This window comes from Pinus tabuliformis, chromosome 3_1 (assembly GCF_031772625.1).
Source record: "Pinus tabuliformis cultivar Carrire ecotype Pingquan chromosome 3_1, CPIR1, whole genome shotgun sequence".
NCBI classification, from domain to species: Eukaryota; Viridiplantae; Streptophyta; class Pinopsida; order Pinales; family Pinaceae; genus Pinus; species Pinus tabuliformis.
In genome coordinates this window covers 20,692,866-20,837,044 of record NC_142301.1, presented here as the reverse complement: position 1 = coordinate 20,837,044, position 144,179 = coordinate 20,692,866, and the positions used below count along the sequence as shown (strand labels likewise).

General features: G+C 39.4%; 1 protein-coding gene across 1 annotated transcript; it reads right to left on the bottom strand.

Moving 5' to 3' along the window:
* Window positions 1-40,312: 40,312 nt before the first annotated feature.
* On the bottom strand, window positions 40,313-108,225 carry LOC149185564 (casein kinase 1-like protein 2). Its single transcript, XM_089410728.1, has 14 exons — window positions 107,775-108,225; window positions 107,589-107,629; window positions 67,005-67,074; window positions 66,725-66,873; window positions 66,521-66,616; window positions 66,339-66,409; window positions 61,145-61,206; window positions 60,814-60,877; window positions 60,631-60,715; window positions 60,389-60,515; window positions 60,150-60,232; window positions 60,000-60,057; window positions 51,971-52,116; window positions 40,313-41,438 (listed from the first exon to the last, which is right to left on the bottom strand). The coding sequence occupies exons 1-14, from the start codon at window positions 107,848-107,850 to the stop codon at window positions 41,121-41,123; spliced, it is 1,446 nt and encodes a 481-aa protein (XP_089266854.1). The 5' UTR covers window positions 107,851-108,225; the 3' UTR covers window positions 40,313-41,120.
* Between the last annotated feature and the right edge of the window lie 35,954 nt (window positions 108,226-144,179).

The following is a 144,179-nucleotide window of genomic DNA, read 5'->3' as shown; positions in this document are numbered from 1 at the left end:
AATTGAATATCAGAAGACTAAAATTAAATTGCAAGGACAATTAGAAAATATATAGGAAAATATAATTATAAAATTTTCCAACTCTAAACTTTGGGTCAAATTAAAATCCCTTAGAGTTAATGACTACAATGATCATGGAGAAAAAACAAAAAATTGACAAGGAGGAATCCACTCCAACAAGCTCAAAAAACTTGTAATCTAGTTAAAAGAAGCATTGAACATTTTAGGAATAAGTTCAATAATATGGGAGAAATGGTTATACCAACTTATGGATTTTTCTCTTTTTATAAATTGTATCACGTGAAATTCATTCATTTAGAAAAGTTACATAGCTATTAGTTTCTTATTCACAAAGAACCTAGCATTCCATACATCAAAAAATATGGAGACAGAGCAATAAAGAAGCTCCTCAAGATGGAAAGTTACAAAAGGACAACTTAGATCCATCTAATATAAACTCAAGAAACCAACATGCTAAATTTGACTAGAACCAAAAACATTTCCAAAATGACATAAAAATCAGATTTCTCCACAAACTAGATGCCACAAAGAAATGAAAAAACAATACACAAGTACATTCGTTCCAACATGTTGAAGCCCCGAAAATCGGGTCTACAACAAGGGGGATACCCACCCGGTCCAGACCTTGAAAGCAGCTCCTTTTCCGTTTGGGATGGTGGGTCTGACTGGGGATAATGGGACCAGTTTCCCAATTTGTGTGTGTTGATAAGAATTGATATTTCTGTTTTCTAAAGATTTCTAAGTAAAATGCTTTTAATCTAAGTCTAATTTAAAACATGCAATTGTATTCTAATGAACAGAAATATTTAAGTCTAAAACTAACCCGGGATTCAACTTTTTACTTATGCGATCTAAAATAATTTCTAACAGCAATTGGTAATAAAGATCATTCAATCGCTACAAGAAAAGAATTTAATAAAAATGAATTGTTTCGTATAAGAAATTAGCCGAATCAATTGAGAGAAGTGTTGGAGAGGTAAATCCCCTCTACGGATAGAGGCGATCCCTACTAGCCCAGCAAGGGTCTAGCAACAATCAAACAATGCTGCTATGCATGTTCCTAATTACGATTAAACAAGAGGTAAAGAGCACCTACTTGGATTCCCACGCTGTCGTTTGACGAAGAGCTGTCGCCTTCGCTCCTTCGCTTTGGCTGGTCACAATCCTCCGCGATCTCCGCGAATAGATACCTGCACACACGAAGAGGAAACAAACACAAGTGTGAAATCTAGTAAAAGCAACCATACATCAGTCAGAAAAGATGTAATTCACATTTAACCATTGCAAGTACAAATGAGAATGGAACAATAATAGCAGTCATCTATCATTAATCAGAATAGAGAAGAGTACAACCAAATGTTCTGACGTCGGTAACCTTCTCAGGAGGGGCCAGTCAGCATGTATCTCAAGCATTCACCTTTGAGGATGATTCTCCCAAGACAAACAACTCTCTCTCACACACAAGCAACACAAAAACAACCTTCCCTAAGCAATCAATCACTTCCACACCTAGCACACCAAATACCTATAGTAGCAGCAATCTGAGCACTATAAGCTCTATACAATCCAAGCTATGTCTAACTAGCTGCTCATGGTAATGGTGGAAGTATATGTAGGAGAAGGAGCCTCCTAAAAGGGTGGTAGGATGGGCTTATCTTCAATGGAAGTGGTTGCAAGGGGTCGAACAGACATGCCATAGAAGGGAGTCGATATTCACAAAGCTAACAACCAAGCCTGGAGTTATCTGGAAGGCTGGTTGTTTGAACAAATTCGCCCAAACTGGATCAACGCGGATTATGAGGAAACTGACGCGATGTCACCGCGTCTACATAACTGGGATAGTCATGTCAGCGCGGAAGAACACGGGAAAGGCGCGCTGGCGACCAGCGCGGAAAAGTGATGTCCTTCCGCGCCGGTAGCGCACGAAATGCACTATGGAGCGCCTGTCATCGCAGGTATTTTGCAAACAGACGCGCTGATGAATAAAACTTTAGGAAAATGGGTTTTTGGGCCAGTTCAGAAGGCATGAAGCTTAGTGATTGGCACAGCAGGGTGACTGACAGGAAGGCAGTGACAAATTACTGTGTAATAGATGCCCCCTAAAGCATGAAGACCGAGAGAGTGGGAGGGGTGAAATGCTTTACAACACACGCCGAACTGGAACACCACCAGGAAGGACCGAAATATCTCTGATAATCAAGTACATGCAGTCTAGGCATGGGCGCAGCCATCCAAAAAGACATGCGAAAAGGTCTGTGGAATGGACGCAGCCACCCAGCTAAAGAGACCATAATAATGATAAGGTATGGTCTCAGCCATCCATGTAGACTCAGGTATGGGCGCAACCATCCATCAATGAGTCATGTAATGATCATTCACAAAATCGCAACCTGGACCATAACAGACAGGGATCCAGGGTCTTTCGCTCCGTCCCGATCCGAACAAAGTACAAGTTCAAGCATGTGAATATATGGGTTGAAGTCGAACATGCATGAACATCGTCTGATTACCAGTCAATGATGAAAACTGTTAACAGACGCGAGAGGCACCACCAATAATGACAATGGCCCTCAAGGTACTATACGTACAATCCGCGGCATGTGAATCAATGAGCTAGTGTCGAACACCCACGGAATCATTCGATCGGAGGCCAATGATGTAAACCTCGCGTCGAACACGAAGAACCTGCCATTGAGGCATGCAGGCTCTAAGGCACCTGAAGGGAGTCTCTAAGTCACCTTCCCGGATAATGAGCTGAAGTCGACAGGAAGTGACCTTGATCGAAGGTGGGCCATAATGTTTCCCACATCATCGACGCGAGACAGAGGAAAAATGATTTGTGTGAGATAGCAGATGAGGTTGTATTATTACAGAGGTCAACTTCTCTTGAACATATCGGCGGCACTGTGGCGGATTTGGCAGTATTTGACATCAAATGAGCAAAGGGTATAGTGATGATGGCAATGGGCAGATGAGAGGTCGAATAAGATAACCCAAACCCACGGAGGCCAGTGAAAAACAAGATGAGATGGTCCCACCCAGACACGAAGCAGAAGAGTGCCATGTTCAAGAGCGACATACTGCCGACACGACTATGATTACAGTTCCATTTTCCCCACCATTGCTGGCAGGTACCCCGGTTATTTTTGGATGACAAGCTTGACGGGGATAGCATATGCTTGAAGAGTGTCATTTCGACAATATCCGATGTCATCAAGTGTTTAACGAGCCTGACAAAGGAAAAACTCGGCGTCTTTTCTTGTTTAGAGAGCCTGAAAAGACAGCAGAAAAGAAGACTCCAGGGGGGTCCTTTTTCGTACAGTTGTGTCTCTCGAGCCCGAAAAAGTATAAAACAATGCTCGAAAGAACCGCCCGACCATTACGATCGAGGAGTACTTTTCGTAAATAGTGTTCTTGACCCGAAAAAGTAAAAAAGCGGTCGAAAACACGTCGTTTTAGGGCCAATAACGAGTGCGAAACGACAAACACCCGGCAATCTTTTTAAGTTACACGGTCGGAAAAAGAGCTTAAAATGACCGCCTCTCGTTCCCTTTAACGAGCTGAAAGGAGGCTCGGCCATCTTTTCTTGTTTTATGTCGGAAAAGAGCTCAAAGACGACATTGTTGGGACCAAGTGATTTCAGGACCATGATGATTTTCACCTTTTATTCGAACCTGCACAAGAGCACTACCCGCATAAATCCATTCGATATGTGTAAAAAAAACATATTAAAACATGCATTTGATAAATCTAGGGCTAAATTTATGGCAAAAGATGGTAGAAACCCAAAAATATGGATATTTATGAGTTTTTACTATAAATAGGGGGGGGTGAAAAATCATTTTACCATTTTACCATTTCTGGATGTGAAGGACGTGGAGAAGCCAGAAAGTTGACGGAGTGATTTCCAGCTCGTACGGACACCATTCTTCGAACCGTTTCTTCCAGGTAGGTTCTCCTCTCCTTGCCCTGCATTTTGATCATATTTTATAGGATTTTAACGGTCGAATTCGCCCAATTGGGCAAATTCTTGGCGCATGGATGCGCTCTCGGTCAGCGCGGGTTTCCCACGCGGGTCCGCGCTGGCCGAATTAGGACAAAACGCACCCAACTTCGGGTCAGCGCGGAAAACCCGTGTTCCTCCGCGCTGACCTTGAAAAATAACAAAGGGCTGCCAAAACAGCCGCGCTGGCGCGGAAAAAAAAAAAAAAAAAAAAAAAAAAAAAAAAAAAAAAAAAATTATTGTTTCAATTTGAACGTAAAAAATTTCATGCCAGCACTTCTAATTTCTTTTCATGGCTTGTGCAGGACGCAATGGCTTTCCAATGGCAGGAAAGAGTGCATGAGGTTGAGGACATAGCTGCATTTGCAAGTGTGGAGTGCTGCAATGCCATGCGGGCATGCGGGTTCATGAAGTTCTTCCTTACACCGCGCCTAAGGGCCCAGCATGATCTCCTCGAGCTACTGATCAGGGCATGGAACCCGGTGGATGGGAAATTCACCATCCGGGGCCAAGACATTGAATTCGACCATATGGACATTTTCTTTCTGACTGGGTTGTCACGTCGGGGTGCAAGGCCCATCATAGAGGGACAACGACCTGGCGGCGGTCCTCTAGACGATCTCATGGCTCGAGTATGTCCAAAAGCCGAGAAGACGCGGAGTGGGAAAGTGGCAATCCCCACGGTGAGAAACATAGTCCTTCGCACCATCCTGTTCATGGTGACCCGGGTAGCGGGAAGCATGGCCAACCACGAGGCCTCGAAGACTCACCTTATGCTAGCTCTCGATTGCCTTGAGCCTACTGTGTTAGATTGGGCCACAGCGGTGACCAACAACATGAAGAGGCAGCTCAGCAACTGTCATCGTGGAGAGACCAAGCAGTTCGGCTACGGGTCTATCCTAGTCCCGCTTATCCTAGAGCGAGTGCCAGCCATGCGGCTGCAGACGATGGCCGTGGATGCTCCTAGGGATCCTCGGGAGACGAGGGCCACACGATGGGCTCGCATCATGCCATGCGGAGGTGGTGGCCGGCCACATGCCTGGGGGGCATTCTTCCGGGACTGGCTAGATCAGCAGGTTGTCTTCGTGGAGGACTGGCCATACGCGGGTATGGATTTCCGCAATGACCCTGATATGGTACTGCCCCCAGGGGAACAGTGGGATGATGCAGGTATAACACTTGACTTTTTGAGTTTTGTAATGTTTTTGAATTTTTCATGTACATGCCCTAATAAATGTCATGGCATGCAGATGTGGGGCCCACTAGACCGATTAGCCTGGCTGCCGAGGCACGGAGAGAGGGACAGGGAGCTGGAGCCCTGGCCTTAGTCCCTCCAGGGGTTGACACGTCAGAGACTGTAGCTCGCAACCTTGAGGGGTTGCTGGAGGGAGTGCCTGACTACCAGGGGGTCGAGGAGGTCCCTTTAGAGCACCAGATCCATACAGTGGGGGTGGAACCCAGGGTGCACCGCCTTCTGAGGCGGGTAGCACGAGCGGCTGTGTACTACAGAGAGCACCACCCGGCTCAATAGTCGCCTAGGCTTTATTTCCACTGTTATTTTGAGACACATGACTCAGACATACTGATATTTTGGACATATACACTTATTTTTGAGCGCCTTAGTGCGCCACACGATATATATATATATATATATATATATATACATACCGGCTTTTTGGATGGATCATTGTTACATGTGATGATGTTTTGTTTATGTTATGCAATTGTTCAGTACAACTGTGATCTTATGTATGAATTTGCACGACACATGACCCATGTATTTTAATGTTTTTAATGCAAGCTTAAAAGCACACACAGCACGCATGCAAACTATGCTTGAGAAAATATTTACATATGCTTATTCTTAGATGGATCTTTTACATATGATGATGTGTTTTATATGCCATGCGACTGTTCGACACACATGTGATCTGATGTATCTATTTGCATGACAAGCGACCCATCGTGAAATATGCACATGCATTTTATTTTTATGAAAGCTTAAAGACACACATGATAATCACGTATGCAAACTATGCTTTGAACAATGGATTTTATTTTTGATGCAAGCTTAAAGGCACGTATATACATGCAAACTATGCTTGATGGGAAAAGAGCGGGCATGCCCCCAGCATCGTGTCTCAATTCGAGGTCCATGCCCCCCAAGCTTCAAGCCATTGAAAATGGGTTGAAGGTTGACAAAACAGTTATTGTGCTCGAATTGCATGAGCTCATGTTTCATTGTTTTAACGAGGTTGACACAGGTAAAAGAACTATCCTCGGAACGCCTTGTTTCATTGTTTAGCGAGCTTGACACAAGACAAGGAACTGTGCTCCATCCAGACTTCGTCATAATGAATGGGAAGTGGAGGCCCCCAAGGAAGTGGCTCCGGAGGGAAGGCCAACATCTTGGAAATCAGGACCTAATGCCCCCAGGACACTATGCATGATGGTGTCATCACTGGGTACGGGCACGGGGTGGATGGCCACGTAGTTGATTTGTGGCGAGGCAGATGCAACTTGTGGATGAAAGCCAGGAGGGAAAGACGAATGCGCGGGAGGGGCTTGTGGACGAACGAACGATAATTGATCGAACGTCACGATTCTTCCGTCGTGTGGGAAGCAGACCACACGGAAAAGTGAAGAAACAAGGGCTCCCATGGCATACACATAATCACGACCAAGGAGAAGACTGAAGTCTAGAGAACCTTGGGTAACTGAGATGTCTATATAGACAGTCTTGCCCCCCAAAGTAATAGGAAACTTTGGAAGGATCCCTAATGGCTGACTCGTTCCTCCGTCAAACGCGGTGAGATGCGGTGCGACAGGTACAAGCGATGGGGAACCCAAAGCTCGCCAAGTAGTAACGGGCATAAGACTAACCGATGCTCCTTCGTCTAACACAGTGCCAGGCAGCGCCTTATTGCAAGCATAGGCGGTGACCCAGAAAGGCACATGGGACGGAAGGGGAGGGGCAGTCAAACGACTCCAATCAAAGGAGATGACCGAGCTACTTGGTGGGGGAACCATATGGTTTCCCCCCTGCTCGGAAAGAACCGAATCTAAATTCTCTGGAGACGTTTCAGGAGAACCTTTATCAAGCTCAGGAGAATCCGAGGAGACGAGAAGAACATGAGAATTTTGTTCTTCCGAAACAGAGTGGTTGAGAGGAGGTGAACTCGAATCAACACCCTTTCCGACCAACGGCAGGTCTGGAACAGGCTGGGAACAGCCAGGTTCGGGAAGAGGGGCCTGGACAAAAGGGGAATCTGAAGCGATCTCTTTGTGGACAGGGGCGCAATCTACAACTGTAGAAAGACGTTGATAACCAGCGAGAAATGGATTCGGAGGAGCAGCAAGACTTTCCAACACCGCAGAGGCTTTATCCATGAGTGGACAAAGGCGAAGGGGATGTTTGCCTTCACAAAGTCGACAGGGGATTCGAAGCTTCCCTTTCTCCTTACCATTCCCAACTGATGAAGTAGCATCGCCATGATCATCAGTAGACGATGGAGGGCGGGCTGGATCGTGAGACCAAACTTCTAATACCCTGGGGATGCCAGGACAATCACGAAGCAGATGGTCCTCCCTGCATAATCGACAAGGAAACTTAACCTTCCGCGGAGGAGCAGAAGGTGACCCGACTTCAGGTGTACTGGAGTGGATAGCTGGACTTGAGGGGGGGACTGTGTGTGTAAGCTCTCCCTTAGGAGACTTCTTCTTCTTGGTCTTCCTCTTCTTCTTCTTAGCCACCTGGTTATGCGAATCGAGACTTTCACCAGGCGAAGTACAAGAGGACGACGTAGAAGTAGGCGTCGAGGGGGAGAGATTCACCTTAGGATCAACATGATGTTGTTCAGGTGGAGGGACTGATGAACTAACAGCCGATACGGTAGGGACCAAAGAGGTTGGAAACAACCACACATGCAACCCGACAGTTAACCCTGGGAGGGACAACGTCGCCATATACGGAGCACCAACATTCCCAAGAGGAGGGAATTGTCCTGGATTCCCATCAGAGGGGGACCCTGGGTTAGTGAATCCTGGAAAAGTTGCCATAGCAAACAAACACGAAACCTACTCAAGCTAGCGCACACAAGACCTAACCAGGAAATGTTATCACGGCCGAATAAATTTTTAAGACATTGGAATTAGACTTGACCTTTTCATGTTTCGAGAGTCGAGAAAAGGACGAAAAGATGACTCCAGTCTCCTTCGAATGTTTAATGAGCACGAAGTGACAAGACGCTCACTTACACCTTTTCATTTAGGGAGTCCGAAAAGGATCAAAAGTGACTGCTCTGGAGATTCTAGGTAAAAGGTGTGCCAGACTTTTCGCAAAACCACAGAATACTTTTTAGGGTACGGGTGGTCAATCTTCGTGAATGCTGTGTTCACCGCATTGCGAATCGTAAGGCGGCAGACTCGGCTTCCCATGGATCAAGGATAAAAGCCTAGTGGGGTCTCCCTATATACGCGACGGTACGTGGGAGCATAGTCCGTGTTAGACCACTATCGAGTCACAGAAGGAGGAATCACCCAACCGTAATGTGAAACAACAGTGACTATGTTTAAAGACGCCGGAACACGTCTCTAACCTAGACCTCTAGATGTTTGTGTTTAGTTCCAATGCGTTTTTAGATTCATTCGGTTCATTTTATAGTTGATCTTGAGATTAAGTTTCAATTTCAGGTCCTATCGTATGTTCTCTCACAATTACCTAGATGCGAACTATATGCCAAAAAGAATCATTGTGTTCGATGAATTCTAGCTATGGAAGGGTAAAGAGATTTCAATCAAACAAAACGAACACAATCAATCAAACAGCCTAATGCAACTGAAAGCGAGGAAAGGAAACTTTTTCTTTTGAAAATGCAAATCAATGAAACATTCGTTTCCTTTTCAATTTTTAAAAGCAAAGCCACTAGTTTGATTTTCTTTTAGTGACACAAAGCATCTAAAATAATTTGGAGGAACTAGAACACCAAGCAAAATGCAATTGCCTAATGAAAGCACACAAAGTTCCCAAAATACTCAACAAAAGATTTCCAAATCAATGAGAAAATCAAGTTCCGCACGAGCTATGTGATCTAAGCTCGGCAAGACAAGCAAGGATTGAAACAAGGGGGAAAGCGAGAAATGCACGGAAACACAACCAAAAACACTCCAACAATCGCTGAACAAGTGCACTCAACAAATCTGAAGTTGGCTGGTCAAACGAGAAAAACAAAATCCTTACGGAAGGCTTGACACACACGCACGGCCACTAGATACCCTAGGGCTAGAGTGCAAAATCAACAGAAAAGGGCAAACACCCGAAGGATGAGAGTTACAACCAGTCAATTAGAGACTCAAAACCATTCAGCAATCGAAAAAGTGACGGTGTAAACACAAACCAAGCAGCGAAAGCAAAAGGGAAGGTATCCGCAAAACCAAAAACTAAGCAAAAACGGAACCCTATGGATCCAGACTCCGCAATCAAGGAGTTCAGAGTTCAGACAGTGAAAAGTAAGTCACAAAGCAGGTGGAGAGAAGAAGGGATAGTCAAAGCAAGAGGTTCAGGAGGCTATTTTGGTCAAAAATGAACTTTACAGGACCAGCGCGGGTAGCCTTCAGCAACTCGGCGTTGACAGGAGGAGGCCTGCAGCAACTTTGCGACGTCAGTGCGGAAGGACAAGGATAAAGCGCGTTGTCTCAGAAAAACGAGGTCAGCGCGGAAAGAAACCACACAGACGCGATGACACAGATCACAAAGAAGCGGGGGCGCGATGCCAGCGCGGAAGGACACGAATAAAGCGCGTTGTCTCTAAAAACGAGGTCGGCGCGACTGTTAGACGTAAAGACGCGATGAAAAGGATACCAAAGGAACAGGGGCGCGATGCCAGCGCGACTGTCCTGAATTAAAACGCGCTGAGGATGAAAAACAAGCAAAGCCAAAGCAAAACTTCCCAAACCAAAGGCAAGAGCCTTCTAACAATCAAGACACTTCCCAGATGTACCCAGAAAGTTTATAAGCAGAGAGACAATCCCAGAATCTCGGAAAAAGAGACCAATCAAAGTCAAACACAAAAGTGGACTCAAGAGACAAAAAGGCTGATCCCCAGTGGAGTCGCCAAATTGTTGGAGAGGTAAATCCCCTCTACGGATAGAGGCGATCCCTACTAGCCCAGCAAGGGTCTAGCAACAATCAAACAATGCTGCTATGCATGTTCCTAATTACGATTAAACAAGAGGTAAAGAGCACCTACTTGGATTCCCACGCTGTCGTTTGACGAAGAGCTGTCGCCTTCGCTCCTTCGCTTTGGCTGGTCACAATCCTCCGCGATCTCCGCGAATAGATACCTGCACACACGAAGAGGAAACAAACACAAGCGTGAAATCTAGTAAAAGCAACCATACATCAGTCAGAAAAGATGTAATTCACATTTAACCATTGCAAGTACAAATGAGAATGGAACAATAATAGCAGTCATCTATCATTAATCAGAATAGAGAAGAGTACAACCAAATGTTCTGACGTCGGTAACCTTCTCAGGAGGGGCCAGTCAGCATGTATCTCAAGCATTCACCTTTGAGGATGATTCTCCCAAGACAAACAACTCTCTCTCACATACAAGCAACACAAAAACAACCTTCCCTAAGCAATCAATCACTTCCACACCTAGCACACCAAATACCTATAGTAGCAGCAATCTGAGCACTATAAGCTCAATACAATCCAAGCTATGTCTAACTAGCTGCTCATGGTAATGGTGGAAGTATATGTAGGAGAAGGAGCCTCCTAAAAGGGTGGAAGGATGGGCTTATCTTCAAGGGAAGTGGTTGCAAGGGGTCGAACAGACATGCCATAGAAGGGAGTCGATATTCACAAAGCTAACAACCAAGCCTGGAGTTATCTGGAAGGCTGGTTGTTTGAACAAATTCGCCCAAACTGGATCAGCGCGGATTATGAGGAAACTGACGCAATGTCACCGCGTCTACATAACTGGGACAGTCGTGTCAGCGCGGAAGAACACGGGAAAGGCGCGCTGGCGACCAGCGCGGAAAAGTGATGTCCTTCCGCGCCGGTAGCGCACGAAATGCACTATGCAGCGCCTGTCATCGTGTAGGAATTTACAAGGTAAGTTCCACAGAAAGAATACCAAAAGGACACCGCTCACAACCAGATCTCAAATCAATACACCAGTATTTTTGACGTCGTTAAAACCCTCAGAGTGCAAGGAGGGAAACAGTCCACGGCCTGTCCCAACGTGGGTACTACAGGCAATTTATTAATCAAAGAATGAAAATTTACATAAGCTTCTCTCATGCACGGATTACCCGAACAATGACCCTCCATGCACTTTAAATAGAACTCATGGACCAATCGGGTGTCAAGCCACGGATCAAGTATCGGTAATACCGAGGTGAGAGTGAACCGTCGGATCACTACATATCGTGACCGTCGGATTGTAAGTTACAAAATGTACAACGATAAAGAAACACACTTTACCTAACTCTAACCTAACTCTATACTAGACCAAGTTGAACTTAACTATATCCTATGTGTCGGAATATCCTAACATCCCCCCTTAAGAACAACTTGGGATAGGATTGAAGGATTTACAAATATGACACAATAGGAGAAGGAAGGAGGCACTAGAGCCTATCCCCCCTTAGTGACAACTTCCTGAACTCCAAGCATATATCGAAGTTTAGTGAACTTCGCCTCTGTGAGAGCCTTTGTGAAGATGTCTGCAACCTGATCATCTGTTGGACAATATTGCACTTCAAGAACATGGTCATGAATGAGCTTTCTGATGAAGTGCATGTGTAGTTCAATGTGTTTGCTGCGCTGATGCTGGACTGGATCTTTGCATAGCTGAATGGCACTTTGATTATCACACCAAAGTGTGGTGGGATGCTGCTGCTCAAAGCCAAACTCTGATAGGATCTGACGAAGCCACAAGGCTTCCTTACTAGCTTCCACGGCACCACGATACTCTGCTTCTGCTGACGAAAGAGAAATGGCAGCCTGTTTCTTACAAGCCCATGTAATAGGTCCTGAACCAAAAGTGAAGACATAACCGGCAGTAGACTTCCGACCATCATGGTCACCAGCCCAATCAGAATCAGTGAAACCAACTAGCAGAGGAGCTGCTTTGGCACTGTAATGAATCCCAAACTGTATTGTACCTCGAACATAACGAAGTATTCTTTTAGTTGCTTTCCAATGACTTTCACGGGGGTTTTGCATAAAACGAGCAACAAGGCCAACAGCAAAGGAAAGATCAGGACGAGTATGGGTTAAATACAAGAGTTTTCCGACAAGTTGACGGTATAAGGTAGCATCAACTTCAGGAGAAGTACAAGAGACTGAAAGTTTGACTCCAGACTGAAAGGGAGAAGGGGCTGGCTTACAGTCTTCCATGTGAAAATGACGAAGAATATCACAAGCATACTTGGACTGGGAAAGGAAAATACCCTCTTGGGATTGCAAGACTTGAAGACCGAGAAAATAGTGTAAGTGTCCTAAGTCTGTCATTTCAAATTTCTTTTTAAGGCTGGACTTCACATGGTTTATAAGGTTGGGATCACTACCAGTAAGAATAAGATCATCAACATAAAGAACAAGGATGATAAGAGAGTTGCCCACTTTCTTGGTGTAGACAGTATTGTCAGAATGACACCTAGAAAAGCCAGATTCTAAAAGAAAGCTATCCATTTTGGCATACCAAGCCCGAGGAGCTTGCTTGAGGCCATAAAGGGATTTCTTAAGTCGACAAACAAGGCTGGAGTCTGTTTGTATGAAGCCAATGGGTTGTTCCATATAGATTTCTTCCTGCAAGTCCCCATGCAAGAAGGCAGATTTAACATCCATCTGATGGACTTCCCATTTTAAAGAGGCAGCAAGGGAAAGAACAAGGCGGATAGAGTTCATTTTGGCAACATGGGAGAAGGTTTCAGTGTAGTCAATGCCTTCAACCTGTGAAAAGCCCTTAGCAACGAGACGAGCTTTATGTTTATCAACTTTCCCATCTGGTCCATACTTGGTTCTGTAAACCCATTTACATCTAACAAGTTTGCGTCCCTTTGGTAGAGGAACAAGATCCCATGTATCATTTGTCATCAATGAATGATATTCTTCATTCATAGCTGCTTCCCAATGTGGATGGCCTGAAGCTTCTGCAAAAGTGTCAGGATCATGATTTACTGGAGCTTGAGCCAGTAAAGAAGAGGCTCTTTCAAACTGAGAACGTGTACGTCGCTGATCTGTAGGATCACCGGCAAGATCACCTGCTGCATCCCGAGTAGCACGGACCCATCTTGGAAGTTGAGGATCCTGAGAAGGTGGGGGAGGATTATCATCCTCGCTTTCATCATCTGAAGAAGAAATGTTTTCAAAAGTAGAAGAGATAGGAAGAGGTGGCACATCCGCCGGACTAGGCTCGCAGGCCGATTTATTTTCATCAAATTTTACATCTCTTCTAATGATAACATTTTTGGACTTAAATGGAATAAGTCTATAACCTTTTACATCTTCAGAATATCCAACAAAAGTACATTTCTCACTCTTAGGTTCTAAAGCTTTATGCTTTTCATCTGGAATATGGGCCCATGCTTCACTTCCAAACACACGAAAGTGACTTACATCTGGTTTAATGGAACTCCAAGCTTCTTCTGGAGTGATATTCTCTAGAACCTTAGTAGGAGTGCGATTGATTATATAATTTGCACAATTAATTGCTTCGGCCCAAAAACTAAGACTGAGTCCTTTAGATTGCAGCATACAATTAGCCATTTCCTTTAAGGTGCGATTTTTCCTTTCAGCTACACCATTTTGTTGTGGAGTGTATGGAACAGTATGTTGCATTTGAATTCCATTTTCGGTGCAAAAGTTGATGAATGTGTTTTTAACATATTCTCCACCATTATCAGTTCTTAGCTTAAGAATTTGATGTCCAGATTGTTTTTCAACAAAGGCTTTGAAGGCCAAAAAAGTGTTAAATACTTCGCTCTTGAGTTTTAAGAAGTATACCCAAGTGCGTCTGGAGAAATCATCAATGAAAGTTAAGAAGTACTTGCAGCCAGAGAATGAAGCAACAGGAAGAGGACCACATAAATCACTGTGCACAAGCTGTAAAGGGGCTGAGGCGTGCCAAGAGGCACGTTTGTCAAAACTTTCCCGATGATGTTTTCCGAGTACACATCCGGAACAAACACCATCTCTGCAAGATACCATAGGAAGACCTGTCACCATATTTTCTTTACATAGATGCTGAAGGGAGCGATAGTTTAAGTGACCAAATCGCTCATGCCAAAGTTTGCTCACTTCATCATTATGAGCAACAAATACTGAGGGAAGATTGGATGACCCAAAGTTGTGAAACTTATACAACCTTTTGGAATCATCAGCAAGACCAGTAGCTAGAATCTGTTTAGGATCTTTTAGATCCTTGATTACAACATCATGAGGTGAAAATTCAACAATTTTACCTTCACCTGAATGAGTTATCTGATAGACAGATAGAAGGTTGCAGGATAAGGTTGGAACACATAATACATCATTAAACTGACCATTGTCTAGATGAACAGTTCCAGTCCCTACAACATTAAGAGATCTATCATCACCAATATATATATTTTTGGTGTTACAATCATTTAAAGAAGAAAACATGGCTTGATTTTTGGCCATGTGACAAGAGGCTCCAGAATCAATGAGCCACTCATGAGAATGAGAAGAAGAAGAAGATACATTTAATGCATAACCAGACTGAGATGATTGATAATGACATGCAGAAAGTGCCATTCCGGAAGTTGAAGTTGAAGTAGGCTCCACATGGATGTTATGTTTCTTCATTGCGGCTTCCAAGGCTTCCATCTTCTTAAAGCATTTAGATTCTAAGTGGCCATCTCGATTACAAAAGTTACAATGTCTATCAGTCTTCTTCCATTTGTTTTTATTGGTCTTATCATTTTGCTGAAATGATCTTTCATTTTGAGGCTGAGATGGTTTAGGACCATTCTTTTGAGGATATGACTTTTTGGGATTCTTTGAATTTGGTTGCTGCTGGGCGGCTAACGCTTTCATGGAAGAGTTTCCAAGATTAAGAAGACCAAGGTGTAAGAGTTTTTCTTGTTCTCTTATTAAGGAATCACAAAAGGAGTCAAAGGAAGGGGCCTTGTATTCTTGTCCTTGACAAATGAAAGCTTCCCTTGTAGAATGGAAAGTGGAAACAAATACAGAGTAGGCTGGTCCCAACTTAGTAAGGATGGAATAAATAAGGTTACCATCTTCTTTCTTAACTTTAACACCTTCCAAGAGATATCTAAGGGTCTTGAATTTGGACAAGAAATCTTCAATGCAAGAAAAATTATTAGGATCCAAAGTAAGCAGCTCATTTTCAAGTTGATGGGCTCTAATTTCATTTTTAATTCCAAAAACTTTAGCAAGTTTTTCTAATGCTTCATGAGGAGTCTCAAGTTCTGCAATGTGGAATCTAAGATCAGGAGAAACAGACATCCCTATCAAACCACGTGCTTGATCTTGTCTATTTTCCCATTTTGTCGCCTTGTCTTCATCTTTTGGTTTCTTCTCTTGGTCTGTGGCTATTCTGTAGAGACCTTTACTTCTAAGTAAATCTCCCATGTAGGCTACCCATTGGAAGTAGTTAGTGCTGTCAAGAATGACTTGGCATGGACTTTCCATTTTTTTTTTAAAAACTGAAGCTGAAGATGCTGAAAGTAAGTGTTTCAATGGATAGATCTCGAAAAAATAGGCGGTTTTAAAAAAAACGGCTCTGAAAAAGGCTTCCGGATGAAGAAGTTATGGCTTTTTGAAAAAAAATGTTGACGTTGCCGGCAAAGTGCGGGAATGAAAAAATCCGCCCCCACAAAATGGAGACTTGAACCCAAGACCTCTACTCTCTTAAAATAGCTTTGAACCAATTGATCTATACAAAAAATTTGAGAGAGAGAGAGAGAGAGAGGGGGGGGGGGGCCTTGGTTTGCGTGCTTGCCTTGAGAAAGCTCTTTTTTCCCTACAAAACACAAAACACAAAACCCAACACGAATATGCAAAGAAAAACGAACCTTACGGCTCGAAGTTAGCTTTAGCCAAAAAACTAAAAAAAAAATTTAAAAAAAAATCTCAAAGTTAGCTTTAGCCGAAAAACTAAATATTTTTCTCAATGTTTCTGATTTTCCGAGATCACACTAAGGTGCAGGGAAAAGAGCATACGCATGAGAAAAATCCTTCCTTTCTGTTTCTGATTTTCCCAGATCTCACAGAGTCACAGGGCAAAGAGCATACGCAGAAATGAAAGGTATAGATCCGGTTAAAAAAAAGGCTAAATAAACTGAGACCGAAATAAGCAGAGAGAAAATAACAGTAAACTGCAAAAAAAAACACTGTATACCTCCCGATCTGAAAAATGACGCAGCTAGGGCTACCGGAAACCTTTTCGCGTGAAACGAAAGGGGTTCCTCACTGGAACAGATGCTCCGAACGCAACAGAGCAGTCCTCTCGGCCCGAAAGTAGTCAGAAACAGCAGATCTAGGAAACGACAGCCGCATGCAGTTCTACCGGCTTCAGATTTGGATCACCAATGGACGCGGCCCTCAAATTGCTCTGATACCATGTAGGAATTTACAGGGTAAGTTCCACAGAAAGAATACCAAAAGGACACCGCTCACAACCAGATCTCAAATCAATACACCAGTATTTTTGACGTGGTTAAAACCCTCAGAGTGCAAGGAGGGAAACAGTCCACGGCCTGTCCCAACGTGGGTACTACAGGCAATTATTAATCAAAGAATGAAAATTTACATAAGCTTCTCTCATGCACGGATTACCCGAACAATGACCCTCCATGCGCTTTAAATAGAACTCATGGACCAATCGGGTGTCAAGCCACGGATCAAGTATCGGTAATACCGAGGTGAGAGTGAACCGTCGGATCACTACATATCGTGACCGTCGGATTGTAAGTTACAAAATGTACAAGGGTAAAGAAACACACTTTACCTAACTCTAACCTAACTCTATACTAGACCAAGTTGAACTTAACTATATCCTATGTGTCGGAATATCCTAACACATCGCGGGTATTTTGCAAACAGACGCGCTGATGAATAAAACTTTAGGAAAATGGGTTTTTGGGCCAGTTCAGAAGGCATGAAGCTTAGTGATTGGCACAGCAGGGTGACTGACAGGAAGGCAGTGAAAAATTACTGTGTAACAAGAAGCATATCGCATAATAAGTCATTCATACATTGAGCATAAACTGAATAGTCATCACCATACAAAAGTGCCAAATGATAACTCAAACATTCAAGCTTTCATATCTAAATAACTGAGCATAAAATATTACTTTGACACATAAGCAAAAATCATTAAGAGATAAAAGTACCATTGATAACAAGTCCTACTCATGAGCTTCAACAATATAGATTTATCTCTTCCTAGTTCAACATCAACTAACAGTACAAAAGTGCATTTTAGTAGCAGACATTAAACACAGATATCAATAAATATCATTCCATTCATTCATCAAAACCTCCTCTGAAGGTACAGAAGTGCATGTTCTGAGGAAATTTTTTTGACAAATTTCAGGACCCTTTTCTAAATGCATGAGAGGGGTTAAAATACTACTTCCTAAATACTAAAAATAGTTTATTACAAAAATATAGGAGGAGGTTTAAATGACCGTCCTCATCTAAGGCAAAAATAAATCAAAACTAAAACTAAAACTGAATCTGGAATTAACTATCTATGTATCTATTCTCTGAGATCGCAAGCATTCAGCATCGGCTGGAGGAGCGTCGGTTGGTTGACCTCCGATTTTAGTTGCCCTACGAAAACAGAATCGGCAAGTGCTAGCGCTATCTTCTCGGTAGAGTTCGTAAGGCATTTGAGAGTCATGCATTGACTGTGCAGTTTAACCAAGTACTGCCAGTAAGTTTCCCAATTCAACTTGGTTAACTTCTTGATGGACTCTGCCCTTTCCTTAGTCTTTTGTCTCCAGCTTGTCTATAGTTGTTGTGCCTTTGGGAGAAATCTCGGTGCGGTCTCTGAAATGAGGTTTGCTCTGTGCAAGTTTTCATTGACACAGTCAATGACGTTGTTTGCCACTGTAGCTACTTCTTCTGCTGCCTGTTCTGCCTTCCTAATCTATGCGTCCCACTTATGGAAAAACATTTCTTTGTGGGCTTCATTGATTCTGAGTGCACCTTCTTTCTTTCCTTCTTCCGATCCCTTCCAAGTAAAATAATTAAAAATTATTTTATCAATTAAATCATAATCATGTCGCAAGTCCACGACTTGATTGGTAATTTTATTGCTTATCTTGCAATGGGAACTCCATTGCGATATTCTTTGGCATAATGCCTTTTGTTGTTGCAAGAGTTGGTCGTTTAAGGCAAGGGCTTCTGAGACAAACTCTATAAGCTTGGGATCATCTTTATGCATTTCAAGCATAGCCTGCAACTGATTTTCTTTTTTGGCCAAATTGTTCTGGTATCCTAGTTGTATCTGTTGAAAATCTTGTTGTAACTTTTCTAACCTCTCCTCTGCTTCTCGGTTGGCACTAGCTTGCTGTAGCTGTTTCTGCAAAACTTGGATTTGTTCCTCTCTATCCTTAAGTAATTGATGTACTTCAAACGCTTTATCAATTGTAGCAGAAACATAGGCTCCTACAATCTGAGATAACTTAGTTAGATTTTCAGTAGGGTCAGTGGTAGGGTCTCGCCAAAGGACGTCTAGCTGCTCTGCCTCAGGTGAGAGCACGTTGTCGAGTTTCCTTTTCTTTCTTTGCTTTCTTACCACTGCCTTATGCTGTGGGCTATAGAATACATCTAGAAGAGTAATTTCCTCTATTTTGAGCATGATTTCAGATGATGGGGTAATGGGAATATGCTCCATTTCTAGAGCATTGCTGACTATTTCCATGATCATATCTGTCACTGTCTGTACTATACTCTCAGGTGTCTTCGTGTTCTGCTCCTCAGCATTAATCAATTCATTGGATGTTTCCCACTCTTTATCCAACTCAGTTCTCACTGGCTTTGGTGGTTGGATTATGGGAGGGGGAACTTTCAAGACCTGTTGCTCCGGCGCTCTTTAGATTGGACAGTGTCTCTAACTGACCCTTCACTTTGTTACGATCGCTCTCAAACTGTTTAGAGCGTTCTGGTGATTCTTTTCCAGACTTAGACCTGGACTTGTCTGTACCTGAGCTTCCACTTAAACTGATACTGGGAGTAGGCTCCCTTATTGGTTCCAAGCGTAACTTATCCAAGGGGATGTTAGCTAATCTCCTTTCTCTGTACAATTTGAATTCTTGGAATTCCGTTGGGGGAAATTGAATTTGAGCCATGTGCAAAACTTCTTTCAGTGTGCTTTTCTGTTGGAAGGCATCATCAAAAAGATCATCTTCTTTGGAAAATACTTTTATCTTGACAGTAGTAGTGAAATTCTTAATGACATCAAAAGGGTCAAATTGTCTTCCTGGAAACTTGAACAGTCGTAGACACAGCATATTGTCTACTTCTTTGAATGCATGACCTAAATCAAACAATGAAAAGGCCCCACAGGCCACTGGAAATTGCGGCCAAATGGCCTTTTTCTTGTCTTTCAACTCTTTGCTCATCCCTCCCACTCCGCAGGTTTGGTAGGAAATTTCTCAAGCCAATAACTTATCAGGAACATGTAAGGGTAGGACATGAGGGGAAGCAATGCTTCGAAATACTATGATATAGGTAAAAATCTCTTCTCCAAACCATCTTGTGACAGGGAGAATGTCAACTTTCACTTCGGGGGAAAATCTTGGGGCATCCCTATTATACAACATTCTATACAGAGGCAACATAATTCCATGGCACATTCTGTAAAAATACGGGATAAACTTGGAATCCCACAATTCCTTATGATAAATGTGAATGGGCAAGGGATTCTGTATAGTCCACTTCCAAACCATTATAGGAAATTTGGAAACATAACATATTGCATCCATAACATAAGCAGCTAAATAGAAAGGAGGATAAATCATCTGAGTGGTAGTTCTTTTGGATCGGTAGTTCCAAATAGCCGAAGCTAAATTATCAGACAATATCTGAGCCCAATCCATAATAGTGGCATTAGTGGCTGCATCTAATAGGGGTAGCCACTCAGATGAAAACTTGTTGACGTTGGGCTTTCCATATAGTCTACATAGCATAGCAGCAACAAAGCAATATGGGGAGGAGAGGGAACTAGTACTGTACATACCGTGTTTGTCCTTTTTCAATGGTTCTTCCCTCACTGACCAGTTCTTGGTACACTCCACCAAATCTTCGTTTTCTTTGGCAAACTTCTCCACGAACTGCTTGTTGTAGGTTGCCTGCAGCTCTGGTAGATGATACATAAGCCTTAAATCTTGTGAAGTGAATGACCCAATGAGGTCTTGGCTTCGAGACTTGAATTGTCTGTCTGTTATATCAGCACTGTCTAGTACCCACTTAACCATGTCTGTGTATGGAAGAATCTTAGGTCTTGCCGCTATTCGATGAAGGAATGAACATGCAAGTTCAATGATTGATGCCTCGGACGACCTGCGTGAGTCTGTTGTTGCTTTAACCTCCATAACTCTCGGCTTTTCTTCTTCGAGCAGACTGTACATGCCTTCCCAAGTAGTTATGTCGAAATCTCTGTTGCATGTGGTGTCTGTGTATAAGGGCGTCATCTCTTTATCCTCAGCAACTGGAGCTTTTCCCTTCTTTCCCATTTTGTTCTGCACACTGTTGTGTATATTATTCTGCTTGTCGCTCCTGCAAATTTACAAGTAAGGAAATCATAATGATAAGAGATAAAGTGACAGGAAAGCTCTTTAATTTTGAAATCATATCAAATATACCACCCTACGTGAAATAACCTTTCGATCAGATTTAAATCTTATCTCATAAATGACCATCAACTAACCATTAAATTGACATTAATGCCCATAACTCGGGATTACGAGAAATACTTTATTGAACCATGAGCCCTACAGATCTGCGATAAAGCGATTTTGCGATTTGCTTCGCAATATCACAGATCTAATTTGTTAACAATCATTTATTTCGTTGGGTGGTTGCGTGATGCAATTTTTGAGACGCCTTATCGCATATCGCCGGATCGGGATATTTTACCTTAGGTGATACTTGCAGCGTATGAAATCTATGATGTGCGATGAGTCTTTAAGGCGCGCAATCTCGTATCGCGTTTTCGCAATTTCGAAAGCTTGTTCATATGATGTTCCCCATTACCCTCTGCGACGCAATGCTTTATTGTTAAAAGAACAATTTTATTTAGAACTTATCATAAAACTTAGTTTTTTAGGTTTTGCGGGTGTTTTCCTAAGTTTATGATAGCATGTTTTATTCAAAGGGAAATATAGTGCTAATCTTTTATTTTTTTTAGAAGGGTCCCCATTTATTTAGCTTGATTACTAAAACTAAATAAAAAGGGGGGTTGTTGTTGGCCACCCAAACATCTTTTAACTGTACATTCATTCCAACCCAAACATTAAGTGCAATTACATCTTTTAACTGTAAGTGTTATAGAAGAAGGAATCAAAAAATGAATTTCACAGATTAATGCAGTCATTGCATTTAAAGTATCTGTCTAAGAAGTTCGAATGTGAAATATTTGCATATTATCACAGACTCTATTCCAAACAATACATAAATGAATTAAAACACAATGCAAATGGGTTGGTCTACCCACTATGAGCATCAAATTACCTTTATAAATCAATGTACTTCCAATTAAAACATAATACAAATGGGTAATGCACTCTCGGCATTGAATTTCCCTTATAACCCAATTTACTTTGAATCCAAACACAATGCAAAGTTGCTCTTATAAATCAATTTACCTCCAAAAAAACATTTGGCAATAAAAACAGTCTTCCATCTCACACTGATTAGGTTGGGTAATTAGTTGTGTGATTTTTTTAGGACCTCCATTGGATACCATAGAAAGTAAACTCCACCATATACAACGTATAATTCCCAAGCTTCCAAATACAATCTGAAATGCACCAAATCACAACCTCCTACCAACGATGCTATGAGAAACAACATAGGAAATATTATAGGCATTTGAGCATTTATCTGAAGTGTTGGTAAGGTAGTTGTTAGGCTATTTGGGACTTCAGGCCATGATCAAATCATACCAAGAGAGGAAAAGGAGTTGTAACGTGGTAGGCTGCAGGCCTTACTGTAAAATATGGTTAACTTTCTAATCCTAGAAATTTAGCCAATTACTCCTTATCTGATTTCTTTGATGTAACAATTAATTTATGTGCAGAACCATTGAATAAAATATTTCCTCACCAGAAGAGGGAGGAAACTAACGTGATACCCTTCAGAAAGGGTTTTAGGAAGCAAGGTCACCTATCTGGGATATGTATAGAGTCATTACCATGAAGAAAAATCCATGCTAAGGTGGATAAAATGCACACCAATTGGTATTGGGGAAACATTGAAGAATCTCATTGAGCGCTTGTTACAAAATCAGAGGGCCTGCTAAAACTCATGAGAGACTAATGATGTGTATAATTAATAGCCATAAAATATGTGGAGCACAAGTAAAAGGAAGAACAACATGGATTGCATCCATCGAGGATTGGCTTTACTTCACCTGGTATCCATTCATAAGAATTTAGGAATAAAACAAAGCAAGAAGAAATCACAACAGAGCAAGCATAATCGTAACAAAGCAAGCATAATTGTAACAAAGAAAGAAAAATCGTAACAGAGCAAGAAGAGCCAAAAGAAATCGTAGCAGAGCAAGAAGGGCAAGAATAAATCGTAATAGAGCAAGCATAAATCAGAAGAAAATGCAGAAACCATGCAACAAGAGCTAATTTCCCAGCAAATTCAAGTGTTGAAAAACACAATAGTGCAACAAGAGCAAAATTACAAAAATCCCAACAACAATTTTAAGTGTTGAAAAACACAGTGGCTGGTAGGATTTAGAATCCTACCAGAGAGACGCAGAAGCCACCACCGTGTCCAAACATCCCCTAAACCTCGCCATACCTTTTCTGCAACAACCACACAAATTACCTGCAACCAAAACTTGCAAACACATGAAAAAATTAGCAGTTGGGCAAAAACCTACAAACAAATTACAACAAATTTGAAAAAAACCCATGAATTTACAGATTTACCTTCATGGACCTCGAACTGGTTAGAATTTCGCACTGGCTCCTTCCCAAACAATAGGGCACGAGGATGAAACAACAACCAAGGTATTTTTAAACCCCCGACGGTGCAGAATGAAAAACAACAACGACATTTGTAAACCCTTGAGGGTGTAGAACAAACAACAACACAACAATGTTAAACCCCCCTCGAAACAGGTAAAGAAACAAAACCCTAAACCCTGAATAAGAAATGAACATGTGCAAGCAGTAATGCCAGGCACAATTAAGCAACCACACCATAAACCCTAAATGGTTAACGAATCACTGCAAGCAACCTTGCCTGATGAGCAACCCCATAATGGAGGACAAGGTGAACTAGTATTGGAGCTGTCCCAATCCATTGCTGACACACTGGACCTGAACGAAACAACACAGGGAAGAGAAGACATGCCACAAAACACGTGGAATGAAACCCTAAACAACATATTAACTACTGTCTTAAATGCCCCCACCCACCGCAACACGTGGCAGGAGCTACTCGACAGGTGTCGTACGAGTTACAGGTGTCTCCACGTCGGCAACTGAGGTGGACGGTGTTGAAGTTTCTAAGTTTAATTAATTTAGAAACCCTTCATGCACTTTTCCTGATTTATTCCTACCTACTTGTTAATTTTTATTTAACAAGTTATTTACAAAGTAAATACTGAAAATAAACACCAGTGCATGCTCAACATATTACAGATCAACAACTAAAAGAAACAAGAACAAACACACCACATGACACCATTAATTTTGAACCAATGTCCTCGGTAAAACCCAATGTGGGAAAACCAGTGCAACTGTCTGAGGGTTTTCTTATTAAGTAATATCATAGCACAATCTGGGTGCCGTAACTGGCCTACCTAATAGATAATTTCCTTAGCAGTTATACCTCACAGTTTGAGAGAAATCTCCTGGCTGAAACTCCGAAAAACCCTTCTAGCAGCTCCTCAGCACAAAACTGCTCCTGCAACCCCAGCGTCTGCCCAATCTAGACTGCGTCAGCCCCTCTGTCTCACGCTGGCCCTGCGTAAGCCTTTCTTGGCTTGCGTCAGCCCCAGGAGGCCCTGCATCAGCTCTGAGAGCCTCTATGTCAGCTACGCTGGCCCCTCTGGTGCTCTGCGCAGCACTTGGCTGCCTCTGTGTGGCCCTGTGTGAGCCCTTACAAGCTCTGCATCACCCTCCTTTGCTCCTGTGTTGCTCTCCCGGCACAATCTCTGCATTCTTTGTTCCTCTGTACTCAATGCCCCTCAGCTGCTCTCTCGATCACTGATTCTATCTCTCTTAGCAAACCCCGCTCTAGAGAATAGAATGATTGATCATCTGGTGTGTTCTCCAAGTGACCCTCAATCCTCCTCTTATACTTTTCCTGTTGACGATTCAACAATTGAGATTAAGTACCTAATCAATGGCTAAGATTAGATCTGGCTTGATCCATGTCTTTTGGACCACTCTAACATAGATTCATATTAATACACATTAATATTTTATTTTCCCTAAGTTTAGACTTAGGGGCTCCATTAAAAATATTAATTATTTTAGCATATCCTGATCTGTTTAGAATCTGCCCAAACCCTTTCTGGGTATTGGAGATCTCATGTGCCCCAACCTCTCCACCAAATTTCGTGGCTAGATCACATCCGATGCTACCCCAAATCAACAGACGGGAGGGTGCACAAGTAATCACATCCCTCCCCTAGATAATATTGTGTTTCAAGGATTTCACTTTTTTCCAACCTCACTCTCCATATGACTCTCATTAATAACTACAATCAAGGCTTGTGAGCAATGATATTTATAATCGTGTTGAGAGAAGTGAGGTTGTGGTGTTTTTTAATCTTTGAATTTGAAACACAAGCAAGCTTGAAAAAAACTAGATATAAAAGGAAATTAGATTTTTAATATGCAAAATATACCCTTGTATTATGATAATTAGAAGGAAAAATATTCCACTTGCCTCTTAAGGTGGGAAAAACATTTATTATACAATTCCACTTGTATTTTGAGCAAAAATCCAAATACAACACACAAAAAACATTTCATAGCCTCTTATCTCTTAAACTAAATCCTCAACAACAAAACCCTAACTACTTGTGTTACTATCACTAATGGGTATTGACTAGTGGATCCATTTACATTAAATAATTTTCCACTGTTACCTAATGGGCCTCATTCAAATAGGCTAGTTACACACATCGATTGACTAACTAATGGGCAGTTTAAAGTAAAGAGGTTAGGGTAGGACCCTAATATGCAACCTATCTTCAAAAACAATGTGCTCAAGGGTGAGGTTGAGGAAATTTCCGCAAAATCATCTTGGGTTTCCATGTGGCATCTTTGTGTTGCATATCTTTCCATTGGGTTAGTGCTTCATGGATTGTGTGTTGTTGTAATTGATGCTTTTGGGTATCCAATATTATGTCTAGCTAGAGTTCCAGAGTTGCCTTTGTCAAGTACTAGTAATGCTAGTTTGCACCTTGTAGTTAGATCCGATGATCTTCTTTTGGGAAGACACATTAAACATTAGATGAATCTTGGAGTGGCCTAGAAAAATCAACTTGTAGGCCACTTGTCCAATGCGTTGGATTATCTCATAGGATCCATAGAACTTTGGTGCTAATTTACGGGATGTTACTATCTTTGAGTGATATTAATTTATAGGGTTTGGAGGAAAATAAACATTTGATCCTCTAATGCAAAAGAACATTCTAAGCAAGGTTGGTATGCTTTTTAGTCCATTTTATTTTTAGTTATAATCAAGTTGTCCTTTAACATGTAGAGAATGGATTCTTTGGTGTGGATTGCATTATTCCTTGCTTAGACTTGGGAGGTGCTTGGTAAATAGGAAGTCAGGAACAAATGATTTTGGCAATAGAAAAATTTCCATATGGAGTCATTTTGGTAGCTTCATGATAAAGAGGTATTGTATCACCATTTGCAAGGGGAAGCCATTATCCCCATTAGTGTGATTTTTTAGAAACAAAGCATCATAATTAGGTTTCCAAGCACTTTTTGAACATTTTGGTTGGACCATTTGTTTAGGGATGATACATAGTATTCATGTTTAGCTAGGCACCCTAAAGTTTAAACAACTCTTACCAAAATCTGTTGGTGAAGGTAGGGTTGTGATATAAGACAATGAAAGTTGGTAGAAACGATCCATCCAAAATCCACATCATAATGTGGTTACAACCAAAAACATATGACACCCCCGTTCTTTATGGCCTTGAGAATCTTGAGTGCAAAAACTCCCTAAGTTACCTACTTGTGCCAGGTAGGTTGGCTTACCTAAAATGGGTTGATTAGGAAATGGTTTGATTGTTTCCATATGATTGAGTCCAATTTTCACCATCCAACCATGGAGGAATTGAGTACCCATACCTCGCATTTGCACTACTAACCCATGCATTAAGTGGAGGTGTGTGATGACCATACATAGAATTGACACCACCTCTGGTAGGAATAAGGCAAGTGGGTAAACCCTCATTTTGATAGTGAGGCACTTGAATGTTTATGAGGTCTTGGAATAATGGTGTATTATCTGCAATATTGTCCAATGTGTTTTACATAATCCTGGTTTCATCAGCTATGCTTGCATCATTTTCAACCATATTGATCATCCCTTATTCCTTTTCAAGCATTTGTTGTGCCTTTCTTGATTCCTTTTCCTATCTTGCCATTTGTTTTTGTTGGTCCTTCTCTTGCCTTGCTTTATTTCTTTCAAGCCTTTCATCTTCTCAACGTTGCGTTGCAACAATCCTTGTTTCCTTCTTCTCCTTGGCTATATCCTTCTTTTTCTGTTTTAATTCCTGCATTTCAAATTTACTTTCTTCATACTCAACTAATAGGTTTATATAGTCTTCTAAGGTGAGTAACTGTGAACTTTGGCCCAAACGAAGACGACTCAGTGTACCTTGCTTTTTTTCATTGATACTCTCTCTACTAGTAGCTTTAGGAACCGACCAAGTATCTTCTCCACCCCTCCCACCTGCATGTCATTTCTTGGTACTTCCCTTTCAATATCTGAGACAATTGATTGAACTATATTGTTATCTTCATTTGATGCCTCATTATGTGCTTCATCTTCTTCCATTGATCTATTTTCCACAAAAAAATAAATAATTTCCTTGTTCAATTCTGCTGGTTGTGAAGGCATGTTCATGCTTTGTTCATTGGTTGTTGAGACACTATGTTCATTCAAATTAATCATGGCTTCTTCTAGCCATGACGGTGGGGTTACTTGGCTTGGCAATGTCAATTGCTCATTGTCAACTACATGTTCAACAATGTCATTAACAATATCAACATCAGATGTTTCATGAACTTGAGTTGGTAGAACGACCTCCATGTTACTGTGAATTTGTTCATGATTATATTGTGTTTCACATATAGTTTCATCATCTTCACCATATAAGTGTCCTTGAGAGAGGGAAATCATATTACCAGTTGCAACCACATCATCATGTTCATCTACTTCTTGCACTTCAACACCTGTTTGGACATGCCCTTCTTCCTGACCATCCACATGAAACCAATATCATACATAAGAGAATCATAATTCAGTGGTCATATTATTGTCCTCCTAAATCCAGTCTTGATATTTGATGGTGTTAGAGCCCTTTTAAACGCTTTACTTGCAAGCTCTGCTAGCTCAAACCTTTTCACCTCAACCCCTGGATTCTTTGCCATCCATGTAGCACGCTTTGACCTGAAATAGTTCTTGAAAGGGCCAAACACACTAACATCAAGGGGTTGCAATCTGTGAGTGAACAAGCAATGTCAACGGGTCGATACCCAAATTGTTTGCTTCCTCAATTGTTTGTACAGCCATGTGGATTCCATGGCCATCTAATATCAATAGGTGTCTTTTATTAGGTGAGACACCACATGGTACAAATTCAGCAAAGTGAAAAAGCCAAAAAAAAATTGTAGTCATCCATGCATGGGGATGTGCAACCATGCATGCACCTGGTTCACAGTTTTGTGTATATTTTTTCAGTTAATTTTTACCTTTGAATAGATAAAATCCTGGGATTGAAGTACCAATTGCATTGACACAACATAAAATAGTTATCCACTCCCTGCTCTTAGGCAAAATCTTTGGCACATTTTGGCTCCTTCTCTTGGAAATTACTCGCATGCCACAATTATTTCACCCCTGTAAACCTGTTTCATCACAGTTCCATATATGGTTTGCACCATAAGAATGTTTATCGTAAACACTAGAAAGAGTGTCATAGAACTTACATACAACTACAAGGCGCAAATTTAATTATCTATCTTTGTCAAGGCCCTCAGTTGTACGCAATACAAGGTCTGGATGCCTTTTTTTAAACCCTAACCACCATGATTTACCAGGAAACCCATCTTTGAATGGGTTTGGCCTCCCTTGACATATTAGAGCAACTATGAATTTGAGTTGTATCAACTCTAGCCCATGTCCCAATTGGGTCATCTCTTTACACCACTCAACCACCTCGACCTCCTCCTCTTTAGTCATAATTGTAAGAGGCCCTATACGTTTTGTGTGAGTCAGTCCATCTATCCAATAATGTATCGATGAGGGAGGAATATCATGTTTTTTTGTAGATTCCCGCACTGAATATTCATTAAACTCTATGCCGTCAATTGAGACTAACATTTCTTCTTTTTTCCAATCTCTTATAGCACTGATCTTTTTAGTTGAACTTGCCCCTTGGATTATTGTTGACGATGGCTCGGTAGGTGATGGTGTGACAACATTAGCTTCAGTCACATGGTCATCCTCAACAACGTTTCTTGGGCATTGTTGACATTCACATCACCTGGCCTGTCCCCATCTGAGGAAGGGCATTGTAGTTAGGCACCCCTTGTTACTCTCCTGCCACTTCTCCTTGTACGAGAAACATAACTAACTCTTGCCATAGATGCAACAACCTACAAAATTATTGTATGCATTTAGTTAAGAATATTTGAAAATTATGTTTTCATACAAGCCAAAAATATTTATGCTTTATTACAAGCTATTATCAACATGTAAGTTAGTATCCTTGAAAAATCAAATATACATAATGAATTTGTTGTTTGTCTTCAAAATTATCAGTGATTGTTGTTTTGATAACTTCTTTTTACACTTAAAATACCATGACTATTTTTGTACTTGGAAAGCTACTGTCGATTTCTACCTTTTTCCGGTACTATGAGATGACCCCTCTACTTATAGTTGACTATAATGCTTCATAAACTTATGCATTGCTTGTTTTATTTGGCACTACCCTGGTTCCTTTTCTGGTTAAGATGTTGATCTGGTAGTTACTGTTGTTTGAATTAATTTGTTTAGCATCATGTTTTCCATTATTGTTATTCATAGCGACCACAGACATCCTAGGTTTGGATTGGGAAGACATAGTAATTTTGTAAGTTGTTTGGTTGATGAGGGTAGCCTTATTTGTGTTCTTGGACCTAGTTATAAAGTGCATTGGCTCATTGTTTTCTCAATTAAAAATAAGCCTAAAATGTTGAAAATTGTAAAGTCTGACACTTTTGGAGACAGACACAAACATCCTAGGAATTTCAACTAAACAAAGTGATCTTTCTGGTTAAGATGTTGATCTGGTTTAGTTCTTTTTTATAAATTGTTATTTAAATTAAATTGTTTAGCCTCATGTTTGTCAATATTGTTTAGTTTCATTAAGTCTCTAAGTACCAAGATCTGAACAATATTTATATTTTTTCTTTGAGACAAGAACTCTACATCCGACAATGCAAGAGCATCCACAAAAATGTCAACCTGCATAGATATATGAATTACATCATAAGATATATATGAAAGCCTTTTTGACACTTTGATTCAAATGGGATCCTGTTCATAACTTACTTTTCTACTCCATTACCTTCTTGCAGTTAGTTTATTTTTAGGTTGCATGACAGATGATTCAATGTTGCACCATTTTCATTCCTTTTGATATCATTATCATGTCTACCTTTACTCACATATTTTCATACTTTTAGTATTGAATTTGCCCAAAATGTCGTTTGGGTTTCTACATTCTTGTCATCTGAGTTGTTTTCATTCCTTTTGATATCATTATCATGTCTACCTCTACTCACATATTTTCATGCTTTTAGTATTGAATTTTCCCAAAAGATCGTTTGGGTTTCTACATTCTTGTCATCTGAGCAGACCCATCTATTTATTGTTGATTGTAATTCTTCATAAACTTCTGCATTGCTTGTTTTCCCTGGGTTTCCACCTTCTTCTAGTACTATGAGCAGACCCCTCAAATTATTGTTGATTGTAATGCTTCATAAACTTATGCATTGCTTGTTTTCTTTGGGGCTATCCTTGAATTCTCATTTGTGTTCTTTGGCAACTTAAAGACCTAATGTCAATACTATTGTTATTCCTATAGCTAACACTCTTTAAACATGAAGGAAGCTCTAGGATGAATTTCAACTATAAAAAGTGTCACTTGGTTCCTTTTCTGGTTAAGATGTTGATCTGGTAGTTATTGTTGTTTGAATTAATTTGTCTAGACTCATGTTTCTCATTATTGCTATTCATAGTGATCACAGACATCCTAGGTTTGGATTTGGAAGACGTGGTAATTTTGTGAGTTGTTTCACTGCTGAGGGTAGCCTTAGTTGTGTTCTTGGACCTAGTTATAAAGTGCATTGGCTTACTGTTGTTTCAATTAAATTTAATCCTTAAATGTCAAAATATGTAAAGTTTGACACTTTTGGAGACACTCATAGACATCTTAGGCATTTCAACTAAACAAAGTGATCTTTCTGGTTAAGATGTTGATCTGGTTTAGTTCTTTTTTATAAACAAATTTTCTTTTTCCTTGCATATTTGTAAAGGTAAACCACATAAACATTTGTTACTTTGAAATTTAGCGTTGAAAGTATCAAATTGTGTTCCTAGTGGGATTCTTTTCCAGTTAGATTGTTTGCCCCCAAATTTAAGGTGGTCAGTTGTCTCAATTTTGTTATGGCTTCAAGTATGCTATCAATAAAGATGCAGGTAGATGAGCCCAATCAAATTGCCAATAGCTTCAGGTATGCTACCCATCATGTTATTTTCAGCCAAATTTAGGGTAGAGAGGTGATTGGACCAATGAGATCATTGTATCCAATGGAAAACACCTCGAGAGAAGTGTAGTTGCTCAGACAGAGTTGTTCCAACAAGACTAGATGACCAATTTATGTTGGTATACTCCCTACCAAGCTATTTACTGAGAATCGGATCAATTGCAACTTTGTACAATTACATAACACTTTTGGAATATAACCATAGAGCAAATTAAAGTTGAGGTCGAGAACTTCTAGTGCCTTTAACTACCCAATCTCCATTGGAATTATTCCTATCAAAATATTATGAGAAAGATCCAGAGTGTGTAATAATGAGAGGCTGCCAAGGGATGGTGAAAGACACCTTGCAATCTCAATCCAAGCAACACAAATTTGACAAATTATCTCTTTTGTTTGGTTGTTGGGGGTAGCCTTAACTGTGTACTTGGACCTAGTTATAAAGTGAATTAGCTTACTGTTGTTTCAATCAAATTTAATCCTTAAATGTTGAAAACTGTAAACTCTGACAATTTTGGAGACACTCATACATCCTAGGAATTTCAACTAAACAAAGTGATATTTCTGGTTAAGATGTTGATCTCGTTTAGTCCTTTTTTATAAATTTTTATTTGAATTAAATTGTTTAGCCTCATGTTTGTCAATATTGTTTAGTTTCATTAGGTCTCTAAGTACCAAGATCTGAACAATATTTATATTTTTTCTTCGAGACAAGTTAGTTTATTGTTAGGTTGGGTGATAGATGATTCAATGTTGCACCGTTTTCATTCCTTTTGATATCTTGTCTTTGAGGTTTCTGCGAGTTTCATCATTGATTAGATTCTCTTCCGGATCCATCGCATAAGGATTCTTTTCCATCGACGTTTCGATCTAGCAACGATGGTTCATCTGAGCAGGGCCATCTTTTTATTGTTGACTGTAATGCTTCATAAACTTTTGCATTGCTTGTTTTCCCTGGGTTTCCACCTTCTTCTGGTACTATGAGCAGACCCCTCTACTTATTGTTGACTGTCATACTTCATAAACTTCTGCATTACTTGTTTTCTTTGGGGCTATCCTTGAATTATCATTTGCATTCTTTGGCAACTTAGAGACCTAATGTCAATACTGTTGTTATTCCTATAGCTAACACTCTTCAGACATGAAGGAAGCTCTAGGAGGAATTTCAACTATAAAAGGTGTCACCTGGTTCCTTTTCTGGTTAAGATGTTGATCTGGATTGTCTGTCACATGTTGATTTTTGGACTTATTTTTGCTCAAGAAAAAAGTTTAATGAAATATGTATTTTCAATATGTAGTTGTCGGTTCAATTTAAAGTTTATCTCCACAAGTTCTGTTCTTTTTCCTCTGTAGCTAGCCATACTAGTCAATACTCTTCATTATGGTTGTCATGTTTTCCAATCAACTTTAAAATGATTCAAAATATAGAAAAATAGAAAAAATATATATTTTCATGAAAATGGAACTGTAAGAACTTAAATAAACACTATGAGAAATGAAAATAACACACTAAGAAAAATGTGTTGTAATTGTAATAACTAACCTGAATATATTGTCAAATGTTTTGTGATGGTGTATCTCCAGGGCCAGTGAATGGTTTGAATGTTAAACATGCAACTTCAGTTGTGGTTGAACTTCTTTTATAGTTTTTTGCACTTGAATTTAATTGGTGGCAAGGATGGGCATGGATTGCAATGGCTTCATTTTGAATGTGTGATCTGGATTGACTTGGATGTGATCCAATGGCTAAGAATTTGTTTTTTATCCATGTGCTTTGATCTACTTTAATAGGAAATAGAATGGGTTGGGTGTCATTTATTGATATTATTGGGTTAGGTGTTGTTGTAGCTCTTTTATTTTTGATAAGTTAACCGTTAGTTGAAAAAATCAAAATGCCATAGAAAAATGATAAGTTAGGATATGGACCAAAAACAAAATTGAAAATAAAAATGTTAGGATTTATTATTATTTCAGGGCCATATCATAAAAAATGATACGGTAGTTGCTCTAAAAAATGAAGGCAAATGATAAAATGTTAGATAAGAAATAAAAGAAAATATTTGCTTTAGAAAATAAAAATTAAGGCTGCTAGTTCAAATGCGCCTTTGAAATTTGTTGTTTAGTTTAAAAACAGTGCTTAAATTCCTTAATCAGGGTTTAATTATTGTTTAAAACTTGATCGCTTTGCAAATAGTCATAACATATGATTTTGTCGTATGGGCACAAGCGACAAAACGTCAAATCAACACCAAATAACCATTGGGCACTTTTCAACAGATACGATTCACCCCGTCCGGATTAACAGCGGAGAAAGCTTTTCGGCCCCCCTTTGGTCGCTTCCCATTAACACGACGGGGGGTCCGAAAAGTAGTTTTAATGGCCGCCCTTTTTTGCTACATGGCACTCCCGTAGCGTTTCGAGCCCCCAAAGCGCAAAACCATAAACCACCTCACCCCCCCTCCCCCAAAATCCTGCCAGTGGTTTCCTCTTTTCCAATCGTTGATCTCGTTCCCGCTCCATATCATCCACCCGTTATCTCTCACCCATTCACAACATGCCACGTCATTAATCCGTTATCTCTCACCCATTCACAAATCGCCACATCACAAAGCCATTTTGCCATATGCTCATATACCGTTGCCAGCCTTAATTAACCATTCACCCTCCCATTAGACATTGATCCCATTCCTCTACAATAAGTGCCTACGATTAGATTTAAACGACAAACTAAGCCCAATTTCGCTTATATCCTATGGCTATACTCTTTACCACCTTTTCTGCTTCCATCCAATCACCAAAAGTTTTATTTGCTCCGAGTATATCTTCTCTTGTCATCCGTCTTTTAGCTAAAACAGTTTCTGAATTCCCCCATTTACAGCGAGATGGCTCCCAAAGTTAAATCACATAAAATTGTCGAAGAAGGGAATCCATCTACAACCTTGCTTGACTTGGATCACCTCCCCCTTGTGGACTCCCTGTTCAAAGTCACTGGTGTGAATGAAAATTCGATTTCCACGAATTGCGTTTATGTTTAAAACATAAATATGCAAATAAAGAAGATCCCATTCGTTTCTGGGAAACACTTTTGCCCTTGTACTCCTTTCCCAAGGCTCATCACTTCCCTAATTTAATCACTTGGTGTCAAGCCAAGTATGATCTTGCGCAAAGAACAATGATGACTCAGGATGGAAAAATCTTGATCGCCATTACTGCTCAAAGTATAAAGCAAATGCTAATGATACCTTCATCCGACCCCCTTAGCCATTTCTCACCAGCAGCTCTCATGGACCTTTATAACAAACTCACCTTCCCATAGAGAGCCCTTATTTTTTACCTTTTTATGCCAGAAGATGTTGAATTACCCAAGAAAAACCCACCTTATTCATCTTCTATGTTCCCTGAAGCCACTAAACATATCGTCTCCCTGTTATCATATCTCCTAGGCTATGAAAATGATCAACTTGTTGATGAATCTATCTTTGGATTCTTCTCCATTTTCAGTAAAGAATATCAACCTGCATTCATGTATAATTATAGCCAATATTTCGCTGATAATATACATGAACAATTTATGAATTTCACCACACAAGGAGTATTCAGATATAGCTCAGTCATAATACATTTGATTTTGTTTCAACAGGGAGATTCATTGCACATTCAACTTAACAAGCAAGATGAGCAGGGAGTGAATCAATCAGTGATTCATTGGACAGAGTTAGTGAAAGCAGCGTCATCAAAGTTTACATTCTCTCAGTTCATAGATTCTTTTCTACGTCCAGTGCTTCAATTACTCAATAGCCAGGTAGAGCCTAGAATTGGAGAAGAGATTAAGAAGGCATTGCACTTATCATAACAGACCAACACTGGTGACTGGTATCTATATCAGAACTACACTAAAATTAGAATATATGGCAGTGAGTTAGCTCCATACAAACTACCTAAGTATGTGCCAGTGAGGATATTCTCACTAGAATACATCAGGAAAATGATAAATATGGATGAAGTCCATTTTGTCTCAAGTAGGAAAAAGTCACAGTTCAAACTCAAGGCCACGATAGGAACATTCATCTGTAATACTAGGTCTGCAGGTATAGAGATAGACAGATTATTAAAGAGCATGAATCTCCAGCCAAGCTTCACCTGGCCCTATGATCCTTTTGGAGAAGTTTATGAACCAGGAGCAGTGGTCTGAAGGGACTCTCTTAGAAACAGATGAACATGTTATAACCACTCCACAGGTAAATACCCCAGTCACTCAGAGTACTCAACACGAAAGAGCCAGAGAGGAAACTCAGTGAGCTACAGAATCAATTAAAGAGTACTATATACTACAAAAGAAATTGAACACCGGATTGTCAAAATCATCAGGGAGCAAGCCACCACAAATAATTGATCTTGGAGATTTAAAAGATGTTTCATCAGCTGGGACCACTGATCCCAAACCTCCTCCTACTTCTTCAACTCCTTCTTCAACTGAACCTATAAAGATTATTTAACTGAGACCAGCGCAGCAGAAGATACTAATATCTTCTCAACATTTTTGGAAATCAAACAAAAAAATGAGTCTTAAATCACAAGTATACAATTAGTTTTGGAATCAAACATCCACTTCTCGGCACAGACTTCTCTCTGCCTTTGACAGTGAAAGAGGAAGGATGCAAATGGCATTTTTGCAAGCTCTTAACTCCATTTCCCAAATCCACAACAGATTACCAAAAGACCATATTTCCATTTGATGTAAACCATATACATCCTATTGATCAAATGGATTTGCATAGGCAATCAGGTGAAATGTTAATTTCAACAATGACTACAACTACCATGTCTCTTTCCAAGCTCAGAACTAGCTTGTCAAATGTGCAGTCACAGCTTAAGATTGAAAAACTGTCATTTTTAGCTAAAAATAACAAATTAAAATCTTTAGAATATATTATTGTCAAAATTGGATATGATCCCCAAGACTGTAAGGAAATTGAAAAAATACTCCATAAGAAGAATATAGAGATAACAGCGTTGAAGAAACAGTTGAAACTGCTTTCCACTGAGGATCCACAAACCAAAGAGATGGAAGAAAATGAACAGCACAGGGAGGAGATGTTGAAGCTCATTATTCAGCGAAACATACAGATCAAGAAAATGGAAGAGCAAATAGAACTACTCAAGGAAAAAGAGGCAACACAGTTAGTTGTGACCTCGGTGATAGCGATTCCCATAGCAAGTACAGAGCCAAGTTCATCTCCTACTAACATTGCTTCATCTTCAGCAACAATTGAAACAACAAGGTTATCATAGGAGTTACAGGCACAAAAACAACAGAATGAAAAGTTACTCCAAAAGTTCCAAGCCCTGGAGTCACAGAAGGTAAAGAATGATACCTTGTATATAGAGGAAATGCAAAAATCACGCAGGTTAGAACTCAAGGTCAAACAATTAGAGAGTAAGACTCTAATGGTAAACACTTTGGCCCAAGCCAAAGAGGACATCTGGTTAGATATCAGCCACTCCATAACAGAAGTATGGCCATCCATACAAATTATTTTTGAGCAGCAAGAATTGATTGCTAGATGCAGGACAAAGATAGATAATCAGAGGGAGACATTGGGCACAAAACCCAAAGAAGCAGCAGGGATGATCAAAGTACTAAACTCTAAGACTAGGCAACAGTTACAAGAGATAAATATTCCAGATATGACATCTACTATTTTGGAGATTAAGAAAGTCCTAATGAAGAAGAATCTACTGACTCAGCTGAAAACAAAGTGTGAAGCTTTATACACTGCAGTGAAAAGGTTTCATTCTAAATTCAGTCTTTTGAAAAAGAAAGGTTTACCAGAGTTGGTGACATCAAATGATCAACTAGTAAAATTGGATGATTACTGTAAAAGATTATATACTATTGCAGCGAACAGCGATCAATTTGCAAGGATAAAAACACAAATCATTGGAAAAGAGTTTTTGGAAGCTTTGAGGCCTGACCTCACAATCAAATATGAATTTGGACATCTTTTTCTCACTAAACCCAATTTTGAAAGATACACCGAAGTTGATGAGATATTTAGAAGGGTAAATCTGGAGATACCAAGTGAGCAGAGGTGGGATGAATTGTGTGAAACAATTGATTAAATTTCCATCCCAACAAGAAGACAACACATCAATTGTTGAAGGAACAGTCATCAACAACATCCTACCCAACAGGAACACATCATTCAGCAGTTTTCTTTTCCTATTTTCTTTCAGGCTATTTCTATAATTAGTTTAGTATATTTGGTTCACTATCCAAACTAATATAAATAACTACCTTCTATGAGTTATTAAAGGTGGGACATTTCCATAAACATTTTTGTAAAGCATTGATGTACAAGCTCTTTCAAGATCATTGATAATAAAGCAAAGGATTCTGAATTTGATATCATAGAGTCTCATCTTCTTCTGTATGTCTTTCATGTGTTCCAATCATTCTGTTAATTCTGCATATGTTTAAGTTTTAAAGAGATATCAAGTGAGAATAAATGTGTTATAGTTCTTCTTAAAATTCTTTCTGGGGTTATTATTATAAAGTGATTGAGATATTGAATTGTTTGTCTGAAAGGCTCCCTCTAAATCATAAAATTGTCAGTATCTTATGTAATTTTAAGCATATTTTGTTTAACTTCTGAACATTGGTCAAAGGTTTTCCCACTTATGATGATTTATCTTTCCAAAGTAATCATATCTCCTTACTATTCCTTTTGCATATCTTATCAACTTAAATCACTGTGTGAAGTTAAATAGCAACCTTTTGGTTATTTATTAGTACTATCTAAAAAGGTTAAATACATCATCCTTATAATTTGTTTTATGTATTGGTCCTCCATAAAAACCAAAGCCTCGAAACAAAATATTTTAAATGCTCTGTCATGATCCATTGACCATTATCATCTCAGAGGTACAACAATTGTCATTTATTGAACACAGTGGGTTTAAATGTTGAACAACACCGCAGTTATGGCTAACATATATTCACTTTTATTATGTGCAGATATGGATATTTATTGAGATTCATAGCTTCAATTCTAATGACGGGTTGAAGTGACTACTATGTACTTCTAGAATAAACCATTTTGGAAGGATTAATGGTTTTATCTGTTTTCTAGTTAAGTCAATATAATTTGTATTCTTAAGTATTAAGATACTATTTATGCACAGTTGTGGGCCCAATCAATATTTTGAGAAATTTTGGACATTAATTAAAACATATTTGCACTTAATGCTATTTATTTTTGTTTAAACATTGGTTGCATATCTCTCAATTTTTGGTGGTTTGGTGGGACCAATACTATATCAATTACTGGTCCCTGCACAACATTAGACATCTCTCCCCTAACACCGTGACTTGATTCTAGCAAAAAGCATTTACATGCATGTAGATATGTTTATCACAATTCACGATGTGTAGTTTAAACTAGAAAATTCTCCCTTGATATCATTACTCTCATAAATCTATACTACTAGATATCATACAAATATTAATGGGAGATTTCTACCCTAACATCATTACTCATGAATTTATACTACAATATCATATAAGTATAAATTTGCATATAGAAGATGCAACTACTACGAACCTCAAAACATCACTAAAAAAAGATATAAATGGGAGAATTCTCCCCTCACATCATTACTCCCATGAATCTATTCTAGTTCAGTATCATACCAGCATAGGTATAAATTTACATATAGAAAATGTAACTACTACCTTAACACACTTCAAAACATCACTGTGCATATAGAACATGTAACTACTACCTTTACACACTTCAAAGCATCACTGAGAAAATTTTAAGCATATACTAACTATGGTCTCATCTACGCACTAAAGTTTTTCGAAATTAAAAAAAAAAAGACTACTATCTATTATGGATGGTGTGAATGAAATTAGCAACGCCAACCTAAGGCCTTAAAGATAAGAGAAAATTATTCTTCATATACACGTCCTAATTTGACAAATTTAGCTCGTTGCACAAGTAAAAGTCATATTTAATTAGATGTCAAGGTTAATATTTGGTACAAATATTTAAATTTTAAGCAATAGTGATTGAAAAATCACCCGTTATCCTTCTAAACTTCATTATATCAAAATGGGTAGTCTCAACACTAAGAATTGCTTCACATGTATGTGCTTACGATCAATGCAAAAACGATTACTTTTGCAGCCCAAACAAAAAAATAACGAAGAAACGAATGCATAATATTAAAACCCTAATATTAATTATTTAAACAGTAATTATTGATGAAGGAAACGAATCCAAGCTGGCACTAGATATCTTTTCTGCTGGTCACACAATTGATTATATACAAATCAGGCCATTAGAACCAAACAATCCAAATGATATCTGAATTTTGATAATTTTTACCTCACAAATTGAAGGAAAAATAAATAAATAAAAATTGTGGCCGGATTCAGCACAACCGTAATGAAATGTCAGTAGATGGCAAATCGCTACCAAAAAAATAAATCCTGTGATCCACAAAGGGATGAAGGTGTTTTAATCTTTTAGTTATATTCCAGTTATCTAGAAAATATAAGGCAGTAAACTCCATTCATTACAGGTTCCAGCGCTTTCGATCTATAACTGCAGGAGTGGACTGGACCATACCACTTAAAAATACCCGGTTCTTTAGACTCGTTTGATGCTGATGTCATTGCATCATGTGGTCATGAAATAGATATAAAAAAAAGGAATAGAATAGAAGACACAAATTCCAAATACTCTGGTGAAAACAAGGATGCATCTTCAAAAAAATGATACTATATGGTACAATTCTTATATTCTTGTTCACTCAGCTAAAACTATGCAACGTGAACAGCTTAAATTCCATCAGACAAGTATGTGGACAGTCCACTCCATGAGACAAGTATGTGGACAGTCCACTCCATGAGACAAGACAACGACTTCAATCAATAACATAAATCAAATTTCGTGTCTAAAAAAAGCATCCAATAAAAAGGGTAAATATTTAATAGTACAGAAGACATGAGAAATTATACACTAAGAGAAAAATGGCACTGACAATTTCATTCAGTAAAACTATACAGGATTAATATCCAAATGTTATAGCTGTTCCTGATCTATCCAAAGCTAAACAATTCCTTCAATTAGCAATTCCATTGCCTTTAAGGAGTCTTAATGAAAACTTAGCAATTCCATTGCCTCTATAAAATAACCACACAGCACATTTTGAAGAAATTAGGATTACTAATAAGCTCATTCGCCAATAAGCAGATTGCGGGTCATTATTTTATCAGAGAAAGTACCTCGAAAGTTGATTGACAAAGGATTTCACACCCAGCACCAGACCAGAAAGGGGAGCTGTCATGTGTCTCACTTGAAACAACACAGCTTGATTTTCTTATGAAACCAACTTTTTGCCACGCCAAGTCTTCTCATATTGTAGATGTATCGTAGGTTGCAAATATAAATAAAACCATTCGAGATATTTACCTGGTTCAACCTTTATGTCTACTTAAAAGCACATATCCCGGTTTTGCCAAACAAATTGCATACTTTAATATAATGTACATATCCAATTTACAAGATCCAATAATGTCATCAGTGCTACTGCACAATAGCCCAAACTTCCAAAGTTGTGAACTATGAAAATTAGTCCATTGTGCAGTTATGGACATCTATGAAAATTAACCACGCGGCACAAGGAATTCTAATCATTTATATCACATCCCTCGAACTGGCCGATATTGACAAATTAGTCTGCATGACAAAGGAGGTCCTTGAAACTTTGTCAGGCATCATGTTGAGATTCTTTAGGGCCAGAAAATCTGGTCTTCGAAACCCTTTATCTACTGCCTTTTGTCCATATCAAAGGAAAGGCCCTCAATGCCTTTCAAGGTAGCTTCATAATTCCTAGAACTTGGCATAATCCGACCAGAACCAGATCGCTTGGGATCTGCAGAACTTACTGGAGAGCTCCGCTGGCCTCCAGTGTTGTGCAATGGAATAGGACTCAAGTCAGCTGCACGTGGACGTGATGATGAATCAGCATCAGACAGAATTGCTTGCCTGCTACTCGAAATCACTCCTCGTCTTGATGTGCTGCCAGTTTGGCCAATCAGACCAGATAAATGGACACGATCTGGCCTCTCTGGACGACCAATTACCTGCACATCCAAATTCCATGATAACTTTTAGCTAACACGCCATATTTCTTCAACAATCATTCTTGGTTTTAAACCAAAAAGCTTTTCATACCATAAATCACTTTAAAATCAAGAATAAAAAAATAGATGTAGCAAATGGTATAGGTCACCTCAGGCCTGCCACAGCTAGGAAGACTAACAAAGTGATTGACTCATTATACAACCTGATACAATTAGCGAGCATGTATTCATTTCAAAGCACCTTGAAATTTTCTGATTTTATAAACTCCCAAATATCACATTAAAAAGCACAATAGTAACAATAGGAATCCATCACCAAACAGCACTCGAGATCGAGACACCTTGTTGAAATCAATCGAATCAAATCAGTATATTATATAACAAACTTCTGGCAAAGATAAGATGGAATCATATACTTCAATGAGAAAGGTTTCAAGTTCTTGCTTTGATAGAGTTACACAGCGGATGAAATAAGAATCATATATTGTCAATCAGATTTACATGCCAAACATTTTGAGCACAATAATAATAACGTGGTTAGCAGGTTGGAAATTTAGAAGGGCAACAACAAACTAATCGTACAATCTTTGGTTGAGGTGCATCTAGTTTAACATCAGATCTATTGCTAATCACATTGTCTTGGAGAAGATAGATCCCACCTTGGACTGGATCCCACAGTCAACAAGCAAAGTTTCAGGACAACTTCAGCTAGATAGACATGCAAGTTGGAACCACTTCCACCACAAGAGGTGGGTGACAATGCCTTTTGTCCATCAATAGATCATAAGGATGATGTAGAGGATACATTTGCTGACAATGATTCTGGCATAGTGTGCTATGTAGTCATTTGATTATACCACCAGGATAAATCTGTTGAGTTTGTAGATCTGTTGAGTTTGTAGCTCGGGCAAGCACTTCTGCATAGGCCTTATGTCTAAGCGTGCAAAAGTCGCCCACATCACATTAGATTATTTTCTGATGTAACTTGACCTAAGTTTAACTTAGGAAAAAGAACATAATTATATGTTGGCTTATTGAACAAAAGTAAAAACTTGGATAACGTAAATTATTGACTTTAGTGATTAAGTTTTAATCTTAGTTGTCAATCTCAAGTGAAGCAAGATATAATCTCGGTCGTCCATCACTTTGAGATTAGGGTTAGGGCTTTGGCTCAATGTAAAGTTATAAAGCAAAGCTAGGGTGAGGAGAAGAGACACAACAGCAACACAAGATTGAGAGAGGCTTCTCAGTGAGCGTGTGTTGGGTCCGAGAGAGTGTAGCGAGGCTAGTGATTAGTACTTTATTTTCTCAGTTGGGCCCCCTGGTATGGGAGCCCAAGTAAGTTCCATTATTAATTGTTGGGAATCGAATATTGGGTGTTGGGTTCAAAAATTCCTAACATGGAATCAGAGCCAAAACTCTGAATTGATCTCGAAATTATAAGTGTTGGGTTTTTGTCAGATTGTCGGAGCCAGGTTAGTCGAGATCATAAGAACCAAGATTTTTATTGTGGTGGTGTTGTCGTTGCAACAATGACCCTCAAAAATGTTTGCCTAATTCATTTTGGAGGCTACGTGAACTATCATTCCAAGCTATCTAGTGTCATCAAGTTTCTTCACTATCCTGGTGTTTTCTCCAAGTGTCATTTCCACCTAAGTCAATGTTTTCTAAGTGTCGTCACCTTATCTTTAAAAGAACTTGTGCTATCTTATCCAAGGATAGGGGTAGGCATAGCTTTTAAATTTTCTTGACTTAGTGACTAGTTTGTTCGAAATGCAACACACACACAAAAGCAGGAAAAGGCACATCTTTTTCACACTTGCAGTTGAAAGAGGCACTATTGATCAAAATTGTGCCATCCTTGGGCAAAAGCGCACTCCAAGATGACGAAGCATTGTGCCCTTGTCGAGCGCACTCCTTCAGGTTGAGCAATTGTGCCCTAGTGGAGCGCACTTCTTTGAATCAAGGAGCTCATCATTGATCCTTTTTCCAAGTTTTGCATGTTGATTTTATTGCTTGCCTTTAATGTTTTTTGTTGGCGATCTTGCTTTCTTTACTGGCGTTTCACTTCTTTTCAGCTTCTTTGCTGGCGTTTTAGTTCGCACTTCTGGAAACGAAGGCATGGCTGTCTCAGAAAATTGCACCTAGAAAATCAAGTTTTCCTCTTGAGCACACTCCTTCGACTCAAAGAACTACACCCTTCTTGAGCGCATGAGCGCACCTTGAACCAACAAACCATTTCTCCTTCGTGTTTTGACTGTGCGCTCTGCACCCTCCTTGTTCTTCTTGAGCGCATGAGCGCATTAGGAAGGTTTGAACCCTGACCCCTTTGTCCCTTCGGTGTGCATTGTGCACCCTCTTAGCCTCCTTGAGCGCATGAGCGCGTCTTGAACCCACGAATGACTTCCTTCATGCTTCAACAATGCGCCATGTGCCCTTGATGCACTCTCTCTCTATTGCTTGAGCACACAAGCACACCTTGAAGGCCTCTTGTGAGCCTTGAACTTCCCTTTGTGCTCCGACAACGCGCCCTCCTTTGTCTTGGTGCATTTTTCTTGCCCAATCAATGACCATGCCCCCGCCTTCGATAGGCTTGCACTCTTAGCTAATCCTGATGGATTTTTGAGCAAGATCTGCTAAGTTATTGCTTGTAATAGATAGAGGATTTCTTGAAGCTAATCTTTGTTTCCATGAGTGTGCTTCCACATGCAAGTGCTCCAACTACTAGTATTATTACTCTATCATCATTTGTTGGAACGACGCCTCCCATTACTTGTCGAGTGGCCTCAAAAGAAGCTTCAAAAGCAAGCAAGCACTGAAGAAGTAGTGGAAGTTACAAAGATTACCATTCCTATTATTACAAACACACAGTGTTTTATCAACAAATCTACACAATTCCCATGGAAGGATATTAAAGACACTTTCATGCAAACACATTTCCCTCAAAATTTGGAAGACAAGCAAATTTACATCAACACCAAGCAATCCAGAATACACAAGATTGCATGCAAGTTCTTAGTCATACCTTCTGCAGAGGCAATTGAATGGATTATATCTAACATGGATGATTCAAAATTGGTGCTTCGTAGTGAAAGTGGTGTTCAACTTGCCACCTACTATGGATAAATGCACATTTATTACAAGATGTTGAAGCCCACAGAGTATGCCAACAACAAATTCTATACTAGATGGGCCAATCTCGACACAAGTGATATCATCAAGTCCTGGTGTCAAGAGCTTGCCAAGTTCTGACACCACCTGAGTGCAGTTTACCTGACTAGGATTTTGAGAGAAGTGTACCAATATCTTATTGCTATGTGTTGTAGGTTGCATGGGTGAAAGAATGCAGAAGTATTTGAAGAGAATTGAATATTCATGTTCAACTTGGTTGTTACCCGAGGTAAAATATTCAATTGGGTTGATATACTTTCATTTGAGTTGTAGCAACATGTTGGGCAGGCCAAATCAGCTCCAAGGGCAAAGCAAGCACCAAAGTTCTATATGTCAGCATATCTCTTAGACGGAATTTGTGCCCAATGTGCATTCCCAGGGATGTATTGGAACTGGACGGGGCATATGATAGATTTGCAGAGCATTATTTGTGGTCATATTTCAAATGATTTATGAGATCGAACCTCCTTGCATGATCAACCAAGTGAAAGAGGCATTGCATGATATCGCAAATATATCAGATGCTTCGGATGCCAAATTTCGCCTCATCTTATGCCATGGCAAGGTAGTCCTGTAAGAAGTTGCTTATCAGTTAAATAAAGGGTTGTCAGGAGTTCTTCATAGAAGGAAGAAGCCCCCTTGGCCCACTTTCCCTCTGAGCTAAAGAGCCACAAGGCAGCAGAAGCTGGCTGAATTACAAGAGCTAAAATGCTTACACTTTGCAATCAAGTATTTTCACAAGTATGACCCCAGAAAACTGTGCAACCAACATTGTGACGATATTGCCTTCACTAGAGGGTATACATCAATGACTACTGCAGAGGATGAAAAGGTGAAAAACTGGTACAACGCATTAAGAAAGACACACTTAGGAATTGAAGTCAGTTCCCCCCAAGTTCCACCAGCTCAAGATGTACAGAGAATTGGAGGCAAAGATGCAGCTAGAAGAAGAGGAAAAGAGGAAGCAAGATGAATTACTCAGAAAGAAACAGGAAGAAGAGGAAAGGAGAGTGGAAGAAGAAGAACAAAGGCATTCACATGAGGAGGAAGCAGCTCAAACACTAGAAGAAGAATAGATGACTCAAGAAATAGAAGAAGAATTGGAGGAAGATGATGCCATCCGGCCCATAGATGTTGAACCATGTTCTCCAGTAGAACCTTCTCTTACATCTGGCCATCTCCCATTTGATGAAATGGGAATCACACCTCCTCCAGAAGACAAAGTCATGGACGTATGTAAAATCACATTTGATCAATTGAAGAAAAGTATCATGCAACAAAGGCGAAGATTCTTTCCAAACAATCCTCAAAATGCAGTGTTTGTATCCACGGAAAAGGTGACAACTACAAATACTAGTAGAAATCCTCGGGCAATCATGGCATCTAATGTTGCTTTTGCTACAGAAACACGGGATAATTCAATGTATCTGTTGAATGAGAATGCACAATTGAGGAAAGAGTTGGCTGCAATAAAGCAACAAGTGAAACACCTCGCCGCTGAAAACCAACAACTATCTTCCCACAGCTTCAACATAGCAAAATGGCAGTCAGCCATATAGGAGGAATGGGGGCCAATGGAGTATACTAGGGCGCAATTGTATGATGAAATGATACTTTTGCATGAAGTAGTGGCGCCCCTAGTTGGTATACAAAAGAAAGCGCAAGAAGTCCTAAAACTCCTAAAGGTGGCAAACATAGTTGTTGATCAAATCCAGGAATGGGCTGCAAATATCTAAATGTTCTACAATAGTTGGTTAGAGAGGATAGAATTGTTGCCAAAGTAGACAGAGCACAATTGAGACTCCACAGTCAGAACTACATTCAAACAATCGGCTAACACTATAGCTGCTTATAGTCGACTACATGATGGTTTAGAGTCCCTGGCACAGAAGCACGGGATGCCTTCAGTGGGACGACTTAGAGAGACAAGAGATAGGGATATCATACTATGAGAAGTGAAGCATACATTGAGCAAATCAAACAAACATTAGAACAAGAAGGCTTGGAGATCACTAAGGACATTATTCTACAATATGCCATTGCACTAGCTAAAGCTCACATGAAACTGCCATGGTTGTGGAATAGTGTGCAATCTAGCTCCAAATTGATATTGACAAAAGTCTTGGAGGTGAAGATGCAATTTGCAGCAGATTTGTCAATATGAGTCAAAGTCATTGCTACAAAATTCAGAGCGTAGCATACATAGTACATACATCACTGATGAGCTCCATGAAGAAGCAAATGACTTATCTATTTGATAGAATTTTTGTCCTATTAGAAGTTTTGTCTCATATAGCCACCATCTTGTATGTATTTTGTTTTTTGTAATAAGTTTAATGTAATGAAGTCCAAGAGACACATGTGGGATGTGAAAAGACACATGTGGAATGTAAAAGGTCATGAATAGAATGTGAAAGGTTGTATGGAAGCCCATAGGTCATAGAAGTTGAATAGTCATGAGGAAACTCAAAAGTCATTGTCATTTGTTATAAATAGCTCCTCATAACTCAAGTAAAGGGCTTGGATTCTTAGAGTTTTGCCTTGGATTCTCTTGTATTACATAGGAGGTAAATCATTCTTTGGAGAAGCAATTTGTGGCTTCATGTTCCACTACTGGATCTAGTGTTTCATCTATGTAACAGTGTACATGGAACCTTTCATTAATGATTAGAAGCTCCTCGAGCCAGCACTTCTTCATGCATGTATCATAAATATAATAAGATTATTCTTGATGTGTTTGCAGTATATGTTGGCGTAATAAATACTAATATTAATGAAGTATTTTGTTGCTTAGATATGGATATTGTTGAATGTGTTGTTATGATTTTACGATTGTCATTTATCTTTTGAACTAATTTGCAGGGAAATCAACAAGTCTTTCTCGTCCGCTTAGGGTCTCTCTTAGGATAGTACTATTACTTCCCTAACCGGAGGCTCGTTCCCTTTTACCAGCCATGAAAGTTTCTTGTGCATTCTACATTTGGTGTCACACAAAGCTTACATACTTGCTGCCGCAAAGAGGTTTGTGATCTCAAGGCGTACCTCTAAAACCTTTGCAATGGTGGTTGGACCATATAGCCGGATGGCACTCCTACACCAAACAGTGTGAAGTCTAATTGGGACCTCATATCGAGAAGATCACCTATATGTTGGCAGTATCTAGCACCGTCAACAACCAGCAAGACTTATTTTGGGCCAACAAGGTTAAAATCAAACTAGGGGAAAAAAGAGGGCCATTTTTTAACAATGGCGTGGGGCCGTGGTCACTGATAGCCCAACCGCTACCAAGGCAACCAACAACCTGCGCACTAGCTAACTAGCTGTAGAACGACACCACACAGCACAAAGTGTCGGGGATTAGGGGGTCAAGCAACAATCTTATACCGACACAATGAACCAAGAAAGGTCAAGGAAAAGAAACTCTCAGGGAGGGGGTTGTGAGATAAGTCGAGGCCTATGTTATACCTCATGTGATGGGGAGGAAGTATGCCTATGAGTTGTGACCATATCCTTAGCCAAGTTGTACCAAAGTACAAAGCCAAAACAGAAAGATGGTATTGAAGGAGAAATTGAGAAACACCAAGATGTCTGAAACTGACACAGTTGCATCATACCTTACTAGGATCACTCAAATTAGAGATGATTTTGCAGCAGTGGGGGGAACTATTAACAGTTAAGAGTTCGTCAAATCAGGGTTGAGAGGCTTTCCTCCAAAAAGGAATGCCTTTTTTGATGGGATTGTCACACGAGAAAACCTGCCTAATTGGGATAGATTGCAGCATGACTTCATATCAGTGTTGCGAACATCTCGATAGCATCCCAATTTTATCTTGAAATCACGATTTTTTGACCTAGCCAATGTTTGTCGATTTTTACCGATATTTTGATGGTATCTTAATTTAACTGATGTTTCCCGATTTTTACCTACAATTTCCCGATTTTTACGGAATTTTTACGATGTTCGCAACATTGCTTCATACAAGAAGAGACAAGGAGACGTTCCAAAACTGCAGGCCAACATGATGGCAGGGATGATGAGAAGAATTTTGCTCTTGCTATAAACGGCAAAGGTAAAGTAAAGGGAAGTGGGGGATCTACTTCTGTGAAAGACATGAGCAAAGTGAAGTGCTTTGCGTGTCACAAGACCTGTCAATATACGAGCCAGTGTCCATATAAGAAGGATTAGGTGCTTGCATCAGCATCAGCATCAACTGAGATTGATGACTTTAAGGAGAATTTCGAGAAGGACTTTTCTCTAGTTGCATGTATTTCTGATGATAATATTGTTGTGTATGAGGACAGTGGATTATGGTTAGTGGACAGTAGAGCATCCAATCACATGACAAGTATGAGGTCAGTGTTCCGTAGTGTTTCAGAGACAGGCTCAGACTGCAGTGTGTTTAGTGGGACTAGTACCATGCATGCAGTGAAGGGGGTTGGATGTGTCAGATTCTAGCTAGAGTCAAGGATTTCTGGAGGTGACAGGTATGTGGTTTGTTGCAAGGTTGATGGTACACGTGCTCTCAATATCAGTTTTGGAAGATGTTGGATATAGAGTTATGTTTCATTTTGGGATGGACAAGGGCTTCTATATTCAGAGGGAGCGACCTTGGATGCAGCTATAGTGCTTGGCATCAAATAGGCGCAGTCATACAAGTTGTTGGGACAACCTGTGGGTATATCTAGAGGGACCTTGTATACAGGATCAATGTCAATGTCAATTGCTGAGAGGGAGAAGGTGGCGAGGAAGAGTGATCCTTCAGGTAATACCAGGAGCCTCAGTTGATATGATATGACATTGATGGATGCTTAGGAGCAAGATCCTCAAAGCATGGTTGGATGTGACTGGTTCTCAGCTCGTGTTTCAAATAAGGCAGCAAGACAAGCTTCAATGTCAGAGGAAGCAACTAGAGACACTGAGATGGGCTTGGAAATACGTTCAAGTGAAGGAGGTTCTTCCTTGGCTAAGTACTTAGGAAAAAGCACATAATTATATGTAGGTTATTGAGCTAAAATAAAAACTTAGATAAAGCAAATTATTTACTTTAGTGATTAAGTTTTAATCTTAGCCGTCAATCTCAAGTGAAGCAAGATCTAATCTCAGTCATCCATCACTTTGAGATCAGGGTTAGGGTAAGTATTAAGGTTTTGGCTCAATGTAAAGTTATAAAGCAAGGCTAAGGTGGGGAGATGAGACAAAACAGCAACACAAGATTGAGAGAGATTTTTCAGTGAACGTGTGTTGGGTCCAAGTGAGTGCAGTGACATTGGTGATCAGTATTGTATTTTCTCATTTGGGCCATTATCCCTGGTACAAGCCCAAGTAAGCTCTGTGATTAATTTATTAATGAAGAAATGGTGAATGGGCAGAAATATGTTTATGTGTGTGTAATTCCGCTATATTTTTTGTGTTAGGGGTCTGGCTGCGTATTTGTTCCGCGTATTAATTGCTGGGAACCGAATACCAAGTGCTGGGCTTGGAAAGTTTTACAAGATCCATCTTAAAAACTCAGATCTTTTAAGCTGCCAAGAGGGATCAAATACTTTGAGATGAAAATTTGATCGAATAAAATTTAAATGGATCTAGGCTTGTTGCAGTCATGCTAAACTCCGTAGAAGTCACAACTCACAACTTATGGAGATATGTATATGTGAAAAAAAAAATTGATTGATGTTAAGATATTTGAAGTTGCATTGTAATAAGTATCTTATATATAGCATATCCATTTTTATTTTTGCGTAAATCTAGAATTCTCTCTATTACAGGTAACTCTAATCACTCTCTTTCATATAATATTTGTTATAATATTATAATTTATTCAAGCCAGATATGGTTGAGTTAAGCATTACCCACATTACAACATCTCCCCATGCTGCGCTGTAGAACTGCCAAAGTGCCTTTCAGCACAATGATGACCTTTGGACTCTAAAGGCAGTCCAGTTTCTCTCAGAAATTTAATTTATGTATCTTAGAACTTAAATATCAATTAGTCTTGCTATTCACAACCTTACATCCAATATAAATAAGCAGAATTTGCATAATTGGTGTCCAATTAATTGGATCTGCATTAATGTACATGATATTGTAGCATGTCAGACTTGCACTAATGTCACAGAAATGATAAATTTCACATATCTAAAATCAAAAAAAAAAAAAACATACAACAAAATCTCATGAACACAAGTGCAAATTGCACTTTCACAATAAGACTATGAAAATAAAACAAAACATAACTTTTGCCCCAGAGATCCAAAATATGAAATCAAGTTTGAATTTGATTTCCTTTCATCGTGTGTACAGGGAGAGGAATGAGCTGACAGATGGTTTGTAAAAGGCTGCTCTATGGAATTGGCATATATATGGGAAGAAGTGGACGGACAACCCTCTGAATATGATCATGCATCTTTGAATTAGATGTCATCTGGAGTGGATCTCTGTCTGATGTTTCTATAGGAGTTAGGTTGTTTAGATGTTCTTGTTGGTTGTGTATGATCATGCATGAAATAAATGAAATGGTTGGGAAGACTCTGAGAACTGAGAGTCAGGGACACTCGAAGAGCTGGAGTTATCTGATGCTGAGTCGCTCCTGGATCAGCAAGTGCACGCTGGATAAGTTTCTCTGGTGTGAGCACCCAGCATGGAAAAGATGTGTAACGTATATGACTCACAAGTCTATTTGGTCCGTATCAGTGATTAATAGGTCCAAGGCTTATAGATGGCTCTATGATGGTTAATAGAATTAATTCATTAACAAAAAATGCACACCCACACTAAAAAAATTATAATGCGCTTCCACAGCATGTAATACACTAATTTTGTCAGCTTGTGTGTTATTCATTAATGCAGATGTAAAATAAATAAAAATATAATTGAAGTAATAATAAATTATAACAGAAAAGGCATAACTAAGTTTGCGGGATCAGTTTAAGTTTCCTACGTGATTTTTCACCATCAGTTTCTTGATCATGCACAAGGCTTTCCGTTGCAGTAATGTAACAAATAACTAGTCAGCTATAAACATGTCAAAAAAGATTCACATTAAGAGAGCCTGAGACAACAAATAATATTAACTACTAATCAATTGTAAAGAAACAAGACTTGCATTGGATCCCAATCTCAAAGAACAATTCGCAGAAACCATTATTTAGAACAATGAACTGAATATTCCAATACCAAAGTAAAGAACACTTTACCCTAGCTATGTAAAATGAGAAAAGCATGAACTTAAAAGCAAGCTTGCAAATACAATATGAAGTGCAGAAGGTTTAAACTGTTAAGTGACAAAAAGCTGTCAACAAACTAAGAGTGTTAGATAACATTTTGACAAACAGTGATTAAGATTCAAACAGTTTGAACTGACCACATCTTTTCCAGCTCCAGCATCATTTTGGACTGGGCTTTTATGCTTTGATAAACTACCAGCATTCACAATAGCACTAGAGTTTCTTCTTCGAGAACCATCAGCCCCAGCATTGCCCCACGGATTGTCCCTTCCATCTTGACCACCTGTTAAAATCCAAAAACCACATAGCCACCACCATCAGTAGCAGCAGCAAGCTAAAATGAAAGAAGATGAGAGGGGAGAATAGACCAATTATACGTTAAAAATCAAAGAACTCCACCACACTAGCTAGTGCTTGATTATAAAGTGCTCTGAAAAGAAGAAAGATTAGGCAGTCACAAGAGTGTGGTACAAATGAATCTGGGAATTGAGAATCCATCAAAAACAAAAATCATCATGTGGTTGGCTCTTAAACAAAAAGTTTCAACTTGGGTTTCTATGCATAGAAGAAACCGGCAAGGGCCTGGAAGATGTCCCCTATGCAAGGATTGTGATGAATCTCTCTCACATTTTCTTATATCTTGTGATTTTGCTGGACTAGTTTGGTCAGAAATGAAACTTGAGTTGGACAATATGTTCCAACTTGGGATTTGATGGAAAGAAAAAGCTGGCAAGGGCCTGGAAAATACCCCCAATGCAAGGATTGTGAAGAATCTCTCACATTTGTTTATATGTTGTAATTTTGCTGCACTGTTTGTGTTGGAAATTGAAAATTGATGATCTCAAGGATTGCTTGGAGGGCTCAGTTTGTGGAGGAATGTTTGACAGGCTCGTGTGAGAAACCTTTTTATGCATAGAAGAAGCTGGCAAGGGCCCGGAAGATGTCCCCTATGCAAGGATTGCGAAGAATTTCTCTCGCATTTACTTATGCTTATATATTGTAATTTTGCTAGACTAGTTTGGTTAGAAATGAAACTTGAGTTGGACAAATTTTCCAACTTGGGATTTTATGAAAAGAAAAAACTATCAAGGGCCTGGAAGGTATCCCCTATGTAAGGATTGTGAAGAATCTCTCACATTTGCTTATATGTTGTAATTTTGCTCAACTGTTTGTGTTGGAAATTGAAAATTGATGAGCTTAAGGATTGCTTGGAAGGATCAGTTTGTGAAGGAATGTTTCACAGGCTGGTGTAAAAACCCTTTTAACAGGGAAATCAAAGCACTTCCCTCATTGCCTGGATGACTTGGTTAGTAAGGAACTTGAAACTTTTTGAAGAAAAATCTCCATCTCCACAACTCTATGTATCCAAAAAGTTTGTCTATCATCAACCATTTTAATCAGTTTCAGGACAGCAAACCTCCAAGTGTGGTGGTGAACGAAGTCTTTGATAAATAAAGTGCATGGGCATACTTTGGTGGGGCAGCCCAGGGTGACCCACAAGTTACAAATAGGAGGAACTGGGGGTATCTTGTATCTTTCTGACACTTGTTACTACAAATTCAAGGCAGGATTAGGTAGGAGCTCCAATAATAAGGCTGCCATTATGGTCTTAAAACTTGTCCTTAGGGTGGCTGTTGAGAAGGTTGTATAAATATGACTCTCTGCTGGTTATGGATTGGGCTTAGAGGGTCCAGAACTCATGAAATTTTTCTTTTGCGACACATCTACAAGGAGATTTTAAACTTTTTTCAATGAAGTCTCTTTTATGCATGTGTGCAGAGAAAGGAACGGGCTATTGACACTTATCGAAAGATGGACTGCTGTTTTTTCTGACCAAAATAAAATAACATCTTTAAAAAATTAGCCAATGATGTGGCTAAGTTAATGTTTACAATCATATGATTACCATCTTTGGTCTATTGGACCTTAAAACATCTATGATTGATTGATTTTCTTTAACATTTTGTTTTTATCATTGCAAAGAATACCGAAAAACTTTACTAGCTCTCTTTGGTTTAAGAATTTGATCATTATAATAAATAGAATTGAGCCTTTAATGTCTGCGTACAAAGGGCATTTTAAGAGAGGCTTTTCATCCTCTACTTTATTAATGTCACACAGAATACAAATTATTTCTTCCTATGGTATGCCCATGACAAAACAAGGATGACTGCAACAGATGATGCAGTACCTACAATGGTCCATTAAAATGCCTATAAGCTTCAATTCAGTGACATCAGGATAATGTCTGTCTTCATCTCCACAGCAGATGACTCAATTTTTCTTTTGAAGGTATTCCTGAATGGTTCCAGCAAAGATGAGGGGAAGGCCGAATCCAGATGCTTAGTCCAAAGCTTCTTTGTAACACAAGCTGGATCTCACCTCTATATTTTATTGCAGCATTCTGGATCTTACCTCCACCCTCTAAAGTCCACAGAATTTGGTTCTATCTAACCTCCTCGCCATTTCAATCTATTGGCATATTCATCAAGCACCTCCTAGTGATCCACAGGGACATGTCCCCCAAGGTGGGGGACATGGACCCCACATTTCCCAGTCCTCGAGATCTCAAGATGGCAGGAGAACCTAGGGAAACATTTCCCCACATCCCCTTTCGGGGAAACACAGGGGGATATGTTTTCCCACATCACGCTTTCTGGAAAACATGGGAGGGAATGAGTCCCTATTGTGGGGGCACTTTTGTGTCTCCCCAAATAGGGGATGCTCTTAGGCATCCCCCAATAGAGGGTGCTTTTGAGCATCCCCACAAAAAACAGAGTTGCTTCTGCGCATCCCCCACAAAAAGTAGACTTCTAGGCATCCCCCTGGAACGGGTGCTTGCATATATATCATTATTGGATCTGAATCATGTAGATATCATTCACAAATTTGAATTTGGTATTATTTTGACAGTTTATTATTTAGTATTTACATTGTATAATGATGAATTTGATGAATTGATATTGTCAAGATTTTATCATTATTATTTTTGTTTTTATATTTTTAGAGATGGGGAACCCTATGCTACGAACGTCAATGTCCCCTCATCCCCCTTGAATTTCCCAAATTTGGGGGTGCTTCCACATATCCCCCATGCGTGTCTCCCTGCTCTCACACTCCAAAATCTTGGCAAAACATTGGCACCTCCCCCATAGTCAATTGTTCTTTGGATGTTCTTGTCCATATTCTTCCCCTTAATCAAGAGATCAACAAGATCAATAAGGACAACATTACCAACAATATAGCTAAGGTACATGGATCACCCATTCACAAACCTTGGTCCTAAGGCATCTTTCTACTCAAGGCAATTTATGCAATTGAGGGGGACGCCCTATCATATTATAAAAGTCGAGCACATAAAGAAACCAAGAAAACTTGAAAGAGTTCTTTGTATTGAGTGAACAGGGAGAAGGCAAGAGCTTTCTAATATAGGTTACAATGGAGTCAAGTCAATTGAATTAATGAATATGAAATATACCAAAATACACAATAAGTGAAATAAGACATAAAAAGCATAAAATAAACTAAAGTCTGCTTAGGTCTACAACCTAATTGACCATTATTAAACCAATATTGACTTTAATATCCTCCCTTAATGGTCAATCTACTACCTACACCAATCTTATCTTAAAATTACTTGTTTTCTCTTTCCTCTTGATGCCCATGCCTCAATCATTTCTCCTGCCTGACTCTTTCTACCAAAGCTTTGAACTTTTGAAATTCATTAAACACTTCAAATTTTAGTTTCAAAAAGCATATCCACATTTTCCTATTGTAATCATCAACAAATAGAAGGAAATACCTAGCATCGATGATTGATGTCATGTTAATTGGACCACAAACAGTTGCATGAACCAATTGAAGGACACTTTATGCTCTTCAAGCTTGTTCATCATCAAATGGTGTGTAATGTTGCTTCCCTGTCTAGCAAGCTCCTCAAACTCCCTATGTTTGGTGTTGAATGTCCAAAAAACCATCTACCAATTTATCTCATGTCAACTAAGTCAGGTAGGTCAAGTTGAGGTGCCAATACCTATGATGCCATAGGGTACTAATGTCAGATGCACTCTTAGCAGCTAGAGTAAGCTTTTTGACTTGTCCAAATTACACCAAACTGAATAACCTGTGTTCCTCCACATGAAGAGCAACAGTCTTCTTCATCTCCTTGTGAACTATGCAGCATTTGTGATTGCTAAAGTTAACGTCCAGATGGGTGCAATGTTCATAATCTAACAGAAATCAAAATAAGCTCCATACATGGCACATAGTAAACACAGAGGAACATCAACATAGTCCCTCCAAAGGAAATTTGGACATTTCCTTTCCCAACTACTGGATACTCTTATCCACCATCAAAGATCACTGAATCCTTGGATGAACAATGCTTCAGTTTTGAGAACTATTCCTACCTGTTGTGGAAATGGCATGATGCACCTGAATCAATGAACAAGACAGATGACCTAGACTTCTCTGCTTGCGTTGTGGCCATGACTGCATAGAGGATTGACTCCTCCTCTATCTCCTTTGTGACATGAACCTATTGTTGAGGCCCTCCCTAGATGGTCTCCTATTCATCCAACCACATTCAGCAATGCTACCTCTTTCTAGGGTGCTTCTTCATATGGCCTACCTTACCACAATAATGAGAAGTAATGGTCTTCTAACACTTGATGTTTAGGGTCTTGATAAAGTGCTCATAAGCACGCGATATGCTTTTCGGTGTGATTACCACCATGTCCCCATGCTAAGTTGGATTTTGTATGGATGAAGCCTCACTCATCATGATTGAAAACATTTCTTCAAAAAGAAGGCTTTGCCTTTATCTGAGGTATCATGCAGATCTTTCAAATGCTTCCAAATTGTTGTTAAAGTCTTCCTGCCTAAACCTTAAAAAGTATTTCATCTATCATGGACAATTTGATCAACATTACCGCTTCTCTATCTTGGCCATCAAATTCATCCTTGTCTTTACTCACGACAGTGGGTCGAGTATCCTTGACTAGGACATCACTCAAGCACCTGTACTCAAAAATAGCCAACATACGTTGCTTCCACGTACTGCAGTTCTTCTTGGAGAACTTCTAGTTGCCTTCCAGCATAATGTTGGTCAACAAAGCCATAGATGCAAGTAATCAGAGAACAAATGCACGCAGAGGTAATTGCACACAAAGGTAAAACACCTGGATAATAGCTCTAAATTTCTGTAGCAGCCATGTACAACTGAGAGGTGCATAGATTTGTGAGAAATCTACCTCAAATCAACCCAAAGATACCTATATCTACATAGCAATTGCTGAAACTTCACAAATCTAGATAGATATACCCTCAAAGAGGTCAAAACCAGCCAGATCTTCTTCTGCTAATAACTAGCATCAAAACAGTCAATTTATTATTGGATGATCAGATCTACTGAAAAGTAATAGATCCATTGATCCATCTCTGTCGACAGCAGTCGCTAGGTCTTCACACTCTTCAATCTAATCATGTTTTTCTTACTCCAGATCATCAGACAATGCAAGAACGGAGCATACTTAGCAGATTAAACTGGAACTGATACCATATTATGAAATTCGGGCACATAAAGAAATCAAGAAAACTCAAAAGAGTTCTTTGTATTGAGGGAATAGTGAGAAAGCGAAAGCTTTCTTACATAGGTTACAATAGAGTTTAGTCAATCCACTTTCTGAATGTGGGATAGACCAAAATACACACCAAAGTGAAATAAGACAAAAAAAAAGCATAAAATGAACTAAAATCCAATTGAATTTATTGATGCCCAAGTCTAGTACCTAATTGACCATTATTAAACTAGTATTTACTTTTATATATCATACTCCCTAAGTCTACTCAGGGTATACTGATCTCCTGCCTAATGTTCCCTCTTGGAAAATTTGGGATTGGCTTTCAACAGCATCAATTGATTCCAAGCATCATATCGTACGAGAAGGTTTGTCAACTATGCCATTCGTAGGGTGTCAAATCTCAGTATCATTATTTTTCAGATGACTCATCTCATCCACAATGAGATCAAGAGGATATACCTCTGCATTTTTGTTATTCAAGGAAACCGCTATCCACCATCATCTGGCATCCCAACCATATGTATCCAGCTCTTTACATGCATGACGAAGTGATTCTCAAAAAACATACCTACGGTGTTCTTCCAGATCTCACCCCATCAGATTGATTACCTCTTTTTTTAAACCAATTTCAGTACTTGGTGGTGCTAAAGAGATAAGCAGATCCTCCACTGACTAGCACAGAAACTAAATCAATGAATCCACCTACAACATCTCACTCAAGAATTGGTCAAGTCATCACAAAAGAGATAGGCATACATGTTCTCCACGTAATTAGAGAAATAAAACCAAACTAAAGCCAGAGCAACGTCACAAGTTTCTTTTCCTCAACCTTGAATGCAAGGAGAGGATTTGCTCATGGTTTCCAGATACATCTCGGACCATCCAACCACATACTGTAAGCCTTTGGCACATACCAGACAACATCACTGGACAGAGCATTGGATCCCAATCAGGGCTTGGTAATACAACAGAATTCTTCCTCTTCAGTGTTCACCTTCTACCTCTAAATCTTGACATACAGGCCTCTATTTAATTAATGTTTTCTTCTTTAATCTGGCTTTACTTTTCCTTTTACTTTAGAGCTTCCCAGATAGCCTAGGGCACCCCTATATAGTAGTATTACTGATCATAGTTTCTAATCCCATCAACCTGTCATTTATCTCATCTGATATCCTTTCATTTGGATGATAAAAATGTTGCAATGGATATAATTTTTTCCATCTTGCACTCCAGGTGGACATGTGGGTATTTTAATAAAGTTCTCTCTCTCTCTCTCACACACACACACACAAGCTTGTAAGGCAAAAATGGAAATGTTTCTTTAGAGAAGACTGATCCAGATGTAGAAATCCAGCTTCCATTGCCCCTCTGTCCATAATGCATTCCTTGGTCTATTGCAAAAATACTTCTGACCAGGCTCTTGTCATGACATGTTGACCCCCCAGCACATCCAATTGTATCGCTTCCATTTTTAGTGGTTACAGTTAAACTACTGTCTTCACTTTTAATTTTCCACGCTCCCTACCTAAATACTGTAGTTAATGCTTGGTGGAGACGACTGCAATCTACAAAAGAATAGCAATTTTATTAAAAGAAAAGTTCAATCACATCATCCTTGTACCAACAATTCAATGAACAAGCAAGTGACTAAGCAAAGGTTTTGTGGTGAAAACAGCATGGACCAAAAGGTTTTGCAATGACATCAGTAATACCGTAATCAAATAAAAAACAAAATCAGCAAAAGCAGAATATGGCAATAGAGATACACAAGCATCATCCCAGAGACAACAGCCCTAAATGCCCAAGAAAATATGAACATGATGAGCAACATTTCATATTACTAAATTTATCATCTGAATTCACAATTAAGGGACGATTAGTTAGTTGAACCTAGCAGAATTTAGAACAAAAAGTTTGCAAAGTGATTATAATTAAAAAGAACCTTTTAAAGGCCAGATTAGGGAAGGGTACAAACAATTATGATCTTATAAATGTAAAATCAACAACCAAAATCAGCAAAAGAAGAATGTCAATAGAGATACACAAGCATAATCCCAGAGACAACAGCCCTAAATGCCCAAAGAATGGATGAACATAATGAGAAACATTTCGTATTATTAAATTTATCATCTGAATTCACAATTAAGGGAGGGCTAGATAGTCGAACCTAGCAGAATTTAGTACAAAATGTTTGCAAAGTGATTGTAATTAAAAAGAACCTTTTCAAGGCCAGATTGGGGAGGGGTACAAACAATTATGACCTTATTAACTGTAATATGATCAAACAAAATCAGCAAAAGCGGAATATTAGAGATACAGAATCATCATCCCAGAGACAACAGCCCTAAATGCCCAAAAAGGGACGAACATAATGAGAAACATTTCATATTATTAAATTTATCATCTGAATTCACATAAAGGGAGGGCTAGATAGTTGAACCTAGCAGAATTTAGAACAAAATGTTTGCAAAGTGATTATAATTAGAAAGAACCTTTTCAGGGGCCAGATTGGGGAGAGTACAAACAATTATGATATTATAACTGTAATATGAGCAAACGTAAAATTAGGCATCCCTAGCAGTACCTGATGGCTTATCAGCAACTGCAGCTGCCCTAGAGCTAGTCCCTACACCAGCAGCACCCTGAAAAAAATGATTGTCAATACACTATATAACTTACCATATCAAGTAAAATAAAAGTTGCAACTAATTTATGACGGGGAAATTGTCTTTACAATAGGTGGTGGAGGTGTATTGGCCATCTGTGTCTGCTGATACTTCAAAATGGTCCAATCAAACACATAATCAAACTGAAAACCTGCATGCCCAAAAAATAAAGAATGAAATTTTCTGTAATGTAAAACTCCACAAATTTGGAGAAACTGAAAAGGAATCTGGTTCCCTTATAGAACTACTCTCAAATTATATGCAATAGGCATACTAAGTTATGGGAAAGGAAAAAATAGAGACCAACCTTCACGAATGAAAAGATCACGGAATATTCTCTTCAGGTATGCATAATCAGGTCTGTCATCAAAGCGTAATGATCGGCAATAATGAAAATACGACGCAAACTCTGAGGGATACGACTTACACAGGACCTGCAAAATGCAAGTTCAAAAACAGTGGGCTTGTCAAGACTCAAAACTGATAGAACCAAATTTGACCCAAGCCCCAAAATCAACCATGAGAACCGGAATTTAATGTTCTGATTACCTCAATGGGGGTGGCAACCTTTTTCTCACTGATCTTTTCATACTTTTGTTTTTTGGTACCAGCTTTCAGACCCTGCCATGGAAGACTGATGCAGAATGCTGTTAATTCCTCATTAACTAAACACAATTCAAGAACAACAATCCAGCAAGGATTTTGCAAGTCAAAGACGAGCAAACAACTAACCTGCCCCTCAAAAAATACATGAGAACATATCCAAGAGATTCTAAATCATCTCTACGACTTTGCTCTGCAAATGAAAAGCCATTACAAGTATGAGAATACAAAAACTCATCAATATGCAAAGCTAACAAAGATTACGTTATTACCTCTTATAACTAAAGAAGACTGTCATATAATTAAAAAATTATAGTTCACAACATCATCAGCTAACCCTAGATGTTTCTTACTGGATCAATTAACAAACATGTACATTAGTACATAATGAAGAACTCATGACAGACATACAACTGAACAGCCATACTGAATAGAACTTAGTAAATAATTTTGAACTTACCAATGCCAAGATGAGTGTTCATGCTTGCATATCGGGCAGTTCCAGTCAAATTTTTGTTCTCTCTGCAGCAAGAGGCTTAGTGATAAATAAATAGTCCATGTATAACATTGACAAACCTGACAATGGCAGTTTGAACATAGAGAAACACCATCCCAAGAAATAAAAAGGACATCCAAACTCCCTCCTTAACTATGTATTCTATCAAAACAGTAACACTAGCAGTTTCATAAATATATTGTACAAATAGTGTAATAAGTTACAAGTAAAATAAAACAGCATTAACATATAAAATATACACATATACTAATAGCTTTGTAAAACTATTTACTGTTTTAATATTATATTATTTGTAATTTATTTTATGCCATGCAGCCATAGGATATGTTATACTCCATTCCATAGACACATGTACTGTGATTATTGATCATACACGGAGAGAAACACCTGTACCCTCGTTTATGCTGGTCACAAAATAATTGCCATAATATAGTCCATTATACATTTACTTAATCCCACAGATTAAGGCACTGGATGGATGAGAAATTCTACAACATTCAAATCACTCAAAAGTTATGTCTTAAGATTTATATCAGATTTCAGAGTGGAATTATATAAATTATATTTTTTTAAATATAAACAACATAAGAAACAGGTATGATCAGCCTCAACCTCATGAACAAGCTGCTAAACTCTTGGCAACCCATGCCACTAACCTGTCTCATAGGATTCGATGAACAAGCAGGTTGAAAGGGAATCCTCAACAAAATCAACCTCAAACTAATTCAGCATAAAAATCATAGAGTTGGATGGATAGAAAAAACAAATTGCACACTCTGCCACACTCCAGAGTCAAATCCTCCAATTAAGAGGCAAGCAGTTTCAATCTTGAAGGCCAAAATTTGAATTCCAGTGAGGGTGTAATGTCCAACGACTACAGACCTGACGCAGAGTTCATAGGTGGTACACGGATAGGGTTAAATGTTGATTTTTCAAGATTTTCTAAACTGATAATTACTTCCAATGATTACTTCATTATTAGTCTTGTATCACATTTATCATTAAGCAATTAGACACTGAAAATCTCAACTATAAAACAATAATGACAGTAGGATCAAGAAGAAACAGCCAAAACACAAGAGACAAAAAAATTTATCCTGGGAAAACCCAGCAACCTTTTCTTAGATAAACTTGTCCAATTCAACAAGAAATACAATCTGAGTTTAATAGAACAGCCTGGAAATTTCTAGGTCTATACCAGCTCTTCATCCATGAACAATAGTTTCCAAAGACAGATACAAGGTTGCCTTCCAGGGTTTCCTTCCAACTAGGCCTCCTTTAATCAGAAACTGTCTTCCAATCTGCCTCAAAACAAACACGGATTCAACCTCGTTCTCCTCAGATTTGTCCTTCATGCCTCAGTTTCGTCCTTCTTATTCTGCCTCAGATTCGTCCTTCTGGTGTGCCTCAGATAATGATCCGAATTGGTGCAAATGTAGGAATTTACAGGGTAAGTTCCTCAAATAGAACACCAAAGGACACTAATTTCATTTTTGACTTGATGGGCTCTAATTTCATTTTTAATTCCAAAAACTTTATTGAGTTGTTTCATTGCTTCATCAGGGGTATCAAGTTCTGCGATATGGAATCTAAGGTCTGGAGAAATAGACATCCCTATCAACCCACGTGTTTGATCTTGCCTATTTTCCCATTTGGCTGCCTTATCTTCATCTTTAGATTCTTGCCCTGAGACTATTCTATAAAGACCTTTACTTCTAAGTTAATCCACAATGTAGGATAACCATTGGAAGTAGTTGGTGCTGTCAAGAATAACTTGGCATGGACTTTTCATTTTAACAAAAACTGAAGCTGTAGATGTTGATTGCACTAATCGGGAAATAATCGCGAGTATATCGTTTAATGGCGGTTATTTCAACTAAAAGATAAAATTGCGTGTAGTAATCGGATAAAAAAAAAATTGCCCGATTTTTTCGAAAAAATCATGGGAAAAAACCAAAAAAATAAATAAATAAATTTTTATTTTTTTTGAGGAGGTGACCCAAGCTACCCCTGTCACAAGTAGAGGACGTGGTCTACCTCCTGTAGCTCCTAGTTCTTCAGCTTCTAGAGCACAGCAGACTCCATAGTCTACTGCAGCCTGCCAACTCCACCGACATCTACATCTAGAGGGGCAAAGGAAATCAATAGTATTAGACTTTAGTTATTTGGTTCATTTCATTGTATATGACATGACTCATGATATGAGATACATTATTATATTTTTTGTTGATATTGAGGTTGAGTTGGGACTCAGGAGTCAGGACTTACTATTCAGGACATGATTCACTGTTATGTGTGATTTTAGCACTAGAAATGATATTAAGCATCTTATATATTAGTTCTTTTATCATATTTATGTGTCAATGTATTTATTTTATGTTGTATATGGTTTAGATATTAAAAATTTGAAAAAAAAATGAATGTACCAAATGATTTTTTCCCGATTATTACCGCTTTTTTCCCGATTATTACCGCTTTTTTCCCGATTATTACGATTTTTTCCGATATTATCCCGATAACAATTGGTGCAACATTGGTTGAAACTAAGTGTTCCAATGGAAAGATCTTAAAAAATTAGGCCAATTCAAAAAAAAGGCTTTCGGATAAAGAAGTTATGGCTTTTTGAAGAAAAATTGTTGAAGATGCTAACGAAGAACGTGAATGTGCGGAAATGAATGATAATGTTATATTTTAAAAAAAATCCCCCCTCTTTCCAAACTTAATCTAATTAGCTCACTTTTAAAAAAATATGTGACCCACTTTTATAAATAAGTGACAATGAACCGTCGAACCACTTCATGTCTAGAACATATCGTGACCATCAGATTGTAAGTTATAAAAGTACATAGTAAAGAAACACACTTTACCTAACTCTACACTAGACCAAGTTATACTTAACTATTTCTTTTGTCGGAATATCCTAACAGCAAATGGATGAGGATGAATGGATTATGTATAGTAGATTAGAGTGCCCCAATGGGCACATCCCTTGGGCTGGGCTGACTTAAGCAGTGAGAGCCGACCTTACATTTTGGAGGCAAAATTCAAATTTTCCTTCTTTTGAAGCCGACTTGAAGTATACATTAAAGACCGAGGTTCATTCAAATGTTTGCTGACAGACTAAAATTAAGGGTCAACAGCTTACCGCTGTCTGCCATTCTCATTTATATAAAAAAATTCATTCAGATTTTCCTACATATATTATTAATACATCGTTAAGAATATTTATATTTCATTAGTACTACATATTGTATTTTATTATGTATATTTTTTTAATTATATTTTTTAATTTTAATTTTTCAATTTTTTAAATTTGTAATTTCATTTCATTTTCATGTTATTTATATGGCGCTCGACCATAGGGCGAGGACCCTTTAGGGGGCTCGACTGATAAGGACCCTTTAGGGTGCTCGACCATAAGTTCCGTCAGGGGCTCGACTGATAAGGAGAGGGAGAGGAGAGGAGAGGGAGAGGGAGAGTTGTTTTCATATTTATCATATGCATTTATGTATTAAATTTTTTTAATATATATTTTCTAAATTTTTTAAGTTTATAGTTTGTCAAATTTAATAGCGAAATTTATCACTAAACTTTTTTGTTAAATTTTTGTCCAACTTCAAGGTATTCGAACTCAAACCAGGTGACACTGACTCCAACCATTTCTAACATTACAACTTCATTATTTAATAACATTTTGTTTGCAATCCATGTCACTCCAACCACACCTTGCATTCATTTTCAGATTCAGAACTGTTCAAACTTTAATCAAATTTTGTTTGTAGTGTGCACATTTAGTGGTTTCATTTGGTTTTGTGTTTATCTGAAAGTAACCTGGTTAGCTTCTCTCTCGAGTCTAGTAGCTGGAATTTAAAATTCTAATTAAGAAAATATGAGGTAAATAATTTAACCCCCCAACAACAATAGCAAGTTCCCAACATTGCCACATCCAATAAAATTAACTCATAAGATTAGTCATATTAAACAAGCAGAGAACGGGCATTTAATATAGTTGTGAAACGGGTGGATTGCTACCCATTTCTTTGAGCCACATTTAGAAGAAAGGAACAGGAAACTGTATGAGCACCCACAAATGACCAAATTAGGTCAATGGGGCTTGGGAGAGGAGTATTATTGTCAAACAAAATCTCAACATAGCAGTATGCCACTGTAGTAAGACAAATTGCAACACCACATAGACAATTACAATCCAAAGACAGTCCAGAATAGTTGATAGAAATTCTTAATTAGGTACACCTAGGTTTTAGTGCCAAGGGGCTTTCCCTGGGGCATATAACCTGGAAAAGAAAAGGTTATAAAGAAGGTCTTGATCACTACATATGAAGCCTAGCATTTAAAAGGTTCTACTTCCTATAACTTTCTCAAACCAGGACTATAACATGCTTACTTGTAATCATATATTCTGGCATTAATTACTTTTTTCAGAGTTTTGTCTGTATACTGTATATTTTCTTTACAAGAGATAATTCACAAGCAAGTTATAAAAGAAGGCAATTGTAAACATAATCCTATTTCCTTAAGAAGTTTTGGCAGATAAGACATTCTTAAATATTTTGTCTGAATAAAACACTGACCATTTTTTATATCATTTGAGTTCCAATCACCAATCTTCTTACTGGTTTATGCAGAAGATTTTTTAGCTGCATTCTATGGTGATTCACTATGATTTCACAAATTCTGCAAATGACAATGTCCTCAAGTGCAAAACAAATAACACATCTTACAATTCCATTGCAGAAATAGACCAATTTTGAATGCAATGGCAATTCGTAATGATGATGCTGACTCCAAAAGGAAATGGAAAAACAAAATAACACATTTCAAAAACATCTGGGCTCCAAAAACTCAGAAATTTATATATTTCCTGAAAAGAAAATGCAAGAAACCACTTTCCAAAGTCTTGCAGGAAAGCATCCATGCAATAATATTAAATCTAAGAATGAATGATAAAATTGAATAGTATAGTAACTATCAATATTTCAGGTCAGGTTTCTAAAATTAGTGCTTTATTAATACACAGTGCACACTACTTATATGAAATTTGCATGCAAACATAGTCTACAAAACTAAACATGAGGATCAGGGCAAAATAAAAAGCCAAATATCTGAAGGCATTTACCTGTAAGGAATGTGTTGGTGACTGATAGGATCTCTGTACTTTTTAGCAAGTCCGAAATCAATTACATAGACCTTCAATGAGTAAAACAAAACAACTTTTAATGGAACCCTTAAAAAGGTTTCCAAACTAAAATAGCATCAGAAGTACGACTTTGAAAACTTCTTGGAGGTCAGGAAATAAACCTGGTTTGCTCTTCTACCAAGACCCATGAGAAAATTATCAGGTTTGACGTCTCTATGAAGGAAGCATCTTGAATGCACAAATTCAATCCTGTTTATCTGTAACACATAAGTGACACTATAATATGATCAATGGCCTCAAAATACAGAACTTGCATGATAATGTCATAGAACATATTGCGACTTATTTGTTCTTGCCAATCGTACCATCTGATCTGCAAGCATGAGAACAGTCTTAAGAGAAAGCTTCCGACTACAGAAATTAAAGAGATCCTCAAGGCTCGGTCCCAACAAGTCCATGACAAGGACATTATAGTCACCTTCCACACCAAACCATCTTACATTTGCAATACCAGCTGCAAACACACAAAGGGAAAGTCAACAGACCCATAAACTAAATATTGCTTGAAATTTTAAATTTGATCCCAAAGTATTTCCTCAAAGCAAGAATAGATTGATGCGAACAGAAAGAGTGGTATTTCCTTACTTCCTCCTTGAAGGAGCCTGTACAACTTGGCCTCATATACAAGTTGTGGATGCTTTGTCTTCACATTTTCCTGATTGCATTGATTTATAGTCAGATACATTGGGCTTTGAGAACATCTCAACCAGAGCAGTAACTCTGTTAACTATTACTCCATTCTAAGAACAGATAAGATGTTTAAGGCATCTGGTATCAGAATCATTACCATTACATGCAACTAACTTAGCCACGCCGAGTTATGAATCACAACATAACAGACACTAATATCAGCTTTGGGATAGCTATGACCTAAGTCACATGACACGAGGACACGAGACACGGAGGACACGTAAATACGAGTATTCAATACGAAACGCAGCGATTTGGAAACAGGACACGGGGGACACGTTTTATATATATTTAATAATATATATATATATATATATATATACCGAAATATAGTTTTTTATCCATATTAAATTGCAGGTTGCAGCTTATCTAATCAAATTAAAATATAATTACTTCTCAAAGTTCATAGTTCACTTTAAAAAAATAAATAGAATCAAAATTTACTATTTAAAAATTAGAATGTGATATGCTTGGTCTTGATTCTTGAATATTCAATGTTCATTGTTCATGTACAACTTACAAGCACATAAGAAACTACTAAGTACTTACTACTAACTATAAATTTAGAACTTAGATATTAAAACCATAAAATGCAGATTTTCCATTAAGTCATCAAAATCAAAATGTATCACTGTTCAGTGTTTACAACAATGTTGCATTAATCGTTATTGGGATAATATCAGCGCGAGGAAAAAATCGGAAAAAATCGTAATTATCGGGAAATAATCAGAAATAATCGGGAAAAAATCGTTTGGTACAAAAATATTCATTTTTTTCATTTTTTTTTCAATTTTTTTAATATCTAAACCATCTACAACATAAAATAAATACATTGACACATAAATATGATAAAAGAACTAATATATAAGATGTTTAATATCATTTCTAGTGCCAAAATCACACATAACATTGAATCATGTCCTGAATAGTAAGTCCTAACTCTTGAGTCCCAACTCAACCTCAAAATATCAACAAAAAATATAATAATGTATCTCATAATGTCATAATGTCATATACAATAAAATGAAGAAAATAACTAAAGTCTAATCCTATTGATTTCCTCTGCTCCTCTTGCGAGAAAATGCCACAGCTTTCCCTTTCCCTCTAGATGTAGATGCTGGTGTTGGTGGAGTTGGCAGTGGAGTTTGCTATGCTCTAGAAGCTGAAGAACTAGAAGTAGGAGCTATAGGAGGTAGACCACGTCCTCTACTAGTGGCAGGGGTAGCTCGGGCAGGTGGTGTCACCTGGAAACATTACAATCTCCCAATCCTGAAATCCTGAAAAAATGATAAGTCTGCTGCATTTTGAATGAAATCTAAAATTCTACTTTCTCCATATGAAATCCAATGAGGCCGGAACCACTCTAAAACATCCTGAGTCATTTCATGGTAATGTTAAAAATTTAAGTAAAAGGATGAAAATGAAGATTAAAGAGAATGTCACTTTTACTTTAAGAATTTAACATTACCATGAATAGCATATCAATATTAGGGCCTAGACTTGATCATTAAGCTGCCCCACTCAAAAATTATTTGTTTCTTTCAAAAAAAAATCAGCTTATGTAGGCAACGTTTTCTGTCAACGGAATACGCGTTTTCTAGATGCAGGACACGAAGAAAACCGGCGAATATGTTTTACATTTTACAGGACACGATGAAAAACGTTTTCAACACGTTTTAGGGCCGTTTTTGTGTCCGACACGTAAAATACGAGACACGGGACCTTGGAGGACGTGTCCTGTGACTTAGGCTATGACACAGTTTCTTAATTGAAAACATCCATATTGATTTAATGGGAAATCATTTTCAAACATCCCTCAATGAAGACATCCAATGCAAGACAAAGATGATTGGAAAATTACAACAATTAAAATGTGCATACAAGGTAATAATGCTAAAATTCTTGAGGTAAAGGTAACCAAACATCAAAAGCAGCATGTCAAATACATGCATCAATACAAATCCCATGCGAGATGATATGTCCCAAAGGTTTTTACTTTGTTCAACTCCACAAATGAGATATTTAAGTATTTGAACTCTCAAAACTAGGTGGAGAACACAAAGGAACCGAATCCAGGTATTTGAAATGAAATTTCCTGCATGGAACAGACTCTGCAAGCAGAAAACTTCTGCATGCGATGAACCAATTTGGAATATTAAATTTTAATTATTTCAGTTGCCAACTATGTCTAGATACTTCCTAAAGATGAATTTGCTTTTGGATTGATCTCCAAGCTAAATTACTGTGTTCCACATCCTATATGTGTACATAACCACTAGAGTTTGAGATGCTGCTAGGGTTTGACATGTTATTGTTGAGCATATGACTTGATGCGCTTTGACAATGATCAAAGCAGTGGTTCTATTGTACAGTGATCAAGTGTTGGGCAGTGTGTTTAGCATAATCAATCTTTTTTCTTTATCTTCAATTTTTAGGGTCATTGGGTGTTGCAAAGCGGAGAGTGAAGTCTCCCTCAGGTTGGAACCTGAAAATACTTTAGGGTGGCAAGGTGGTGCTAGGGCAAGTTGGAGCTTGCAAGGTGTTGGAGAATCCTTCCAATAGAAGTTGGTAAAAGTAGGGTGTTGGTGCATCTTTTCAATTGGAGCTAATAAATCAGGGGGTTGGAGCCTTCTTCCCATTGTTGCTAGAGAATCTTGAAAGTTGAAGCTTCCGGTTGATGTAATCTTTAAGACTCATATTGAAAGCGTTTAGTGGTTTTTCTCCCATAAGGGTTTCCATCTAAAAATCTCTTGTGTATTGCCTATGATGTTATGCATTGTCAAATGATGTTGTTAATTGTTTGATGTTTACATGATATGATTAAATTGTCAAAAATGCCCAATACTGATTCACCCTGCCTCTCAATATTGTTGAATATTCCAACAATTGGTATCAAAGCAGGTTCCTTCAGTTGCAGCCTAACAGCTGGAAGGCAGATCTCAGGAGATCAGAGATGGGAAAGTCAAGGAAGCACACATCCAATGTTATGCTCTTAACCTGCAAAAGATACCCAAATACAGAATATGCGAAGAAAGATACCCAGAACATAGAATAGTGAGAGACAACAGCAAATATTTTATTATTCAGAAAGCAATGTTCACCGGCCTCTTCGAGGGAGCAACCTCCAATAGAGCAGAGCTCGATACAAAAATAAGACACGATGCTCCTCGCAGGGAGTCTCTATCCTTTATATATGACTCATACATGCAATACCATGGATCAATACCATGGGTTTTATTAATACCATCTATCTAATACCATGGCCCATTTGTAACTAACTGTGGTCCCATCATTAATTGCGGGTTAACCACTTACAATTATTAATATGGGCTTTATTGACTCTTTACTATGACTCGATCCCATTACATAAATAAGGGGGTTAGGGTGTGACCCTAACATGCCCTCCCCCTTAAGAATAGCCTTGTCCTCAAGGCTGAAGCTGCGGAAACTGCTGAAGAATAGTGGTTGGTTCCCAAGTTGCATCCTCCGGAGAGGTGTCTTTCCAATTGACGAGAACTTCCCTAATCATGCGGCCACGCAGATGCCTTTCTCGTGTGTCTAGGACCTGTTCAGGTTGGAGCCAGCTTGACCCTTCCTCGTCCAATTCAGGTAGACTGGTTTGAATTCTGCAATTGTTCCAATCACTTTTTTGAGGCATGAGACATGGAAAACTGGATGGATTTTTGCAGTAGGCGGCAAAGCCAGCTTGTAGGCTACTTCTCCAATGCGCTAAAATACTTGATATGGTCCGTAGAATTTTGGAGATGGTTTCTGACAACCCTTGTCTTTGAGTGATGTTTGCTTATATGGTTGCAGCCTCAAAAAGACCTGATCCCCTTCTTGAAATTGGCGCTCTGAGCGATGCTGGTCTACCTGTTGCTTCATGCGATTTTGAGCTTAATGAAGATTCGCTCTAAGATGGCGAGCATGGTTGCGCGGTTTTGTAGGAGTTGATCCACTGCTTGTACCTTTGAGCCCCCCTTGATATAAGAAGTAGGGGAAGGAGGGAGTTGACCATATACTGCTTCATAGGGAGTCATTTGGTGGTGGCATGATAGTTGGTGTTATACCACCATTCAGCCAGAGGTAACCATTGTACCCAAAGATGTAGCTTTTCTGAAGTGAAACACCTAAGGTAGGTTTCCAGACATTTGTTGACGGCTTCCGTTTGTGGATGATAAGAAGTACTGAGTTTTAGTTGGGTGCCTTGTAGCCTGAAGAGTTCTTGCCAAAAATCACTGGTGAAGATCGGGTCGCAATCGGACACAATAGAAGTGGGCATGCCATGCAATTTGAAGATCTAATCCATGAAAGATTGAGCGACCAAAGTCGGTGTAAACGGGTGGGGTAGGGCGCAGAAATGAGCATACTTCGAAAGTCTGTCCACAACCACCATGATGACTGACTTGTTTCCTGACTTTGGAAGACCTGTAATGAAATCCATAGAAACCTCCGTCCATATTGCTGCCGGGATGGGCAACGGTTGTAATGTGCCTGGTGCTTTGACAGTCTCCCCTTTGTGGCGTTGACAGACATCGCATTCTGCTACAAAAGTGAGGATGTCCTTTTTCATGCCTATCCAAAAAAATGATCTTCTGGTGCGAGCATACGTCTTCTGAAATCCCGAATGTCCTGCAATGGGGGATGAGTGCAATTCTGCCAAAATGCGACTTTTGAGGGTGGATGTTGGTGATATTACGACTCTGTCCCTGTAGCGAAGAATCGCATCCTGCCACGAGTAGCCCTTGGTAGAATTTGGATCCGCCAGCAATTGAGAAATGAGTTGGGAGAGCCCGGGATGTGAAAACCATTCCCTGCGAGCTTCTTCAATCCATTCTAGAATGGGAAGGGAAATTGCTAGCAGGGTACTTCCCTCCTCAAATTGGCGAGATAATGCATCTGCTACATTATTTTCTTGCCCTTTCTTGTAAATGATCTCATAATCATATCCCAGCATTTTGGCAAGCCATTTATTTTGTTGTGGGGAGGATAGGCGTTGCTCCAAAAAATATTTAAGACTGTGATGGTCTGTGCGGATTTGGAAACGTCGCCCCAATAAGTAAGGTCGCCAAGTCTCTACTGCATGTAAAATGGCCATCATTTCCTTCTCATAGGTAGATTGGCCCAGATTCTTCCCACTTAGTTGTTGGCTTGTGAAGGCCAAAGGTCGCTCTTCCTGCATTAAGACCGCCCCAATACCCGTACCCGAAGCATCACATTCAATGACAAAAGATTTGGTGAAGTCAGGTAATGCTAAGACTGAAGTGGAACACATGGCATTTTTGAGAGCTGTAAATGCCTGTTGTGCGTCCTCATTCCAGAAGAATGAATTTTTCTTCATGAGTTGAGTGAGGGGCTTCGCTATGCGACCATAATTGCGGACAAATTTGCGATAATAGCCTGTGAGACCCAAAAATCCTGTCAGGCTCTTCAAGGTCTTAGGTTGAGGCCAATCCTGCATTGCCTGGATCTTTTTGGGGTCCACCTTAACACCTTCCCGCCCCACAATGTGGCCCAAATACTCAACTTCTTCCATGCCAAACGAACACTTGGACATCTTGACAAATAATTTATGCTTGCGGAGCAGTTGCAAGAGTAGATCTACATGCTGAAGATGTGCGGCCCAAGTGCAACTATAGATGAGGATGTCATCGAAGAAGACAAGGACAAATTTCCTAAGATATGGTTTGAGAAGGTGGTTCATAAGGCTCTGAAAAGTAAATGGGGCATTACAAAGACCGAATGGCATGACCAGGAACTCATAATGGCCTTCATGAGTTCGGAAAGCAGTCTTTGGAATGTCGACTTCCTTCATGCGAATTTGGTGGTAGCCTGAGCGAAGATCCAGCTTAGTGAAGAATTGAGCACCATTGAGTTCATCCAACAAATCGTCAACCACCAGGATGGGAAATTTATCTTTGACTGTCAACTTATTAAGGACCCTGAAGTCTGGACACATCCTCCACTCCCCATCTTTCTTGAGCACCATGACCACCGGTGATGAATAAGGACTAATGCCGGGACGAATGACACCTGCTTCCAAAAGTTCCTTGATTATTTTTTCTATTTCATTCTTTTGGGTGAACGGATATCTGTATGGGCGCACATTTGGGGGTTGGGCCCCTGGAACCAAGGTGATGCTATGATCATGTTCCCCTCTCGAGGGTGGAAGCTCATGAAGCTTGTCAAAGACCGGCAGATGGTTATTTAAAATCTGTTGCATCTCAGGATGAATCGGCAGAGACTTGGTTTCGACTGCCTGGATGGCATTAAATTGGGCTATAACTCCATGATGGCCCTTTTTTAGCAATTTTTCCATCCTATGCGAGCTGATGATAGAGGGAGCTCCCGCTTGGAGTCCACGAAGGGTATGTGTGGATTTATTTTGCTTAAAACTCATATATAACTCCTGGAAATCCATTGTGATTGGCCCAAGAGTGCGAAGCCATTCAGCACCGAGGACAATGTCGCACCCTCCCATGTGTATGGCAAACATGTGGGTCTTCAACTGATAATCCCCCATTTGAAGTTTGACATTTTCACAACGGCCTTCACATTTCATTGTGCCCCCATCCGCAATTTGGACTTGGAAGTTAGAAACTGCTCGTACAAAACAATGCACTGCTTCCGCGACTTTTTGATGGATGAAATTATGTGTACTTCCACTATCAATCAAGACTACTACTGGGCGATGTTTAATAAAACCTCTGATTTTGAGAGTTTGAGGTGAAGAAATCCCTGCCAAAGCATGCAGCGAAATAACTGGTTCGCCAGGGACATTGTCCTTTTGGTTGTCCTCTTCTACCACCTCCTGTTCCTCTAGTGGTGGATCTTCCTCTGATGAGCTGTAATCAGTGGCATCAATTTGCAAAAATTTGGGCTCCTTGCATTTATGACCTGGGGAGTATTTTTCATCACAGTAGTAACATAATCCTTGATTTCTTCTTTCGGCCATTTCTGCAGGTGACACCTTTTGAACCTCAAGTGTTTGAGTCGTGTTGTGAGCCTGTGGGGGCCGACCATTAGCGGTGAAATTTGGGCGACTGTACTGGGCTGCTAACGCACGTTCCACGTTACAAGCTACCTTACAAGCCTCCGTCCATGTGGGAGGGTGGTGCAGTAAGACGTGGGCCTTTATGAATTCTTTAAGACCGCTGATAAAACATTCCGTGTAGAACACATCTGAGAGACCCCTAGTGCGGAAGGCTAAGGCTTCAAAGGCTGTAATATATTCATCCACTGTGCCAGTCTGTCGGAGCTTAGTAAAACGACCCAAAAAAGAAGATTCATGGTCAAAGCGTTCTGTAAGAGCTTTTTTGGAGGTCCAAGTCATAAAAGGTCCATTGCAACGTTGATGCCATTCCCACCATTGCCACCTTTCATTGTCCAAGTACATGCTCCCCACCATAAGCTGAGTCTCATTATCTAAGATGTTATTCAGATTGAAATACTGCTCCATTTGTGCTATCCATGTTGCCAGGTGAGAACCATCAAATTTATGCATATCCAACTTGGGAGCTCACAGACGGGATTGTTGGTGGGGGCCCCCGAGGTGAAGAGAGTGGCTAGACTCACCCTCACTGTGTCCATTGCCAATATACGCCTCCTCATGGGCTTGCTCCTTGCCCGTCAGGATTATGCTAGTTAGTCGGTCAAGCTGAATTTGGGGGGATTGCAAGGATTCTTCAAGTTTGTCCATCCTCTCATTGGCCATAGCTTGAGCTCTAGTTTCTACCATGCACCGACCTGATGTTCTTGACAATTGGGACCGCCCAAAAAAAAATTCACTAAGAATTGAATGGTACCACCGTGCTCAGCTCGTCGTCCTGATTCTGATGGGCTAGATCACCAATAAGCGCCCCGGGAGATCTCAGATTTTTTTTTTCCCTGAAAACTCCTAATGGAGTTTTACTCCTTCCTTAGGAATACTGCAGTAGCCGAATCCTCAAAATGTCAATGCTACCAAAAGTCCTGCGAAAATCATGCCCCGGTATAGGAACCCCACACAACTACTCAAATCAGGTGGATCTGAGAGATCTCAATGGCGGATCGGATAGCTCTGAGCGGCGGAACAGATTGTTGCTGCGGATATGATGGATCTAATAGATCGGAATGGCTGGTCTGCTAACTCGGAACTGCGGGACTGATGCCTGCTGCTGCTGCACCCCTTTGCGTGAGCGGATCTGGCAGAGATGATACGTGATCCCCAGATAGAAAAGGGAACTATGGTCTCGAGGTGTGTCAGGTGCTACAGATCGCAATATACATAAGGGTCTGACAGTAGTACTCGGCCCAATGTTTCAGGGCTCTAACTAAGGAGGATCAACCATAACCTTAGTCGTACAACCCGACTACCCTATCGTACGGGGGAGTAATCTCTCCAAGTGCTGTTCTCGGGGATCACTAAATTGCTCGCTTAAGGATGAAGGTAAAAGAGGCAAGTGAAGTTCCATTCAACGAAGGCATAAGTTCCAAGCCCCCTTGGAGAAAGATTGAAGAGAACCTTGAAAGCAAAGTACTTCAAAGGCCAAATCAAAGTGAAAGACAGAGGAAGATTGAAAGTGTTGTTGCTCCAAAGGACAAGGATCAACAAAGGACTGAACCTCCTCCAAGAAAGAATGTCTTCAGAAGTTCATTAAAGCAAGACATCTCATCCAGGTACACTCATATTTTCTAGGTATTGTTTTTCATGTCCTAACTTTGGGTATAAGGCTAGGGACTGCAAAGTTTATGACATGGATGACTATCAAGAAAATTATCAAAACCCTAGAAGCAAGTTTGCAAGATGAGACAGATATCCAAATGCCTTCGTTAGAAAAAGTATACATCAATTGTTCTGTCATTCAGGTTCTGCATTGAAAGTTACAAATGCCACAATTATGAACACATAGCTCATGATTGCACATACATGATGAAGTCTTCCCTGAGGGAAAATATTGATATCAAGTACAAGAAGGTTTGGAGGAAAAAGCAAAAGCGAGAAGATCAAGTGAATGAAGAAATCTCAGAGGTCTTGCTCTCAAGATTTGTAAAGTAGCAAGGCTATGATAAATCTACAAGTACAAAGGAAGATGTCAAGGTTCATAACATAGTTTTAAAAACCGTTCCGGTCCAACCGGTTACCGGCCTAACCGGCCGGTTGGGAGGCTCACCGGTCAGAACCGGTGAAAAAAACCCGGTTAGAAGCCCCATGTGCCCGGAAAATTGACCTAACCGGTAAAAACCGGCCGGTTTAGGTCAAAACCGACCGGTTTATTGCTAACCGGCCGGTTTTGTCCTAAACCGGCCGGTTTATGGACAGCCCACTGAAACATGACAAAAAACGCAGTTGTTTAGTGGATTAGTGGTTTAGGGGTTATGATTTTCATGACTTTATCAATAGGAATGATACATGTTCTAGATACTTCATCTCTCAAACCTTACTACAATTTTCTAAGTTCTTAAAATATCACTGCAATTCGGGAAAATTGAAATACCATTGTAATTCAGACCTTTGTAATCCACTGAAATCTTCAGACCTTCTTTAGTATCATTATAGTTTCGGACCTCTATTAACCAAGGAAGATTTTGTACCTCTGCAATGTTATTAGGCCTACAATCTTCGGACTTCTATACGAAGTTACTGTGATTCTTGGGTTTCTGTAATACTCCGGACTTTGGATCTTTGTGATTCTTGGGTCTCTGAAATACACCAGACTTTGAACCTCTATGATTCTCGTGTCTCTGAAACACCTCAGACTTTGGACCTCTATGCAGACCTATTTTAATTTAGGGGCAGACTTTTTGTCTGTCATTTGGTTCTCTTCTTTTGTATAAGCTTCTTGCTAGTCTTGTTATACTTGATCTCCAAATGATCAAGCTACAGATTAAATAGTGATATTTCCAGCTACCAAGGATACAAACCATAGCTTTGATACCATGTTGGAAAATGGTTAGGGCAACATATTAAACCTAACATTTTCCTTAGATGAAATTTACTTGTGATATTAATATCTTCTTAGTGGTTTAGAGCCTCATTGCTTATGTATTTTGTCGATGATATGTATTGCACTCGGTGCCATTTTGATATATTCACCTTTACATGGTATATAAATGAGCAATCTTTGCATATTTTGTCTCTATTGGCTTGGAATCATGCTTTTAAATCTTAAAAATAGTTTTTTTCATTAAAAAATAATTATTTAATGTATTTTTCTAAAACCGGTTCGTTTAGACCAAACCAGTCCCGGTTAGACCGGTTCCGGTTGGTAAACCGGTTCATTAGGTGGACCGGTCCGATCACCGGTTCCGGTTTTAAAAACACTGGTTCATAATGATCCTGCAGCAAAGCAGGTTCACATATCATTCTAAACTATCTGGCTTGTAGACTCCCAGTACTATAAATGTTCAAGAGGATATGCACCAATGTTACAAATTTGAAGATCTATCCTTCAAACAATTTGATTTGGAAGGGCAGATTCTCAATAACTGATGACAGTTTGTGGAATGTCTCATGTCAAATTGGTTGGTTACTTCAAACTTCAAAGTGCATTTCATTGGTTTATGATTGAAGATTTCAAGTATGTTTTCAAGCAGGAATATGTGGTGATATATTGCAGCAAATTAGTCAGCATTATGAGCATCAGAGTTGAAGAGCAATGTTTTTGTGGCACTTCAAGATTCAAGAATTGCAGAAAGACTCATTGTAATTGCCATGTAAGTGAATTGGCATGTGGATTCAGCGAGTGGCAAGCCGTGAAAAGCACAGCCTAACAGGGGGAGAGAAACAGTCAAAGGGGGAAGGAAAATTGCAAGAAGACCGAAGGAGAAATTCCGTTAGGGAGAGTTACCCTTTGCCATTGATGTCAAAGGGGGAGAGAAATCGAGAGAGGAAGTCACAGAACCAGTGATTGCAAGGGAAGTATGTGTGTTGCCATCAATGACAAAGGAGGAGATTGTTGAATGGTGATTTCATTGATGCCAACATCAGTGTTTGAATGCTCTTAATATAGGTCAATGGATTACATTGGTTGAAAGCTCCAATGGACAAGAAGCCCTGGAAGGAAGAGAAGGAAGCCCAAAAGTTTAGAAGCCCCTGCAGTGTGGTCATGATGCCCTGCAGTTGATGAGGAAATTGAATGCAAAGATCAATTAATTTGCACACAAGACCATCACCATTTAATTGTGCTAATCATGTCGTTTCTAACAATAGGTGGCACGCCATGTAACTCCTCACGGTTGAGGAGATATGCACTCTCAAAGTTGAAGCCCCAAAGTTTGGTCATGGTGCCACAAAATAGATGATGACTTGGTCCAAAATTTTGGCATAAAAATTGAAGGATTTTCTCGAGTGGACTTTGATAAAATTCATTTGATTTCATTTGATAATCTTTGTATGGATAGGGTTGATTTTTTTGTAAATAAAAATAATATTAATATTAATCTTTGTGACATATATCATTCAGCATGAAGCTAAGCCCATTGTTGGCCTCGGGACAGCATGCACTACATAAATTTGGAGGTTTGTCTATCAAATTATATATAACAAAAAATAAAACAGTGGAGTTACACACATAATTCAAATTTGCGATCAAGTTAAGTATATGGTCTAAGCGTTCAAATAGTGATCTCGTTCTTTTGTTTTAAGTTATAATTTGTTGATGGGATCAAACAACCAATAGCCCAACCTTATTGTGATGTGATTTGACTGATGATAGAGTGATTTTGTGTGATTTAATGTGTAGATCAATACATGTTCGCAGTATGTATGAAGGTGGCCAATGATTCTATCTGAGGCATCAGAGTGACAAATGTTCAAATCTATGTGTGTGGTTCTAATTACAATGGTGTGTTCAGGTGTGATGCATTATGAATGGTCTAATTTCCTTGTACATTTGCATGAACACCAAATTCAAGAATATGCAGCCAAATGTCAATCAAGGCAAGTAATTGTGTGTTGATCAAGGGCGTGAACAATCAAGAAGCGTATTCTCCAAACAATGGCACCAAGGCTGAATCCTTGCAATTTGTTTTGAATGCCCTGCTGCAAGAGTTAACAAGTGATCTCTTCAATCTAATTCTCTTTATGCGATGGTCTAGTTAATTAATGATATGATTGTGTTATAGTTGTTGTTCGACTTACTTCCCTAGGTTTTGATCAATCGTGTCGTAGCTTTCAGCAAGTTTTTATTTTGCTTCATATCTGGATAGTTCATATTCTTTGGAGGTGTGATGGCACAACTATAGATGGCATAAGGTTGTATGCCGTAAACAAGAACATTGCTCTTGTTAATCATTGAAGTCATGTTGGATGATATGAAGACAGGCTAACATAATTGATGCATTTGCTTGTTGCTCTTATTTGCATAATTTGACCTATTGATTGCTTGATGACATGGAAAGAGTATTGCTGTCAAAGATTGTCCAAATAAATTCCAAAGTATCGTGTAGGGCCAAATCACATTCAGGAAGAAGATCTGAAGACCATGTTGGAGTTATCTTGAAAGTACAAGCTGCAGGGACAAATGAAACTTGATAATCAGATCTAATGAAATTACAAGATTGGTACTTCAAACCTGTGTATTGTGCATCATTGAGAATGAGATCAATGGATATTGACTGAGCATAATGATGTGTGTAGTTGTTGCCAAGGATAGAATTGATATTGTCGTTACAATAAAAGCTTCTGTCTTCAAAATGTGTATTTCTTGCATTTAGGTTGTGTTGTTCTTAATGACCTGAGCTAGTTGAGTTGCTTGCTGAGATACAAATGTTAAGCGGCTACGAGTTTGAAACCTAGCATTTGCATATTGAAGAGAGCCTTCATTGATACCACGCCACTGGAGTTGACAGTGACATGTATTGTTGAGTTTTGATGTGTATCGTTGAGTGGTGTTATCAGTTTGAATGTGTTGTATTGTTATGCTAATGGTCAAAGTGTTGGAGTATGGTTGTATTGTTGCCTTAGCGAGTTGATGATCAAACTAGGTATGTCGGTTGTTGCTAGAGTTTAAGATGTTGCTAGGGTTTGACATGTTATTGTTGACCAGATGACTTAATGCACTTGGATAGTGATCAGAGTAGTGGTTGTATTGTACAATGATCAAGTGTTGGGCAGCGTGTTTTGCATAATCAATCTTATTCTTTTATCTTCTATTTACAGGGTGGATGGGTGGTGCAGAGAATGAAGTATCCCTCAAGCTGGAGACTAAAAATACTTTGGAGTGGCAGGGTGGTGTCAGGGCAAGTTGGAGCTTGTAGGGTGTTGGAGCATCCTTTCAGTGGGAGTTAATAAAACCAAGGTGTTGGAGCATCCTTCCGGTTGGAGCTAGTAAAAGCGGGGTGTTGGGGCATCTTTTTAGTTGGAGTTGATAAATCAAGGAGTTAGAGGCTCATTCCAATTGTTGTTGGAGAATCTTGGAAGTTGGAGCTTCCTATTGATGTAATCTTTGAGACTTATATTAAAAGCGTTCGTTGGTTTTTCTCCCAAAAGGGTTTCAACCTAAAAATCTCTTGTGTGCTATCTATGATGTTATGCATTGTTGAATGGTGCTGTTAATTGTTTAATGTTTACATGATATAATTAAAATTGTTAAAAGTTCTCAATACTGATTCACCCCCCCACGCCTCTCAGTATTGGTGAATATTCCAACTTAGAATTCCTTGATTTACCACAATTGTCTCAGCATGCCTCGACAATTCCTTTCTCACAAAAGCTCCTTTGCCAAAGCCAGATGAAAATGCCTCAAAAATCGTGCCAAACAGATGTGAGAAAAGAAGGGATTGGCTAGGGTGGGATCACCACCACCAAAACCAATCAAAAGAAAAAGGGGTCTTAAAACCTTCAAAGCCTCAACCTCACAAGACAAAATTATCCAACCAACCAATGATGAGAATATGATTTCTCTTCTCTCTTATTTATAAATTCCTTTTGGGGTCTCTTCTCCTTATTTAATGTGGGGTTACAGGTTTCCCTCCACTTAGCCCCAATTTTGGCTTCTTTCACAAGTTTTGCCCCAATTACCCCAATTTACCCAACATTGCCCCAAAAGCATTGGATAATGAGTTTCCCCCTTTATCCTTGACTATAGCCTACGGGGTCGGATAAGCTACTTCATCCCCCCTTGGTCAACCAATTAGTAGGGAACATTACATTGAAAATGTGGGACGTTCAACATTGCCTTATCCTAGAGGAGATGCAAATTCTTTGTTTTTTGTTTCTTCAAATACTTTTGCAATGCAACTGCAAAAATTAATCGAAAGTTATGTTACAAACAACAAAACCAAGGACCCATTGTTCCTTTTCTTCTCATATATCTAATTACTAATTACTCTTATATCTATGTTGCAGCAAACACCACCTCAAGTGCCATACACATGCATTTCCATATGGAATAGGAAAAATGTGTGGTACAACCATGAAACACATTTGCAACGATATGAATGCATCCAACTTGTGAGAAACACTTCATTTGATAAAAAACGCTTTCGAGTTGTACTAGTGTCCATATGAGGTAAAAGTTGGGATTTCTTTTATCTTTCCCTTTTATCATTTTACTTAAGCTTTTAACATTACAATCAATTGTTTTAGGATGTTTGATATAGATCGAATAAGATAACTATATTATAATGTCTAACAAATGACCATTGTAGTCGGTTAATGGAACTGTTACGTACAATCACATCTATACCAACATAGATCCATCTTAACTCCAAATCTACCGACAACTGAGAGAGATTGAAGATCTCAAGATGCAAACCTGTTTTTGAGTGCAAAGTTTGAGGAAAGGTTTGCATCTTAGGAGATTTTGATAACTATCAATACTTGACAGTTTCAGAGTTACGATGGACCTATACTAGTTCTTTATAACATCATTTATAATATATAAATCTCGCATCTCTATATATAGAAATATTCTTATTTTCAGTTTTATTAAAACCCTCGCAATACATATGGATACATACAGATGCTCATAGCATTTTTCTTTGACATATTTTATAATTTTTGTAATTTAAATTTTTAATGTGATATGCACGTCCAATATCATACATACATATAAAGTTTAAACATACATCTATATATATAGATGTAGCTATAAATTATAGAACCATCATATCATATATACAATAAACTCTTTTTGTAAGCTATATATATATATATATATATATCACATCTCTATATATAGAAATATTCTTACTGTAATTTTATTAAAACCCTCTTAATACATATAGCTACATACGTATGCGTATAAAAAATTTCTTTGACGTGTTTTATATAATAATAAAAAATTAACATAATATGTATATTATGGTATTTTTCCAAAGAAATTGTTTATAATTTTATCAATAAAAACAAAATTGGAATATAATAAATTAAATTGAACCAACTTATTATTTTTATTATTACTTTTATTACCTTTCACTTTTTATTATTTTTTTAATTGAGCCAACATTATATTTTATTATTGTTGTTTTTAAATCTAATGCTTCACTACAACAACTCTCTTATACTAGGTTGCAGAGCACCTTTCAGCGCAACAAGGTGGGAGCTCTAAAGCAGCTCCTATTTAAAAGCAAGAAGCAAAAAGTAAAAACATAATAAAAGTCCAATCTAAAACCTGAAGAGCCAACTTAAAAAAAGAAGATGAGTTCCACGAGAAAGATGTACAAGATGACTGTATCACAAATCTATGGCACTAGTGGAAGAGGTTGCTCTAGTCTACTAGAACGGTCTCTCTAACATCCAAAGCAAAATGAAGAAAACTCAAAATAGATATCACTCTGAAAAGAAAAATCAGAATTGGAGTTGGAATGAGTGTTGTTACGCTGTTTGGAAGGGGAGTCTTGTCACATGCTTTGGAAGACCTCCTCCATTGATTGGTCTATCTACTAATATAAGGTTTCGTTTGACAATGTCATTGTGGTTTCGAGGAGGTAGAAATAGTGTCCCATGACTTATGAGGGATCCAACCTCATCAAACTTCATATGGAAAAAGTATAATTTCCTATCTCATTTAAAATTCAACAAACTTAATAGTCTTCAAGATTTCAGGATTGGTAGGATCACAGCAATTTCATCGAATTCTATCAAATGAGGGTGTGTTGGTTTGGCATTTAATCAAAGACACCAAGCCCTTTATGTGCCCCGAGGTTAGTTGCATTGATTGTTAAACTCCTCTATCATGGGTTTAGTTGAAAATGATTGTCATAAAAGTGTGATGTCCCAAACAAAAAATAGCCCCAAAAATGTAGCTTTCAGCTAAAAATCTTTACACAAAAAATGTGATATGTTGAGAGATATATAGCTGAAAAAATCTTGCAAAATTATATCCCAACATTTGCCCTGGCCCGTAGATACTCCAAAAGAAAAAAAATTACAAGATCCACTATAATATATGGCTGGAAAATACTGCTAAAATTTTCTACACAAGACTTCAGCCTATGTAATTGCCCATGAAGATCAAAATCTGCACTATTTATCTTATTTCCTTTGGTAGTTTATTCTTCGTGTATAAAAAATTATTGACACATTACTCCATATCTTTCACTAGTATAGTCTGTTGATGTTTGTAGCTCAAACAAGTACTTCTACATAGGCTCAAGTGTCTAGATGTGCATAAGTCACCACACTCTTAACCTTAGCAATTACTTTCGTAACTAAAGTAATTTCTTTTTTAGACAAAAGTGATTTAATCCAAGATTTGAATTTTGAGTCAGGAGAGCTCGGTGCAATGGCTAGGTTTTCTCTGTCCATTCGCTTTCCTTATGCGGCCGGTCTACTCCAGACTTCAGATCCACCTTTTGCGTCATCGCCAGGGCACGATCCCACAGCTTGCAGGTCTGATAAAGGAATTTTTGAAGGGGTTGAATTCTGGTATCAGCCTCCTGTGCGGGGATTGAGACTGACAACCCGAACATTTGGCGGTATCAACCACCAGATCGTGAAGGCAGAGTTTCTGCTCTCCCCAGACTTTTGCGAGGGCACAGAAGGAAGCAATAGACACTACAAACATGAGCTGGGCCTCGATCCTTTCAAGATTTATGGTGGCTCTGGCACAAAAATCATATCTCTGCCCGCTCAGTCACAAGAACAATATCAGTCATATCAGAATGCAAAACCCCAGATCTAGCAGCAGATCTTCCACCTGTAATATTTCATTTCATAGATCCACAGTTAAAGAGCCTGGATCTGGATAATCTCTATCCCCTGACCAAATTCAGTTGCCATAATGGAAAGGCGGCACTAGATCTAGGGAGTCTGCTTCGCTTTTCGCCGGATCAGAATTTTCCTCCATCACAGTGGGTGGGTTCAATGCTTTGGCCATTGCTTATGAAGACAATTATGCCACTGCCATAACCCCAGATCTAGCAGCAGATCTTCCACCTGTAATGTTGCATTTCATAGATCTGCGATTAAAGAGCCTGGATCTGGAAAATGTCTATCCCCTGAGCAAATTCAGTTGCCGAAATGGAGGAGCAGCAGTATATCTGGGGAGTTTCTTCACTTTTCACCGGATCAGAATTTTCCTCCATCATTGTGGGTGGGTTTGATGTTTTGGCCATCACTTATGAAGACAATTATGCCACTGCCATCCCTCTCGCTCGTCACTGCTCCGCACTTATGCCTTGATGCGGCTGAAGATCTAAGTGACTGTAAAGTAAGGGCATCGGATCTGGGATCTACAACAGCATTCCAAATTCTTATCAATCCCCCAGACGAAAAATCTATATTATTTTGGGTTTAGGCCTCAGGTCACAAGCACTTACCAGATCAATACAGGGACTCTGCAAACAAATCTATACATATTCCATTGCATCAATTCTGGGGTCGGTGCCCTGGGGAGGCAAAATGCACTCGACCGTGGGAGTTGCAAGACAGGGATGAAAATATCCCTGATTCACATCGTGCAGTAAAGGCAAGTCGAGAACGTTGTCCAACGGGGAGCAATTCAAAGATGGATCTTGAAGATCCAATGTCAGAACCACACAAAGGAACCCAAATCTCTCTCTCTATCCAGTCACTTGAAGGGAAATCGTATTGTTTGAAGGTCTTGAGTTGGGAAGGTATAAAAACTCTCAAACAAATGACTCAAGAAAGGATGGGTATACCAGCTAGACTACAAACTTTGATTTATGCAGGGAAAGTTTTACAGGAGGAATACAAGCTACAAGATTATAACATTGGATGTGATTCAACCATCTTCCTTAACACAAGACTTCTAGGAGGATGTCCTGGGACAAGCTCAAAAGGCCCAGCTTCATTCAAAGAAGCAGTCAATGTAAGATGGAGCCACAAAAACAACTAGAACAACCTCCCACTATTCCTGTTCCCTACATTGTGGAGCAGATGACCGAAGTGTTAGCTTTGACAATTAATTCACCCGAGGTAAATGAGATTCATGATGATTTCCTTTCTAAAGGAGTGATTTACAAATTTATTGGGTTCTGGCCCAAATCGACAGCACTATATCAATGGATTTTTTCAGCAGTTATTGGGTTCTGGCCCAAAACTGTGATATCCATTTATGCTCTAAAGGTTTCTTCATTTTCAAATTCAACACACAGCAAAAGATAAGGAACATGCTTTGAATGAGGGACCATGGTTTTGGGGTAATGCAGATCTATTCATGATACCATGGTTTCTAGGCTTTGACGCAAATACCATGGTGGTTTCCAAAATGACAGTGTGGGTAAGGTTACATAATTTACCTTTGCATTTTTGGCATCACAAAGTATTATCACGCATTGGGAATGCCCAAGGGAAATTTTTAAAAGTAGATGAAAATCGCATCACAAAGGGCATCTTCACCTTTGCCAGAATCTATGTGGATGTAGACCTTAGTAATGTATTAGGTGATCACATTTTGCTTTACCACAACAATCAGAAGTGGTCCCGGCCCCTCAACTATAAAAGAAAGGCAACAAAGAATACACATTACATTTTCAGCACAAGACACAATGAGGGTGATATCTCATTGATTAAGTGAAGCACTTCAATTCATGTGTCGAATCCAAGGAAGGTTGTTAATTTTAAGCAACAATGGTATGTTCTATGCTTTAGAGCAATTTTAGTACAATTTCCTTATTAGCCCAATATCAATATTCAAATTAGCAATCACATCAACATGTTGATAGTAAAATGCAGACAGAACATAAACATAAACAATAGAAGACAAGCCAAGACAAGAGAACACAAGATGTGGCACCAGCCAAGGACAAATCCCAATGTGGGGAAACCCTTGATCAAATCTTCTTCTAGTCTTCAATAGTTCAGCAAAGAGAGATAGTACAATTTACAAATCTGATAATTTATAACAGCAGCAAAATAGCCCTAACCAAAAATGTCAACGCTGGTCAACGGGGCAAATTTGATCCTCAACAAATCGGTCAACTTCAGTCAACTTCAGCCTCCAAACAGCAAGATAAAACAGTCCTCAAAACAGTCAAATTCAGCCCAGTCAAAGTCTGGTCAAACAACCCACCTACGGTCAACCCTAGCTGCAGTCAACACTAGTCAACAGTCAACATTTAGCCTCGATTTCCGTGCCCAAAAAAGCGGCCTGCCAAAACATAGATAGCCCTCACAAAAACGCAGTCAAAGAAGGTCAACGCATTCTGGTCAAAGTGCCCAGAATTCGGTCTCCTGAAATTTCGCTCCCCTGAAATTTCGGACATCTAGAGAGAGAGAGGCCCAGAAATCCGTACCCAATCACTGAGGGGAGAGAGAAGTGTGAAGATTAGTGTTTCCAAATGAGGCTAAGTCACCTTCTATTTATATGCAACGTTCAAGATGAATAGACATGACTGTTGAGCTTCTGAGCCTACATAAGTTTGTTGGCTGACCTTGACAAATTGACCATAATCAAAATAATTCATAACTTCATTTGTACATGTCAGAATCGGATGATCTTTAGATCAATCCTACACCTCTCAGAGAGAAGAATCCAAGCAAAATATCAACAGTCATAAATAAGATGCCCGTATGGAGTTTGGCCCTCATTGCCAATTTTAACACTCCCTCACAACTAGGGAGAACTCCATCTGCTACTCCATTTGTCAATCTGCACTATCTCTGCCATCAATGCACTACTCTGCTTTGTTGAACTATGAAGAAGAAGAAGTGATCGAGAATGTATCATACCATTCTCTACTGACCCGAAGTCAGTCCCAATCAAAGGAGAGTGTGTCATACCACTCTTACTGACTCGAAGTCAGTTCCAATCAAAAGAGTGTCTCATACCACTCTTACTGACCCAAAGTCAATTCCAATTGATCCCAGATCAATATCGATCATCGTAGCATAGGGAGTACAGTAGTACACGATGCATCCATCGGTGGTACTATGGCCCCTATCCTCATTTCCCTACTCATTGGCCAAATGAGAGGTAGTTCCCATGAGTCCCAGACTGCATGGGTAGGATGTCTCAGCAAGAGAAGGATGAACCACTCATCCTGCCTACATGTCACAAAGGGGTATTACAGGGGAAGGCTGAACCACTCACCCTGCATACAGCAAACCACTAGGGGAAGGTTGAACCAGTCACCCTATGGTTGTTCATCGCTCCAAGAAGTACCCCAAGCCCCCCGAACATGACCCTCATAAGAGGGTCTCTCCACGACTCCAAGTCGTTCTCGAATGGCCAAGAACTTGACCTTCCCCAAGGGCTTTGTTAGAATATCAGCGACCTACTCATCAGTCCCAATGTGATGGAGCCTTATTACTCCTCGCTGTACTATATCCCAAATAAAGTGGTACCTGATATCTATATGCTTGGAGCGATCATGAAACACAAGATTCTCTGATAATCGAATCCCACTCTGGTTATCGCAAAGGATCACAGTGGTATCCAGCACATGTCCAAACAGGTCACTTCCTCAACCAAACAGCTTCCCAGCAGGCCATACTAGCAGCTATGTATTCGGCCTTGGCGGTGCTCAAGGCAACTGATTTTTGTTTCCTACTCATCCAAGATATCGAAGCAAAACCCAAAGAAAAACAACATCTAGAAGTGCTCTTGCGATCCACCACACTGCCAGCCCAATCAACATCAAAATAACCATGCAGCCTCACATCTCCGGCAATGTATCTCAGTTCATGAGTGATTGTGCCCAAAGATATGTCAGAAGATTCTTGTCACCAATCCATTGTATATGATGAGGCTCAACCATATATTGGCTCAATGTGTTAATTGCAAAACATATATCCGAACGGGAGTTCACCAAGAACATCAGTGCTCCTATGAGTTGCCTATACTCAGAAGCATTTCCCAATTCAGGTCCAGCAACACTACCACATAACTTCTTAAAGTTAAGTTCCATCGAAGTAGTCATAGGCTTGCAGTCCACCATCCCAAATCTTTCCAATATCTTCACAACATATTTTCCTTGAGAGAGCAAAATTTCACCTGGCTTTTGCTAGACCTTCAACCCTAGGAAATAGTGCATTGGTCCTAGGTCCTTCATCTAAAATTCAGAATCCAATTCCCTCTTACATTTGTGAATGACAGGATCTGCACTTGTCAGAAAGAGGTCGTCCACATAAAGTACCACAATGAGAGGTTTATCAATTTCAACCTTAAAGTAAAGGTTCGGATCGGCTTCACTTCAGCTATCGATCCTCTCATACCAAGCCTGAGGTGCTTGCTTCAATCCATATAGAGCTTTCTTCAACCTACATACATGAGATTCCCCATCATGAACCTCAAACCCCTCGGGCTGCTCCACATAGACTTCCTCTTTGATTGAACCATGCAAGAAAGCGGTCTTGACATCCATCTGATGTAGGTCCCATCCTTGCGAGGCAACAAGGGCTATGATCGAGCAAATGGTGGTGTATCGAGCAACAAGGTGTAAATATCTCATCGTAATCTACACCTTCTTTTTGAGAGAAGCCTCGAGCAACAAAGCGAGCCTTGAACTTTTATGCACTTCCATCAGCTCCATGCTTGATTTTTTAGAGCCACTTAGAGGTGAAAACCGATTTGTCATGGGGTCTAGGGACCACATCCCAGATATCATTCTTCATAATTGACTTGTATTCTTCATTCATATCATCCTTCCATATTTGATGCTTCACGGCTTCTTCGAATGATGAAGGCTCATTTTGAATGATAGTGCTCATTGTAGTCAAATATCCTTGATACCTGATTGGCTTCTTGCTTTCACGGAAAGTCCCCCTTGGTGCAATGTGTCTCTCGGCATCTTCGAGAGTCTCCCTAAGCCATGAGGATCTCCTTTTGGAGGAGGATCAATAGGATCCAAAGGCTCATCAACATCAAGCATCGTTTCTTCTTTCGCACCTTGATTTCCGATGTCATCTTCTTTGTCCTTTCTTAGGATAGGATGGTTGTTGATCTTCACGAGGGCCAAATCTTTGTCGTCGGTGACATCATGACTTATCTCAATTTCCTTTTGATCAACCACATAAATTCTACATCCCTTAGAATTTTCACTATAGCCCACAAAGATTCATTTCTTCCCAGATGCACCCAATTTGCTTCTTTTCTCTTTCGGCACATGAAAATATACGAGACTTCCAAAAATTCTAAAATGAGAGACATCAAGTTTCTTGCCAATGAACATTTCTTCTGGAGCCTTAGAGTCCAATGCTTGATGAGGGCATCGATTTTGAACATACACAACGATATTTGCAGCTTCAGCGCATAGAAACTTCGAAAGGCGTTGATCATGAAGCATGGCATGAACTGCTACTACAATAGAGCGATTCTTCCTTTTAGACACACCATTATGCTCAGGAGTGTATGGCGTTGTAGTCACCCTCTTAATGCCAGCTTCTCTGCAATAATCTTGGAATTCATTGGGTTCGTACTAAGTCCCATTATTAGTCCTCAATATCTTGATTTTCTTCTCGAATTAGTTTTCAACCAAGGCTTTGAAGTGTCAGAACTAGGTGAACACTTCATCCTTCTTCTTCAAGAAGTAAATTTAATCATCTGTAAAGGTGAAATAATATATGTATCCTCCCAAAGAGTTTACGAGCATCATACCAAATATGTCGGAGTGGATCAATTACAATATATCTGTGGCCTTGCTATTACTTGTAAGGGAATGGTCCAGGTCGCAGAGAGACATAGAGACAAACCATTGAGATTGTCATTGGCAATCAAGTCAATCCGATCACACACGAGTAGGGGGCTAAGAGTCGATGTTGTGAGGTCAAGCAAACATATGGGGGGTGTTTCCAGAAGGGAACCAATGCCATTTCTGTGGGTCACAGTCACCAACAAAAAGGAGCCACCATCGTTGGTGTCAGTCAACACAACCAAATTGAGTTATGTAGCAAGAGTTAGGTATCCATCACTACAGCCAACAGTGACAGAGGAGACACAACTAGCAAGGTGCAAAAGTCCTCACAAGCATGTAATAGCCAACAACGGTAGTAGAATAAGCATTGGTAATCAACAGCCAACAAGTAGAGCTACCTATAAGAGAGAAAGCACACGTCCAAAGTTGCCTCACTCACAACCGACAGGGTTCAACCATCAAGCACATATAGGGAAAAGTTACTAGCAGAGGCAATCAACGATAGACATAGGTCATGAAAGAAAAAGATGTCAAGCAACCAACAAGGACATAGCACGCAGGATAAGCAAGACAAGTCGTAATGGCAAGTCAAAACACAAGGACCAATGTAGTCGCACGAAGGTACGATGCAAACCACAACAACTAGGATGCAACAACCACAATCATACAATGCATGTGAAAGCCACAAGGGAGACAACATAGCGAAAGTGGTTGCGCTTGGATCGTACAAGCATTCAATATGCAGAAAGAACACTCAACAAGATTGGTGGAGATCAACCTTCAACAGAAGAGAAGGAGATCGTACCAGTCAGGGGGGTAGCAACAAAGTAATTTCACGTGTTTCAAAGGGGCGAAACATAGAACCATGTTGTAACGGCTGCAACACCCTCCAAAATTTTGCCCTGCATCCAATTTCAGAGCCTCCTTTGAGAGTTTAACTTGATGACTACACGCACTCAAGTTCACTCTGTGAGCTCGTGTGAATCTTCGCACCCACCTTGCTTGATCATCCCACCGGCAAATTTTGCATGTTGATGTCACTGTCATGCTTGCGACCATGTTCTGGTCATACTCAAGGTCTTCGCTTCGTGTGTACATGCGGTGTTCGCTATGTAAACATCCGTCGTGATCACACATGGAGCCACATACACTATCACACAAGCGTCGTCACAGTCGACCAACGATCAATCACAAGTGTCGCACTTGTCGCTCACACTGTCGGTCAATCATGTTGAGCATATGTGTCTGGATGGTTTGAGTCGTCTCATCATCAAGTCATGTAAGTGTGTGTTTGCAAGATCACGTATGCACCTTTTCACTCGTTCACACACTTAGTCATTTTGCTGAAGTTCTGACGACCAGATTCCCCTCTAACAGCCGGACCTTCACCCCGCCATCGACTCGATCGACTATCACCCAGAATAGCGTAGAAGCACCAAGCAAGCCATTTCAAGTTGTGTTGCCCGCAAGCAGATCAATCAGCCTTCATGCTGGTCAACTGGAGAGTTTGACCCGGCAGCCACCCCGGGACTGACTCCCCTCAAAAATTGCGCAGAGGCTGCAAACCTTGCCCACTCCGCTGACTGAGAAAATTGCGCAGACAGGACGAACAGACACCAAGTGCCCGTCCCTGTCTCCCTCGGAAAATTGCGCAATTTTTCCAGCTAGCGCTCATGCCAATCGACCACTGCTCACTCGGAAAATTGCGTAGTTTTCATGAGCAAGCCCTCGGCTACCCAACAACCCGCTCACAGCTCAAAAACTGCACAAAGGTGATTAGCAGGCCAACCTCCTAGCATCAGCACAGTTTTTTCTGCCAGCAACTCCCGACTACTCGTTGCCTCAAAGAATTGCGCAGTTTTCGTTACCAAGCTCCTGCAGCTGACTGCCAATTCCCTCCAGGAATTGCGCAGTTTTTGTTGCCAAGCTCCTGCAGCTGAGTGCCAGTTCCCTCCAGGAATTGCGCAGGTTTTTGTTGCCAAACTCCGAGCAGCTGATTGTCAATTCCCCTCAAGAATTGCGCAGTTTTTGCTGCCAGTGACCCAGCAACCAACTACCAATTCCCTCCAGGAATTACGCAGTTTTGGCTGCCAAGCTCCCATTGCCCGCTCCTTCTGGAAATTGCACAGAATCAGCCATCCAGCCTTCCCGCAGCCAGCACTGTTCCTCTTAAAAACTGCGCAATTTTGTCCTTTAGCTAAGCCAAACCCTGCAAACAGTCACTATCGACCTAGATTGCCCATCTTCATCACCCAGTGATTGTTGCGCAATTTTCATCAGCATTGCCCGTAGCCTCCATCCCAGCTCGCAACCTTGTTTCCTCTCTCAGTCACCTGCATTCGAAACGATCATGCATCATGGTAGACTAGGAGGTTTTTGGATTTGATGTCGTCTCGTCATGAGTGACTGCAGATACAAGTACACAAACAAACATGGCGCGACGACGGATGGGATGAACAAAGGAAGTATATGCAGAAGGGCATGTTCGCCAATGGACGAACAAACGATGCATGCAAAGAGATGTGCTCGTAAACAGACGAACAAACAATGCATGCAAAGAGATGTGCTCGCAGACGAACAGACGAGCAAACATGCCAAATGTGTTCACGGACAGACGGACGAACATGCACTTTTCGCAAATAGACGAACATGTCAAGCTTACCAACATACAAGCAAGGAGCAATGCACGAATGCAACGTCAAGCGAACCAACGACCATCGAAGACTTCGTGCACTTTGCCATGCGGAGGCGAAGTTGTGACACACAATGAGGACATCCATCACCCAAAAACACTGTAGCTCGACATGCACACCAGCAGCAACACAAATGTACCAGCACTGTCATGTCAAGTCTTGTCATGAGTCATGTCGCCCACATCTCTACTGTGGACCATACTGTCAATCAATGTAATGTAATGTGGAAGTCCAAGAGACCCACTTGTTGCATGAAAAGTCATGTAAAGTCGAAAAGTCATGGAAGTCGAATAGTCATCAGGGTAGGCGAACAACCACAAGGTTCAGTTTCACCCTTGGCTATAAATACCCCCTCATTTGTACATGCAAAGGACTTTTCACCTCAACTCCTCCCACATAGCCTTGAGAGTCTGTAATCTTTTCTTTAAGGAGTAAGTAGTGGCTCCAATGCCCCGCCCACGAGGTTAGTGATGTATGGTGTAATGATGTGTCTTCGAACTTTCGCTTAATTCAAAAGCATGCTAACAGGCCAGCACGTTTTCACACATGTATTGTAACCGTTGTAAGACTGATCTTGAACACTTGTAATGCATATTGCTTTAGCTTGTGTTTAACACTTAAACTCATTCACTTCTTGCAATACATATATATTAATGAAAATGTGTTGTATGTGTTGTTAACATTGTCCTGCCCGTGTTGGTTACCTCCCCAAACATCAGACAAACCTTCCACATAAACTTGCTATAACAATCGTTACACTTGTGCGGACTCATCCGCTGAGTGTTGTACGTGTTATCTTCCCTTGTGTGTTGTGACTGCCGCATCCGTGTCGACTGCTCTTTCGGAAGCTGTGCACGTCCTGTTGTGTTGTGTGTTCCTAAAAGAGTTGGGGCTTCCTCCCAACCCACTTGGGACTCACTCCCACCCTCTCTCTCTATAGTGAAAGAGATGTGCTCGTACACAGACGAACAAACAATGCATGCAAAGAGATGTGCTCGCAGACGAACAGACGAGCAAACATGCCAGATGTGTTCACGGACAGACGGACGAACATGCACTTTTCGCAAATAGACGAACCTGTCAAGCTTACCAACATACAAGCAAGGAGCAATGCGCGAATGCAATGTCAAGTGAACCAACGACCATCGAAGACTTCGTGCACTTTGCCATGCGGAGGCGAAGTTGTGACACACAATGAGGACATCCATCACCCAAAAACACTGTAGCTCGACATGCACACCAGCAGCAACACAAATGTACCAGCACTGTCATGTCAAGTCTTGTCATGAGTCATGTCGCCCACATCTCTACTGTGGGCCATACTGTCAATCAATGTAATGTAATGTGGAAGTCCAAGAGACCCACTTGTTGCATGAAAAGTCATGTAAAGCCGAAAAGTCATGGAAGTCGAATAGTCATCACGGTAGGCGAACAACCACAAGGTTCAATTTCACCCTTGGCTATAAATACCCCCTCATTTGTACATGCAAAGGACTTTTCACCTCAACTCCTCCCACATAGCCTTGAGAGTCTGTAATCTTTTCTTTAAGGAGTAAGTAGTGGCTCCAATGCCCCGCCCACGAGGTTAGTGATGTATGGTGTAATGATGTGTCTTGGAACTTTCGCTTAATTCAAAAGCATGCTAACAGGCCAGCACGTTTTCACACATGTATTGTAACTGTTGTAAGACTGATCTTGAACACTTGTAATGCATGTTGCTTTAGCTTGTGATTAACACTTAAACTCCTTCACTTCTTGCAATACATATATATTAATGAAAATGTGTTGTATGTGTTGTTAACGTTGTCCTGCCCGTGTTGGTTACCTCCCCAAACATCAGACCAACCTTTCACATAAACTTGCTATAACAATCGTTACACTTGTGCGGACTCATCCACTGAGTGTTGTACGTATTATCTTCCCTTGTGTGTTGTGACTGCCGCATCCGTGTGGACTGCTCTTCCGGAAGCTGTGCACGTCCTGTTGTGTTGTGTGTTCCTAACAGAGTTGGGGCTTCCTCCCAACCAACTTGGGACTCACTCCCACCCTCTCTCTCTATAGTGAAAGAACCATCGACACAAGTAACATTAGCAATCACCAGGCACGCAAACCTCACTACTCAAAGCCTAAGCAGAGCACTCTCCTGTGCTGACAAGCAAGAGTTGAGGCAAATCTTTAAGATAATGGCAACCGGGCCATCATACCGAATGGGACTCCCACACCAAACGGTGTGAGGTCTAGTTGGGACTTCATACCAGGGTGATCCCCTGAATGTTGGCGGGTCCAACACCGTCAACATTTCTGGCGCTAGAAGGAGGGTTGCCAGTTGTATATGGTTGAACGTTCTCTCACACTCACTCATCAACCATTTGGTCAAGGTAGTAACTCGCACTCCCTCTCACCTACGCGCGACTCTGCAATTGGTTACTTCTCACCTCCCAAGACTGAACACAAAATTTCGTATCATCACCTTCGCTTTGTCCGTCCCATCACCCGCTAGTTCCCAAAAGCAGTTAGACTGATCCCAAGCATACAGCATCTTCCATACGCATCAAGGAAGCCAAAAGCCACTCCCACAAGGGTTGTTGTATCATCAGTGGAAGAAGCAGTTCTTGCCACACTTGAAGGTCTGGCAGAAGCTATTGAAGACAAAGAGGAACCTCCGATCTTCCGACAAGGGGAACGAAACACCTTTGTGATCTTGGGATCAGACTCTAGTACAGGAGGCAGAGGGGAACAAAACACCCTTGAGATATTGGGATCAGACTCTGGTACAGGAGGCAGAGGGGAAGGCAATGGAGGAGGCGAAGGCGGAGACGAACCAACAGACTCAGAGCCAGAACCGTCAGACTCTGAAGGAGAGGAGGAGGACGAAGAAGAAGAAGAGATGGCTGACCAAAATCTGGAATGGATGACTCAGGGACCATTGTCTCTCCTGGGTGCCTTGCACAAGATGTCAAAGAGAGCGGAGAGAATGAACACCAAGTTTAACCCTAACAGCACAGTGAAGGCAGAAGACCATTTGGACAACTTCTACCTGCAACTACAGACCCTTCAGATACAGTATGACGACATAGCATGTAGATTGTGTCCATGTACCTTGGATGATCACGCAGCTACATGGTATCACAGCCTTCCACCAAACTCCATACAGAATTGGGGTGCATTCAAATGCATGTTCCTTGAAAAGTTTGTTGATGACAAGACCCCAGCTATGTTACTCAAAGAATTGGGAAGCCTGAAGATGGAGGGGAAAGAAAAGGTAAAAGACTTCAATCAGAGGTTTACACGCATATTGAACAAATTTGCAGCAGACACCAAACCTCATGACTCCATCACTATTGATTACTACATGTCCGCACTGTCGACAAGCATTGCGCAATTCATCAAGCGAGTTGTGAAACCAACACTCTTGGAAAACTACGAAGAGGCTATTGCTGTTGAGAAAGACCTGCGCGCAATTGGAGTCATCAAGGATGATGAACCAGCAAAGGACTCCAAAGACGCGAGCAGAAAGTCCCAAGCAATGGCGAGCAAGGGTAGAGACAAGGAGACAAATGATATTGAAACCCTCACTTGCCTCGTCAAGAACTTGACAACAGAAGTGTTCGAGCTTAAACAATGGAAAACAGACACATCTACAAGCAACCATCTGCCCAGACAAAGACAAGGAAGCAGTTCATCAGGCAACAACCGATTCACTCCAAAAACTGCACAGAGCTCTATGTTCCACCTTGAACAGTGCGCAAATGTTGAGTTCTGTTCATTTCATGAAGAACATCACCCGAGAACTCTTGTTCAGACTGGAAGCGAGTCACAAACTCTGTATACAGTCATACATTCGATGTAGAAAACAGTATGCAGGAGCAGCTGGAAGACACTGATAATGACGAAGGTATTGCACCTGATGAAGCATCAAGTTCTGGGCATGTGGTGAACGCATATCAGTGCTCGCAAGCAATGCTGAAGACAAACACCGAGAAGCAGCCCCCAAAGCAAAATGACCGTTACAATCTTAGGAGTAAAGGGGCTCCCCCTACACTTGGGGAAGTACAAGAAAAGATGAGACTGTTGTTGAGGAAGGCTGATCCACTGGCCACCCCAAAGCAAAAAACACAAAACAAGTCCGGGAAGACAGCGGCGGACAAGAGTACGTCCATGAGCAACAAACTGCAAAACACTTCGTTGGACAACACAAACATAGGTACCCGAACACCTCGGTGAGTCTACTACCTATGGACTACAGCATTGTAGATGACATGAAAACTTGAGCGAACATCAGTTTGTTCAAGTTAGCTAAGATCCAAAGTCAGCGAGACATCCTGTTGCGCGCATTAGGATAGACAGCAACGAACGGCGCAGCCTCTACCAGCAAGGGAGTGAGCACACCTCCCAGACCTCTTTCTATTGTGCTTAACGCACTCCGGATGGAAGAAGCAAACTCAAGTTGCCCTCCATTCTTGCTATCATTTGAAATTTTTAGCTGCAATGTTCACAACTGCTTGGTTGATTCTGGCGCGACAGCCAAAGTCTTGCCGCTCTCCATTACTAAAAGGATCAATGCACAATGGAGCGATACATCTGCACGAATCATCCAACTTGATCGAACATCGATACCAACCACTGGTGAACTTCAAGCCGTGATCATCTGACTGTCTCATGATGGTCGAGTCCACCAATGCATCAACATTGTCATTGTGGACATACCAGAAGCATATGGTCTACTACTCAGCAGAGACTGGTCCAGCAAACTAAACGGATATTTTGCTACAAACTGGTCGCACATGTGGCTTTCGTACAAGGGCAAATGCAACTAGATTCGACTGTTATCCGAGAGGTATATGAAGCACAATGTCACTCCCCTTAACGGCAAGAATGAATCGTTGGCCTTCGCAGAACTCATGTTTGGCAACTGCCTCCTGGAAACAACGTTGGCGGGTTATCTTGCACGGCCAGCTCCAACCCCACCAGACAAGCAGTTGGGACTCCTTCCTTGCCCGACTAATGGTAATGAAACATGTACATTGCATTGTACCAATAGTAGCAATAGCAGTAGCAGTAGCAACAGTAGTAGCAGCAATACTAGCACATCAAACGGTCTGTGTATAGACAAGTTGTGGACCATGTACTTTGATGGATCAAAGACATAGGACGGCTCAAGAGCCGGGTGTGTCTTGATCGACCCATACAACAAGAAGCATCTGGTTTCAAGTCACTTGGAGTTCGAGTGCACGAACAACGTTGTTGAGTATGAAGCACTCGTGTTGGGCTTGCAAAAAGCCATTAGCCTCAACGTGGTCGCGTTCAAAGTGGTAGGTGATTCAGAGATAGTGGTACAACAGGTACGTAACACCATTCATTGTTTGTCACCACATCTCAAAAGTTACCAGGAAGAGGTATGGCGACTAATCTCTAACTTCCAAGCATTTAACATCACTATTGTACCACGTACACGTAATGTAGCTACCAATGCTCTGGCAAACATAGCTTCAAGGATGTCACCAATTAGGGATAGACTTACTAGTGAAATTTTGTATAAACCATGTATCCCGGACAACATAACTAATTTACGTGTGTTTAATGATGATCAACAAATACTGCATTTAATGGCCAACGCAGCGATAGATGATGACGAGCACGAGCACTCTCTGCAAGCAAAGCTGGTAACAGGAAAGGCCACCTTATCATAAAAGGTGTGGCAACATTGGGAAAGCTTTATGACTTACAAGAACGTTTTCAGGAGCCGAGGAACAACAAGACCCACAGTTCCACCATGATACACGAACTGATCAACCTAGGAACAGAACAAGATCCAAAGTTCGTTAATCTTGGTACACGCTGCACACAGCAAGAGTGGCAAGCCTTTGTCCGCTTGTTCAAACAATACTGAGATGTGTTCGCATGGACGTATGATGATCTAAAAACTTATAACACGCGGATCATCCAACACATCATTCCAATCAAAGAAGGGGTCGAGCCATATCAGCAAAAGCTAAGAAAAGTACATCCATCACTTGAACCCCTCATACAAAAAGAGCTCACCAAGCTGTTGGATGCACGGATCATATACAAAGTTCGTCATTCCACGTGGGTTTCAAACCTTGTTCCTGTACGCAAGAAGTCCGCGGAAATCTGCTTGTGTGTGTGTTGATTTCCAAAACGTGAACCGCACCTCGAACAAAGACAACTACCTCGTGCCGTCTATGAACCACATTCTGCAAACAATATCTGGGCCACAGAGGTTTTCCCTTCTCAATGGATTTTCAGGATACAATCAAGTTCTGGTATCAGAACCTGACAAACTTAAGACTACCTTTCGCACCATTGTTTTACAACCAGGCCGGCTCAACTCGGAAACGGCCGAGTCAAACCGAGCCGGTAAAAAAATGTGTGACCAGGCCAGCAAACCGGCTCGGTTGACCGAGTCATTGATGACCAGGCCGAGTCATCCAATGACTCGGCCTAGTCATCAATGACTCGGTAAACCAGGCCGAGTCCGTATTGACCAGGCCTAGTCATTGGAAAACGGCTGGGCAGCGTAAAAAATAAATTTTATTCACTTTTTTTTGGATTTGTGGTGTGAAATTAATCTGTTTGGATGTCTGTAATTTTATTATGAAGTACACAATGCATAAAGTATGCCATGAACCATGGTATGAAGCAATAATGGGAAAATGATAACTATAAATCTTACGAGCCATGTCTAAGAAATGTCAAATCTGAAGTTGATATTTTCGAAATATATCAGGACTGAGGGCCAGCTGAATGCCCTTCTCCTGCTCAGAATATCGGATCTGAAAATGAGTTATTTCAACTCAAAATGATCTCGGAAACTTAACCAAAATGCTGCCCTAGCAATGAAAAACTTGGTTGTGAAGAAACCAACGCTAAAAATATGCTTAAAGTGTTCTATAGCTGTGCTTTCTGGTGAAAAATCAGGTCTGAAAGTGTGCTCTAGCTGCCATAGAAGTGACAAGATGAAGCTTGATTCTTTGAAAATCAGATCATAAAGTTTTGCCTTAACAGCTAGCTGGTGAAAACAGCCTGAGAAGTGCAAATTTGTGCCCTAGCTCCCCAAATTAGTTCAACAAAAATCACAAAATGTGCCTGAGATGCTATTGCTGTTGAAAATCTGCAGTATTTAGTTTACCCTAAAAATAGTAGAGGTATGTTGTAGTTGTGTCCTAGCTGCTTGTTGGAGTTTGGTCTCACCAATCAAAAATCCCTTCACAAAAACAAAAAAAGAGCTGAAATGGACAACTTTGGCATTCTACTGGAGAGTGTCCAGTTGACAGTGGTCTGTGGGTCAGACCACATATGTCTTGACTTGACCTGGTTTTTAGGTCATTTGTGTCTGAGTGCTAGCTGTGGTTTGAATTTTTGAATGACTTTAATCATTGCATAGAGGATCAATGGTAAATCTCTAGATACCAAGTTTGTGACCTTCCATGGAAGAGATGGAAGGTTTAGGTATTTCACCTCTTGGAAATTGAAGCTCCATGAGCCTACTTTGATCATATGTTGTCTTCCATCTATATTATAATGCTATGTGTTTGGAAACATGAATGAAAATCTTTAAAATTATGTTTAAAATATTTAAAATTATGTTTTTTTATAAAAATATATATATATTTAATGTACTTTTTACAACGACCGAGTCATTGAAATCGACTAGGCCGAGTCATTACCGATTCGGAGTCGGAGTCGGAGTCGATCCTCGGCCGAGTCGGAGTCTTGGTCGGGGTCGTAAAACACTGTTTCGCACCAAGTGGGGTACATTCGCTTACAGACAAATGTCGTTTGAGCTTATAAATACAAGCACAACCTTTAAGTGCACCATGGACATCGCTTTTCACGGACTCATCAGACAGAGCGTAGTGGTTATACCTCGACAATGTGACTGTGTTCTCAAGAAGACAAGTAGACCACATACGCCATTTGAAGAAAATTTCTGAAAGATGCCGGAGATACGGGATTTCCTTGAATCCCAAAAAGAGTGTATTCGCAGTGTTTAAGGGGAACCTTCTCAGACACATTATTGCCAAGAGCGAGATCAAGGTGGATCCGCACCAGGTCCAAACTATTACACAGACCCCTCAACCAGCCAACAAGAGAGCCATGCAGTCCTTCTTGGGCAAGATAAACTTCCTCCTCAAGCCCATGCAGGACATGATCAAGAAAGATGCAATCTACAGCTGGGGCAAGAGGGAAAAGTATGCATTTGCCCAAATCAAGCAGGCCATTGCAGAAACGCCTGCACTCTATAGCCCAAACTTCAAGAAGGATTTCCTGCTATACACCTTCGCCTCTGATAATTCGCTCGTTGCCGTACTCACTCAGAAGGACGAAACAAACAATGAACATCCCATCTCCTTCATAAGCGCAAGCATGCAGGGACCAGAACTCAACTACCCCGCCATTGACAAACAAGCATATGCAATATACAAGGCGGTCCCAGTAGTCCGCACATTTCTTGTACAACAAGAACTAGGTGAACGACGCACAAACTAGACGACAAGTTTGCAAGAGTGTGATCTTGAAATCAAGCCAGTTCACACGATCAAAGGACATGGGCTCTGCAGACTTGCCGCTAAAGCAGTACATGCACCAAAGAGTGAAGAAGAGCTCATCGGCTGGGAGCAGGAAATTGAGATTTATGATATAAGGCAAGCAACACCCACTAAAGATGGAACCTCTTGGTACGCGGATATGCACCAATAACTTGAGCACGGCACCATACCCTCTCACTTTTCCATCAGACAAAGCCTTAGCATATCAATCGGTGCACAGAGTGCTTTACAGGAAGCACAGTAACAGATTTTTGCTCAAGTGCCTGGAGGCACATGAATCAGAGAAGGTACTTCAAGATCTGCACGACGAACCCGTTCGGGGTCACTTTGCGGGAAATAGCATTGCGCACAAAGTTATGCAAGCCGGTTTCTACTGGCCCACATTATTCAAGGATGCACATGCTTATGCCCACAAGTGCCTGATCTGTCAGCGATGTGCCAACAGAACACGAAGATCAACAACCCCACTGCACCCTATTGCAGTGACCGAACCATTCCAACAGTGGGGCCTGGACATCATTGGGGAAATCTTCCCACATTCGTCAAAGCAACACCGCTACATTCTAACAACAACTGATTACTTCATGCGGTGGACAGAAGCAATTCCGCTCAAACAAGTGAACGACCAGGAGGTCATCAACTTCCTCTAGTAGAACATCATCTCACGCTTTGGCGTTTCGATATCACTTGTTTTTTATAATGCAACATACTTTTCATCTTTGAAACTCTATGATTTTGCATTACAGAATGGTATTGTGCTAAAACATTCATCTAACTATTACCCACAAGGAAACAGTCTCGCAGAATCCACAAATAAAAACCTCATCTGCATAATCAAAAAGATTGTTTTCTCTTAGCAACGCAACTGGCATAACGCCCTGACGAATGAATTATGGGCTGACCGTGTAACACCCAAGCCATCTCTGAATACCTCACTGTACTTCCTGGTCAATGGAAAAAAAGCCAGCCTTCCACCCAATATCTGTTTACCTGCACTTCAACTTGACCAAAAATCCCAAGGAAAGCCTTGCCAACTAGTTCAACGTAGGATGGATGCTCTCCATAAGCTTCAAGAAGAAAGGATGAAAGCAAAAGAAAAATTCACACTCCACCAGAACCATATCAAGAGATGGTTCGATAAGAAGTCTGCAGGGAAAGCTAACTTTGGTGTTGGTGACTTGGTTCTAAAATGGGATAAGTCCCATGAAGACAAAGGCAAGCATACGAAGTTCCAGTCCCTGTGGATTGGTCCGTACACAGTCCATGAGAAGCTTGGCCCACACACGTACTGTCTACAATCACTTGACGGGAGGATTGACAACCTTCCTGTCAACGACCAAGATCTCAAGCACTACTTCCAGAAGGCCAAGCCGCGCCCCGTGCCATGTACATAGTTTGCTTGTTGCTTGTTTCATTTTGTTTGCCTTGCTTATTGTCTTTGTTTTCATTTGGTTGCTTCACTTACTACTTTTGTTTTCGTTTGTTTGAGTCGCTTAATACCTTGCTATTTTTATTTCCGGAAATAAGTGCTTCCATCTATTGTGTTCTGGCTTTTGAATGAGTATGTGGCTGAGATATGAAGAGGCTTGTGACGCTGCAGCACTTGACCAGTCTTGTGCCCATCTTCTCTATGCTTGGGTATAACCTTCAGTCGATAAAGTCTTTGACGAAAAATATGAGCCGTTTGCAAGGGAAGTTTTGGTCCTACCATGAACATGTGTCCACACTGGGAAGCCCCATGCTTGTACTCAGCCTTCTACTCTGTGTGTTCAAGCTCATCCAACCAGTAGAAATGAAGAAGGGGAAATCTAAACGACCAAACCTATGTCACAGGTCTTACATGCTTCTCTGAAGGAACAACCTCTTCTTCTCTCAATAAGTTGGGATCCCTCTTCCGCCCCAAAAATAAATAAGTGCCTATGCACAGTTCTCTTGAAAAAATACAAAGGTGAAAGAAGAGAAAGGCTTCCTACAGAGAGAGGTGAAGCATGCAACTCCACCAGGGTATGACCAAGCTCGCTAGCAGTGGAGCAATGCGTGTGTTCCTGCATGACTCCGTTGGGGTACTGTGTTTGACTAAGTTGGCAGAAGGTGAACCATGTATGTCCATGGGGTAAGTGGGGAAGCCAAAGTAACCCACATAGCAATTCAATACTCCCCAAAGGCCAAGGCACTGTGCTAGCAATGAACCAAAACAGAGAAGTTGGAGTTCTACTAGTGTGTCGCCAAGTGTTGTAGCGGCGACAACACCCTCCCTGCAACCAACTTTGGAGCCTCCTTTGAGAGCTTTACTTTATGACTACACGCACTCGGGTTCACTCTGTGAGGTCGTGTGAGTCTTCGCACCCACCTTGCTTGATCATCCCACCCGCAACTTTTGTATGTTGATGTCACTATCATGCTTGCAACCATGTTCTGGTCATACTCAAGGTCTTCATTTCGTGTGTACATGTGGTGTTCGCTAGGTAAACATCCACTGCGCTCGCACATGGAGTCACATACACTGTCATGCAAGCGTCATCACAATCGACCAATGATTAATCACAAGTGCCACGCTTGTCGCTCACACTGTTGCGCAAGCGTCGTCATGGTCGACCAACGATTAATCACAAGTGTCGCGCTTGTCGCTCACATCTTCAATCAATCATGTTGAGCATATGTGTTTGGATGGTTCGAGTCATCTCGTCGTCAACTCATGTAAGTGTCTATTTGCAAGATCATGTATGCACCTTTCCACTCGTTCACACACTTAATCATTTTGCTAAAGTTCTGACAACCAAATTCCCCTCTAACAGCCAAACGTTCACCCCACCATTGACTCAATCGACTGTCACCCAGAACAACGCAAAAGCACCAAGCAAGCCATTTCAAGTTGTGTTGCCCACAAGCAAATGAATCAACCTTCATGCTGGTCAACCAGAGAGTTTGACCCGACAGCCACCCTAGGACTGACTCCCCTCAAAAATTGCACAGAGGCTATAGACCTTGACCGCTCCACTAACTAAGAAAATTACGCAAACAGGTCGAACAGACACCAAGTGCCTGTCCCTATCTCCCTCAGAAAATTGCACAGTTTTTCCAGCCAGCCCTCCTGTTAGTCAACCAACTGCTCACCCAAAAAATTACGCAATTTTCAAGAGCAAGCCCTCTACTGCCCAGCAATCCACTCAGCTCTGAAACTGCGCAAGGTGATTAATGAGAGGGTGGAAAACATAGAGCTTGTGAATGGCACTAAATGATCTTCCCAAGTCATGGGAACCATTTGTCAAAGGAATCTATTACCAACTGGGAGAGGCTTTGGGATGAATGCATCCAAGGAGTCTAATGTCAACAAGCGACCTGGACTCCAAACCAAACAAAACATCACATTTTCAAGTTTCCCTCTGATTGAACCCTTTTGCCATGAATCTTGATCAAGAAGTTCACAATTTTGTGAAGCCTTACTTCCTCAAACATAAGGACTTCAGTAAGATCAAGTGCTTCGGTTGCCATAAGGGTAAGCACTATGCGTCACAATGTGCATATAGGAAAAAGGGAAGGGGAAGTCACAGCACACAATAACATCAACAAAGTTTGAGAAGGACTTGTCATACCATCACCAAGAATTCCCATGCATCACAATGTGCAAAGAAGTAGAAGGGGAAGGGAAGTCGCAAAATACAGCAACATCAACAGGGGTACAACTCAATGAGTTTGCAGCAAAGTTTGAGGACTTATCTTTTGCCTCTTGTTTAGATATTGAGGAATGCTCAAGAGCATGTGGAGGCTCCTAAGAGCACAACCCAAACCAAGTAGCTCTTTAGGAAGTACCTCTCACTAAGAGGGAGTGTTGATGTTTGTAGCTCAAGAAGGTACTACTACACAAGCCTAAGTGTCTAGGCATGCAAACATCACCTAATATACCCTTAACCTTAGCAATTACTTTAGTGATTAAAGTAATTTCTTTTATAAGGCAAAAGTGAGTTAATCTAATGGAATGTAAAGGATTTTGCATTAGTGAATTAGTTTTATCTAATCTCAATTGCTAATCACTTTAGATATTGGGATCGTCGATTTGGTCATAGCCCAAGGTTATGAAAGAAAGACTTGGCCAAGGGAGAAGACACACAATACATCTTGAGCATAAGGCACAGTGAGAGTGAGAACTCAACGATTAGGTGGAGAGAGACTTCCATTCAAGTGTATTGGATCAAAGAAAGGTGCAAGGAGCAGCAAGGGAGATCCAAACCAACCAAAAGATAGATCAAATGACTAATCTACGGTTTGATCAACTAGATTAGATCTAGGTCATTGTTATATATATAATTTCCTCGGAGGGCCATTTTCCCAATAAGGGAGTTCTGAATTTAATAAATGAACAATTTGATTGAGCAAAAGATTATGCATGTGATTGACATTGGTTGTTTATTTTGCTCCTGTTGTTTGTTTAAGTTTTGTTAAGATCCTAGTTGAACTTTGGAGCATGTTTCTTCCATAGCTCATAATTAAAGGGGAAACAATTTTGCATCCAACTCTTTGTGAGATGGAGCCATACCTCAAAACTATGTTCTTCATACCACATACTAAAATCTGGAAATGTGGAGTGGAGTCGCCAAGGTGAACCTTTGATAACCCCTTCTCGATGTTGCTTGTTTTGTCAAGGATAAAATCCATTTTTCAGATCTTGTAGATCAACTACATATTGGTTTTGTATGTGAAGATATATCTCATTTGGCAACTCCATGGAAGGAGGAAGCCCCTCGCATTTTGCAGGTTTTTGAACACAGTGCATGCTAGAATACTTTTGTATGGGGGGGGGTTGTCACAAAAACAGTTCTAAATCTCTTGTTTAGTAGGTTCTTGTACCTGAATCTACTCTCCTTTTCAGGGTTTTAACATCGATGTGAAACAAGGACCTCCAAACCTGTTATCTAAGAACTGCTAATTTTATTGAGTTGTGTCATAGTTCCTATGTTGAAGAATCTTTGTTCTTAAACATGTAATAGTTTTTTTGTATTTTAATATTTTTAATGTTTGTTACCATACCCATCATCCATACTCTAGACACTCGAAATTTGGGGTACCTTCCAACTGTCCCCGAAACCCATCCCTTTATTCCCCATCACCCACCCTCAATTCAATGCAGCATAGCAAATTTGTCTTATGAATGGGCAGACGGCATTATCATGATCCCGAGCCAGTAATGCACAATGATATATTACTGTACGATTTAAACCTTTACTCCGGTACATGGTGTTAAATTGATTCATTTTGAAGGGGAAACCAAATCAAAAAATAATTAACCAAGCCTGTTACACGACGTGGAAATTCTATCATAAAGCCATTCACAACCAAGTATCATTTGCAAATGTCATCATTGCAGGTCACCCTAACTTCAAACAGAGGTTAATCTTCCTGCTTTAAACAAATTCTGCGAATAAGAACTGACAGACTACAGATAAAACATCTCTGGATTTCGAGCAAATGAACTCTTCCATCAATCCACGACATGTTATTGAAATTGATTAATAGACATCCGCAGATAATCAACCATCGCACGAAGTCAAGTTTTTTAAAATTGGAACCAAAAGATATTTATATCGTTGGAGACAATCAAACATAGGTCTCCTCATGTTTCTCATTAAGCCACATCACATATTTAGTTTCATTCCTTTTGCTAGTGTACCCTCGATTACAGAACCCAATATGCATGCCATAAAAACAGTTAAAAGAGCTGTGCAAGTTCGAATACGAAACATCAAGGTGTAATGACATCATTGAACCCTGCATCGGCAACCCTATGCAATGCAATACTGGACCTCTCGCGGGTCTCGCTTATAATAATTCCAAAATGCCTACAATTATAGCAAAAAACGGCATCGACTGTTTGTCCCCGCATTTCGCAGTATGGACACGCCTTACTTTAAATTAAGACCAAGTTTCGACAGAACCTACATGTGAAAATTTTGAAAAAGGACCCCACAATAGCGTTCAAGCAGAATTAATCTGAAGCCATTTAGGTCTTTGAATCTGACAGATTTACTGTTTTGAAATATGGATCAAGGAAGAATAAATTGCTTCTAGCGATCAACACAAGGATGGCTACAAAACAACCATGGATCGATCCGCGCAGAGACTTTTAATAATAAATGAAGCGTTGGGTGCGATGAGATTATTAATAATTGAGCAAAAGAAACTAGGGTTCGATGGCTTACCAGCTTGATGGCCACCTCCTCATTGGACTGGATATTAGTACCTGAAAACATTACAGCGCACCGTTATTCTTTCTTGCCCGATAAACATCCGTCATTTAACTGCAACATTCATCATTAGCCTGTCCGTGGGCAATCGCTCATTTGCAGACAGAAAATTAAAATGAAACTATTGGAAGAAACCAAAACCTAAATAGATCTCGCCAAAGGAGCCGCTGCCAATCTTGCGGCCGAGTCTGTATTTGTTACCCACGCGAGGCTCCATCCCATACAGTTAATAACCTCGCTTCACCGTCCCTAAATAACCAAATTTGCCCCAAATCAAATCGATCCCTCGCCTTTTCCCAGGGATTTATTCATCGCAGAAGAATCCATTCCCGCATCGTTATCTTACACACAGATCTTCTCAAATCTTGACCATCACCATGACCATTTTAGGTGTAGACAGATCTATCTGTCTGTATGTATTTGTATGAGAATTGTGAGCCAACCACCTTTCAGGAGTTAAAAATGAAGAAAGATAGGGGGGAGCGGAAGAGGAAATAGAGCAAGCAAACTCCGAATCGGCATCCGCCCCAGCCTTGCCGGACACGAGACAGTAAGCGCTCCGCCATTGGACTTTCCGTCAACCGCCATTTTGTCGGCGTCTATCACCTCCAACTCCACAATTCTTTGCCTTTGCCTTTGCCCTTACTTCCGCCATTTTAGCTTTTATAAAGTAGGAGGGATGAACTTGAATCCCCTAAATTCCTTCCTTAAATTTAGTGGGCCTTCAAATTCTAAGCTAAAGAATTACGCAAAAGGTGATTACACACCACCTAGTGATCATTGCTCCCTACTCTCCGTGACACTTTAACATCGCATCTTGTTTTTATTTTTACATCACTTTAATATCACCTCTCGTTTATAGGTCACTTAATTTTTATAATATATATTATAACGAAGGGAAATTGGTAATATATATTATTATTCTAATATATATATTAATAGAATAATTAGATATATATTATAATTAAGGGAAATTGGTAATATATATTATAATTATAATATATATATTAATAGAGAAATTGGAAAGGAGACTATATAAAAAAAATTATGTTATTAAGGAGTTTGATAAGGATTATTGTTTTTAAACTTTTCAATTTAATATAATTTTTCACGAATTATATCGGAAAGTTTAGGTATAGTATGATTTGAATTTGACTTTAAATTATGTTATTCTTAAATGTTGTTGAGTTGGTATTTTCATAATATAAAGTAATTTAATATTTTGATTGAGAGTAAAAAATAGTTAGTAATATTCTTCTTTTTTTTTAAATTTGATAGTATTTTTATCGTGTCTAATATATCACTTTGATTGAGGTGGCGAATTGAACGGTGAGTTCACATCAAGGAGTGCTTTAACAAAACACATCATCACTATCGATCCAAAATTAGTAATATTTGTTATTATTGATAAATAAAATTTAAGCAAAGTCTTTAGGTAGAAATCACATAAGAGAAATTTTTGGTCAACACGTTTCACCAACAAGTGTGGTTTTCGGTGACGCTACTTCAATTCTCATGCGACGGTGTTGTCTCAAAGCTGGTAATGAGTTGTTACACTCTATAAGTTCTCATATGTTGTGGTTTAAGCATTTATGCAGGTCATGTGTTACAAGGCCTATTACTCATGGTTTTCTTTCAGCCTCTCTATGTTCCTCCTCCTTCCTTGGGCCTTCCCCTCTTGTCCCTTATCCCCTGGCCTTAATTGTTTTTGTTTGTATGTCTCAGCCTCTTGCCACAGTGGTTTTGGTTGGGTCATCTCTTCATGATTAGTGTTCCTCCTCTCTCCATTGCTTTCTGGCTTTTCACTTCTAGTCTTGGTTTTACCGTCAGTTAGCTCTGATTTTTACTTTTAGATGACCATCTTATCTGAATGGCTACATTCTTATCCTCCTTCCGCTAAGTGACACCTTTTCCTTTTCCTTTTCCTTTTCGAATGTGACAACAATGATGTCTCTAGCAGGCTTATCCCTTGCTTGACATGGCTTCTCCCTTGTTCTCATTTCTTTCTCTGTCCTCCATGGTTGTTGCTTGTATTCTTTTGTCCCTTTGTCTTAACCACCATGCCTCATTAGGAGGCGTGAGTTCAAAGGGGCATCGTGTACTACAAGGAGCGGGCCCACTGGGGAAACGACCATATGCACCACCGACTGGAGAACTTTGCCTTGTGCTATCATAAACTCATGCTAAGTCATATCCATGAGGAACGCGTGCAGAAGAAAAAGCTTCTATGTAAAGACAATCCTTCTCTAATACGAAAATCCTCACCAAATAGACTACTTGGATTCTTAACATCAAATACACAAGAGATTATTAACCAATACATACAAACAATAGATCTTTATTGGTGGATGAAATTCTTTTTAAACTTTTATAATTTTTATATATTTATTTTTTAAATAAAATTTAGATTTATATATATGTAATTAATACAATATTTAATACATTAAATTTCTATTATATGACACATTAATTTATTTATTTTTGTAAAAATCAAGTTTTAATGTGTACAAATTCCATTCTACACACCACATATATTATAATATATAATAATATTTATGTAAATTAAATTTTAATATATAAACACTATATATGTATATGTATAGTAATATTGATATAAACTAAATTTTAATGTGTACCAATTCCATTCTAAACACTTCAACACTATATATATACTCAACATTTATGTGTTAATCATTACAATTGTTATATACATAAACATATATAACAATTATAATATTTCATTTATGTGTTAGCCATTTGCAAAATTGTTACATATACATACCAATTATAATATATAACCAACATTTATGTGTTAACAATTACCATTGTTATTTATACCTACCCATTATAATATTTCATTTATGTGTTAGCCATTTGCAAAATTGTTACATATACATACCAATTATAATATATAACCAACATTTATGTGTTAACAATTACCATTGTTATTTATACCTACCCATTATAATATATAATATATACCAAATATAATGTATAATATTTTGAGAGATTAAAATGAAAGCATTAATCTACCTTTGGCATGTAAGTGGATATTCAATATTTTTTTAATGTAATATTAATGTATTAAGCAAAGCATTAAAAATTAAATAGAATAGTTTGTTAAAAAGAAAATTAAAAATTATTTATACATATTGTTAAGATAGAATTGTTTTATATATTTTTTTAATAATGTGAAATCTTTTTTGTGAAAATCACATTATAAGAGTTTTGTCGTTGTTTTTTGAACTATCTAATATGGTTTATTTTCGGGACAAGATGGAGAATCGAATCTTGGCATTAGACTAAATAAATAAAAAGAGTACCATGTAGAGAAAATTACTCCCCGGTTAGATATATAGTAATTTTTTATTGATTTACATTATTTTTAATTTATGATTTGTGGTAGTAATTTAAATTTTTTTTATATTTAAGTTGTCATTTAATTTGTTTTTTTGAAATTTAATTATTATATTTTTTAATATTTATTATCATCCTTACGCTAGGTGAATATTAATTTAGGGTTGAGTATGTAATGTGAGGTTGAATACAAAACAATTGGAGCATGGCAACCCCCTCCACTTGCTAGCTACATGTAATTAAAAAACATGCACCATCCATAAACAGTGAATTGGCAATCACAAAGGTTTATGTGTTAGGTTGGCTATGTATGACAGTAGTGCTCCACTTTAGAGAGCATCATTGCACTTGAAGATGATTCCATGGTACAACATTTATGGTGGACACTGGGAACGTCATTTTAGATTTTGGTTTGCAAGAAGATGGAAACAAGGGTCTTTCCAAAAAAACATATAGCTTAGCATTTTTGTATCTCTTGGCTTTTATGGACATATTTGTGTTGGTATTATAAGGCAATTACTCTTGGCCAGATGTTGATTAAATGTAATTGTTATTTCCAAGCTTTAGATGTTAAAATGACTAGGGGTTTGGCAATACTCGTGGGAGGACTTTCCTCATCCACATCATTTTGGTCTCTTCTTGCTCTTTCTTTTTTCTTTTTTCTTTTTTTTTATAGCTCAAATGAGAATTTCTTGAGATTTGGTAACTTCGAGAGATCGGTTGACATTATTACCCCAGATACAACTATTTCATAAATGCACAAACATGTCAGTTACAACATGTCTCTTAAGACTTTAACCCACACAACTCAGAAGAATTGTTCACTAAACCACTCAAACTAAGATCCTTTGATTTTCTTTAGTTTAGTATAGGCCCTCTTGAATTTTCGAAATCTCAGTTTACCATCTTTGTATAGCTTTATGGTGGCTCATTACTCCTTCCTCTCCATGACACTTAAACATCGCATCTCATTTTTGCATCACTTTAATATTGTCTTTGGATTTTAGGTCACTTTAATTTTTACAGTTTATGTATGTATAAGAATTGGTAAAGAGAATATACAATTTTTTATGTTATTAGGAGTTAGATGTATATTGTTCTTTGTAAAATTTCCAGCTTAATGTAATTATCCACATATCATAATGAATAGTTTAGGCATGATTTGACTTTGACTTTGAACCAAACCATTGTTATGTTGTATATTGTTGAGTTGACACTTTCATGGTACGAGGTAATTCAATACTTTGGTAGGGGTAAATTTTTTTAGCAATCTTTAATATTATTCATAACTAAGATTTGGATTTACATATCCACAAAGGTTAAAAAATAACATCCTATATTTATAAAAGCTATATAACATTTGACACGTAAAATTTCTATTATGAAAATCAAATTTTAACATATACACCTCCACATTCTACATACTTCAACATTATATGTATACTCAACATTTAAGTGTTAACAATTAGCAAAATTGTTACACATACCACCAATTACAATATATAATGTGTTAAGAGATGGACAACAAGAGAATCAATATATTTTTGGCATCCACATGAATATTCTATATCTTTGATGTACTCTTATGTATTATGTAAAGCATTAAAGATTAAATAGAATAGTTTGTCAATTTCTTTTTGTAAAAATCATTTATACAATGACGCACATATTGCTATGATAGAATATGCTTTATGTGTATTTTATTCATTATTCATTTTATTTTTAATTTATACTTTATAGTAATCCTTTAAAAAGTTTTTAATGTTTAAGTTGTTATTCAATTTGTATTTTGAAAATTGATTGTTGTATTTTTTAAAATATTTATTATGATTTTCATGATAGGTGACTATTAATCTTGGGTCGAGTATGTGACGTGAGGTTGAATGTGAAATAATTGGAGAATGGCGACCCCCTCCACTTGGCAGTTGCTTGCAAATAAAAAGCATGCACCATTCGTAGACAATGAACTGGCAATCACAGAGGTTTATGTACTAGGTTGGCTTTGTATGGCAGTAATGCTCCACTCTATAGGGCATCATTTCACTTGAAGGAGATTTGATGGTACAACATTTACGGTGGACACAGGGAACATCATTTTAGTTTTTGGTTTGTAGTAATGTTAGAAGATAGAAACAAGGACCTTTCCTAAAAAACATATTGTTTGGCATTTTTGTATCCCTAGGCTTTTATGGACATATTTATGTTGGTATTATACTGCAATTTCTCTTGGCCAATTGGCTTTTTTTTTGTAATTGTCATTTCCAAGCTTTGGGTATTAAAATGACTAGGGGTTAGCAGTATTGGCAGGAGGACTTTCCTCATCCATATCATTATGGTCTCTTCTTACTCTTTTTCCTTTTTTTTTATAACCAAACAAGAATTTATAGAGATTCGGTAACTTCAAAAGATTGGTTGCGAGTATTACACCAAATACAACTATTTCATCAATGCCAAAAACAAACTAGTTACAACATGTCTCTTAAGACTTGAAGCCACGTAGTTGGGGATACGAATTGCTCACCAAACCACTCAAACTAAAATCCTTTGATTACTTTGGTTTAGTCTAGACCCTCTTGAATTTTTGGGATTTTGGTTTACCATCTCTATATAGCTTTATGGTGGTTCATTACTCCTTCCTCTCCATGACACTTTAACGTCACAACTTATTTTTACATCACTTTAATATTGCCTTTGACTTTTAGGTCACTTAAATTTTTATAATTTATATAGGTGTAGGAATTGGTAAAAATAACATACAATTTTTTATGTCATTAAGAGTTAGATACATATTGTTGTTTCTATTTTTTTAAGCTTAATATAATTATCCATAAATCATAATGAATAGTTTAGGTATGATTTGACTTTGACTTTGAACCAAGTCATTGTTATGTTGTACATTGTTGAGTTGGCACTTTCATGGTACGAGGTAATTCAACACTTTGGTAGGGTAAATATTTTTAGTAGTCTTCAATATTATGATAACTAAGGTTTGGATTTACATATTCATAAACATTAAAAAAAACAACATCACATATTTATAAAAGCTATATAACATTTTACACATAAAATTTCTATTATGTAAATTCAGTTTTAACATGCACACCTCCACATCTACTTACATCAACATTGTTATATACTCAACACTTAAGTGTTAACAATTAGCAAAATTGTTACACGTACACACCAATTGCAATATATAATGTCTTAGAAGATTGACAATGAGAGAACCAATATACTTTTGACATATATATGAATATTTTATATACTCAACATTTAAGTGTTGACAATTAGTAAAATTGTTACACATACACACCAATTGCAATATACAATGTCTTAGGAGATTAACAATGAGAGAACCAATATACTTTTGGCATCCACATGAATATTCTATATCTTTGATATACTCTTATGTATTACGCAAAGCATTAAAGATTAAAAAGCATTAAAGATTAAATAGGATAGTTTGTCATTTTCTTTTTGTAAAAGCCATTAACATAGTGGCACACATTGTCATGATAGAATTTGCTTTATGTATATTTTCTTTATTATTTATTTTATTTTAATTTATATTTTGTGGTAATAATTTAAAAAGTTGTTTTAAGTTCTTATTCAATTTGTATTTTGAAATTTAATTATTATAATATTTATTATGATCTTCATGGTAGGTGAGTATTAGTTTTAGGTCGAGTATGCGATGTTAGGTTGGATGCAAAACAATTGGAGGATGGTAGCCCCCTTCACTTGGAAGTTATATGCAATTAAAAAACATGCACCATTTCCTACACAATGAACTCGCAATCATAGAGGTTTATTGAGGTAGGAGCATCCAACCTCCAAGTCAAATACATTTGACTAGACCTAGAAGGTCATTCATTTATTAAGGGAGTTGGTTACCTAATTGCTAATTATTTGTAATTTTCTATGTATTTAGGAAAATTGTAATATTAATGTAATTGGTGTGGAATGAGATCTTCTTCTTAGAAGAAGTCTCAAGAGGTTGAGTGAGTTAGAGAGACCATGGGATAATATAGATTCTTGACAACATTTTATGGATCTAAAGGATTCTTAGGAGCTTATTAGTTCAGTGAATTGTGGATTTGAACTAATTCTAGTTCAATATCCTTTTTGTAATTTTTTTTGTAAGCCAAAAAGGCATTAGGAGCGAGCCATCACAGAGTGGGGAGAGACTTGATTGGAGGCCAAGTAAGGCCATGAGGCCAAAAAAGGTCAAATTAGTGTAAATCATGCCAGTAAAGGCCTTTGTAAATCCATATATATATATATATATATATATATATATATATATAGTGTGTGTTACATATCCATTTGGGCACATCAATCCCAACATTCAGACCAGTGTTTTAGGGCTCATCAAACCCTAATTTCAGTTGCTTCATGCCCTAAACAAGTCACCCCTTTGAATGCCTCCTTCCCAGACAGTTTCATGATTTGAAGACATCCAGAAACAGCCTCTAGAGGGACCAGCGCAGGTAAGCCCTTGTAAATGTGCGCTGCAGAGCAGTTGAGTCACTGCCAGGGTGCTCTGCAGAGCACTTAGGCTTCCTTTCACCTACGTTGGGCAAGAATGAGCGAAATTCACATAGGTTTTGGGGAATATTCATATCTTTTGGAGTCATCTAGAAGGTTCCCTCACTTATCAACTTTTATGAGCTCGAAAATGGATGAAGAATGAGTTAAGGTGCATCCTATCCTCTCATCCCTTCCTCCATGGAACTAATTCTAAGTATGGAAGGCCATTCAATGCCACCATTAATGACAAAACCTCCTTCATCTTCCTATAAATTGACCACTCATCTAAGTGATCAGGGACTGGATTATGTTGAATTGTAGGGAGATAATGATGATATGAGATTTGGCTTTGAAGCAAGTATTGTAATGCTACAAGCTTGACATGCTTTTGATGTGATGTGGATGGGATCCAAGTTGGAGGAATGGCTTTGAATCATACACCAATGGTTGTAATTCCTTCTTCTATCTAATAAAGTGTTTGAACCTTTTTCCCATATGTATGTATTGTTTCATAATGCTTATATGTGTGAATTGTATCTTATTCCTTTCACTTATATTCAATATATTGTATGCTTTGATCAGTTCTTTGTTTTTTGTTGAGTTTACAGGGTACTTCTCAAGCGGATTAAGTACGGGAAGGAGCGACATGATCGATACAAGGGAGACAAGAGGAAAGCGGAACTACAAGTAGGTCTTCTATCTTCTCATCTTATCTATTGCTTATAGGAAAAGTCTAAAACATTTTAAACTTTTGTTTTAGATATAGCTACTTATCTAGGGAATTAGTATTTATTCGTAGATACCAAATTCTCCAAAACAAATTGACGACTCAACTAGGGAACTATCACCTTTCCTAATAGCTTATTCACCTCCTAGGACATTCTTCTAGACCCTACTTGTGTTCATTGACTATATTTCAGCTCTTTTGCATTGAATTTTGGTCAAAAATTGAGGTTAGATGACTCTTGAGTGGCCTCTCAGGAATCAACGCAGGCTTGGTCAGGGGATAGTGCTCTGCAGAGCACCCTTGAGTGAGAGACAGTGCTCTGCGGTGCAGTTAGGCCCTCTTTGACCCGCATTGGTCCACCTTAGGGAAAATTTTCACCTTTAGAGTGTGTTTTTGCCAACTTTTCTCTACTTGTTTACTTGTTGACTGATCAATGAATTTCATATCTCAGAAAACAAGTTTTTATCTCCTTGCCTAGCCCTACTTTGACTTGATTGATTAATGTTTCTTAAATGTTTTCTTTCTCATTATCAGTTTATAGCCAAAGTTAGAATATAATTGATTAATCTTTGTTTGAAAGAAAGTGTCGTAAAGTCTTCTTTTCCTTCGAAACAAAATTGTCGTCAAAGTCTTCGTTCTTATTAAAGATTGATTAATTGTATGTGCATATTTCATTTTTGTTCATAATAACATTAAGGGATTCGAAAAGAAAAACTTACATCGTTCATATTGTAGTTTGTGAATGCTTGAAAGGAATAGCTAGGGAAATTGCACTAGATGTGCTCTTTGCTCTTTGTCAAAGATCTGATTGCTCTATCCCTACTAGTTAAGGTTTTCATTGTTTAATTGAATGAAAATAATGCTTATTTCCATTTTAGGAATTGCAAACATACATCACGTGGTGAACCTTGAAAGGCAAATTATAAAAAGATCAACTTAAAATTTATATGAATTTACCTAATGGAGCATTGTCACCTAACAAAAAACATTTAGTGGTTATAGGCTAGAGATGCGTTCCAGCGTCGTAAAAAAAAGCAGTTGTCGCTAACTTGTCTGCAATACGTCCCGAGTGTGATACCTCATTCCACGTATGTGAGTATATCGTAGCTCATCCACGTATCTTCGGGTATATAGGGCGGTGTTACAGTACATAAAGTATATGGGAATGCTCTCACTGTGCGGTTTTGCATTAAACAATGCTTATACGGACTGGGCCTCCACATACCTTTGGGTATATATGGGAGGACAAAACTAGGTTGCTATCCATCCTTAGGTAACCGAGTCGGCCGCCTTGTACACTGTGATACACCGAACACAGCATTCGGGGAGATTGCCTGCCCGTACTTCTTGGTTCGCCAGGAGGTATTCTGCAGTTCACAGTTGCTTGGTAAATCTTTTGCCTAGATTATCCCTCTTTTATTTTGTTATGTTACTTTGATTAAAATAAAATTAATTGACCGCGGATAACATCCTCCACGTTCATTCTTAGTTGATCTTAGGTTGAAACACATGGCAACAAATTTGGAGTGCATCGATCAAGAAATTCCTTTTGATGGGAATCCTAGTCCTTTTTCTCCTTCCAGGAATATTGGTGCTCCTTATATGGCTACATTGTCCCTTCCGGGATTTACCATTGGCTTGCCAGTATGGTTGTTTTCAACCTCCTTGGTTCAAAATGTCGTGATTTATCCGCAATCGAGTACACCTCCAACTGGACAAAATCAACCTCCAGTTGATCCTAAAGTTGACCCTTTGCCTTCTTCCTCCCCTTCTTCCTCTTCGCCTAGTGAATGTATTGGTACTAGTAACCAGGTGGCTAAGAAGAAGAAGAAAGGGAAGAAGAAGAAGAAGCCAATTCAGCAGGGGGGAAACCAAGCAACCATTGCTTTGAATGCAACATCTGATGAGAAATTGTCCATCAAGCTTCACAAAGTTCGATATCCATGGAAACTTTGTGCGGGAGACCATCTTCTTCAAAATTGTCCTGATACTCCTCAAATCTTAGAAGAATGGTCTTCTCGTTCACATCATCCTGTGTCATCAACTTTTGGAGATCATGCTGGTGATACACCATCAACTAGTGGTAGTAAAGTTCATGGAAAGAAGGGTAAAGTTAAGTTTCCCTGTAGGTTATGTGAAGGGAATCACCTCATTCACCTTTGTCCCTATCTGGATGAAGCCAAAAAAGTGTTGGATAACCGTCTTGCTTCACGTCTGGTTACAGGAGACTCTCCCTAAATCCTTCACTAGTTGATGAATTGACTGACCAAAATCAACCGTTGGTCAAACCCACTCTCTCTAAAAGTGAATCCTATGAGTCTATACTTGACCCAAATCAACAGGTCGAGGAAACAGTTGACTCGATTTCACCTTCAGTTAATCGTACCTTTCCCGAAGAGAGTGAATATGATACCACTCAGGTTCTTTTTGTTTCTTCAGATTCCAATGAGCTTAGGGGCAATCCTCCTGTTCCATCAAGACAGGAGGAAAATCCTCCCATTCTCGTAACTCAAGGGGTTAATTCTCCCGTTCTTATGGTACCCCCTCTAAGTAGTCTGGTCACTTCCTTCGATTGGAATCGATTGGCAGGATTCTGTCTTCCTTCTTATGTGCTTTTCCAGATCATAGTACATGTTTGTAATATGATTGTATTTGGCACTATTATATATGAAGGTGCATCAGTGAGTATCCTTTCTTCAACTACTTGGCAATCGCTCGGTTTGCCGCCGCTTGTGCCAAATACCCAAAATCTGTTGGCTTTTAACAAAGGAAACAGTTAACCATTAGGGATCCTTCTATAGTTGCCCATTACTTTGGGAGGAAAAATCGTTTATCTGAATGTGATGGTAGTCCCAGGCCCTTTAGATTACAATTTACTTCTTTGGCGCGACTATGTTTATGACATGGGAGCTAGTGTTTCAACACTCTTTCAAGTGATTTGTTTCTCGCATGAAGGCCGAATTGTCACCGTTGACTAGCTTTCATTTCCCGGTCCAAATATGGCTTCCAATCAACCATCTTCCCTAAGTGATCCTTTTGTACCAATGGTATCATCCCCACCACGGGTTAATTATGTGGCAACATGTTCCATGCCTACATCAACTGACGATCCATTCAGTGATGTCATACATTATGTACTGGGGGCATTAGAACCAGATCTCTCCTTCTAGAGAATTGTTCTCCCAAATAATGGGAACCTCTTGTAAGTCATGACCTCCTATCATGGGTCGTGAAATAAAAGAGAAGAGGATAGTTCTTTTACTGTGTCAACTTCGTTAAAAAATGAAACAGGCCTATGAGGAGAGTTCCTTGTCTTGTGTCAACCTCGTTAAAAAAAACAAACAAGTAATATGAGGAGAGTTCCTTGTCTTGTGTCAACCTCGTTAAAAAAAGAAACACGTAATATGAGGATAGTTCCTTGTCTTGTGTCAACCTCGTTAAAAATGAAACCAAGGGTATAAGGAGAGTTCCTGGTCTTGTGTCAACCTCGTTAAAAAATGAAACAAGGAGTATGAGCATAGTTCCTTGTCTTGTGTCAAGCTCGTTAAAAAATGAAACAAGGAATCTAAGCAGAGTTCCTTATCTTGTTTCAATCTCGTTAAAAAAAGAAACAAGGTCCCCTAGAGAAAAGTTCCAAGTCGAGTCTTTGATTAGATCTCGTAAAATCCCAGTCGAGTCTTTCACTTGATCTCGTAAAAGAACCTTCATTCCATCCACCTGATAACCACGAGTAGTCTACTTAGGTGAATGTAATGAACCTTGGGGGGCATGCACCTAGTGATAAAGTTAAGTTTCCATGTAGGTTATGTGAAGGGAATCACCCCATTCACCTTTGTCCCTATCTGGACAAAGCCAAAAAAGTGTTGGATAACCGTCCTGCTTCACCACAGTGACTTCAATCTGGTTACAGGAGACTCTCCCGTTCATCATGTTGGGGGCATGTAAACCAATTTCAAGCATAGTTTTTCCTCATTTCAAACTTGTGTAAAAATGAAACCAGTTTCAAGCAAAGTTTTTCCGCATTTCAAGCTTGTGTAAAATGAAACTAGTTTCAAGCAAAGTTTTTCCTCGTTTCAAGCTTGTGTAAAAATGAAACTAGTTCCAAGCATAGTTTTTCATTTCAAGCTTGTGTAAACATGAAATTGAATCCAAGCATAGTTCCCTATGGTTCAAGATTGTGTAAAAATAAACCCATCTCCATTTTAACCCTCATGATTCATTTTATCAGCCTCTTCCATTAGATGAGCCTTGGTTTTTCTCCTTCCATTGTCACTATTTGCTTGGCCGATCATACGCTTTCACTTGGTTGTTTTCCCTTTTTGGAGGAACAGTTGCAATGAGTGGTATTATTAGCTAGCCTCTTCACATAAATCAACATGTTTTAAGAAGTTCCAACATCACCGGAACCAGTTTCTACCGTAGACACCACTCGTTCCTCAAAGTGGAGTCCTCTTTAAGCTCTTTTCAGACTCTCTAAACAAGAAAAGATTTCCGAGCGCTTGTCCTTTCTATCTCGTTAACGGATTGGAAACGATATCTATGTTGTATTATTTTACGTTTTTTCGAGCTTGAGATATTAATTTACAAAAAAAAACTTGTGGAGTTTTCTTTTTATCCCTTTTCAAACTCTCTAAACATGAAAAGGATCGAATTATCTTTGTCGTTAAACTCGTTAAAACATCAAATAGCGACAAACTTTTCCATCTAGACAAGACTGAGTTTCAACTTCGCTAGACTCGTTAAAACATCAAATAGTGATGCATTCACTCGAAGGGTGGAATTATACGATAAGAATATGTTATCCTCCTCAAGCTTGATAAAAATAAAGAGGTATTGGTCAACAATGACTAGGGAAAATGGGAAAAAGGGGAAAACCACTTTATGGTAGCAGGTCGCTCTTGAACATGACACTTTCACTTCATCTCCATGACTATTTGGGTTGGGTTATCTGCTTGACGGTTATCATACTCATGGTATATCACACCATCCATCACTTTTGTTTTGGGTCAATGCTGCCAATTCATTCAAACTATTTGGGTTGGGTTATCTGCTTGATGGTTATCATACCTATGGTCTATCACACCATCCATTACTTTGGTTTTGGGTCAATGCTGCCAATTCATTCAGTGTCGCCGATATGTTCAAGAGAAGTCATTCAGTTGCAATACTCATAAACCTTCATTTTCATGACCGCCATTCCTGAACCTTGTGTCATCAGTCAAATTCCATCTCTAAAATCACTACACTCATTTCATGTCGTTGATGTGGAATACATCAAGGCCCTCTTGCGACGAGTTGCTTCTTGTCGACATCAGCACATTATCCAAGAAGTTGACTTAGAAACACCCTTTCAGTACCTTGAAGCTTGCATGCACCAATGGCAGGTTTGTCGCCTCCGCCGATAGGCATACATCAATGGCCTTCGACCGAAAGACTTTGTATGGTGTTCGACATCAAATCATTCATTCACACCATGCAGAATGTACTATAGTACTTTGAGGATCATTATCATTATCGATGATTTTTCTCGCATCTGTTAACAACTTACATCATCAGCTAGTAACCAAATGGTGTCTTCCCATGTTTGACTTCAGATCACATATTCACATGGTTAGACTCGTACTTGAGCGAACGATTGAACGAGATAGAAGACCTCGGATCTAGTTTCATCCATCCGGGCTGTGATTTTAGGAGTACTAAATCATATGTACAATGGCTTTACATTGATGGTCATTCCGATCATGGGTCTATATCTATAGACGACTGTTTATGAACATGTAATGAAAGTTTATAAGTTGAGCATGGATATGCCTTCCCTCAGCAATTCATGTAAAATCAAATATCATGATATATGTATTGTAATTGATGCAGGTCGCCTTCCACTTTGATACCTTCTCATCACATCGTAAAGCATTTCATTCAACATTGGCATTTTTCTGACTTCATGCTTTAGGGGGCAGATGTTACAGATCCATTTGGGCACATCAATCCCAACATTCAGATCAATGTTTTAGGGCTCATCAAACCCTAATTTCAGTTACTTCATGCCCTAAACAAGTCACCCCTTTGAATGCCTCCTTCCCAGATAGTTTCATGACTTTAAGACATCCAGAAACAACCTCTAGAGGGACCAGCACAGGTAAGCCCTTGTAAAGGTGCGCTGCAGAGTAGTTGAGTCCACTGCCAGGGTGCTCTGCAGAGCACTTAAGCTTCCTTTCACCTGCGTTGGGTGAGAATGAGCGAAATTCACATAGGTTTTGGGGAATATTCTTATCTTTTGGAGTCATCTAGAAGGTTCCCTCACTTATCAACTCCTATGAGCTCGAAAATGGATGAGGAATGAGTTAAGGTGCATCCTATCCTCTCATCCCTTCCTCCATGGAACTAATTCTAAGTATGGAAGGCCATTCAATGCCACCATTAATGACAAAACCTCCTTCATCTTCCTATAAATTTACCACTCATCTAAGTGATCGGGGACTGGATTATGTTGAATTGTAAGGAGATAATGATGTTATGAGATTTGGCTTTGAAGCAAGTATTGTAATGCTACAAGTTTGACATGCTTTTGATGTGATATGGATGGAATCCAAGCTAGAGGAATGGCTTTGAATCAAACACCAATGGTTGTAATTCCTTCTTCTATCTAATAAAGTGTTTGAACCTTTTTCCCACATGTTTGTATTGTTTCATAATGCTTATATGTGTGAATTGTATTTGATTCCTTTCACTTATATTCAATAGATGTATGCTTTTATCGGTTCTTTGTTTTCTGTTGAGTTTACAGGGTACTTCTCAAGCAGATTAAGTAAGGGAAGGAGCGACAAGATCGATACAAGGGAGACTAGAGGAAAGCAAAACTACAAGTAAGTCTTCTATCTTCTCATCTTATCTATTGCTTATAGGAAAAGTCTAAACTTTAAACTGTTGTTCTAGATACAACTACTTATCTAGGGAATTAGTATTTATCCGTAGATACCAAATTCTCCAAAATAGATAGCTGGATAGATAAAGGATTATTAGGAGCTTATTAGTTGAGTGAATTGTGGATTTGAACTAATTCTAGTTCAATATCCTTTTTGTAAAAAAAATTGTAAGCCAAAAATGCATTAGGAGTGAGTCATCACGGAGAAGGGAGAGATTTTATTGGAGGCCAAGTAAGGCCACTGACCAAAAAGGGTCAAATTAGTGTAAATCATGCCTGTAGAGGCCATCGTAAATCTATATATATATGTGTGTGTGTGTGTATACACACACACACACACACATATATATACAGACACACACATATGTGTGTGTACACACACACACACATATATAAAGAGAGAGAGATAGAGAGAGCATTTTGCTTTGAGCGATTGGATGTGTGAAATTCAACCTTTGTACGTTATTGTGAATGTTTTCGGTAACTATTATTAGTCGCATGTGATGCAGGTTGAATGAAATTAAGCTCGAGAGGGGTTTGAGCGTGGAAGGAAGCCACGAGAGATGTAGAGATTGTAGATGCTATGAAGAATAAAAGTCTTCCTTGAAGAGAGCCAGAGTTCGCAAAGGAAATGTGGAAGCGGTAGAGGGTCGAAAGGATGCCATAGAGAGTGGAGTGTGGCGCTTTGCTTGAATTCTCATAGATAGAGATAGAGGTGGGTTGGATTATCACTTAACACATGTGGAAGTTGGGTCTATAAAACGGTGAATGAGAGTGTTACAACCCCAGGTTAAAGTTCATGTAATAAACTTAATAAAAGAAAAAATAATACCAAGTTCATGAGACACTTATTCCAAGATGAATGTTGGGAAAAACATCCTAGTGGGTGTTCATTTGGTTTGTTATGGCTAAGAGGAAATTGGCAAAGGCATTGAAAAGGAAAATAAGCATTATTTGGTTGTTTCATTTATGAAAATAATGGAAAATAGGAGAAAATGGAGGTGAAAGGTCACATGTTGCATGTGAAGAGGAAATTGATGGAAAATTAGTGGAAATTGAAGAAAATAGAGGCCTCGTTGTGTTGAAGCCCCGAAAATTGGGTCTACAACAAGGGGGATACCCACCCGGTCCGGACCTTGGTTAGCAGCTCCTTTTCCATTTGGTATAGTGTGTTCGACTGGGGATATGGGACCAGTTTCCCAATTTATGTGTGTGTGTGTGAAGAATTGATATTTCCTTTCTAAAAGTTCCTAAGTGAGATGCTCTAATTCTAACTCTAATATAATAACATGCAAATTGTATTCTAATAAGCATAAATATCTAAGTCTACACTAACCCGAGGTGTAATCCTTCTGTTATGCGATCTAAAATGATTTCAGATAACAATCGGTAATAAAGATCATTAAACTGTTGTGAGAAAAGAGTTCAATACAGATAAACCACTTCGTATAAAAAGTTAGACGAAACGATTGTGAAAGGCATATCGCATAATAAGCTACTCATACATTAAGCATAAATAAATAGCTATCACCGTACAAAAGTGCCAAATGATAACTCAGACATTCACGCATCTATATATAAACAGCGGAACATGAATATCACTTTTAACACAAAGGAAGAAATAGCTAAGAGATAGAAATACCATTTATAACTAGTTCTACTCATGAGCTTCAATCGATAATGATTTATCTCTTCTTAATCCAACATCCACTAAGAGTACAAAAGTGCAACATCAGTAGCAGATATTAAATACAGATATTAATAAATCCTGTTCCATTCATTCATCAAAACCTCCTCGGAGGGTACAAAAGTGCATGTTTTGAGGACAAGTTTTTGATAAATTTCAGGACCCTTCTCTAAATGCATGAGAAGGGTTTAAATACTAATAACTAAATCTAAAAATAACTTATTACAAAAATGTAGGATACGGTTTAAATGACCGTCCTTTTTTTAGGCAAAAATAAAGCAAAATTAATACTAATATTGAATCTAAAACTAACAACTAACTATTTCTGTATCTGATCCTTGAAATCGCAAGCATTCAGCATTTGCTTGAGAAGAGTCGGCTGACCGACTTCAGACTTTAACTGTCCTGCAAAAACGGAATTAGCAAGAGCTGGCGCCATCTTCTCGGCAGAATTGATGATGCATTTGAGAGTCATACACTGGCTGTGTGGTTTTACCAAATACGCCCAGTAAGAATCCCAATTCAACTTAGTTAATATTTTGATTGATTCTGCCTTTTCTTGAGCCTTCTATCTCCAGCCTGTCTGCAATTGTTGTTCATATGTACATACCATATTGAAGATATTTCGGACAATTACTATTGGTTTTAGGATTCAAGTTTTACTTTTTATTTAACCTTTAACGTTCTTTTTACAAATTTATGGGCTTACAGGTGACTGAGCATTTAGAATCTTTCATTTTCAAGAAGTTTTGCATCGCGCTGGAAATTGCCTCCATTTCTTGATCCGGGCTTCCTTGGTGCGTTTTTCGCCTTTTGCGCGTTTTCTTTTAGCGGATATAAAGCTCAAATTTTGTGAAAATAATGATTCCGTAAGCTCTTGACCCTGAGTTTTAAATTGTCTGTTTTTTATGTTAGCACTGTCCAATACCCATTTAACCATGTCTATGTATGGGAGAATTTTGGGCCTCGCCGCTATCCGGTGTAAAAAGGAACAAGCTAAATCGGCAACTGATGCCTCAGAAGACCCTTGTGAACCTGCAATAGCCGTAACCTCCATCACCTTGGGATTATCTTCTTCAAGTAGATTATACATGCTTCCCCAAGTAGTAATACCAACGTCTCTGTTACAGGCAGTCTCTGTATATAGGGGCGTCATTTCTTTGTCGTTAGAGCTCGGAGCTTTGCCTTTCTTCCCCATAATATCATGTATACTGCTTTGTATAATTCTTTGTTCTTCGTTCCTGCAGTTTACAAGTAAGGTGAGAGTAATGATAAGGAAAGGTGACGAGAAAGCTTTAAATGCTAAAGATAAACACAAAACCATATTTCATTAACAACTGGCAACTAACTCATTAATTAGCATTAAAGCGCATAACCAGGTCTTGGTTTATGGAAACAATTTTCTCGAATAATGAGCCCTAAAGATTTGCGACGAAGCGATTTTGCGATTTGCTTCGCAATATCGCAGATCGTTGTGTCGCAATATCCTAATATCGTTTTATCGCTTTATCGGTAATATCGCTTTGCCGCTCTATCGCAAAATCGCAATATCGCAAGAGCGTGGCATATGACAATTTTCTGTTAAAGTGTTTTATGCGAAATGCGATATATGCCATCACATATCGGTGATTTAAGATTTTTCAGCGTAAGCGGTCTTTGATGCATGTGATGCGATGAAGTTTCGCATCGCGATCTTGAAACCTTAGAATTGTGTTTGTAAGGAGGTATCCATTATCCTTTTTGCGATGCGATATTTCTTAAGGAGAGATTTTATCCTACCTTATCATAAAACTTAAGCTTTTTTAGATTTTTCAAGGGTATTCTCATAAGTTTATGATGGTAAGTTTTATTAAAAAGGAAATACAAGCACTAATTAATTTTTAAATTTTTGACTAAGGGTCCCCACTAATTTAGTATTAGTAATAACACCAAATAAGAAGGGGGGTTGTTGCTGGCCACAACACGTTGATAAAAAGGCTTTTGAGGATTAGTTCACAACTTTCATCAGTTTAACCTTTTGTTAGTTTTGTTTTGGAGCTCTTTCTTTATTCTCTTTCTTCTCTCATACTCTTGCACACTTAGAGCATTCTTGGAACACTCTAGCATTGAAGAAAGGAAGGCAAAGGAAAGACAAGAAAGCAAAGGGAAGCAAAGATCAAGCAAGGAAGAGTTGGTTCAAGTAACTACAATGGGATTATTTATAGGTATCGAGTTGCATGTATGATTTCCTTGCTAGATTTGGCATAAATGGTACATGCATGTGTTTATTTAGTACTTTTGTTGTCATTGGCATGGGTTTTGTCAAGTGTGACAATGGTTTTAGCCTTGCCTTGCCATTTCTAGATAGCCATGGCGTGATGGGGTTCTTTTCATTTGGTAAAGTTGGATTTTTCGGATGGTTTTGGAACTAGATGAGGTGGTCTTAGGAAAATTCCCAAGGGCCTAGGTTTCCCTTGATCGGTAATATTGGGATACATGGTAAATATTGAATGTGGAGATAGGAACATTCCTCAAGGTATTAGTGAAGAAATCATGAGGCATCTTTGCTTGTTTAAGGCCTAGTGATCCCTTGACCGGTATTAGCGGGATTGCGGTAAAGCCTGGTAGTTATTTTTCTTTGTTTGGGCAGAATGTCTTGACTAGTAATGACGAGATTGTGGTAAAACCTAGGTGTATAGATGAGGGTTCTAGGCCTAGAAATCCCTTAACTGGTAAGGTGGGATATACGGTAAAGCCTGAGGAATCCATGGTTGTTTTTGTTGTGAGTCCCACTGTAACAACCTTGGTTAAAAATCCATGTAAATATAAAAATAAGACCAAGATCATGGGACACATATTCCAAGCTGAATGGTGGGCAAAAACATCTTAGTGGGTGTTCACTTCGGTTTATTATGGCTAAGGAAATTGGCAAAGGCAATGGCAAAGGCTTTGGAAAAAGCAATGGCAAAGGCTTTGGAAAAGGCAAGAAGCATTAATTAGCATTTTATCTATGAAAAAAATGGAAATTAGGAGGAAAGGAAGGTGAAAGGTCACAGGTTGCATGTGAGAAGGAAATTGAAGGAAAATAATGGAAAATTGAAAAAAATAGAGGCCTCATTAATAAGAAGGCTTATGAGGATCAGTTGACAGACTTTTGTCAGTTCAGTTTTGGAGCTCTCTCTCTATTCTCTCTCTCTCTCTCTCATACTCTTGGATGCTTAGAGTTTTCTTGGAGCACTCTTGGACGAGTGTGGCATACTTGGGGATTTGGAGCAAGAAGGCAAAGGAAGGGCAAGAAAGTGCAAGAGGACATCAGGATCAACAACTACAATGAGTTTTGCTTGCAAGTACTGATTTGCATGTATGATTTCCTTGCTAGTTTTAGCATGCATGGCATATGCATGTGGTTCTTGGTTATGATATATCATTATCATGGGTGAATGCCTGGAATGACAATGGATTTTCTAGTCTTTCCATTTCCTGGATAGATGTTGAAAATAGCAACAAGAAATGTTAAAAATAACATCAAGAAAAATCCTAATTTGTCCTTGAATGAAATTGTAATTGTAATTCTCATAACAACTAGTAATAATTTTATAAGTTAATTTGACTTAGTTGACTCAGTTAATTCGAGTTGGAAGTGTATCTAGAGTCATGTAGAGTGGTTCTTAAATTTTAGGGGCCCGGTTGAGTCTTTTGAGTTGTAATTATTTAATTCAGTTTAACTGAGTTAAATTCAGTTAAACTAGTTCCAACTAATGAAGGAATTAGTGGGAGATCCAGTAGTGGGGCGTAACCAGCACTACTCAACCATTAAACTGAAGATTCACTCATAATTAACTCATGCATGTCAAATCAGAGAAAGACTGAGTTGAGATTGGAGTTCAGGGATAATGTACTATTAGTTGTAAAATCATCTAATAAAGAGATGGTGTATGCAATCAAAGAAGGCCTAAAATAAATGATTCCGTAATTAGAAAACTCACTAATTTTAACCATTCAAATTGTCTTTAAAAAGAGGAATGAAGGAACAAGTTTAATCATTGTCTTGGTAAGCACGAGTTGGTGAGACCAAGAAATAGGAAGCACAAGTTTGCGCGTGGAGCTTGTGAGAGAAAGTAAGTAGGAGCTTGGAAGGCTAAGTATTGGCCAAAGAAAGTCAGTCAAGCAGAGGATAGAAAATACTTGTGCAGGTTGAGCTCAAGGTTGAGCATAGCATATTGTAATCATCCAAGACTTGTATGGGAAGCAGTGAGATAGATAGAGATAATGTAGAGGTTTCTCGGGCTTAAGCAAAGCATTGTAATCTTCTCATGTTTTTTGATGAATGCAATTACAGATAACAGGGGTTTTTAGCTGTGGCTTTCTCCATAAAATTATTGTGTTATGTGTGATTGAATTCTCTCTTATATGCTTCGTGATTTCATCGATCGTTTATTGTTTTCGCTGATGAGTAGAGTAGACTCAAGTCAATTTTTTTAGCATATTACAATATGTAGTTTGAATTTTCAAGGAATTTATACATGGTATCGGAGCTAGATTTGTAGAAATTTCTACATGGTATTAGAGCTAGATTTGTAGAAATATCTACATGATATCCTAAGTTGTCCTTGCAGATTGATGGAGCTCTAGTTCAGGGCAGATCAAGATGACCCTATGTGTGGACTTATTAATGGAGAAAGAAGGTTTCTAGTCGGCATATCAATGATCCAATGTTTAGTGACACAAAAGGATTTTTTATCATTGATATTGGCAGAATGAGGAGCAGAGAGATTTCCCACAAGGAGATTGAGACTCAGAGGGAGTCTAGTTTCAAAGGGAGCATCCCTATGGAAACTAGTACTTTAGGATTTGGGAAGATCATACTCATTATTGCAGTAGTTGCAGTAGCAATACAGAAGCAACAACAGAGCAGTAGCAAAAACAGTATGAGTAGATCATAGCTTGCCTTACATGCAGCCATACCTTCAGGTGTGAGGTGGGGCGATATGAAACCTTAGTCCAAGAGTTTTAGAAATTTGGGAAGGGTCCATTGAGGTGTGTTTGTCTCATGGATCATTACCTTGCTACAGGGGCCCACAATATTCAGTAGCAGGAGGATCAATGTCAGTCAAATATTGAGGAGTGCATAACAAAGTTTACAGCAGAACAGGAGGCTCAGTAGCAGAGTGAGCAACAGCATAGTTTTCCTAGTATACAATTGCAAACACAATTGATTCAGTTTATTTTGTTTGGATGCTTTTTCGTTGTAGATTTTGCAATAGCAACAACAACAATGACAATAGTTGCATGCAAAACATTCCAAAGGTACCAGATCAGGATAGAGTTGAATTCCTTTCTTTTGAGAGGGAGTGTTGAAAATAGAAACAAAAAATGTTAAAAATAACATCAAGAAAAATCCTAAATTGTCATTGAATTAAATTAGGAATTAAATTGTAATTATAATTCTCATAACAACTTGTAATAGTTAACAAAGTTAACTTGACTTAGTTGACTCAGTTAATTCGAGTTGGGGGTTTTTCTAGAGTCATGTAGAGTGGTTCCTAAATTTTAGGGGCCCAGGTTGAGTTCTTTTGAGTTGTAATTATTTAATTCAGTTTAACTGAGTTAAATTTAGTTAAACTAGTTCCAACTGATGGAGGAATTAGTGGGAGATCCAGTAGTGGGGTATAACCAGCACTGCTCAACCAATAAAATGAAGATTAACTCATAATTAACTCATGCATGTCAGATCAGAGAAAGACCCATTTGAGATTGGAGTTCAGGGACTGTGTACTATCAGTTGTAAAATCATCTAAATTAAACAGATGGTGCATGCAATCAGAAGATGGCCTAAAATAAGTCATTCCTTAATTAGAAAACTCACTAATTTTAACTATTCAAATTTCCTTTGAGTTTACTGATGCAATACTTGAAGAGGTTTTTTCTCTGAGCGCTGCTCCTCAGCCCTGCCATCCCTGCTCGGCCTTTTCTTGAGCCCGCTCTCTGCGAGTCCTGTTGACTGCGTGTGAGCCCGCATCCGCCGCGGGTCTGTTCGCGCGAGGTCCCTCTCATTCCTACGGTCGGTCTAGCCATGGGTGATTGATTTTCCCAAGAGCAGCTGACAAGCTTGGTTTAGCGTCCATGGAGGTGTTGGGCACCCCCATGCCCCTTCTTCTCCTCCACCGTCGAAGATCTCCTCAGCTGAGGCGTTCAGCCGGCTTCTGGAAGGGCTCCCTAAGAAGAAAAATGTTGAAGCGGCGAAATTCGTCAAGAAACTCGATGATATTCCAGAGGTCTCACTTCCTCCGGAAACTCCGATTCAGGTTGCTTTGTCCTTGTCCGAGCGAGCCCTCATAGGCCAGTTCACTAGTCTATGGCCATCCCCCAAATCCACAGAGAGCTGGGTCAAAAGAAACTGGTCGTCGCTGATCAAAGAAAGTGTGACCTCATACTTTCTGGGGCGAGGATTCTTCCTCTTTGAATTCACCACCAAAGACGACAAAGATCTGATTTTCCGAAATGGTCCTTATTTCATGGGCCCCCAGGGTTTGTATCTGAATAAATGGACTCCTGACTTCGATCCAGCAGTAGACGTACCCAAAGCTGTCCCGGTGTGGGTTAGGCTTCCAAATCTCCCAGTTCATTGCTGGAACTGGGATTCTTTGATGCACATCGGAAATGCCTTGGGGAAATTTATAGACCGAGTGAACAACAAGGATCAATATGACTGTGCCAGGATCTGTGTTGAGGTGGATCTGGAGGAGGGGCTCCCAGAGGCCATCAAAATCAAGGTAGGAAGCTGGACGCATGTGCAGAAGCTAGATTATGAACAGTTGCCCTTCAAATGCCGGAAATGCCAGGTTTATGGGCACTTCGCCAGAAACTGCCCAACTGCCAATGAAGCTGTACAAGGGAAGGAGGTCGGCTGGAACCAAGTTAAACGATCCAAAATGTCTTCCAAGACCCAGAAGCCAGGAGGAACTAGTGGCAAAGGCCCTCAGCAGGATCCAGCTCAGCAGATCCAGCAGACCCAGCCCAAGTTCACCCCAGAGAACAGGTTCGATCCTCTCAGCTCCCAACCAGAGGACTCTCATGAAGTTGTAGTCCAAAAGCCAGTGTCCCCAGATAAAGGTTCCCTACCCCCCTTCTTTAAAGACACGGGGGTTGCAGAAAGCTCAAAAGGAACCCCCATTGAAGTCGAGGAGGAGGATCAAGAATCAGAAGACTCGGAGGAGGAAGGAGAAATAGGAGAATCCCAATCCTCTGTAAGGAGATCTACAAGAGGGCGCAAAACGGATCGGGAGAAAAGAGAGCACGAAACGTACAAGGATAAACTATAGGGCAGTCAACCAACTTTGGAGAAGCTGTTAGCAAAAAAGCCGAAGATGGCAAGAAATCCGCATCAAGGCTCCAAGGGAGCCCAGCCGAGCAAAGGTAAATAATGAAGATAATCTCCTGGAACTGTAGGGGTATGGGTAGCAAAACCAAAGAAGAGGCTATAAGAAATCTAATAAGAATAGAGGCCCCTGATATACTCCTTCTCCAGGAGACTAAGATGGAGGAGTCAGATTTCCTTCAGGTAAGTAAAAAACTTTGGAAAAAGAGTAATGCAACAGTTGTCTTAGCCCGAGGAGCCTCCGGAGGGTTGGGTACTCTTTGGAATGATAGCAGGTTTTTGCTGGTGTCTGAGGCTTCAAATATCCATTGGGCAATGTTAAAGATGCAGCATCTAATCACAAAAGAAATCTTTTGTCTTTTCAACGTTTATGTACCGGTCAATGATGGAGAAAAAAAGATCTGTTGGGACTCATTAAGGCAGCAAGCAGATCTGGGCAATCTAGAAAATGTCATCATAGCAGGTGACCTGAACATCACGCTGCACTCTTCTGAAAAGCGAGGAGGCTGCATTGTGCGAGATCCGGCAAGGGAATGGGTAGAGGATCTCCTCCAAGACTGGGATCTGTTAGATATCAAGCCTGTCTCAGGTAAGTTTACATGGTCCAATAAAAGAATAGGTCCTGGACATATTGCAGCAAGGCTGGATAGATTCTTTGTGCATAGCTCCTTTCTTTTGCTTGGTTTAGACGCTAGCATGCACATTCTTTCTTGTAGCACCTCTGATCATAAGCCTATTAAGCTAAATCTTCGAGCTCACACTGACCTTGGCCCCATACCCTTCAAGTTTAGTCCTTTGTGGATCAAGGAACCCAGCTTCTTGCAGATTGTCAAAGAAAGCTGGTCCCAGCCAGTCAGCGGATCTCCATTCTACATATGGGAAGAAAAACTCAGAAGATTGAAATCTGTCCTAAAGTGTTGGGCCAAATCTCTTGCTAATCCAGCAGTTGAAAGAAAAAATATCCAAAGTCAGCTTGACGCTCATCATTTGCTCACGGAAGAGGCATATATGTCTAGAGAAATTCTAGATAAAGAGGTTCAACTCCAACAGCATTATCATAAAGCATGCCTGGCCGAAGAGGAAACGTGGAGGATCAAATCGCGCTGTCTTTGGCTTAAGGCAGGAGACAGAAATACCTCATTTTTTCACAAACAAGCTGAAGCTAGAAAATGTTTCAATTCCATAACTGAAATTAAAGAAGACTCTACCATACACAAAGACTTTGCAAGTATTAAACATGCAGCCCACCTTCATTTCAAATGCCTGTATAGTGAAGAGGCGAATACACATCAGAACTTTTGTCTGCTGGACGGGGTTCCCACTTCAATATCTGCTGAGATGAATCATCATCTAGAAAACAAAGTCACAATGGAAGAAGTCAAAAGCGCCCTCTATGCTATGGACCCAGATAAATCCCCAGGTCCTGATGGTTTTTCCGCCAGATTTCTCCAAACTTGCTGGCACATAGTGGGGAAAGATCTCTATAAAATGGTTCAAAAATCGCAAGCCTGTCAGAAATTAGGAGGAAGCACAAACTCCTCTTTCCTTGCTCTCATTCCCAAGGAAAAGGGTGCCAATTCTTTTAATAGATTTCGCCCCATCTCCCTTTGTAACATTGGTTACAAGCTGATCACAAAAATTATTGCTAACAGGCTGAAGCATATTCTCCCTAAAATCATTCCAGAGAACCAAGGAGGCTTTATCCATGGAAGACATTTGGTGGACAACTTCATTCTAGTTCAAGAGGCAATCCTGTCAAGTCAGCAGCGCAAAGAACAAGGTATGGCTATCAAATTGGATTTAGAAAATGCCTTTGATCGAGTTAAACATAGCTTTCTTTTGAATGTTTTGGAAAAATTTGGTTTTGGGGTGAGATTTATCAATTGGATCCGGGCTTGCATCTCGGAACCATGGATCGCTCCTTTAGTCAACGGTAGATCTGTTGGATTCTTTAAAGCTACAAGAGGACTAAGACAGGGCTGCCCCATGTCTCCTCTTCTGTTTGTTATTCAAGCTTCCGTTCTCAGCTTCCATCTAAACAAAAAAATGCAAGATCAGGAGATTTCAGGGATCTCCATAGCGAGGGGGGTCCAAAACATAAACCACGCCCTATTTGCAGATGATACACTGCTTCTTGGGGCAGCTTCGACTCACTCAGCCAGAAGATTTAAAGAGGCACTTGATGAGTATTGTATGGAGTCCGGAAGCAGCCTCAACAAGGGTAAGTGTCACACTTACTGCTGGAACACTTCGCCCTCTCTGCTCAATTCCATCACCAGATGCCTAGGATTTGCTGCCTCCTCAGAATGGACCTCGTTCAAGTATCTGGGACTACCTATTTTTCTCAAGCGTGCCTATAGCAGGGATTGGTTTCCTCAGGTAGAAAAATTTAAAATCAAACTCCAGGCTTGGGGATTTAATTGGCTAAATATGGCGGGCAAGACAGTTCTCATTAAAGCCGTCCTTAGCAGTCTCCCATTATATCAGTTCTCAGTGCTTCTAGCTCCTATTGGTATACTCCAGAAAATGGATCAACATATCAGAAATTTCTTTTGGAAAGGGGGTAAACATAATGAGAGGAGATTCCCACTGGTTAAATGGGAGACTGTCCTCAAGCCTCAGATGGAGGGAGGGCTTAATTTTAAGAAGCTCCCTCTGCAGAACATAGCTATGGGAGCCAAGCTCCTCTGGAGAATAATAGCGCCCAATCCAGGCTGGGCCCAGTCAGCACTTTGGAGAAAATACTTTAAAGGCACGCGGATGAGATGTTTGGATGGGCCATTACCTCAAGGAGCCTCGCCCTTTGTCAGCCTCTGCTCCAAAGCTGCCCCGATGATTCGGTCCAAAGCCTATTGGATTCCCGGAAATGGGAAAAAAATAAACATATGGAACGACCGCATCATGGACCGCGATCCAATTGGCGATTGCCCAAACGTGAAAGCGCTGAAAGACTGGTTGACGGCCTCTGGAAAAAACAACCTGTGGGATATATCTTCATGGAACGGGTCGCATTGGGCGGGCTGGAGTCTGTTAGATCTGCCTTCAGACCTCCACCAAGAATCCATCCACCTCCGCGAGCTTCTGAACGGGATTGCACCCTCGCACATCCGTAGAAAAGACAGGCGAGGCTGGGGCACTCTGTCGGCTGGCTATTCAGTTGCCCAGGGATATGCGCACCTTGCATCAATCCCAAATGTGCCTCCTGATCTAGCCCCGTGGAAGGCTGTCTGGGGTATCCCCTCGTTGCCCAAAATTGACATTTTCTGTTGGCTCCTATGCCACAGAAAAATTCTAACCGAGGACAATCTCCAGAGGCGTGGATTCTATGGCCCGTCCAGGTGCTCCTTGTGCAAAGAATATGCGGAATGTGCCACGCACCTCGTCCTTAATTGCAATTTCTCTACACAGGTCTGGAGAGAACTGATGGACTATTGGAACCCCAGATTCGAGCTCCCTGCCTCTATAACAGATCTGTTCGCCACTTGGAAAAACAACTATCCCGGTCCCTTCCCTAAAAATAAAGTGATCAAAGCGGCCTGGTCATCACTGCTCAAAATTTGTTGCTGGCAGATTTGGCTAGAGCGCAACAGCAGAATCTTCAGAAGCATTCAGCACAATGCCAAGATGGTTGCGGCCAAGGTAAAGATCCAATTAAAAGAATGTCTGGGAGATCAAAAAGACGACTCGAACCTCAGTCAGCTAGACATTGATTGGGGGACCTCCTTGAACCTGCAATTTCACCAAACTGTTAGAAGCATGGTCCCTCCTGAGGAATGGAAAATAAGGGGAAAAAATAGCGAGGACTTTCAAAACTGGATCCCCAAGCAAAAGGTGCACTCCCTCTTCTTTGACGAGGAAGCAAAAGGAAATCCTGGCAACGCTGGAGCAGGAGGAGTTATTAAAAACATTGATGGTATATTGATTCTCTAGTTTGCCTAGGGTCTGGGAATCAATTCCAGCATCCAAGCTGAAGCATTAGCCCTCTACCAAGGTCTCAAGTTGCTCTTGAAGCTGGAAATCAAGGAGACAAATATTTTTGGGGACTCCGAAGTGATCATAAAACTCATGGTGACCAATTCTACACTGCGGGACTTAAGATTAGCAAGGTTGATCCAAAGAATCAGAAGCGTGGCGAAGCTGTTCCAAAATCTGAAATACTTTCATGTGCTGAGAGATAACAACAAAGAAGCAGATCTTGAAGCCAATAAAGCTGCACATCTCTCTGTCGGGGCAATGAAAAGAGACGGGGACGAAACATGGGACCCAATTCCTTAAATCATTTCAGCAGATATGTTTTTTTGTTTGATTCTAAAGCAGTTTGTTTGTATATTCAAGCTTGGGCAAATCGCAGAAATAAGCTCAATTGCTGATCCCAAAAGGAGCTGGAAGGGGAATACAAGCCTCATAGTATCTCAGAAGGTCGATTCCATTTGGATCGGGCCCACCCCTATTGTAATCATAAATCTGGTATTCAGACCGCTCCATTAATACAATCCATAACCGTTCTTATGATAAAAAAAAAAAAACTATTCAAATTTCCTTTAAAAGGAGGAATGAAGGCGCAAGTTTAATCATTATTTTGGTAAGCACGATTTGGTGAGACCAAGCAATAGGAAGCACAAATTTGTGCGTGGAGCTTGTGAGAGAAAGGAAGTAGGAGCTTGGAAGACTTGGAAATTTGGCTAAGTATTGGCCAAAGGCAGTTAGTCAGGCAAAAGATAGAAAATACTTGTGTAGGTTGAGCTCAAGGTTGAGCATAGCATATTGTATTCATCCAAGACTTGTCTGGGAAGCAGTGAGATAGATAGAGATAGCACAGAGATTGCTTGGGATTGAACAAAGCCTTGTAATCTTCTCATGTTTTTTTATTAATGCAATATATAGATAACAGGGGCTTTTAGTTATGGCCTTCCCCATAAATTATAGTGTTATGTGTGATTAAATTCTCTCTTATATGCTTCGTGATTTCATCGATCATTTATTGTTTCTGCTGATGAGTAGAGTAGATTCAAGTCAATTGTTTTAGCATATTACAGTCTGCAGTTTGAATCTACAAGGAATTTCTACAATAACCATGGTGTTGTGGGTTTTACATTTGTTTTTTGGTTGGTTCTCATATTCCTTTGGTTGTGGGTTGAGTTATTAGTTCCTAGAGCCTTGGTTGGACAAATGCTCTGGAAGCCCTGTAACGACTTGGGTTTAGTTACTAGTCCTGGAACCTTGGTTGGAAAAATTTTCTGGAAGCCCTGTAACAACTTGGGTTGAGTTACTAGTCCTGGAAGCTTTGGTTGGACAAACGCTTTGGAGCCCTTGGTGGGTTGAGCTACTAGTCCTAGAGCCTTGGTTGGACAAATGCTTTGGAGCCCAACAACAGTTGTGGGTTGAGTTACTAGTCCTAGAGCCTTGGTTGGACAAATGCTCTGCAGCCCGACAACAGTTGTGGGTTGAGTTAGTAGACCTGGAAGCTAGGTTGGAACAAACACTCTAGAGCCCTGGACAACTTGGATAGAGACTGATCTGGTGATGGTTAGTGATGTAAAAACATGAGGTGGAATCATTGTTTGAGGGTTGAGGTGGTTTGGCCTCTGGAATCCCTGGTTTGGTTTTGTTGGATATGTTTCATGAGATCCCACATTCATGCTTGGAATATGGCACAAGGGTGACTAGCTGAAAGAGAGATTTGGTTCAGCCTAGTCTATGGTCGGGTGGTTCATGGAAGTCCTAGACCTAGTTGCATTTTTCATATGTTAATAAGAGCTTATTTCCTCTTGTATTTGATGGGTAAATATACTTGTTTATATGTGGTTATTTATGGTTGTCGTATCCCTGCTATTTCTATTGCTTATATGTTGGTTATGAGCATGTTTTATGACAATGATGATGTATGGCTCTCATCATGTTTTGATTTGTAAATGAATGAACAATGACTATATGACCTAATAGATGATAATTCAACTAATGTGACAGGGCATCAACGTTTCTACGTGATTCTCAGATAAGTATGAGACCCCTATGCTGAGATATGTTGTTATGACATGTAGATTATATGTTCATGATCTATTTGAAGAAATGTCTGTCATGGTTAGGCTTGGTTAGGTCAAGTCCTTGATCAAGTTTTGTGTTAGAGGCTTTGTATTGGTGTCATTTATTGTCTTAGAAAGTCTCATCAAGTTTCGGGCAGTGGTTTGGAGACTAGCTCTGAAAAAGTGGCTTAAATCTCATAGTCTTTGGCACAAAACTGGTTGAAAAAGACTGCAGTCTCTCCCTTGTGGGCATTGTGAGAGAGAATGGAGGGTCCTAGTCGCATGGATGCCCATGTCATCGGAGCGAATGGTAGGTTGACTCAGGGGTTGGGCACCTGGAATCGTAGATTAGCTCCTGGGGGTCCTGTAGCACCTAAGGGAGCCCTGTAAAGTGTTGGTTCATTGGTTCCACTTCCTTAACTACACTTAGGGATTTCAATCATATCATAGTAACTCTTCATTGTATGTTTACCCTGGTTGGCCAATTTACTTGGGTAAATGTGGGAGGAGGGTATTACAGAGTGGTATCAGAGCATGGTTCAACACTTGGACTGGATGGGCAAAATGTGTCTGTCATGCATGCATGTAGGGTGTATATGTGCTTGTTATGTATGCATGGTAGTGGTGATTGTTACAATTGTATTTCCATGTGGAAGTTGATGGTATTGTTGTTTGATGTGGTCATCATGAGTGTATGTTGGTTGTATATGCATTTGTTATGCATGTCAATGTTTGTATGTTGTTTTGAATGCATTGTTATGGGCATGGTTGCTGCGCATGAAGATCATGGTATATAGTTTGTGTCATCATGATGATGTTGGTTATAATGATGCTAATGTGTTGGCTAAGATAGAGCAAGAGATGTAGATCATCCAAATGAGGTTGAAGCACTAGACTTCGGGGTAAGAGCAAATCATCATATAGGTTTGTATGTTTGGCATGCAGATATGTGGTTAATGGTTGTTATAAGCATTAGGGTCACTGATATGCTTGTCATTCTACTATTATTATGGTTGCACATATGATAAATTCTAGTTGATTAGTGTAGTCATATGCACATGTGTCAGAAATTCATGAATGATAGTAACCCATGGTTGTATGCATTGATGTTGTTGTTTTATGTTAGTTAACTTGATGATTATGTTGTATATTGTTGATGAGTATGTTATAAGTTAACTTCTTGTTGTTATATGATAGTTAGCTTGGTGATTATGTTATATGTTCTTGATGAGCATGTTATATGTTAACTTGTTGTTGCTATATGTTAGATAACTTGATGATTAGGGTTATTGCATTAAGATCTTGATTTTATATGTATCATGCTAAATTGGATTGGCCTATGCAGATGGTTAGGGTTATGACATTTAGGTATGAGTCGACTGATTTGTGACATTGTGTTGTACTAATCTAGACTCATTGTGCATATGTGATTGTTATGCATGAATGCCAATTGTTAATGAGTTTATGAGGTGAACATGTTAGCTAGTTACTGTTATGGATATCATGACCTTATTTATGTTTGAGTTAAAGTGTTATGAAGTTATATCATGTTAAACTAGATTGATTGTGCAGACAAGATACCCTCCCTTGACATACATCCAGGTATGAGTTTGCTTATGTCATCTATTTGGTATTTGAATGTTTGATTGCGTTGTTTATTTGGTGTTTGACTGTTTGGTGTCTATTATGTCATCTATCTATTGTTTGAATGTTCGATTACTTGCATGATATGAGTATGTGTTCATAATATTGCATGAATGAATGGTCTTATTTTAAGATGGTTGTACTAACACATTATGTGTTGAGATAGCTGATATGTACTTGAGTGAAAGTTGTAGTGTTATAATTTAGGACTATGAGTTGACTGTTGATTATGACATGGTTGTTAGTCTTGGTAAAAGATAATTAATAGATACAATGTCTTGATTTTTAGAAATGTGGCTGACATGTGTGAGCAGTTGCAAGGAAACATGCTTGGTATTAGCATGACAAGGTAATAGTTTATGTGTTTATATAACTAATAGTTGGGTGATGTGACAAAAAATAGTAAGACTCAATTGCAACAAGGTAAAAAGGTAAAAGAAAGGAACTGGGTGAGAATTCCTTTGGCTATGTTTGGAAATCGCAATTCCAAACAAATGAATGCTTTGAATACAAGAAGTCTTCTTAACCTAGATTTTGTCTAACATTATGCGGATATATGTTATATTCCTAAACATGTATTTGGCAGGTATATTAAGCTAGTTTCTAGTTATAGCTAGATTTGTCAAAGGATTGGATTCCCTAGAGAGATGGTGTGGATGTGTTCAGTTGCAAGGCAACATGCTTGACACAACAAGGTAAGGTAACCGATGTATTGTTATATTTATTTATACAATGACAATTATGTGTTTATGGCAGTATGATGTAGGGATTGCATGGCAAAAGAGACTTCCATGAAATCTTGAAGAAGGCTTAGGTTGAGTTTTCCCTTGGAAGCATTGGGAACCATGGGGATTGAGTTATGGTGTTTGTTGACAGTCTTGTGATTTCGATGCTTTGTACTTTGTTTGCGCTTGATTTTCTTTTTTTGTTTCTGTCTAGTGTATGGGCATACCACTTTGTTTGTGGTGTCGTATTGTTATTGGTTTTCATGGTTTTCTTCTTGTTTGTTTCTTGTTCTTTCCTTTTATGTTTTGAGTCTTTGGAATTGGTTGGGAAAGAGGAAGTTAATGGAGCTCGAGAAGAGATGAATGAAACCCATAAGGTGATGTAAGGACTTGAATGAAGCTTGGTGCATGAGTAAGGAAAGTTGAAGGCAAGAGTATGACAGTTGGTTGGACTAGTGGGGTTCATTGGGGTAATTGGAGGGTGGCAAGGCAATCATGAGAAAGGTAACATGAAAGGTTAAAGTAAATGGATTTGAGGCGTCATATGCCTTGGCTATGTTGGGAATTCTTGTTCTCAATGTTGTGCATGAATAAAGGGAGTTCTCTTAACCTTGAACTTATGCTATTTGGTAATTATGTTGATGTCTATATATGTATACACATATGTATGTATGTCATTGTCTGATAGGGTCATCATAAATCATGATTGTTTTAAGCTAATGTTTATATATATGTATGTATTTATGTATATCATTGTCTGGCAGGGTCATCGGGGATCATTCTTATGGAGGTGAATGGCATGAAGAGGTTCCTGGTCTTATGAGGAACCAAGTGGGAAGAGTATCCCTGAGAAATTTATGAGGTTAGTTCATGTGGATATGAGTTGATATTATGTGTTTATACTATGCCTATGTTTTGAACAGGTAATGCTGAGAGATACATTAGTGGAATGAAAACAATGTGATCCACGACATGCTAGGATAAGCATGGATGGTAGAGAGACAATGGAGGAAAGGTTGTTTGGTAGAGACAGTGTAGTTTTGAATGTGCAGTGCTACTTTTGTGTATATGTTGTGCATATTGTACATTCAGTGATTGTACCTATGGTGTTGTGTGCCTATTGTATACATGGTGTTGTGTGCATATTGCATATGCAGTGTTGGGTATAGATTGTGTTATTTACATGTTGTATATGCGGTGTTGTGTACATATTGTATTGTGCGCATGATGGATATGTGGTGTTGTGTGCATGTTGGATATGTTATGTAAATATGGTGCTATATACATGTTGTATATGCAGTGTTATGTACATATGGTGTTGTGTGCATGTTGTACATGTGGTGCTATGTATATATGGTGTTGTGTGCATGTGGTGTTGTGTACATGTTGTACATGTGGTGTTGTGTGCAAGTGGTGTTGTGTACATGTCGTGCATGTGGTGTTGTGTACATGTGGTGTCGTGCATGCGGTGTTGTGTACATGTCGTATTATGTACACATTGTACAGGTGGTGCGGTGTACATGTGGCATTGTGTACACATTGTGCAGGTGGTGCCATGTACATGTGATGTTGTGCACATGTTGTACAGGTGGTGTTGTGTACAAGTGGTACTGTGTACATATTGTACATATGGTATTGTGTGCATGTCGTACATGTTGTGTTGTGGGCATGCAGTGTTGAAGAAAGTGTAACTAGGTTCGGTCTTCATAATGACATGTAATTGTGACTTTTGTAAATTATGTAATGAAGAAAATAAGATTATTATTGCAACCCTTGCTTCATGGGTTTCATGAGCAAGTGATTTTATTTTAGATGGCTCCCATTGAGAGCCTTAGGATTTATTATTAGAGTCAACAAAGGTGTCTAGAAGCCCTCCAATGACATGCACTAGCTCCACTCCTCATGTCGGCCTTGAAATGAATAAGGATCTCATGTCGACTCACTATATAGAGACACATCTCTTCATACACTCAAGTCGGCTTATTTATGATGGGGAACCACTATATATAGGCACCAAGGTACTTCGCATTTCCTCAATTCAGAAATTTGGATTATCCTATGAATTCGGATGGGTAATAACAAGAAGACATTTCATATCCCTAGAATAGAATATAATTCGGATGGAAGGAGCAGCGAGAAAAGATGATAATGGAGCAACGGAAATGACCAAGGGCTAACTACAAGTACATTGATTCAAATATCTCTCTCTGATGTTCAAATGAGGCTACAGTCATCTCTGAATTCGGATGGGTAGAGGCAGAATGAGGTTCGAATACATCTCAGTGTTATTCAGATGGGCAGTGGAAAGATCTTTGTGGAAACTACATAACGGAGTTATCTCATAGTCAAGGGAATTTGGATCCCTCTGAGATTCAAATTATAGAGAAGGGAGAGCAGTTCAGATGGGTCAGCAAGGAGTGATGAAGGGACAACGAAATTTTGGAGCTATTGTTCAATGTTGTATCAATGTGTTTCAGTGTTGCTGCAAAGGTCACATTTTGGTGACACTACATTGACATGTCTCGGTGCCATCTTTAGTGCATCTACAACTCATTAAGGAGATGATATTAGTGGTAAGTAGGTCGAAAAGGAAGAGGAATCAAGAAGAAGAAAAGAGCAGAGAACTAGTGTCTTGGTCTTGGAGTGGCTTATAGGTCAAAGTTCTTGGTATTGCTATTCGTCAATTGGAATCTCTATAAGAATAATTTGTGTGGGTTTTCCTCTCAAAGAGTGAGAGGTTTTGGCCTTGACAGAGAGCTAACAATTTGTGTTCTTGTCTCTTTTATTTCGATAAATATTTAATGAAGTAAAGAAAATACACTAACAATAAGAGAAGATTGTGATAATAAGGAAAAAGTAAAAAGAACCTCACAAATAGTTATCATCGTCTAAAGAATCTCACCCTAACCTCAATGCCCTAGATTCTTCAACATGGTATCAGAGCTAATGTGCTGAAGTCAAAGGAAGGGCATAAAAGATACACTCAAGGATCAATGCAAGTTGAAGGTTATCAAAGAAAAGGATCAAGATCTACATCAAAATTGAAGAATCGGTCTACAACAAGGGCTTTTGTCTCTACAATCAAGGAAACAGTCTACAACAGCAAGACAATTCAGTACTACAGTGAGACTTGTTTGGATCCTTATCTAAGAGTTCTCGGGAATTTCATGATAATAGTCTTGGTGCTATTCTGTTGGGATCTCGGTGCCTCAATAGATAATCACAAGATTATTAAGTAATCTCAGTCCAATAGATGAGGTCTCGATGCTAGATCACAATGCTCAGAATTCGGGTACATGACATCAGTTTCAGTGCCTCTCACAGTCCCGGCCTATGTAATACCATAATGATCTCAATAATCTCATAATGACATGATCATAGCAAGTGCATTCAATCTTCTCTATGGTTCTACATGATGTTGCAACTTCAAAAGGAATGCTACAAGGTTCCATAGCCCACTTGTGTTATAACAATATAGTGCCATCTCAAGCATATCAATATTTTGTTAATCATAAGGATCATATGTATAAGTCGAAGTGTCTTGAAGACAAGAAGGCAAGGTTCCTGTCAT

What these genes read in the sequence shown, in the direction of transcription:
- LOC149185564 (XM_089410728.1), bottom strand. Translation starts at nt 107,850, where the DNA reads ATGGAGCCTCGCGTGGGTAACAAATACAGACTCGGCCGCAAGATTGGC. An exon ending in TTGGTAGAAGAGCAAACCAG is followed by an intron (nt 66,410 to 66,520) that starts GTTTATTTCCTG and finishes TACTCATTGAAG; the next exon opens with GTCTATGTAATTGATTTCGG. An exon ending in CACCAACACATTCCTTACAG is followed by an intron (nt 61,207 to 66,338) that starts GTAAATGCCTTC and finishes CTCTTGCTGCAG; the next exon opens with AGAGAACAAAAATTTGACTG.